Source organism: Podarcis pityusensis (assembly GCF_964106645.2).
Source record: "Podarcis pityusensis genome assembly, chromosome: 8".
Lineage (NCBI taxonomy): Eukaryota > Metazoa > Chordata > Lepidosauria > Squamata > Lacertidae > Podarcis > Podarcis pityusensis.
Window position 1 is genome coordinate 76,519,615 of NC_138033.1, and position 144,179 is coordinate 76,663,793.

The following is a 144,179-nucleotide window of genomic DNA, read 5'->3' on the forward strand; positions in this document are numbered from 1 at the left end:
ATGTGCTCTGGACATGGAAAGATGGCATGTTCAGAGACACCAACATTTCTCCAGCCTCTTACTCTCTTTTATACCTCCTACCCTCTCCATTTTGCTCTGCCCTGAAACCTCTGCTGAATCCTGTTTATCTGGGAGAAGAGGAGGAAGAGGAGGAAGAGGAGGAGGAGAAGGAGGAGGAGGAGGAGGAGGAGGAGGAGGAAGAAGAAGAAGAAGAAGAAGAAGAAGAAGAAGAAGAAGAAGAAGAAGAACAACAACAACAACAACAACAACAACAACAACAACAACATAGTTTCTTCCCTTCACCATTGGAGAAGAGCCATAGCTGAAACTCTGGAAAGCTTCTGTCAGCCCATGCAGAAAGCACTGAACTAGATAGACCCAGTGGTCCGACAAAGATTCCTATGTCTTAAGATAAAGGTTCCAAGCTAGAGCACCTCCTTGGCATGCAGAAGGTCCTTGGCATCTCCAGGGAAGGCTTGTATCTCTGGAAAGCTGTTACTGGTCAATGGCTTGTATCCTATGCTAGTCTTATTCAGAATAAACCTGTTGAAGGGAACAAGCATTCCTAACTGAGGTTCATTTTACTTTCAGTGGGTCTACTCTCAGTGTAACTCAGCCGGATGCAACCTGGTCCAGACAACACTGAGGTGTTTAGCCCAACCGTCTGACTCAGCGTAAAGCAGCTGTGAAAAGCACCAATGTACACCAGTGAACCTCTGCTTTCAAAACAAAGCAAACTCAACATGTTTGAAGACACGATGGCATCAAGCGTCTGTTTGCATAGCGCTCTGCACTCCTGGGCATTGACAAAACGCTGCTCAAAGAGAGGTTTGATGCAACCTGATGTACAATCACATCAAGGCAGTTTCTCGGCTGTTGCTCTCTTGCAGGTGTGATTCAATCGTGTGCTGGCAAATATAGGTTTCAACAATTCCAAGTGGATGCAGTGCTCTCTCGCAACAAATCATCTTCCTCAAGGGGAAACACCCCCCCCCCCATAACCAAACATTTATATCCTGCCCATATGGCTGGGTTTCCCCAGCCACTCTGGGCGGCTCCCAACAGAATATTAAAAACATGATAAAACACCAAACATTAAAAACTTCCCTAAACAGGGCTGCCTTCAGATGTCTTCTAAAAGTCAGATAGTTGTTTATTTCCTTGACATCTGGTGGGAGGGCATTCCACAGGGCAGGCGCCACTGCCAAGAAGGACCTCTGCCTGGTTTCCTGCAACCTCACTTCTCGCAATGAGGGAACTGCCCGAAGGCCCTCTGAGCTGGACCTCGGTGTCTGGGCTGAACGATGGGGGTGGAGACGCTCCTTCAGGTACACTGGGCCGAGGCCATTTAGGGTTTTAAAGGTCAGCACCAACACTTTGAATTGTGCTGGGATAGAAACACACACACCCAATCTTGCTGCAATTGTATGTTGCCACTCCACAGGGATAAAATAATGGGGTTGGGTGGGAAGGAATGAATGTCCCTAGCCCCTAGTATTCAGCACTTTGGACAGAGAAAGATAACCTTGCATCAAACCTTTGCTTCTCCTTTGGGTCACCCAGCCCGGGGACCTCTCAAAATGCAGCCTTCTGCCCCTGGTTTTCCTTCCAACAACTTTTGCTCTGGTTCTCATCTGCATCTTTGTTGCTAAGCTGAAATCACTCGGGGCCCTTGCTAAACAGCTTAGGGGGAGCGAGAATCACAGCGTTAAAAATGGATGTGTTCCAAAAGCCTCAACCGGGAGTGGATGTTCCCTATGGGGAGAGCAAGTGCGCACAAGCACACACAGAGAGACAGTTTCCTAAATGCAGTATTGATGACTCATTGGCCCATCTGAGAAGGCATGTGTCAGATAAATATTATGGCATGGTGACATCATTTGGCTAGCTGGAGCTTCTAGGTTGGCAGTTCGAATCCCCGCGATGGAGTGAGCTCCCATTGCTCTGTCCCAGCTCCTGCCAACCTAGCAGTTTGAAAGCAGATCGGTGCAAGTAGATAAATAGGTACCACTGCGACAGGAAGGTAAACAGCATTTCCGTGCGCTCTGGTTTCCGTCGCAGTGTTTCTGTTGCACCACAAGAGGTTGAGTCCTGCTGGCCACATGACCTGGAAAGCTGTCTGTGGACAAACGCTGGCTCCCTTGGCCTGAAAGCGAGATGAGCGCTGCAACCCCATAGTCACCTTTGACTGGACTTAACTGTCCAGGGGTCCTTTACCTTTATTTTTTATAGCATAGGAACATAAGTGAAGCTTTGCTGCTGGGTCTGGCCAAAGCCCCATCTAGTCTAGCATCCTGTTCTCAGAGTGGCTGACCAGATACCTGTGGGAAGCCTGCACACAGGACCGCAGTGCAACAGTAAATGTTCCCAGTTGAGATTCTCAGAATCATATTGCTTCAAATCCCCACGATGGAGTGAGCTCCCGTTGCTCTGTCCCACCTTCTGCCAACCTAGCAGTTCAAAAGCACATCGGTGCAAGTAGATAAATAGGTACCACTGCAATGGGAAGGTAAACGGTGTTTCCATGCGCTCTGGTTTCTGTTGAGGTGTCCTGTTGCACCAGAAGCGGGTTAGTCCTACTGGGCACATGATCTGGAAAGCTGTCTGTGGACAATACCAGCACCCTTGGCCTCAAAGCGAGATGATAGTCACCTTTGACTGGACTTAACCGTCCAGGAGTCCTTTACCTTTACCTTTTTTAGGCACCAGGCAAAAACATTCCTTTTAAACCAGGTCTTTGGCTGATTGACACCCAATGCCCATTTAAAATGGATTGGGGGGTGTTATTGGGTTGATCTTATTTTTATTTTGGGTATGTATTTTGTATTCTAATATTGTGATTTTATGTTGTGAACCGCCCTGAGACCTGCGGGTATAAGGCGATATACAAATGTTAATAATAATAATAATAATAATAATAAATCGAGCTAAGTTTTATTCAGAGTATACCTATTTGCACAAGTGGACTGAAGTTTGTTGTGTCCATTAACCATTAGCTAGTGTGATATAGTGGAGAGAGTGTTGCACTGGGAGAACTGAGTTCAAATCCTCAACACTTCACCTGGGAAGAAGTGGGGGGCTACAGGGTGAGGAATGTTGGTGAAATCTCCTGGCTTAAACACCAAGCTGATCACCCAAAATGTTGAGGCTCCTGTTTCAAACTTGTTTGAGGGAGAAAAAACAAACAAATAAAGGCACAGCTCTCATTTCTTTGGGGTTTCTAAGAAAAGATGGAAAGAAATTATATGGAAAATGACACTCTGCAAGCCTCACCCGGCAAAGATTGAAAATGATCCAAAGGGATAATAGGAAGTACTTATGGGGTCAACATCCCCCTGATTGGCATATTTTGTTCATAATGGAATATGAATCACTTCTTACATTTTCGCAATGATCCCCACACTTAACTCTAATTAAAGTTTCTCTCTCCTTTCACTTCCTCCCTCTTTTAATTGCAAGAATCTTGGCACAGGATAATGGGTGGTGATGGAGGAGCGTGCGGGGCGGGGGGGGGGAGGCAGTGGGAGATTCATTCTCCCTGGATCTCAGAGGAAGTGAAATTAAACCTTTTTGGTAAACAACTGCTTGTGCCCACGGATCTCTCCAAGGCAGTCTGTGGAGGGGAAGCTAATGGAGAAGGCAGCTTGTCCTTTGAACTCAGCTGACGGAATTAGAATTGGTATGCATCTCTCTTTCAGGCTATGCCCGCTTTCCCAGAATCCTTTGCAAGCAATGGGCAGCTGGGAATTTCTGGCTGCTTGTGTTGTTTTGGAGGAGAAGAGGGCTATTCGGTTGTTTGAAGACTGAAGAGCTTTAATCAAAATATAACTTTCCTTTTTCTAGAAGAAGAAGAAGAAGAAGAAGAAGAAGAAGAAGAAGAAGAAGAAGAAGAAGAAATAATAATTTATCTATTTTTAAGGGGCATGTTGATTAAGCCCATTCCAGCTGGGCTGCATAAGAAACAGGGAATTGTGATTACCGCAGCCATTCAAGGCCAATCTACACATAATATGCTAAATGTGTAGAACCATACAATTGTAGAGTTGTGAGGGAGGATGAGGATAATCTAGTCCAGCCCCCTGCAATTCAGGGATCTTTCACCCAACAGGGGGCTCAAACTCACAACCCTGAGATTATGAGTCTCAAGCTCAACCGAGAATCACATTGAATGCATGTGAGTTCCTAAAGACTACAAAACCCATGGTGCAGGTATGAAGGAGTATCTGGTGGGAATGCTCTGAAAGCCAGGAACCGATAACATTGAGCGTGTGGGTTTTGTTTTTTTTGTTTTGTTTTTGTTAAATAGCAGCTGTGTGGGGCCCAATCATGATTGGGACCACAAGATAACTCCTCCCCCCCATGCTGCTGCCCGGTCAAAAATCCCTCCCCCTTCAAAACTGCCATTTGCTGCAGGAGGGAAGGTGCAATCAGTGCCAGTAGTATTTTCCTGGGAAACTTTCTCTGCTCCTGACAACATCACTGGGAGCATGGAAAGCCTCCACCCGCCCCCCACCCAGTGTCCCCAGGATTTCCCATGGAACACTAGGTTTGTAAACCCCAATTTATGATAGGTTCCCATTGCACAATGCACAATGAATGCCTTGATTGATACTTTCCATTTCTGGCATTTGGGGGGAAAAGACCCTTCTCCCTGCATCATGGGTTTTGTAGTCTTTAATAATGCATCAATGCACAGCAGACCTTTTGCTAGCAAGGCTAAAGATGGCTGGGGTTCATGCACAGAAAATCCAAAACACCACCACAAATATGAGCATAATATGTTCTTGCATATGCGGGAGTGCAGTGGGTGATAGTTTGGGGTACTGTCTTTCCAACCTCATCCTGCCCTCAACCCTCACCGAGTCTCCTTACTTCTACTCACTCAGAAGTGTGTCTGTCATTGGCATCACCTGTTAGCCACTACTTGATTCCAGTAGATTTGCATGAAACGGCAGCTTTCCCCCAGAGAACAATGGCCAGAATCTTCAGAGCAGAACTGAATCGAGCCAGGATACTGGGTCCAATTCCTCCCCCGCCCCGTCCCCACCTGAAATTCTGGTGGGAGATGAAGTCTAGAACAACTCCCACTATCCAGAGCCATATGAAATGTTTGCTTTTGCGTTGGCTTGGAAAGAGAAAAGGGAGCCTTCCATCTCCGTGGGTTGGAAAGCGGAGAGGAGAGGAGGAGAGAGGGGGCCGGTTTCGTGCTCTCAGCGTGTGGATTAAGCGGCATGAATATTCATGAGGCTCTAATTGGCTCCCGCATGCAGCCAAAGGTGCCCGAGGGCCTCGGCATCCAGGCTTAATTGTTGTAGACAATTAATAACTTGGATTGTCTTAATTCCATATTGCGCGCAGCAGCTCATTAGAAGAGCAAGGAGAAGGGACCCCTCTGAGCGAACAGGTTCCGTCTGCTACCGAGACCCTTCGCCGCATCAGGCTTTCCTTCCGTAAGGCTGGGTGGATGCAAAGGTCATGGCTAAGTACCGATCTGGAGCTTCGGCCGCCTCCAGAAGTTAGAAGCGCTCCGGAAAAAGTTTTGGTTTCTAAATGCAGTGACGTCTAGGCCCAGCGTGCCTGGGGATCTTCACCTTGTGATCTCAATTAAGTTGTGAGTGTGGTTAAAAAATAATAATAATGCTGGTTTTATTTGTAAATTATTGATAACGGTTTGATACTGCTTAATGTGCTCTGCTTAGGGCAGGGGTGGGAAATATTTGACCCTCCAAGTGTTGCTAAATTATATCAGTTCTCACCCACTGTTGTTGTTTGTAGTTATTATTGTTTGTTGTTATTATTATCTAGGAGTCTTGGTTGACCACAAACTTGACATGAGCCAACAGTGTGACGCGGCAGCTAAAAAAGCCAATGCAATTCTGGGCTGCATCAATAGGAGTATAGCATCTAGATCAAGGGAAGTAATAGTGCCACTGTATTCTGCTCTGGTCAGACCTCACCTGGCGTACTGTGTCCAGTTCTGGGCACCACAGTTCAAGAAGGACACTGACAAACTGGAACGTGTCCAGAGGAGGGCAACCAAAATGGTCAAAGGCCTGGAAACGATGCCTTATGAGGAACGGCTAAGGGAGCTGGGCATGTTTAGCCTGGAGAAGAGGAGGTTAAGGGGTGATATGATAGCCATGTTCAAATATATAAAAGGATGTCACATAGAGGAGGGAGAAAGGTTGTTTTCTGCTGCTCCAGAGAAGCGGACACGGAGCAATGGATCCAAACTACAAGAAAGAAGATTCCACCTAAACATTAGGAAGAACTTCCTGACAGTAAGAGCTGTTCAACGGTGGAATTTGCTGCCAAGGAGTGTGGTGGAGTCTCCTTCTTTGGAGGTCTTTAAGCAGAGGCTTGACAACCATATGTCAGGAGTGCTCTGATGGTGTTTCCTGCTTGGCAGGGGGTTGGACTCGATGGCCCTTCTGGTCTCTTCCAACTCTATGATTCTATGATTCTATGAAACACAGAACTGGAGAGTTGGAAGTGACCCCAAGGGTCTGTCACTGAATTTCTACTCAGTATTGAGTAGAATTCCAATGTTTAGTTAGCATAGTAAAGACTTAAACACGTTGCAGGATTCCCCCAAAATAGACCAGAGGCAATTAATATTTCATCCAGCAGAGCTTTACTGCTACTGAAGGCAAACTGAGCATAACGGTCACAAACCCAATACGTTCTGGATTGGCACTGTCCATAAGAAAAATCCAGTTGCAGCAGACTTAACTTAAACTTACAATAAGTCTAAACCTTAACACTAAGCATACTATGTACAGAACACCACACCAGAAGGGAGATAGAAAGAGAAAGTTTAACCCAGGCTTCTTCAGGCCTTACTTGTACAGTGGTACCTCGGGTTACATACACTTCAGGTTACATACGCTTCAGGTTACAGACTCCGCTAACCCAGAAATAGTACCTCGGGTTAAGAACTTTGCTTCAGGATGAGAACAGAAATCATGCTCCGGTGGCGCGGCAGCAGCAGGAGGCCTCATTAGCTAAAGTGGTGCTTCAGGTTAAGAACAGTTTCAGGTTAAGAACGGACCTCCGGAACGAATTACTATAAGTACCTAACCTGAGGTACCACTGTATAGTCAGCATGACCTTGACAGGAAGAGATAAGAGAACCAGTTTAAGCCAGCTGTATTCAGCTTCTCTGAAGGAATAGCCCAAACATCAGGAACCTTCTGCTTCCTTCTTTCACACAGAGAAGCTTCCAGAACCCTTCTGAATTAAGTAGAATAGGAAAGATCTCTGCACATCAGAGCAATACTTTCTGCATTAAGAAAATGCAAACTTGACAGGGTCATCTAGTCCAACCCCTGCAATGCAGGAATGCTAAGGGATCTCTGACAGATGACCATCCAAACTCTGTTTAAAGACCTCTAATGAAGGAGAGCCTACCCCCTCCAAAAGTATCCCTTCAACTATGGAAGATGCTCTTAGCATCTTCCTGATGCTCTAGATTTGGGAGGGACCCACCCCCTTTAAACCCTTTAATTTAATAAATGGTAGGATTCTGATGGAGGCAGTGAGAGATTTTACTTTCTTGGGTTCCATGATCACTGCAGATGGTGACAGCAGCCGTGAAATAAAAGGACGCCTGCTTCTTGAGAGAAAAGCAATGACAAACCTAGACAGCATCTTAAAAAGCAGAGACATCACCTTGCCAACAAAGGTCCATATAGTTAAAGCTATGGTTTTCCCAGTGGTGATGTATGGAAGTGAGAGCTGGACCATAAAGAAGGCTGATTGCTGAAGAATTGATGCTTTTGAATTGTGGTGCTGGAGGAGACTCTTGAGAGTCCCATGGACTGCAAGAAGATCAAACCTCTCCATTCTTAAGGAAATCAGCCCTGAGTGCTCCCTGGAAGGACAGATCCTGAAGCTGAGGCTCCAATACTTTGGCCACCTCATGAGAAGAGAAGACTCCCTGGAAAAGACCCTGATGTTGGGAAAGATGGAGGGCACAAGGAGAAGGGGACGACAGAGGACAAGATGGCTGGACAGTGTTCTCGAAGCTACCAGCATGAGTTTGACCAAACTGCGGGAGACAGTGGAAGACAGGAGTGCCTGGCATGCTCTGCTCCATGGGGTCACGAAGAGTCGGACACGACTAAATGACTAAACAATAACAACAAGGATTTTGGTGATTTCAGGTGTGAAGGGAGAAATACAAGCTGCAAAGGAATTCCTAGGCTAGCCTATGCAAAAAGTAAAGGTAAAAAAGACCTAGGGCCACTAAGAAACAATACAGAGCCACTGGCAATGCTAGAAAACTGTCCTCCCCCCTTTTACCCTGAGGTGTGAACAGAGACCTGAGAATCTGAAGGTTGGCAGGGTAACTGGGTGTGAGGTGACATGAAAAGAGAGTCTCTTGAGCGAAGATTGCTGGGCAGAAGAAGGAAGAAAGGAAGATTGGGATCCGTCTTGGGAGACTGGCTGCTGTGGAATACAAGCCCTTCTTGAAATGGCTAGGCTTATGAGATCCGGACTCCCTCTATGCAGACTGAAGGTGCAAATAGGTGAATAAACCACATTTCTTAAAGCTACGACAGTCCCCGCTGTGTCTCAATTCTCCAAAGGTCCACAGACCCGGGGTGAGTGCCTGGATGCCGAAATGGCTAAAATGACTGGAAGAATCAGAAATCAGGAAGGCCAAATTTTTAATAAGGAATGGGGGAAATTTATAACTTATCTTAAAGACCATTGTAAACAGCTAAAACTGTTACTAGGATTGGAATATTACTCGTAGCTCAATGGTGAATTTTGGACACAATGGAGAGGTAAAGATTTTGGATTACAGTGGTACCTTGGGTTAAGAACTTAATTCGTTCTGGAGGTCCGTTCTTAACCTGAAACTGTTCTTAACCTGAGGTACCACTTGAGATAATGGGGCCTCCCACCGCTGCTGCCCTGCCGCCATGCGATTTCTGTTCTCATCCTGAAGCAAAGTTCTTAACCTAAGGTACTATTTCTGGGTTAGCAGAGTCTGTAACCTGAAGCGTCTGTAACCTGAAGCGTCTATAACCCGAGGTACCACTGTATCATAAAAGATGCAGGAGGAAATGATTAACAATAGGACCCACAGAGGGGAGGAAGGGAGTCCAAGCGATTCCTTGGAATCTTTTTCTTTTGTTGTATGTTGGATATGTGACAGTAAAATATTAATCTGAAAAAAACCGAATAAATAAATTTTATATATAAAGAAAGAGTGTCTTGAGCCCCATGGGCTCTTGCCACCACTTGGCAGAAAGAAGGGAGGTACCCAACTTTTGTAAAACTAATGTTTACTTTGAACCTCCTTTCTTATAACTTGAATCCATTGGTTCAGGCAGGTCCTACCCTCTGGAGCAGCGGGGTGGGGGGTGGGCTGGGGAGGAAGCTTGCATGGTCTTCCTTGTAATAGTCCTTCAGATATTGAGAGATGGCTGTCATATACCACACCTCGAGCTCATAAGGAATTATCGTCCTTGGCTCTCCATCTCTGGTCTATGCAGTGTGCCATTCTGTTTCTGGCGTTACATCAGGATGGGTATCCTTGTGGCCCTGCAGGATATTTGTGAGACTACAACTCCCATCATCCCCGACCATTGGTCATGCTTGCTGGGCTCCATGGGAGTTATGGTTCAGCAATAACTGGAGGGCACATGGTCCCCCGCTTCTGGCTTAGAGATCTATTTGCGCTTTTATTTATTTATTTTTAGTAAAACGGTGTATAAATTCTTCTGAATAAATCAATCAGGGGTGGGGATCAGCCCAAGGGCCACAGAAGAAAGCTTCTGGGGGCCACATTCCACTCCGGCGAGGCAGTCTCCAGGCAGATAGGGTTTTAGCCTGCGTACCAGATGGAGCTGGTAGACAGCTGCCCTGGACACGGATTTGCCCATGGACAGCTGTGAGTCCAAAATGACTCCCAGGCTCCTCACCTGGTCCTTCAGGGGCACAGTTACCCCATTCAGGACCAGGGAATCCTCCACACCTGCCCGCCTCCTGTCCCCCAGAAACAGTACTTCTGTCTTGTCAGGATTCAATCTCAATCTGTTAGCTGCCATCCATCCTTCAACCGCCTCCAGACACTCACACAGGACCTTCACCGCCTTCACTGGTTCTGATTTGAAAGAGAGGTAGAGCTGGGTATCATCCGCATACTGATGAACACCCAGCCCAAACCCCTGTTGTACCGTCAGCTTGTTTCCAAACGCCCACACCCCCTCCTCTCTATTCTCCATCCAGGAACACAAAAGGCATAATGCAGGTTCAAGGACAGATTCTAGCCTGGTGAAAACACTTAAGGGTGGTGTGAAACAGGGCTCCCTGGATCTGCTTCCAGGCAGTTAAACATGTCAGAAGCAACATGATTCTGAGAATCTCAACTGGGAAGATTTACTGTTGCACTGCGGTCCTGTGTGCAGGCTTCCCACAGGTATCTGGTCAGCCACTCTGAGAACAGGATGCTAGACTAGATGGGGCTTTGGCCAGACCCAGCAGCAAAGCTTCACTTATGTTCCTATGCTACAAAAAAGGTAAAGGTAAAAGACCCCTGGATGGTTAAGTCCAGTCAAAGGCGACTATGGGGTTGTGGCGCTCATCTCGCTTTCAGGCCAAGGGAGCCAGCGTTTGTCCACAGGCAGCTTTCCGGGTCATGTGGCCAGCAGGACTAAACTGCTTCTGGTGCAACGGGACACCGTGATGGAAACCAGAGCGCACGGAAATGCCATTTGCCTTCCTGCCACAGTGGTGCCTATTTATCTACCTGCACTGGTGTGCTTTCGAACTGCTAGGTTGGCAGGAGCTGGGACAGAGCAATGGGAGCTCATTCCATCGCAGGGATTCGAACCACCAATCTTCTGATTGGCAAGCCCAAAAGGCTCAGTGGTTTAGACCACAGCACCACGCAGATCCCTAGTCCTGTGCTATATGCTCCTAAACTCCAGTTTAAGACAAAAGGCAGATTATTTGGCTTGAACATGGTTTGGCTCAGGTGTTAGTCTTCGTGCTGCACATAGTTAAATTATGGAACTTGCTCCCACAGGTGGCAATGATGCCCACTCACTTGGATGGCGTTAAAAGATGATTGGACAAGTTCATGGAGGAGGAGATGGCTAGAGGCTGCACTGCTTCTGAACGCCTTTCTGTAGTAGTAGTATTAGTAGTAGTTTGGATTTGATATCCCACTTTATCACTACCCGAAGGAGTCTCAAAGCAGCTAACATTCTCCTTTCCCTTCCTCCCCCACAACAAACACTCTGTGGGGTGAGTGAGGCTGAGAGACTTCAGAGAAGTGTGACTAGCCCAAGGTCACCCAGCAGCTGCATGTGGAGGAGCGGGGAAGCGAACCCGGTTCCCCAGATTACGAGTCTACCGCTCTTAACCACTACACCACACTGGCTCTCTTTCTGTGGGCAACATCAGAAGGGTAGAGGGCTCCTGTGCACTTGGGTTCTGCTTGTGGGTTTCCCACGATGGGCATCTGGCTGACCACTATGAAAACAGGATGCTGGAGTAGATGGACCACTGGCCTGATCCATTATGTTCTAACACCATTACCATTACCTGCTTTGCTTAACATCCAGTCTATTGAAGAACCCTAGAGAAGTCATTACTTCATACCCTCCAACATTTCTCTGATGAAAATAGGGACGACACAACAACAACAACAACAACAACAACCCGTTTCTGAGCACAATTCAAAGTGTTGGTGCTGACCTTTAAAGCCCTAAATGGCCTCGGTCCAGTATACCTGAAGGAGCGTCTCCACCCCCATCGTTCTGCCCGGACACTGAGGTCCAGCGACGAGGGCCTTCTGGCAGTTCCCTCACTATGAGAAGCCAAGTTACAGGGAACCAGGCAGGGGGCCTTCTTGGTAGAGGCGTCCACCCTTTGGAACACCCTCCCACCAGATGTCAAAGAGAAAAATAACTACTAAACTTTTAGAAGACATCTGAAGGCAGCCCTGTTTAGGGAAGCTTTTAATGTTTAATAGGTTATTGTATTTTAGTGTTTTGTTGGAAGCCGCCCAGAGTGGCTGGGGAAACCCAGCCAGATGGGCAGGGTATAAATAATAAATTATTCTTATTCTTATTCTTATTCTTATTCTTATTCTTATTCTTATTCTTATTATATTGACCTAGCCACTCTGGGTGGCTTCCATAGGAGCCAACTCCCTGGGGCACCCACACAATTCCTTGTGAATGGGCCGGACATCCACAAATTGTGGTGCCAGGGCCACGCATGATCCCAGGCACCCATGGTTGTGAGGCCAGGTTGGCACTCCTGGTGGCTTCCAACATATATAAAAACATCATAAAACATTAAACTTTTATTAAAAAAAAACAATCACTATCCAGGTCTGCCTTCTAAAGGTTTCATAGTTACTGACCTTCTTGGCTTGGGGGTTGTATGACACCATGCCCCAGGACGGCTTCTGTAAAATCCGGGGCTGACCCTGGGGAAAAGGGGACACTTGGAGGGTCTGCTACTTTGCAACATTTCAGTGCATCAAAATAAACAGGCCAAAGGTATTATTTGACCTTGGATAGAGAAGAATGTCATCATAGATATCGAGGTAGGAGCCACCAAAGCATAAAGCAGTGTTTGAGCAGAGCGGGGGTCAACGAGAAAAGCGTGGATCTTTTGCCATATGTTGCTTGTCGTTGTGTACAGGCAACCCATTTTTCGCAGGTCATTCCGGGTCATCATGTGTATCAGCAGAGCATGCATAGCCCTGCCCCCACCCACATCACACCCCCACCTCACCCACTTCTGGGTCCGAAAACAGCCTGCACAGTTGCATGCAAAACGGGAGTTGCCTGTATTTATTTTGCCCGAGTATCAGATGTGAAGCAAGTTCTGGGAGGAAAGCCCTTTATTTTAAACCTCTCGACCCCTGGGTCCCCCACCCTAGTAGGGCTTGGCAGTGAAGCTGCAGGCCTGCAGTGGAGATAGGGCACGAGTCATGTTTTGACTGGCAGCTCACAGCAGGTGGGGAACAACAGGAACTCATCCTGTGTTCTTGAAGCCCTGACTGTTTTATTAAAATACGTTGAACAGCAGTGGGGGGGGGGAGGTGAGGGCTGGTTTCCTACCTGCAAACAAATTCAGCCTCACTTCCTGGAGAAAGATAATTGAGTACCATTCCACTGGAACAACCTCGGAAATTGACGGTTTCTCAAAATCCAGGGTTTTGTCCTCGGAATAGGCAGTCAGCTTTGGTTGAACTGACACCTGTTTCTTTTTTCACGGCTCAGAAACAGCGTGCAACATTGGTGAGCTGTAGCACGACGGCCCTCCAGTTGTTGCTGAACTACAACTCCCATCAGCCCCAGCCAGCATGGCCAATGGTCAGGGATGATAGGCATTGTAGCCCCCTGCAACAATTTAGAGGGCCTCAGGTGATCCATCCCAGGACTGGTGGTTTAATGAGTTTGAAAATGGAATTAAAAATCCTTGGGGGAAACAAGTGTATTGTTGTTGTTTAGTCGTTTAGTCGTGTCCGACTCTTCGTGACCCCATGGACCAGAGCATGCCAGGCACTCCTGTCTTCCACTGCCTCCCGCAGTTTGGTCAAACTCATGCTGGTAGCTTCGAGAACACTATCCAACCATCTCATCCTCTGTCGTCCCCTTCTCCTTGTGCCCTCCATCTTTCCCAACATCAGGGTCTTTTCCAGGGAGTCTTCTCTTCTCATGAGGTGGCCAAAGTACTGGAGCCTCAGCTTCAGGATCTGCCCTTCCAGTGAGCACTCAGGGCTGATTTCCTTAAAAATGGATAGGCTTGATCTTCTTGCAATCCATGGGACTCTCAAGAGTCTCCTCCAGCACCATAATTCAAAAGCATCAATTCTTCAGCGATCAGCCTTCTTTATGGTCCAGCTCTCACTTCCATACATCCCTACTGGGAAAACCATAGCTTTTACTATACGGAACTTTGTTGGCAAGGTGATGTCTCTACAAGTGTATTACAGGCAGATAAAAGTTGAGGAGGGCACAGAGCAGGTAAGGTGAGAGTGTGGTCTGTGGAAAGGGGGTGTGGCCTGTTGAGGGGCGTGGCCTAGGGCATTTCCTGAGGGCCACAAAGAGGCATGAAGCTTCCTCATCTCTGCTGCATGCCTTTGCTCTGATCCAGCAGGGCCCTTCTGATGTTTTCCAATTGTCTGCTGTGTTATATTACTGTTTATTTATACTGTGCCTTTCAGCCAAAAAGGCTTCCAAGGCTCTCCGCTAGAACAAACAGATGCAGCAATACAAATACAAAATAATGCCGACGTACGAATGCAAATGCAACGGGATGAAAATCAAACAAAATCTTAACATTTCAAAAGCGTTAAGATGATTCATTTATCTGCCGAAAAGACAGCAGATTGTTCCCCATAATGAAACAAGGAGAACGAGAGAGAGCAAGACTAAGTACTTAAACAGCAGCTCCTCTGTTTAAAGGTCCCAGGAAAGCAGGATGGGACAAGGCAGGTGGAATAGCTGGTGCCCCTGAGGCTCCAGCAGACTTTCCCCTCTAGCAACCTGCATGTCCACAACAGCTGCGCCAAAATAATCTGGTCCTAAGACTTCTATTTGCTCCTTTCTATGCAAGAGAGCCATGTTTTCTCTGACGCTGCAGGTAGCCAAGCCATCGTCGACCTACCAGCAGGTGGGTGGGTGGGGAGAATAGCAGCGCTAGATTTTAATTTTTTCTCCCCTCTTGCAAATAATTTGCCCAGTGCGCAGACTGCTATTAACAATGAATGACAGCTGCATTATTTATACATGCAAGTACATGAAAGAAATATCTCTTGCCGTTTGACAAACATTCCATTTGTTGCAGTGGCCATAAAAAATAAGAAAAGAAAAATCCTCCCCAAGTGTTTAAGTATTGCAGAGCAGAGTCGAAGAGACAGGGACAGAGAAAGAGAAATGTTTAGTTGTCATGTCTTCCACTGTGTTTTTGTGTCTGGATTGCAGTTACGCAGTGACTGGTATTTATTTTTTCCCCTCCAGCAAATGTTCCTGCAATGAAGGTTCCCTGCCTAACATTGGCCAGCACTAATTGGTGCCTGTGGAATCACCATTTTGAAGCAAACCATTCCGCAATTTCACATTTCCTTTCTCTTTTGCTTAATTAAATCATCTAAGCCCATAGCTAAGCTATGGAACTCCCTCCAGCAGGAGGCAGTGAGGATCACCACCTTAGATGGCTTTAAACAGAACTGGACAAATGCAAGGGGGAGAGGGCTATCAACGACTGCTAGCCATGATGGCTGAGCTCCGCCTCCATAGCCAGGGGCAGTGATGCTTCTGAAAGCCAGTTCCTAGATGCTGCAAGGGGGCAGAGTGCCCAGAATGCAGCAGCCAGACTGGTGACTGGGAGTGGCCGCCGAGACCATATAACCTGAAATAATAATAATAATTTATTTATACCCTGCCCATCTGGCTGGGCTTCCCCAGCCACTCTGGGCAGCTTCCAACAAAATATTAAAATACCATAATGCATCAAACATTAAAAGCTTCCCTAAACAGGGCTGCCTTCAGATGTCTTCTAAAAGTCTGGTAGTTGTTGTTCTCTTTGACATCTGGTGGGAGGGCGTTCCACAGGGCAGGCGCCACTATTGAGAAGTCCCTCTGCCCGGTTCCCTGTAACTTGACTTCTCGCAGTGAGTGAACCGCCAGAAGGCCCTTGGCACTGGATCTCAGTGTCTGGGCTGAATGATGGGGATGGAGACACTCCTTCAGATATACTGGACCAAGACCTACATTGGCTCCCAGTACGTTTCGGGGCACAATTCAAAGTGTTGGTGCTGACCATTAAAGTCCTAAACGGCCTCGGCCCTGTATACTTGAAGGAGCATCTCCACCCCATCAACCAGCTCTGAGGGCCTTCTGGCGGTTCCCTCACTGCGAGAAGCGAGGTCGCAGGGAAGCAGGCAGAGGGCCTTCTTGGTAGTGGCGCCTGCCCTGTGGAATGCCCTCCCATCAGATGTCAAGGAAATAAACAACTACAGTGGTACCTCGGGTTACATACGCTTCAGGTTACAGATGCTTCAGGTTACAGACTCTGCTAACCCAGAAATAGTGCTTCAGGTTAAGAACTTTGCTTCAGGATAAGTACAGAAATTGGGCTCCGGCGGTGCGGCGACAGCAGGAGGCCCCATTAGCTAAAGTGGTGCTTCAGGTTAAGAACAGTTTCAGGTTAAGAACGGACCTCTGGAACGAATTAAGTACTTAACCCGAGGTACCACTGTATATGACTTTTAGAAGACATCTGAAGGCAGTCGTGTTTAGGGAAGTTTTTAATGTTTGATGTTTTATCATGTTTTTAATATTCTGTTGGGAGCCACCCAGAGTGGCTGGGGAAACCCAGAAAGATGGGTGGGGTATAAATAATAAATTGATGTTGTTGTCGTTGTTGTGCTTGGGTCCCGAATGCAAGCTTCCCAACTGGGACATCTGGTTGGCCACTATGAAGGCAGGATGCTGGACTAGATAGGCCATTGGGCTGATTGAGCAGGCTCACCTTATGTTCTTAAGCATTCCCAGTAATTTAAGGAAAGCGACATTGTTTGGAAGGCCATCTGGCAAGGTTTGTGATTCCTGCACTGCAGCAGGTTGGACTTTCAACAGCACAGTTCTATGATTAACAATGACTTTTCTCTGATAAGCAGTGTATAAATTTTGTGAAATAAATGAATCATGGGACACTTGCAAGAAGGGCTGGCGCTCAACAGCAGATCTCCTCAGTTCTGATTCCCAGCAATTAGCGTTCAGGAGCTGCTTCTTCTTCGGCGATCCCTCATAGCCGAGTGTCTTCCATAAACACGGTTTTAACAGTAAATCCATAAGTGACCATTGAGGCCAATTCTGAATCCACACATCCTTCTGCAGTGGGGACGTAGATTTCTGGGCAGGAGTTGATCACAGTGAGAGTTTACCAAGCATGCCTTCTTCTTAGCATGTTTCTCCCTTTTGTCCTGAGTTCGAGCATCTTCAAAGCCCATGACACATTTGCTAAAGGCAAACTCCAATTGTTCTCCAAATGGAGCGCTCACAGGCCAGTGATTCCCAGTTGTCGATGTTCATGCTACTTTTTTTTAAGGAGCTCACTGCCTCCAACAAGGGAGGTATAACATGGCCTTCACAATTAGTATCCACCGGTAGCCCCTAAAGGAATCTAACTCAACCAGCAGGGGTCAGCAAACTTTTTCAGCCATGGGCCGGTCCACTGTCCCTCAGACCATGTGGTGGGCCAGACTATATTTTGGAAAAAAATATGAACAAATTCCTATGCCCCACAAATAACCAAGAGATGCATTTTAAATAAAAGGACACATTCTACTCATGCAAAAACATGCTGATTCCTGGACCGTCCGCAGGCTGGATTTAGAAGGCGATTGGGCCACATCCGGCCCCTGGGCCTTAGGTTGCTTACCCCTGCTCAACCAGGGTTGTATTCATCCTACAAACACCCCCTGCCTCCTTTTACCCATCCCCATATTCAGGTTGCCGGTAAATATCTGGGTTGTCATATTTTTCTTGTTTCTCTTGTTGATTTATTATTATTATTATAGGGTGGGGGGTTTTTTTTAACAAGTGAAGGCTCTGGAATGTTAATCGGTATTCACAGCATCAACATTTAGCAATAAGCACTGTGCAATTTTGCCAAGTGTGCCTTTCTGAGAACAGAGGAGAGAAGCCGAGGGGGAGGATTCCGATAGGAGAAGAGCCAGAAATGGGTGTTTGGGGAATGCAAATGAGCCTTGGGTGACAGAATCCCTTTTCAAGGCAGGGAGGGAGAAAAATATCTTAAGTGGGAGGAGGAAGGCATGTATGGCAAAAGGTGTATAATCTTGTCGCAGAAAGGTGGCTTGCAAAGGAAACAGTTGGGGATAATTGCTTCTGGATATTATATCCCCATTCGAATCTCTTGCCAGAATTGTGAATTAGAGCTGTAATGCTGGAAGGGACCTTGAATGCAGTGGTGACTGGTGCCCATAGGAACTGGTGGGGAGGAAGGCAATGAGGTCAACAGTAGGGGGAGCCAGAGCCCAATGGCTGCCTATGGCTCAGCTTTGGTGACAACTTTTATCATGAGGACCAGAGACTCTCCCCTAGGTGTCAGGCATGGAGAGTCCTCCTTTCCCTTCGGTAACTTCACAGATAAGAATTAACGAGCAGTTGATCTATTTATAGTCCTTTTATCACAGCATCATGTTGCAAGCACAAATACACAGCTCTCCGCAAGGAGAGCAGTTGGCTACACTAAATCCTCCTTCCGATTTCTGCAGCATTTTAGACGCCAACATGAAGTTCCTCCCTCCCTCTGACTCCTTTGCTCTCTGATACATTCGGACCTCCAAGTCCATGGTGGGGGGGGGGGTCCCCCACACTTTCAAGTGACGTATCAACTAGTTGCCCCCTCCTTTCTGGTTCCCTTGTCATTATCTCATAGCTGGGTAACTCCTCCCTAAGCTGTTCAGCTTCTGCCTCTCTCTCTCTGCTTCTGAACACGTTGTGGACAAGAGGGGGGGAGGAGACTCATCCCATCAGAGAGAAGCTGGTCTGCCATAGAATGCACTCCCCAGTCCTCGTCTTCAGACCGTTCCCTGACACTAGGTCTTCTCATCTCTACACTGCTGTTGCCTTCTTGTGCTGGCCTTTGAGTTTGGAGATACTGGAATCAAGTATCCTTATAGATGAGATTAAAGTAAGCAAATTTAGAGAGCTGGAATTAAAATTATTTCTAAAATGGTACAGAACTCTGGCCCAGCTGGCTAATACGGTAGCAGGATTGAATTCTAACTGTTGGCACTGTAAACTAGCCAAAGGATGGTTTCCCCATATATACTGGGAATGCCCAGAGGTAAAGGAATTCTGGAATAAAATCCTAAAGGTTATTAATGAAATTTTTAAAGTGAAGCTTTCAATAGACTTTGATTTCATGACAATGGGTATACCTGGAAACACGGCTATAGAGAAAGGTGACCAGCTTACCTTCAAAGCTATTATTTTAGCAGGAAAGGCAACGATAGCTTTAGGTTGGAAAGATAGAGAAAAATGGACAGTAGAGGCATGGAATAGTTATGTGTTTGAATTTATTCAGTCGGACATTGTCACAGTCATGTCACAGGAAACAACATGGAAGGTCAAGTCCACCACGATAAGGAACAGATGGAACCCCTATCTTCAATGGATAAAAACTACTGGAACAAAAGACATTCAGTGGAAACTAAAGACGCTATGCCCGTGACTGAGGATAATTGCTTGAACCCTTCCAATGGATATGGGCGGGGCGGGGTGGGAAGGAAGGGAAAGAAAAAAAATGTACAGGAAATTTAAAAATTGGAAGGAGATAATATAATGTATGTAAAAATCCCAAACGCAAAAAGAAAGAAAGAAAAGAATCAAGTATCCTCAACCTGCTGTTTTTTAACCTGACTGACCCAGGGAGCTTCATGGCCAAAGGTATATTTATTTCTATATTAAGTTATGAAGGTTGCGCCTATACCATTAAAGCAGTGAACTAAATTTTAGTTTGATAAGTACTTATTGCCTGTATTTCAATCTTTCCAAATGATTTCTATTTGTGTGTGCGTGTGTGTGTGTAAAAATGGTAGGAAAAACGACACACTCACATCCTGGTCTGTTTCTGAACGTGTTGCAGCTCTAGAGTTGATCTTCACAAACATGAAAACCTCTCTATTCTGCCTTGGTCAGACCCCACCTGAAGTCCTGAACTCCTTCTTCTTTCCATTGCGTCAGAGCCATTTACAAGCAGAGATGACACATTCTAGTTTTGTCTCTGTCCTCCTCCTCCCTGCTGAGTTCTACAAGGGCAATACAGTGGTACCTCGGGTTACAGACGCTTCAGGTTACAGATGCTTCAGGTTACAGACTCCACTAACCCAGAAATAGTACCTCGGGTTAAGAACTTTGCTTCAGGATGAGAACAGAAATCGTGCGGCAGTAGTGGGAGGCCCCATTAGCTAAAGTGGTACCTCCAGTTAAGAACAGTTTCAGGTTAAGAATGGACCTCCAGAACCAATTAAGTTCTTAATCGGAGGTACCACTGTACTGAGATTGAGGAGGATGAAGCTAGCAGCCAGAGTCATTCCCTTGAATGAAAGCATCACTCAAGTGCCAGTCTACTCAAGATCTCCATAATTCAAAATATGCATTTGGAGTTTGATATTTGCCTTTTGCTCTTCGTTCTGCTTCACTGGCTGGTGACAGCAGGCCAAGAACTCCAAAGCCTTTCAGACAATCAGGGAATAATAGACCTCGCGAAGGCTGGCTGTCCCCCAGACAGAATTTACAGGGCCCGAGAGAGTCTCCTTGGTGTTATTTAACACCCTGGTAATGAGCACCTGAACGGGGAAGATTGCTCAGGCGGTGTCACACAGCCTAGACAAACCACCAGGAGCTCCAAATGGAGCCATAAATTTAAAAAACCACCGGGCTGGGTGGCCAACCAGATTTCATTCTGTCAGGAAAGATGAAGGTGAAGGCTATTGTGAGGATGATGATGAAGAAGTTGGCCAGGGATCATGGGAAATGGAGGAAGTTGGTGACAGAGAGCAACAATTATAAAAGTGGGGCAGAATCAATGGTCCTTTACTGGCGGCAAGAAAGATTGGGGGAAAGGGACATGTTGGGGGGGGGCGAGGCAATGTACCTCTTTGCAGCTCAGTGGCTCCCAACCCCCCTTAGTTCCTTAAATTCATCCCCAGTGCTCCCTACCCTGTAAAAAGCAGTATTCAGAATGGTGCTTTGCACAACTCACTAAGGAAGATAATAACACAATATAATTCAAAACAGTAAGTTAATTGCACGTTTATTCAAAATCCAATAAGTTTCATTAATTGATGAACTTGATCCAGTGATGCCAGCTTTTCAAAGTCTGATAGTGTTTTGCAGCTCCAGGGGTACCTGCAGCCCCCTTGCCTCTTAGTGCCTCCCCTGGGAATCCCACTTCCCCTCAGGGGGTGGTACTCCCCAGTTTGGGAGCAACTGTTCTAGCTGTTTTATCCTGAGTCCTCAGCTATAGATCAATAAATGTTTTTTTTTCTTCCTATCCAAAATCTTAGGGCATTTCCTTTTTTAGATATTCATTAGGAATTGAGAACCTTGGGCTTTCTTGGCCTCCCAATCCAGCCCTAGGACCTCTTCCAAGACCATGTCCCATCCCCTGGGCACAACTCTTGCCAGCCTTGTTCTAGGTCCATCCTCATCTATTGGCCAGGCTGGAATGTGCCCCTCAACCTGCTTGCATGAAGATCTTTGCCTTTTGTGTGTCTGAAATGCAATCTACTGTGTAAAGGTAAGAATCACATCCCTTGCTTCACCCACTTTTTTCTCAGCCTCTGCCCACCACTGTCAAAAGGACGCTTGGAAAGTTCCTAACTAGGGAATGAAATTGTACTTCAATCTCCAGTTACCTCCAGATAGGACTAGGAAATGTATCACACTTGGAGCTGTTCCAGGTGCTGAAACCCAAACTATTGACCATAGAACAGGGTATAGAATAAGTGTGACACATTTCCTTCAGATGTTGTTGGACTCCATTTCCCAGCATGGCCAATGGTCAAGACTCAAGAGTGATTGAAGTTGTAGTCCTGCAGTGGGTGGACTGCTCCATTGGCTGCTCTTCAGCATCAGGGTCCACCATCCCTAGGATGCTGGGAACAGGACTCTGCCCCCAAATCTATTTCGACACAGCAATAATAATACAGTGATACCTCTGGTTACGAACTTAATTCATTCTGGAGGTCCGTTCTTAACCTGAAACTGTTCTTAACCACTTTAGCTAATGGGGCCTCCCACTGCTGCTGTGCTGCCGGCATGTGATTTCTGTTCTCATCCTGAGGTAAAGTTCTTAACCCAAGGTACTACTTCTGGGTTAGTGGAGTATGTAACCCAAAGTGTTTGTAACCCGAGGTGTCTGTAACCTGAGGTACCACTGTACTGCGGAAGGAATGTCACCTTGCAGTAGAGCATCTTCTCTGCATGCAGAATGTACCAGATTCAATCTCCAGGCAGGGATGGGAAAAGACTCCCTGTCTGAAATACTGGAGAGCTGCTGCTGGTCAGTGTGGACAATACTGAGCTAGATGGACCAATGATCAGAATCAATATAAGGCAGAGTTTTCTATGTTCATGCAATGTGATGGTGGGTTTTTGGGTGTGTGTGTGTGTTTTATTACACAGGGTTCCAACAGATCAGTGAACGATTGGGCTCAAATAATGTAAATCTACAAGTGTGGACTAAAAAGATGCGACAAATCACACATGCTTTGTATTGTCTTGCTTAATCCACAACTCCAAATCCCAAGAAAATGGTCCAGGGATGAAAACTGAGGTATTCATAACTGGAACGTGGTAGAAGATTGCAGGGCCACAGGTGAGGAGATGTCCTTCCTGGGATGAGTTTAGGACATCTGTGAGGCTGCCTGAGGCTTTTTGCTGGAGTCATTACCAACAGCTGCATTGCAAGTGGAGTATGGGGGCATTGTGGCGCATGCTAATTTAAGATTGTTTACTGGCCTCTCGGTTTGATTGATTGATCACTGTCCCTCACACCCACAGGGGTTCCACTCGCTTGACTGCACTGCCGCATTTTCCATTTGGCCCCTAAATGCTCTCTATATTCCCCGTGTGGAGTTGAACATCAGAAAAGCCTGCTGGATCAGGCCCAAAGTGACCCATCACACCCAGTGTCCTGTTCTCACAGTGGTCAGCCAGATGTCCCTTATGGGAATCCTGCATGTAGGACCTAAGCACAAGAGCATTCTCCCTGTCTTGTGGTCTCCAGCTACTAGGATTCAGCACCTTGGCCAGAGAGAGAGAGATGGTGGTACAGTGGTGCCTCGCAAGACGAAATTAATTCGTTCCGCAAGTCTCTTCATCTTGCGAGTTTTTCGTCTTGCGATGCACGGTTTCCCATAGGAATGCATTGAAAATCAATTAATGCGTTCCTAGGGAAACCGCCTTCAGGCCAGGTCCGGGGACAGTCTGTCCCCGGACCTCTTCTGAAGTCTGGGGGGGGGGGACAAGGGCTTTTCTTCCCACCCCCAGCATTTTAAAAAACCCCGGGACAGCGGAGGACTTCTCCGCTGTCCGGGCGATCTTAAAATGCTGGCGGGCGGCATTTTAAAATCGCCCCGGGACAGCGGAGGACTTCTCCGCTGTCTGGGGCGATTTAAAAGCCCTCCGGGACAGGCAGGCAGGGGGGAGCAAAGACTTTCGCCCCCCGCCCACCTTCAGAAGGTGTTCCCGCCCCGCCGCCCGGCTTCGGAGCACCGTTCCTAAGCCGGGCGGTGGCGGGAGGTGTTCCCTCCCCACCGCCCGGCTTCGGAGCACCGTTCCGAAGCCGGGCGGCGGCGGGAGGTGTTCCCGCCCCGCCGCCCGGCTTCGGAGGAGCCTTCCGAAGCCCGGCGGCGGCGGGAGGAGGTGTCCCCGCCCCGCCGCCAGGCTTCGGAGGAGGTCCGAGGACAGTGGGGAAGACCCGCTGCGCTTCCCCGCTGTCCCTGAGATTTCCCTATGGGCTGTCGTCTTGCGAAGCAAGCCCATAGGGAAATTCGTTTTGCGAAGCGCCTCCAAAACGGAAAACTCTTTCGTCTAGCGGGTTTTCCATCTTGCGAGGCGTTCGTCTTGCGGGGTACCACTGTACAGTGGTACCTCGGGTTACAGACGCTTCAGGTTACAGACGCTTCAGGTTACAGACTCCGCTAACCCAGAAATAGTACCTGACGGGGAGAATTAGGAACCAACGTGACCAGAGATTCTCCGAGGACTGGAAGAAATTTGCGGAGTATATCAAAAATTTCTGTGATGAGCAAATAACGTTCGTTGGCTTTCAAGAAGCTCTGTGAAATTACTGTTAGAAATATTGTTTAAAAAATATGATGTGATTAAGAGTATTTGAGTGCAATATAATATTGGGAAATGTGAGACGAGGATTAAAAAAAAACGGAAAATTATCAGACAAGCTGAGGGAAGTTCTGGGGAAAAAGGGTTTAAGTTAAAAATGGATGTATAATTTTGTAAAAATGTTTTTTTTTTATGGAAAATCTAATAAAAATATTTATTAAAAAAAAAAGAAATAGTACCTTGGGTTAAGAACTTTGCTTCAGGATGAGAACAGAAATTGCACAACGGCGGCACAGCAGCAGCAGGAGACCCCATTAGCTAAAGTGGTACCTCAGGTTAAGAACAGTTTCAGGTTAAGAACGGACCTCCAGAACGAATTAAGTTCTTAACCCGAGGTACCACTGTACTCACATCAAAGCCCTGCCTCCACTGGGTCTGGAGATGCAGGAGACTGAACCAGAGACCTTTTGCATGCAAAGTAGATACCACTGAGCTAAGGCAATTCTTCCTCACCACCAACCCCTCAGTATCCAAGGATGTGTATCCAAACTGCCCTGAAGATGATATGTAATTCTCTTTACAACTGATAGATAAATTCTGGGGAAAGTGAGGGCTGCAGGTGGGAGCAGCCCCTTGCCTTCTGCAACAGTGGCCTCCAGGTCCTTGCTGCATCACATGTGTGAGGGATTCTGTCTGCCACTCCTTTCCTATTTGCCCCTCTTGTATGTATATTTTATCATTCAATATTTTGTCAGCTCAATATTTACATGGTCCCTGCACTGAGACCAGTCAGGTCCTAGGGGTGTTCAAAGGGATATTACAGTGCCATGCCTCTCATGTCGCTAGTCCTGAGTGAACCTCTGCCCCAACCCTTCCCTGTCTTTGAATCTTGCACTTGACTCCAAATTCACATGTTTTGTTTAGCAACAAAAAAGAATGTATTTTGGTGGTTGAGGGGGGTGGTGGTTAGACTTCCTTTAGCTCAATTATATCATTATTTTTATTTATTTATTTACCACTCACCCTTCACACTAAGATACCAGGGTGGGCTACACCATTAAAACACAATATTAAAAACAATTTAAAACAACATAAAAATTAAATGGGTCTCAAAAACATAACCTCAAGTGTCATAAAGCCAGGATGAAAAGGTGCGTCTTCAGCATTTGCCAGAATGAAGATGCCAGATACATCTCTGTTGGGAGGGGGTTCCACAGATTAGGGGCTACCCCAGAGAAGGCCATCCCCTTCTCCAAGCCTCTGAGGGCAGAGGAACTGCCAAGAGGGTTCTCTCTGCTTATCTTGGCACCTGGGAGGTTCTGTAGGGCCTCCAATGTTGCTAGTCCTGTGTGAGATTTTGTCCCAACTGCTTCCTGTCTCTTGGACATACGTGAGGCTGATGTCCCTCCTCATTTTGCTCAACAACCCCCTTCCTGAGGACTCTCTTTCCCCCTTAAGGTAAAGGTAAAGGGACCCCTGACCATTAGGTCCAGTCATGACCGACTCTGGGGTTGTGGTGCTCATCTCGCTTTATTGGCCGAAGGAGCTGGCATACAGCTTCCAGGTCATGTGGCCAGCATGACCAAGCCACTTCTGGCAAACCAGAGCAGCGCACGGAAATGCTGTTTACCTTCCCGCCAGAGTGGTACCTATTTATCTACTTGCACTTTTATGTGCTTTTGAACTGCTAGGTTGGCAGGAGCAGGGACCGAGCAACGGGAGCTCACCCCATCGTGGGGATTCGAACCGCCGACCTTCGGACTGGCAAGTCCTAGGCTCTGTGGTTTAACCCACAGCGCCACCCGCATCCCTCTTTCCCCTTACTCCTTGACAAAGCCCACTCCCCCTTATTCACTCCCCACACCCTCATGTCCCTAGGCCCTGGGGAATGTTTCCCACAATCGCCTTCCAGCCTTTTTTCGCCCTGCCACTTGTCTCTATATATTTAATCAAACATATGACTCAAGATTCACATGATTTCCAGAGCCGGAGCAAGTGGTGTCTGAGTCAGAGGACAGGCTGCATGCCGGCTGGTTTACCAGGAGGACTAAATGATGCAAGGATGCTGGGGGGTGGGGTGGGGGCTGCTCTCGCTCTCTCACCCTCCTCCGCTGCAGCTTAAAACTCATCCTCATCTCATCTCTCTTCATTAAATTTCTCATTACTCAGCATTTGACACTGCGCAGCCCTGATACATCAGGCGATTATAGACTGCAGGCATCTCCTCACTGACTTCCCCAGGGAATGCACCCCCCCTCCCAAACCAGCAGGCGAGAGAAGGGAAGGCTGCCTCCAATGCTTGCCCTATGCAGAGTAAGCACGCTGAAATTGATGGCTCTCACTTAGTTTTACTTATTTCAACGCGTCACCGCCAAGTAAAACTTTGTGGGTGGCAACCCAGAGTTTTCTAAGTTCCCAAGGTCCATGACTGCAGATGCTTCTCTGGTCAGACCTCCACAGGAACAATGTAGTGTAGTGGTTAGAGTGTCAGACTAGGACAAGTACGCTCGGTCTTTTGTGTGCTTCAGGGGTGTTTACATATGGGGAGGAAAGGGTTAAAAGCTCCAGCCAAAAACAGCCCCATCTGCTGCATTTAGGTTTAACATCCCCTGTCACACACACACACACCCCTGTTCCAATAGGAGGCTGTTTTTAAGCCTTATTGCAGCTGCCATTGACAAAGGGTTGTATTGAGAGAGTAGGCGCATTCAAATTTATGAGCCTAAGTTTGTAAGGCCCATTGATTCACTGTGGCTCTCAACCTAACCTACCTCACAAGGTTGTTGTGGGGATTAAGTGAGGGGCGGGAGAAATACGTACACCGCCATAAATGTCCACCGGCAGCAGTCACTCACCAGGGTTTCGAACCTGGAACATTCCTCTCCTACCTCTATGCCTACAGAACCTCTGGAGCAGCCTTTCTCAACCATGGATCCCCAGATTTTGTTGGACTACAACTCCCATCATCCCTGACCACTGCTAGCTAGGGATGATGGGTGTTGCAGTCCAACAACACCTGCAGTTCTAAGGTTGAGAAAGGCTGCTTTAGTGTGTTAATATCAGCAGAGAGGACTCCTATTCTGCCATCCTCAGAAGGGCTGGGTACGGTTGTTTGGGAAAGGGCTCTCTCTGTGGCAGCCACTAAGCTGCTTGTCTGGCATATTCATTGCATAGCTTTCCCTGACTCATACAAAATCTAACTGTGCAATGCATTAACTTGCAGGTTGAGACCTAAGCATGCCTACTCGGATGCAAGCCTTAGAGATCCATAGGGATTCTAAAGAAGCATGCAGAGCAGAGGTTGAGAACCTGTGTGGTCCTCCAGAATGGTCTCATTGGACTCCAACTCCCATTGGTCCCAATAGCCAAGGAGGATGGGAGTTGGAGTCCAGCGGCATCTGGAAGGCCACAGACTCCCCAGCATAGGAAAAGGATCTTCTTCTGAAGATCACAGGAGGTCTAGCATGAGTGGCAGAGCCCAGGTTCAATCGCCATATGCAGAAATGACTAGGAAAAGTGACGTGCTCGGAGCTGTCCTAGGTACTGAAACTCGAACTACCGAACACAGAACAGGGTCGTGCAGGCATTCGTGGCCCTCCAGGTTGAACTCTAACTTCCATAGAAAGCGCGTGTGGTGTAGTGGTTAGAATGCCAGACTAGGACTCGACCTGGGAGACCAGAGTTCAAATCCCCATTCGGCCATGAGGCTCACTAGGTGACTTTGGGCCAGTCACTGTCTCTCAGCCTCAGTACGTCACAGGGTTGTGGCGGAGATTAAATGTGGGGGGAAGGATTGTTCAACTGCCCTGAGCTCCTTGGAAAAAAAAGGTGGGATAGAAAAGCAATAAATAAAATAATGAATCAGCCCCAGTAAGGGATGATGGGAATTGTAGTTCGGCAACATCTGTATGACCACAGCCACTGTCGAAAAGCATTTTACCTCTACTATACAAAGACCCGTTCCCCCCCCCCCCGCTTTCTCCCCCTTCTTCTCCCCCTTTCCCCCTCCACGCCGAGGGCTCCTCCTCCTCCCTCCCGCTCAAAAGGCCATACCATCGCGCCCGTCCTCGCAGGGGGAGGCGGGGGTCGTGCGTAAATGAAATACACCCCCACCTCCATCCCCCTTACGCGCGAAGCTCTCCAATTTGGAGAAGCTGGAGGCGAGCCGGGCGCAGGAGGCGCACAATTCGGGAAGGGGTTCGGAGCCCCTTCTGCCTCCCCTCCTGCAGGCGAGGCGTTGGTAGAGGCCAGGGTTCTCGGAAGCCGAGCAGCCGAGGCGGAGTATAAAAAGCTGCGACAAGAGCCGGTGGAAGCTTGTGAGCTGGGCGCTGCTTCCCGGCGTGGCGCTTGGAGAGAGGAGCGCGGGTGGGTGGCTGCCTGACTTGCCTACGCGCGCCCTGGCCGTGCTGGGGGAAGGCGCCTTTGTCCCGTGGTGTCTCCCCACCTCTCCTTTGCATGAGGGAGTGGTCCCTTGAGCGCCCTCACACCAGCACTAAAGAGGTAGCGGTCTCTGGTCGTGCTCTGCAACGGAGTGCCTTCAGATTTATTATAATTACTTTGTGGGAGGTGGGTGCTTTTTTATTTGTTGCCCGCTTCTGTGCCAGCGATTGTAGTGGAGATCGGTTTGCTGGTGGGGACTGAGAGGCAGATTTCCCTGGCTGAATTTATGCCCTATGTATTTTGGGGGGGCGAGGGCGGCAGGCTAGGCTATATACCTGTTCCTAGAGAGTGAGCAAGCTTCCTGTATTTTAGCTGGGGAGAGAGAAGGGGTGTTTGTGTGTGCCCATTAGTGGTATCCATTGATACCCAAGTCCTAACTGGCGTTCCTAAGTCTTCGCAGCTGGAGGGCGGGTGGTTTATCCTGAGTCTGCATTGGAGGTTATTATTATTTTGAATTCTTACTCGCAATGCAATATAAGGAACCTTCAAGCGACTTACAAAAATTCAAAAGCATAATATAAAATCAGAGGTCTTGCCTCAAATCTGTGGCCAAGGGTTTTTTGTCATTGTCTACGGGTTGTTTTTTTGGGGGGTGTCAATGTGTTTTCTACACTGTAGCTATGCTGGGAGTGGAGAATTATAGCCTAATGCTTGTGAGGCATTAAGGTTATCCTGCTTTCTGTGATTCTAAGTGTCCCCATACTTTAAAAAGGAGTGTTTTGCTTGCTAAGGGTTTTGTTTGTTTATTAGTGGGGTGTGCCTTCTGGGATCCCCTTGATATTTGCCTAGAGATTAAATTTTTCTGGCACCTTGACCCTGCTCTAGAGGGAGGAAGGAGGCTGGTGCCCTGATCCTGGCTCAAAACAGTGTTGTGGTGTGTGTGCTTTGTGGGAGGTTGTTTGCGGCACACCCCCCCCACTACCCCAGCTTCTGCTGAGAAGAGAAGTTTTTCCCTTGCCATCTTCTGCCAGCTTCAGCTAAACAAAAGTGATCCTGTGTCCAACCAAGAGGTAGGAATCAAACTTGATATTTAAAAAACAACAACTTTTGGGAGTAAAGCGAGAGGTGGAGGAAAAATGAAGATGCGTGAAACAGCACTGGTGGGGAGAGGGTGTCCCAAGGGAGGCAAAGGACCACTAATTCAAAGCTTTCAGTAACATGAAGAACGGCACTCCTCAATTAGAAGCTCATTAAATGGGGGGGGTCACTTCCCCAGTTCCCAATAGGGCTCTCCTGCAGAAGAAGACCATAGCTCAGTGGTAGAGCATCTGCTTTGCATGCAGAAGGTTGCAGGTTCAATCCCTGGAATCTCCAGGTAGCGCTGAGATTGTCCCCTCTCTGAAAACCTGGAGAGCCATGGCCAGTCAGGGCAGACAGTCCTGAGCTAAATGGACCAGTGGTCTGATCTGTTGTACTTCCTATGTGCCGACGCCGGTTAAAAGCTGTCACCTGCTTGCTTTATTTAAAGACTCTGAACCGAGCAAATACGTTTTATGAAGTGTGGACGTTTCACTGGCATATGTTTGATGATGTGGAGCCTGGCTAGCAGATCGCTGTTGCCTTCACCTTCTGCTTATAGTCTTCCCAGAAGCGTCTGGTTGGTAGCTGTGGAAAGCGGGGAGGATATAAAGAGATAGGTGGCAAGGTAGCCTGATCCAGCCATGGCTCAGGGGGAGAGGAACCGCTCTGCGTGCAGGATGTCCCCAGGTTTGATCCCTGGCATCTCCAGTTAGTTCTGGAGAAAACTGTTTGAAATTGGTCCTGGAGTGAGCAGTGCAAAGCTTGATGGACCATTGGGTCTCATTCATTATTATTATTATTATTATTATTATTATTATTATTATTATTATTTTGTATACCACTGATATGCCAAGAGTACATAAGGCAGCCTCCTTTGTTTCTGAGTCGATGAGGACTAGAACCTTGTGTTATTTTGAAGGAAAAGGGTCTGAGCTCAGTGTTAGGAAAACACGTTTTGCATGTGGGGGGGAGGCCCCAGATTCAGCTTCTGCGCAGGGCTGGGGAGATTACAAAAAAGGCTGGAGAGCTTCTGCTGGTCAGTATTGACAGCATGGAACTAGAATCATAGGACTGTAGAGTTGAAAGGGACCCCAAGGGCCATCTAGTCCAACCCCCTGAAATGCAGGGATCTCAGCTAAAGCATCCATGACAGGTGGCCATCCAACCTCTGCTTAAAAACCACCAAGGAAGGAGAGTCCACCGTCTCCTGAGGGAGTCCTTTCCACTGTCGAACAGCTCTTACTAGATGGGCTAATTGTCTTGACTTGAGATAAGGCAGCATCCCTTGGGTGACAGTGGGATTAGTTGTGGTTTCCCTTTCCACCCCAGCTCGCTCTAGACATCGTCCTGCTTGGGTGTCTGTCTATGTTTGTGGTTTCCCACAGAGAAAGTGGAGTGGCAGGTGATGTGCAAGTTGTACGAACACAGAAAGCTGCCTGAAACCCTTGGAGAGCTGTTGCCAGTCAGTGTAGACAATACCAAGCTCTTTGGACCAGTGGTCTGATTCTGTATCAGGCAGCTAGCTTCATTTGTCCCTGTCCAAGTAATCCCATCAGAACCATGATGACTGGAATCTTATTTTCTTTCCGGTGGGGATCTCAGCAGTAGATCACCTGCTTTGCACGCAAAAGCTCACAGGTTCCGTCCTTCACTAGGGCTGGGGAAGCCCCTGTCGGAACCCTGGAGTGCTGCTGCCAATCAGTGTGGACAGTACTGAGCTAGGTGGGACCGTGGTTTGATTTCGGTATAAGCTTCCCATGCTCTGTGTGGCAGCCATTCACCCATTTGAAAGCTACTGTTGGGTCTCCCCTTATCTTCCCTGCCATCGGAATCAAACTCGGCTTGCTTGCAGGAGTGTGTGTTTGTGTGCAACACGAATTGACCGTCTGGCCCATAAAGGCATTAAGATAAAGAAATGCAACCCAGTTACGTTTGCCAGTGCCTGGTGATTATCAGCTTGCGGTAACTTGAAAGTGGCTTTTTTTCCCTAGTAGTGCCAGTGTTGTGGAATGCCCTCACCGTTGAAATATGAGCGGCCCCATCAGTACCGGCATGCTGCAAGGATACACCTGCTTTGACAAACCTTTCTCTGATCTGGCTTGAGTCTCCTGCTCTGATTGCTGTTTTGTTATTCTGTGTTCATAGGCTCGCCTATTACATCTTTTAATTACGGGTGTTGCAATGCAGCTGTTTATGTTCAATAAGATCTCTTTCAATTATGGGTAGTTCTATTTTTGCAACTTGATTTTTATTCTTGTTATCTTGCTGCCGGCTTTTATCGGTTCCACGACCCACTTGGTATTCCTTCTTGAAAGGAAAGGTGTTGTGTGTGTTCTTCTCAGTTATCCTAATGAGCTCAGCATTGCAAATCTAACCACAGGTCCTTCACCCACAGCACCTACCCATCTATGTTCCTGCGCTCCCAGTTTAGAGCTTCCTAAAAGCTGTAACCGTAGGATCAGCCCCAATATCCCCTTTCTTCATTATGAAAATTCTCCCGTCTGGTTTTTCCTCCCGAAGCCTGTGCTTAATTACTCACCTTGCCCACCTCCCCGTTACGAGCCTGCATAAATTATACGGCAAATACCTGTGATTAAAAAGTGATCACCTCTGCTAATGTTGGAAGACTCGGGACGGATAAGAGAAAGTCCTCCTTCACACAGCGGATATTTAAGCTGTGGTACTTGCTCCCACGAGAAGCAGGGATAGCTGCCAACTTGGATGGCTTTAAGAGAGGATTAGACAAATTCCTGGAGGATTTATTTAGAAATATATGTATTTATTTATAGTTCATAACTATAAATAGTTCATAAGTGGAAATAAAATTCCACGGGGGTTGGGGGTGGGAAGGAAAGTCCGGGGGAGGAAATTCCCTAGAAAATTCCCTGTATCACTGACTCTGGGGCGGAATTTGCCGGTTGAGAGGTTGCCCTACTTAAAGCGAAATATGTGTAACTTGTTTTTTCTTGATTATGTGGGAAGGAACGCACATCAGGACTCCAGTGCTGTCCTCTCTCACTGCCTCTGTCAACCCTTCTCCACCCCCCCCCGTAAGAATTCTAGTTTTTCAGTCCATCCATTTGTATTCCTCCGCTTCCGAGGCAGAAAGCCAGATTTGATGACAAGCTTCCCGGTATGATAAAAGACGAAGAAAATCAATCTCCCTTTTCTCACTCTCATTCTCTTTCTCCCAGCCTTTTCTAGGCAATAGTGACTTCAGTTGCTAGGCTTCCATCTAGGTTTGTGCTATTATTTATTTAAATATGGCGTAATCATCAGCATGTCTCAGCTGCGCCTGTAAATATGAACCCCGCAGAGGATAAAAAGGAAATAAAAAGTCGCGGTAAAACCAGACACTACTTTAAAATGCCTGCTGGAATGAGAAAGCCTTTGTTGCGCGCCGAAAGCTAAGCAGAAGAGCGTGCCTGTCTAATCTCAAGTGGGAGGGAGTTCCACAGGCTTGAGCCCAATACACCGAATGCATGGCTTCTGGTAGTTGCAAGTCGTGCGGCTGACCCACAGGGGGGCAGAAACGGAGACCCCAGCTACATTACACCATACATTTAAAGTGCTATGATGACACTTTAAACAGGCACGTCTCCCCAAAAAGCATTCTGGGAACTGTTGTTTGTTAGGGGTGCTGAGAGTTGTTAAGAGACTCCCTGTTCCCTCCCCTGAGCTACAACTCCCAGACCAGTTTAATGAACAATCCCATCCAGAATGTTGTTTATAAGGCCCTGTCTGCACCATGCATTTAAACCACTACCATACCTATTTAAACAGTCATGACTTCTCCTCACCCCTCCAAACCACCCTGGGAACTGTAGTTTGTAAAGGGTCCTGAGGGTTGTTGTTGTTGTTGTTGTTGTTGTTGTTTAGTCATTTAGTCGTGTCTGACTCTTCGTGACCCCATGGACCAGAGCACGCCAGGCACTCCTATATTCCACTGCCTCCTGCAGTTTGGTCAAACTCATGTTGGTAGCTTCGAGAACACTGTCCAACGAGGCATTTATTCCTCTCCCAGAGCTACAGTTCCCAGAGATCCCTGGGAAGATGGATTAATTGTTAAACCGTTCTGGGAATTCTAGCTCAGGGAATGGGAGGGGTTCTTCCTAGCAGCTCTCAGCACCCTTAACAAATGACAGCACCCAGAATTGTTTGGGGGTAAGGCATGACTGTTTGAAGTGGTATTGTCACACTTAAAATGTGTGGTGCGAATCTGGCCTCATTCAAAGATCTCACTGATGGTTCAAGGATATAAGGGATCAGGTGGTCCTTAAGATATCCAGAATGACCCTTAAAATATGCATGGAGTTTTGGAAAGCAGAGTTTGTGTCTCTCTATTGGCATTTGACCAGGAGGTGGAAGGTGAGCTAGGGAGAAGCTTGACTTCAGATAACTCTGAGCTGCAGAGGGGGAAGAACAAAGCAAGGCTTGGAACAATCTCCTTTGCTTTTGAAGACATGCCCAGAGTACAAATTTAGGAACATAAAAGAAGAACCTTCCTAGATCAAACACGCTCCGTTTCCCCGCTGCCGATCTAGGACCAGCATCTAATTTCCGATGGATGACTCCAGGAGGCTTTGAACGAAAGCAAGATGAGGATAGCTTTCTCTCCTTTGTCTGGGCAGGACCTGGCCTTTGGGGGTAGGCTGACTCTGAAGGTGAAGGTTCCACGAAGCTGTTAGTTGTGAGCTGTTAAATGAAACCATCCTTGCCGAGTCTGCCCAATCCACAGGGAGCGATTGTGAGATATTATCCAGGTAGATAGCAATACAAGAGGCAGCGAGGGGCACAAACATGGATGGCTTTAAAAATCATGGAAGAGGGTAAGGCTATCAGTGCCTACCAGCCACAAGGGCTGTGTTGCCTCTCTACCATCGGAGGCAGTGAGCTTCTGAATGCCGGTTGCTGAAAACCACAGGTGGGGTTTACCCACTCTTGCCTTTCCCCCCCTGCTTTCTAGGTACAGGTTTGCCCTTTAAAGCACCTTCTCCGAGCACTTTTTTTGCCCCAGTGCTTTCCCTGTGAAAACCTGCTCTTCGCTGCCGAGTCGGAGCAAATGACAATTCAGGGATTGCTGTTTGCTCCGATTCAGCAGCAAAGAGTGGATTTTGGCAAGGAAAACACAAGAGTGAAAAATGCTTCAACTGAATGTTCAGACAGAGAGCTTTGAAGTGCAGACCTCTGCCTAGAAATGTGACACAAATTGAAGTCTGGATGAGCTCCAACTGTGGCACTAAGGTCTTGCTTGTGGGCTTCCCATTGGGGCAGCTGGTTGACCACTGAGAGACCAGGAAGCTGGACTAGATGGGCCTTTGGCTTGATCCAGCAGGACTTTGGACCAAGGTGGGGGACTCCTTCATTGGGGGCTTTTAAACATAGATCGGATGGCTGGCTGCCCGCATTTCCAGGTAGGGCTAGGAGACATTCCCTGCTTGAAACCCAGAGGACTTGCTGCCAGCCAGTGTGTTCAGTGATTTTAAAAAACTTGTAGCTTGGAATTCTTTGCTAGAAAATATTAATGATAGATTCATTCTGTCAAAACAAGAAGCATGTAATTTCTTTTATTTGGCTGCTTTTATTAGGAAGGATCTGTGGGTAAGGGTTGCTTTTTCAAGAAAGCAAAAAATTCCCCCTTTTTAGAAATGCACAGGCAAGGCTAAATTAAGTACTGAAAATAGAAGTGGCTTTTACTGTGGAAGCTTCCCTGAAGTGTTTCAGCGAATGTAGGATGTATCGACAGCAAATGAGATCAAATAGATTTCACTGCCAGCATCTTAAAAAACAGAGAGAGAATTGTCCCTTTCAGATTAATTATCCATGTGCCTAAAATACTAGGGAACAATCGGAGCTGTTCTTTGGGGAGAAATGAAGTGGTATCTACATATTTATTTTCCTGGCTTTTGTAGAACTGTGGAATGCCAGTTTGGAGCTGAAGGCAGCTTGAGTCGTTCTCCTCCTCTCTGTTTTGTCCTCACAACAGCTCTAGGAGGTAAACAGAGACAGATTGGCCAATGGCCATCCAGTGAGCTTCGTGGCTCAGTGCGAGATCTGAACGTGGGATCTCTCAAACTCCTACACCGGTGGTGGAGAACACAAGGCCATGGGTCTAGTTAGGAGTGAGAGACCCTAATTTAGCCTATGAAATTATTTCCCACAAGCCCACCCACACACCTGGTATCATATACTACAGGTTGTAATGCTCACAGTAGACTGTTATAAGAATTTTAAGGTCTCAAATATAGAATAAATATTCATAGATGCACACATACCTAAATATATGAACCATGTGTCTGAAATCGGATGCGAGAGCAATCCTGAAGCCATTTTGACTCTCCCAATGACCTCAAATATTCCTCTGCAGTAAGGGAGGCAAATGGGGAAAGCCTTCCCATTGCCTATTTGCTTGCAAATCCTATCTTAAGGGCGTATTTGTGTATGAATAGGGTGAGCCTGTGACCTGGATTCAGGAACTAAAGTATTAACCATCACAGAAGAATGGCCAGACTGCCAGTGGCAGAGCAAACCGACCGGGCGCCTGGGGCGGCATGTGTGCCCTGCGCCAGGGGTGGGGCCAGCTGGGGCAGCACGCTCTGTGGGGCCTCCAAGGAGTCTGCCTGCCTCCTCCCACTCAGCCACCCTACAGCTGGGGGGGAGGCAGCGGGCGGACTGTTTGGGGCATCGTGGAGCCTGCGGGTGCCCAAGTCACTGCGTCACTTCCAGGAGAGACGCGTGGCTCAGGCATGCTGCAGGCACCACGGTGTGTGCCACCCGCCATTTTGTCACCCCCTCAGTGGTGACACCTGGGGCGACCCACCCCCACCGCACCCCCTTTCTCTGCCCCTGCAGACTGCCCAGATAATGCAATCAGTGACCGTTGTCAGGCAGGCAGAATTTCTGCTGGCGACTGCCTCCTTCTGTGATGTATGTATGATTTTTTGGGGGGGTGGTAGGGCTACAGGGTGAGCAATTTCAAAAGTCTATATAAAGGCTTTCACACCATTGTTCAGGGTTCTCCTCCCTCCTGCTTGTGGTGAGTGAGGACCCTGTTGCAACAGTTCCTTGAATAAAAATCAGGCTTACTAGCCACTTTGCTTCTCAATATACAGTGGTACCTCAGGTTAAGAACTTAATTCGTTCTGGAGGTCCATTCTTAACCTGAAACTGTTCTTAACCTGAAGCACCACTTTAGCTAATGAGGCCTCCTGCTGCCGCCGTACCGCCGGAGCACGATTTCTGTTCTTATCCTGAAGCAAAGTTCTTAACCTGAAGCATTATTTCTGGGTTAGCGGAGTCTGTAATCTGAAGCGTATGTAACCTGAGGTACCACTGTACTTTGGTTGGCCTCTGTTTCCTCCTACTGATAGGGAACCCACTTAAGGACTCTATACGTGCTCCAGAATACCCCATAAGGGAAAGGGAGCAGTTTTTCTTATAACAAGACCCATTGAAGTTTATTGGCACCCTTAACTTAGGCCCATCTAGTCCCGTATCCTGATCTCACAGGGGCCAACCCACAAGCGGGACACCAGCACAAAAGCCCTCTTCCCTCCTGTGGTTTCCAGCAATAGGTATTCAGAAGCATCACTACCTCCAACTGTGGAGTCAGAGCAATGGTCATCACGGCTAGTTTCCATTGATAGCCCTTTCCTCCATGAATTTGTCTAATGCTCTTTTAAAGCCGTTGACAGTGGTCGCCGCTGCCTCTTGTGGCAGTGAGTTCCATAGTTTAATTTCCATGGATCTACCCCAGGCTTCCTCAACCCCAGCCCTCCAGATGTTTTTGGCCTGCAACTCCCATGATCCCTAGCTAGCAGGACCAGTGGCCAGGGATGATGGGAAGTGTAGTCTCAAAACATCTGGAGGGCCAAGGTTGAGGAAGCCTGATCTACCCAGTGCTTTTTTCTAAAATAAAAATAAAAATGTTTAGGGGTACAGTGGTACTTCGGGTTAAGAACTTAATTCGTTCCGGAGGTCTGTTTTTAACCTGGAACTGTTCTTAACCTGAGGTACCACTTTAGCTAATGGGGCCTCCTGCTGCCACCACGCCACTGGCGTGTGATTTCTGTTCTCATCCTGAAGCACAGTTATTAACCTGAGGTACTATTTCTGGGTTAGCGGAGTCTGTAACCTGAAGCATCTGTAACCCGAGGTACCACTGTACTCTCATTTTGACTCAAGAAAATCACCATTTTATAGTTCAAATCGAGGAAAATAAATACAGTAAATGGACAAAACATTCACAAAATGTTTAGGGGTATGTGTACCCCTGCATCCCCCCAGAAAAAAAAGCACTGAATCTACCATTAATTAAATACAACCAGTTCCTTTTTTCTTTTCTTTTTAAAGAAAAAGGTGCTGTTACTCCACAGTTTCAGTAAATGCCACACTTTTGACATTGGGGGAGTAAATAAGGCTTAGAAATAGCCTTCCATTGAAACAGTAAAAGGTGTGTCTGAATGTTTCTGTGTTGGGTGGGGGGAAGCCTAAATGGGTCTGGTTTTGAGTGGAGGTGTTAACCTTTCCCTCCTCGACCATAAACAGCCCCCAAATCTTCACATATTTCAGTTAGGCTGGCAGAAGCTCCTTTTGTTTTTGATGGGAGGTTTTATTCCAAGACGTATTCCGGTGCTGGATAATGAGTAGGAGCGGGAGAGCCAGGGAAGCCATGGGCCAGATGGGGAGACCTGGGGGCAGCACTGTTTTTCCACCCCTGCTCTGTTGGACGCTGAATAATGGGTTTTGATAGACGTTTGTTTGGGGTCCGGTGAGCCAATTAATGTTGAACAGCGGCCCTGGCATCCACTGCCCATGAATAGTTCATTGTATGGTTTTTTCACCTGATGCACCCCTTGCCTGGCTTTTACTCAGTAAGAGCCTTGTGAAGAGCAAAGGTCTTCATCCTGCCCTCGGAATATGAGACACTGCTCCCTGCATTATTATTATTCAGACTGATACGGTCAGCCCATCCATAAACATTCCCTGGGCGACTTACGATGAAATATTAAAAACCAACTACCTCACACTGGGACGTGGTCACACTGGCGGAGGCTGAAGTCCTACTCAGAGTAGACCCCTTTAACTTAATGAACCTAAGCTTGTCATGTTTGCTAGCATCAGTGGGTTTACTAGCATTACACACAGCTTCTAATATTTATTTATTACACACACACACACACACACACACATATAATTTTTATTAAATTTTCTTTTTTGCAATTTAAAATACTCATTTTACTCATCCATAAAATATCAATGACTTCCCTTCTTCTCTTTCCGTGGTTCATTTTACATATCACAAATCCCTGCATATTTTACAAAAACTATACCAATCGGCATTCCATTATTGCATCCATCAAAACTTATTTACACTCTTGAATTTATCTTAATGCTACCAGCGTTTTCAGCTGTACACAATTATTTCCCATATATTCAATAAACGCTTTCCAGTCTTCTTTAAACGTATGTTCTTCTTGTTCTCTTATTCTATATGTGAAGTCTGCAGGTTGTACATATTCTGTCAGCTTAAGTTGCCATTCTTCTTTGGTTGGGACCTCACTCATTTTCCATTTTGGGGCTAACAGAACAAGGGCATACATAAATAACCTTTTTTGACACCTGGGAATTTCAACTTGAATTATCCCCAAACGAAAGTACTCTGTTTTTTTTTTGGGGGGGGGGAAGTACTTTGAAACTTTTTTTTCAATTCGTTATGGATCATTTCCCAGTACAGTGGAACCTTGGGTTACATACCGTCCTCCTTATGAATGCTTCAGGTAGCGAGCTCCACTTACCTGGAAGTAGATGCCCCTAGTTGCGAACTTTGCCCCAGGATGAGAACAGAAATCAAACGCCGGTGGAGCGGCAGCAGCGGGAGGCCCCATTAGCGAAAGCGCACCTCATGTTAAGAATGGTTTCGGCTTAAGAATGGACCTCCGGAACGAATTAAGTTCGTAACCGGAGGTACCATCTGAAGGCAGCCCTGTTTAGGGAAGCTTGTAATGTTTGATGCATTACTGTATTTTAATATTTTGTTGGAAGCTGCCCAGAGTGGCTGGGGAAGCCCAGCCAGATGGGCGGGGTAGAAATAATAAAATTATTATTGTTATTACCACTGTACTCTTTTACCCTTTTACAAGTCCACCACATGCAAAGGAACGTTCCCTCCACCTCTTTGCATCTCCAGCACTTATCTGATTCAGTCTTATGCATCTTAACAAAGCCACTCGGAGTTAAATACCATCTGCAAATCATTTTCAAGTCATTCACCTTCAAAGAATAGCACACTGTAAACTTCAAGTCGCTATTCCAGAGTTTTCCCCAGAGGTTAAAATCTATATTGTGTCCTATATCTATTGCACTTCTATCCCACCTTTTTCTCCAAGCTGCTGAGTTCCTGTGTAATTCGCTTCCACAGGAGGCAGTGACGGACACCAAAGCTTTTGATGGCTACTAGCCAGAATGGGACGCAGAATGGGACAGAATGGCATGGGATGCGGGTGGCGCTGTGGGTTAAACCACAGAGCCTAGGACTTGCTGATCATAAGGTTGGCGGTTCGAATCCCCGTGACGGGGTGAGTTCCCATTGCTCAGTCCCTGCTCCTGCCAACCTAGCAGTTCGAAAGCACGTCAAAGTGCAAGTAGATAAATAGGTACCACTCCGGTGGGAAGGTAAACGGCACTGCTCTGGTTCGCCAGAAAGCGGCTTAGTCATGCTGGCCACATGACCTGGAAGCTGTACGCTGGCTCCCTCAGCCAATAAAGCGAGATGAGCGCCGCAGCCCCAGAGTCGGCCACAACTGGACCTAACGGTCAGGGGTCCCTTTACCTTTAGCCAGAATGGCTGTGCTCATCCTCCACGGTCAGAGGCAGCAATGCCTCTGAACACCAGTTGCTGGAAACCTCAGGAGGGGAAAGAGCTCAAATCCTGCTTACAGGTTTCCCAGAAGAGGCATCTGGTTGGCCACTGTAAGAACAGGATGCTAGACTAGTCCATAGGCTGGATCCAGCAAGCTCGTCTCAGGTTCTTATGCCTTCCCCCTTGAACACCTGGTCATATGTGGGTTGTGGTGTGTGTGCATTTTAAAAGCAAAAACCGCTTTGCTAAGCACACAGTGGCTCCACACCTTTCCCCTGCCATCTGCCCGGGGGCCGCACACTCTGTGAGCTGGCACAATGAAGGCCTTGAACTTTGCCAGGCCTTGTTAATGGAGAACATTTCTCACAGCCAAAAAGGTGGGCTGATCTCTCTGCCGAAGCGTTGTTGGAAAAGGACGGCAGGCGTGCCGAGGGTGGGCAAGAAGGAGCAATGTTCTCTGGCCATCTGGATGCTCCAAAGGCATCAAGGCTGGCGTTTGATACACCTGATCTTGAGGGCGAGGAGGAGGGGAGAGGAATACCCAGCCGAGCTGCTGAGGATGTGAGTTCAAGCAGATCTAGGCTGCATAACCAGAGAGGCTTTCAGGCTAGTTCAGCTGTCTGCAGGTATTGGGGGACATCCGATAAAGCTGAAAGTTTGAAGATTCAGGATAGTTAATAATAATAATAATAATAATAATAATAATAATAATAATAATTTTATTTATTTATTCCCCGCCCTTCCCAGTTCAAAAACCAGGCTGAGGGTGGCTAACAACAAATTTAAAACACTTTTAAATATTTAATTATAAAAGCAGCATATATTACAGTATAAAAACATGAATAACAATAAAAATCAAAAATCAATTAAATAATCCCCAGGGCTAGCTGGCTGAATTGGTCCTACATGGGCCAACGAGGAGGCCAGGGGAGAATTAGCTGTGGGGTCTCAGAGTGGGTGATCTTCATAAAAGGGGAGGGGGAAGGAAGAGAAGGGAAATAAAAGATCAGGCTGAATTCAAATTAAAGGCCAGGCGGAATAGCTCTGTCTTACAGGCCCGACGGAAGGAGGTTAAATCCTGAAGGACCCTGGTCTCATGGGACAGAGCATTCCACCAGGTCAGCTATGACTGAAAAGGCCCTGGCCCTGGTAGAGGAAAGTCTGACTTCCTTAGGGCCCAGGACCTCTAAACTCTGGTTATTCATGGACCTTAAGGTCCTCTGTGGGCCATACCAGTTAAAAGTTAAAAGGAAGTCCTTCTTCATGCAGTGCAGATGCAGGTTGGTGCTGTGGTCTAAACCACTGAGCCTCTTGGGCTTGCTGATCAGAAGATCGGCGGTTCGAATCCCCATGATGGAGTGAGCTCCCGTTGCTCGGTTCCTGCTCCTGCCAACCTAGCAGTTCGAAAGCACACCAGTGCAAGTAGATAAGTAGGTACCGCTGTGGAAGGAAGGTAAATGGTGTTTCCGTGTGCTCTGGTTTCCATCACGGTGCTCTGTTGTGCCACAAGTGGTTTCATCATGCTGGCCACATGACCCGGAAAGCTGTTTCTGGGCAAATGCTGGCTCCCTTGGCCTGAAAGTGAGATGCGCACTGCAACCCCATAGTGGCCTTTGACTGGACTTAACCATCCAGGGGTCCTTTACCTTTACCTTTCACCTAGTTAAACTATGGAACTAACTCTCACGGGAGGCAGTGATGGCAACCAGGTTGGATGTCTTCAGAAGGGGATTAGACAAATTCACAGATGAGAAAGCTATCAGTGGCTGCTGTCCGAGGTGCTAGGCTTCTGAATACCAGTTGCTGGAAACCACAGAAGGGGAGAGTGCTCTTGTGCTTGGGTTCTGTCTAGGGCAGGGGTCAGCAACATGCGGCCCATGGGCTGGATTCGGCCCACAAAGACCGTTTTACCGGCCCACAAGTTGCCTCCAAACCGAACGGCCCTCTTGGCTGTGCTAAACCGGCGCAGCGCGGCACTGGGACTTGCCAAGCAGCGCCGGAAACTGTGTCTGCGCATGCGCAGATACCAGAAATCGCTTCTGCGCATGCCCAGATGCCGAAAATCGTGCCTGCGCAGCCATTATTTTTGGCATCAGGGGATGTGCAGAAGCGATTTCCGGCACCGCGGACATGCGTAGATGCGATTTGCGGCATCACGCTGCACCGGCCCAGCCCACGGACGATCTCCACGGGAGTGATCTGGTCCATGGCCAATAAGCCTTGCCGAACCCTGGTCTAGGGGTTTTCCACAGGCATCTGGGGGTCCACTGGAAGAACAGGAACAGAATGCCAGACTAGATGGGCCAATGGCCTGATCCAGCAGTCTCTTCTTACGTTGTGGCGCCTACCTAAATAGCAACACCCTAGTGGTCCCGGGCCCTAAGGAAGTTAGATTAGCTTGAACCAGAACCAGGGCTTTCCCAACTCTGGCTCCGGCCTGGTGGAACGCTCTGCCTCATGAGACCAGGGCCCTGCAGGATCTGATTTCTTTCCGCAGTGCCTGTAAGACAGAGTTGTTCCGCCTGGCCTTTGGCTTGGAGCCAATTTGATTCTCTCCCCCTCTTTCTTTTTCCTTTTCCTTTCTCCTCCTGTGATGAGGTTGCATTTTAATATTTTAATGTTGTATTTTAATCTTGTTTTTAAGTTGTATTCATTCAGCTTGTTTTTATTATTGCTTGTTAGCTGCCCTGAGCCCAGCCTTGGCTGGGGAGGGCAGGGTATAAATAATAATAATAATAATAATAATAATAATAATAATAACCTTTTGAATTTTCCTCCTCCTGGTAAATATTAGACAGTCTGTTGTCATTTCAGCACCTACCAAAAACCTTCCTCTTTTGGGGTCGGGGACACAAAACCCTTTTAAGCTGAGCTCTTCCTGGTCGACATCTGTACTGGGATTCTTTTTCAAATATTTTATCGCTTGTTGTTTGCCGCCCCAGGCTCTTTTGGAAGGAAGGGTGGGGTAGAGATTTGACAAAGAAATAAATAGCACTAGGCAAAATCATAGAGGGCAAGGCTGTCAATGGCTGCTGGTGGTGACAGATGTGTGCTACCCACAGTATCAGAAGCAGTATTTCTATCTCATCTTACTAGATTTACAACCCACTGTCCAATTCCTTGGTTCCCAACTCTGATAGCCTTGAAGCATTTTGAATGCTCCACTAGATATCACAAACTCGCTGACCGCTTATGGGAACGGATGCTGGTAAGATGCTCTGGTCCAGCATCTTCCTCACAGGGGCCACCTGGAAACCTGTAGAAAACCCTCAAGCCCAAAAGCCCTCTCCCGTGCTGCAGCTTCCAGCAACTGATATCCAGAAACATTACTGTCTTCGTCCATGGAGGCAAACCATAGCCAGGATGTCTAGTAGGGCTGGGCGATATATCAGTATATTATGCAAAACCATTTTGAAGTCCATATCGTGATATCGGTTTCATAACTTTTGACCTGGCAATATATTGCAAATAATGCATGATTTTGTGTGTGCTTGTATGTGTGAGCGCTATGCAAAAAAATCACGATGCGGGGAAAACCACGAAGCCAACCTCTCCATAGCACCATCCTTTTTTTCTTTTGCCAATTAATTTTTATTCATTTTCAAATTTATAACACATCCAAACCAGATCAAAATTAGTGTAATCCAAATTTTCTTCAAAAACTGGCTTCCCATTCTCAGATATATTCAAATTCATTCCCTTTTGCATGCTGCTTATTTTGCAGATTTATCTCTAATTAACATCCATTTCCTAGCAAATCACTCATCCTTCAGCTGTCCCTTTACCAACTCCTGCATATAGATACAACAAAATTACATAACTCCATCCTTATTTCAGGCATTGTGATATATCACTATCCTGTGATGTATCGGTGAAATATCACAATGTTAAAAACCAGATATCACTCATCACTAGTAGTAACCACTGACAGCTTTATTCTGACTGATCCTCTTTCTGATCCATGGAGGCTCCTCAGCCCAATATACCTGAAGGAGTGTCTCCACCCCCATCGTTCAGCCTGGACACTGAGGTCCAGCTCTGAGGGCCTTCTGGCGGTTCCCTCCCTGCGAGAAGTGAGGTTACAGAGAACCAGGCAGAGGGCCTTCTCGGTAGTGGCGCCCTCCCTGTGGAACACCCTCCCATCAGATGTCAAGGAAATAAACAACTGCAGTGGTACCTTGGGTTAAGAACGTAATTCGTTCTGGAGGTCCATTCTTAACTTGAAACTGTTCTTAAAAGGGAAGTTTTTAATGGATGACATTTTAGTGTATTTTTTGTCTCTGTGGAAGCTGCCCAGAGTGGCTGGGGAAACCCAGCCAGATGGGCAGGGTATAAATAATAAATTATTATTATTATTATTATTATTATTATTATTACTATTAACATGAAGCACCACTTTAGCTAATGGGGCCTCCTGCCGCCGCCACACAATTTCTGTTCTCATCCTGAAGCAAAGTTCTTAACCCGAGGTACTATTTTTGGGTTAGCAGAGTCTGTAACCTGAAGCGTCTGTAACCCAAGGTACCACTGTACCTGACTTTTAGAAGACATCTGAAGGCAGCCCTGTTTAGGGAAGTTTTTAATGTGTGATGTTTTATTGTGTTTTCAATATTCTGTTGGGAGCCGCCCAGAGTGGCTGGGGAAACCCAGTCAGATGGGTGCGGTATAAATAATAGATGATGATGATGATGAATACTTAAAAACATGAAAGTCTTTTTGGATCAGGCCAGTGTCCCAGCTAGTCTAGCATCCTGTTTTCACAGTGGCTAACCAGATGCCCCAATGGTTAGCCTCCAAGCAAAACAGCCCTCTCCCTTCCAGTGGTTTCCAGCAACTGGTATTTAGAACCATTTACTGCCTCTAACTGTAGAGGCACAGCACAACCATCATGACCAGTAGCCACTAATGCTGTGTGTGTTTGTATGTGTGTGTGTGTTGATCTGGTCTTCCTTTCTGGAAAACACGTCACTCAAGTATAATTGGATAGACTGGGAGGGGGATTAAGAGTTTTCTGTTCAAAGGCAGGCAGCATCAATTGGAGCCCCTTATTGACTCTGATAGAGATCAGGAGGCTGTTATTCAATTGTCTCGCCTCCTTCCCACCTCTGAAAGAAATTCTCTCTCCTCCTTTTTAGTTAAGCCCCTTCTTTTTTCTGAAAAGTCTCTGGCAATTTCCAGTCTTCCGAGTGCCAAAGATGCCTCCTGCAATCAAAGGAATATCTCTATGTGCTCTTGTGTGTGTGCGCGCTGTGCTTTTTAAAAAGAAGTCCCATAGCTTCCCTGACCAAGAGAGAACTGTAGCTTTAGAAAGGTGAACCTGGAAGGTCTCTATGCGTGGGAAGAAACCCTCCAAGCCCATACTGGGAAATGGAAAGCAGCCTAAAATGCGGCTCTCTTGAAATGCTCTCCTTACTTCCTCCAACTCCTCGTTGCTCTTCAGCTCCTGGCTCAACACGCCAAGTCGAATCTGACAGCCAATTTTTACAGCTGAATTGAAACGGAAAGACGGGCAGACCCGGGAGAGCATGGAAAAAGACTCAGTAAAAAGTGAGTTTCCCGCCCACCCCCCTTTAAAATGAAGCCTGTTTTGTTTTGTCTTTAAAAAAAAAAATCCACATAAACCTTTTTAAAATCGCTATCCTGCAATAGGAAGCTGCTCTTTGGTCCATCTGGCTCAGTACTGTACTGTACTGTACTGTTTACACTGGCTGGCAGAGGCTCTCAAGTAGCTCCGTCCGTAGAGCATAGAATCATAGAATAGTAGAGTTGGAAGGGACCCCGTGGGTCATCTAGTCCAACCCCTGCAGTCCAGGAATCTCATCTAGACCTCTGCTTAAAAACCTCCAAGGAAGGAGAGCCCACAACCTCTCCTTCCTTGGAGGTTTTTCAGCAGAGGTTGGATGGCCATCTGCCATGGATGCTTTAGCTGAGTTTCCTGAATTGCAGGGGGTTGGACTACAGGACCCATGGGCTCCTTCCAACTCTTCGGTTCTATGATTATATGAATCCAACCAGGCAAAAGCACTTGAGGCTGATGAAGAGTGTTGTCAGGAGAGAGTCCCAAGGGCCAAATGTAGAGCTCTGGGGGCCACATTCATCCCCTGGAGCTGAGGTTAGGACATCCCTGACTTAGGTCATTTATCAAGGTCTACATCTGACCCTACAAGTTCATTCTCTCTCTTTATTAAATTGTTCTAATTTACATTTCAAAATATTCATTTAAACAGCCTTAAATTAATGACTTCCCTTCTTCTCTTTCTGTGGTTCATTTTGCATACCTTTTGACACCTGGGAATTTCCCTTTGAATTATTCCCAACAGAAAGGACTCTGGGTGTTTTTTGTTTTTGTTTTTTGAAACGTGCCGTTAAACATTTTTTTCAGTTCACTATATATCATTTACCAATACTCTTTTACAAGTCCTCCACATACAAAAGAACGTGTCCTCCACATACAAAAAACCGTTCCCTCCACCTCTTTACATCCCCAGCAATTATCTGATTTGAACTTACACATTTTAGCAAGTCTACTCGGAGTTGAATACCATCTATTAATCATTTCCAGGTAGTTCTTCTTCAAGGAATAACATGCTGTGAACTTCAAATCGCTCTTCCAAAGTTTTCCCCAGAAATTCAAATCTGTATTATGTCCTGTGTCTATGGCAGGGGTAGGCAACCTAAGGCCCGGGGGCTGGATCCGGCCCAATCGCCTTCTCAATCCAGCCCATGGACGGTCCGGGAATCAGTGTGTTTTTACATGAGTAGAATGTGCCCTTTTATTTAAAATGCATCTCTGGGTTATTTGTGGGGCATAGGAATTTGTTCATTATTTTTTTCAAAATATAGTCTGGCCTACCACATGGTCTGAGGGACACGGGTGGCGCTGTGCGTTAAACCACAGACCCTAGGACTTGCCGATCAGAAGGTCGGCAGTTTGAATCCCCGCGATGGGGTGAGCTCCCGTTGCTTGGTCCCTGCTCCTGCCCACCTAGCAGTTCGAAAGCATGTCAAAGTGCAAGTAGATAAATAGGTACCGCTCCAGCGGGAAGGTAAACAGCGTTTCCATGCGCTGCTCTGGTTCACCAGAAGCGGCTTAGTCATGCTGGCCACATGACCCGGAAGCTGTACGCCGGCTCCCTCGGCCAATAAAGCAAGATGAGTGCCGCAACCCCAGAGTCGGCCACAACTGGGCCTAATGGTCAGGGGTCCCTTTACCTTTACCCTTTACCACATGGTCTGAGGGACGGTGGACCGGCCCCCTGCTGAAAAAGGTTGCTGACCCCTCTGGTCTATGGTATTGGGGTCTCTCTCTCTCTCTCTCTCTCTCACTCACACACACACACCCCTACCTCCAGGGCCAAAATGGGACCTGCATCTGTTACCTGCCTTTCTCCATTTGTGTACCCTGCATAACAGGTAGCTTGAAGGCTGCTTCTCCTCTGTCCTTTCCCTGCCTCTTCTGCCACACGTCATTCTTTGAAGGGAGCCGCAATCTTTAATGTGTTGTGTTTTCTTCCTCCCTCTGCCGCCTCCCCAATTGTCAACAACCTGCCCGGGATGCTTAGGGAGACAGACTTTCCTTTGTATCAGACCTGGCAGTGTTCAATGACAGCTAAGGAGCAAGATCATCAGCAGGTGAATGCTTTATTCCCAGACGATCCACTTAGAGCAAAGATAAGATGTTCGCTCCTCCGAAATTTGATGCCTTCCATGTACAGAACCCATTCCTCAGTTAAGCCAGCTGCCAGTTAGCCTGGGAGTTCGTTAACTCACTTAACTCACTTCCTACCAACTATGTACTGTGGAAGTAGGTCTGTCACAAGCATTTTGATCTTATTTTAGGGGGCAATGGTGGAGGGTTGTGTGAAGGCGGTGGTGGTAGAAAGGCTCTTCTCTCCCCAAGGGGCACAAACCCTTGGGGGGGAAATCCTTTGAGGATTCAGTGGAATCATAGAATTGTAAAGTTGGAAGGGACCCTGAGGATCATCTACTCCAACCCCCTGCAATGCAGGAATATGCAGTTGTCCCATGCAGGGGATTGAACCTTCAACCTTGGTGTTATCAGCGCAACGCTCTAACCAACTCAGCCATCGAGGGACAGCTGCAAAAGATTAACCCCTGGTATCTTCATTTATTTATTTATTTATTTATTTAGAGTTTATGCATTTCACTAATTTTACAATCATCTTAACATTTCCAAACTTGACTTCCTTCCCCCTCTTTCTGCGGTTCCTTAAATTTCTTTTTAATATCTTCGGCATATCCAAATTAACTCGCATATTTATTCATCTTCTTTCGAAGCTGCAGGTTATTACGAAAATCCTGCCAATGTTTTTATCTGTTTGCAATTTATCTGTAAATATTCAATAAGCCATTTCCGTTCTTTTATTTAAAAATTGTTATCTTGATTTCTTATTCTCCCAGTAAGTTTTGCCATTTCTGCATATTCCGTAAGTTTTTGTATGCATTCTTCCTTTGCTGGGACTTCTGCTTCTTTCCTTATTTGGGCGAGTAACATTCTTGCCGCTGTAGTCGCATACATGAATAAGTTTCTATACAGTTTAGGTAGTTCTGTCCCTATAATTCCCAAAAGAAAAGCTTCTGGGGTTTGTTTGTTTTTAAACAAAGGTTATTTTAAACATCCTTTTCATTCCATTATATATTATTTCCCTGGCATCTTCAGATCAGTCTGGGAATATATCCAATCTGGAATCCTGGATAGTTGCCTCCAGAGAAAATAGACAATATGTAAACCAGGCATAGGAAAACTCAGCCCTCCAGATGTTTTGGGACTACAACTCCCATGATCCCTAGCTAACAGGACCGGTGGTCAGGGATGATGGGAGTTGTAGTCCCAAAACATATGGAGGGCCGAGTTTGCCTATGCCTGACGTAAACAGATGGGAGATGCTGAGATTCCTGCATTACAGAGGGTTGGACTGGATGATCCTTGGGGGGGGGGGTCCCTTCAAACTCTGCAATTCTATGATTCTGTGACCAGTGTCTGACTTGGTATAAGGATGGGGGAAGATGGACTTGAATGTCCCCCAAGGTCCCTTTCAGTTTCGTGATTTCTGGTGCTTACTGGTACCTTGACCCAGTAGGCAGTGGCATAGCGTGGGTTGTCAGCACCCGGGGCAAGGCAAGTAATTTGCGCCCCCTAACCCGTGGATTTTAGTAGGGGCAGAGAGCTGCGAGTGCAAGCGCGCCCCCCCAGATGTTGCGCCCGATGCGGCCGGCCCCCCCTGCACCCCCCACGCTACGCCACTGCCAGTAGGAAGGCCTGGGGTCACCAAGACCTCAGCCACAAAATTGAATTTTCCAATCAGGCGTGTTTTGCTCAGGGAAGCCATCCTCCTCCTCTTCCCCACTCCTTTTCCTTTTCTTAAAAAATATTTTTATTAACAATTTCAACATACTAACTATCAAAACATATCACATTCATTATTTTTTCCCCTTCCCCCCTTCAAACCCTCCCCCCCGAGACTTCCCTCAGCTCCTCTCTCTGATTTCTCAGCACATATTATTCTCTGCGTGTTATAAAACTGTATATATCCTTACGTTCTCTATCTATCATGTTATCAAACCAATAAATTTGTGTATGTTTATTCAAACCCTGCCAAGGAGTCCAGTTCATTTTGTTGTCTTTTTAGATCATTTGTAAAAAGCTGCCATTCTTCCTTAAAGTCACAGTTGTCCTTGCCCCGCAGTTTGTATGTCAATTTAGCCAGTTCTGCATAACTCATCAACTTTTCTTGCCACTGTTCTTTCCTTGGGATTTCCTCATTCTTCCATCCTTGTGCTATCAAGACTCTTGCCGCTGTTGTAGCATACATAAATAAGTTCTTATTTTCCTTGGCAGGTCTTGTCCTAGAATCCCTAACAGAAATGCTTCTGGGTTTTTTTTACTCCTTTTCCAGCCTAATGCCTGCTTTTTCCCCCCTCCCTGGCATGGCGCAGGCTTTTGCTCAGCGAGGCGAGCTAATGTTTTAATGCTTTTCCCCTGTTCTTGCTTGGCTGATGCCCCTAGCAAGAAGCACAAAGCCAGAATCCTCCGCTTTAGATCAGACAACATTCTCATTTCCAACCTCTTTTTCTCTCCTTCCCCTAAAACACACACCTGCCTAACCGCCTTGACTGTTTTGGGTATACGAGAGAGAGAAGGGGGAAATCCATCCATTTGCTTTCCTGATTCTTCCTCAGGAGCCGTAGCAGCCTCAAAACCTCCTCTTTCTTTTTGGGTTTTCCCCCTGATCCCTTCCAGAGCTCAGGTATTATTGTTGTTGTTTAGTCGTTTAGTCGTGTCCACCTCTTTGTGACCCCCTGGACCAGAGCACGCCAGGCACTCCTGTCTTCCACTGCCTCCTGCAGTTTGGTCAAACTCATGCTGGCAGCTTCGAGAACACTATCCAACCATCTCGTCCTCTGTCCTCCCCTTCTCCTTGTGCCCTCAATCTTTCCCAAGATCAGGGTCTTTTCCAGGGAGTCTTCTCTTCTCATGAGGTGGCCAAAGTATTGGAGCCTCAGTTTCACAATCTGTCCTTCCAGTGAGCACTCAGAGCTGATTTCCTTCAGAATGGATAGGTTTGATCTTGTTGCAGTCCATGGGACTCTCAAGAGTCTCCTCCAGCACCATAATTCAAAAGCATCAATTCTTTGGCGATCAGCCTTCTTTACTTCCATACATCATTATTGGGAAAACCATGGCTGAGACTGGGGAAGGGGCGTGGCTCAGCTGGAGAACAGCTGCTTTGAATGCAGAAGGTCCCTGGTTTGCTTCCAAGACATTAAAAAAAAAGACTTAATTTTTCAGCAGTCTACTTAACGCCAAGGTAAGTTCGATCCCCATATGGGACAGCTGCATATTCCCTGCATTGCAGGGGGTTGGACTAGATGGTAGGGATGCAGGTGGCGCTGTGGTCTAAACCACCGAGCCTTGGGCTTGCCGATCAGAAGGTCAGCAGTTTGAATCCCCATGATGGGGTGAACTCCCTTTGCCCTGTCCCAGCTCCTGCCAACCTAGCAGTTCAAAAGCACACCAGTGCAAGTAGATAAACAGGCACTGCTGCGGCAGGAAGGTAAACAGTGTATCCATGTGCTCTGGTTTCCGTCACGGTGTCCTGTTGCGCCAGAAGCGGTTGAGTCATGCTGGCCATGTGCTCCGGAAAGCTGTCTGTGGACAAACTCTGGCTCCCTTGGCCTGAAAGAGAGATAAGCGCCGCAACCCCATTGACTGGACTTAACCGTCTAGGGGTCCTTTACCTTTACCTTACTATATGGTCCTATGGGTCCCTTCCAATGCTACAATTTTTTGATTCTATGTTCTACCTCAGCTGTCTGGGGTGGTCTGGTCCTGGGAGGAATCAGAAGTTGAGAGAGCTGCTGCTGCTGCTGCACTTAGGCCCTGCTTTCAGGCTTCCCATTGAGGGGCTTGTGGCTGGTCACTGTTAAAATAGGATACTGGACTAGATGGGCCTTTGACCAGCTGCAGCCCTCTTCTTATAACCTTATGAGTATCAGAGAGGGAGGTCTATTGTCTTCATACCCTGCATGTGGGCTTCTGAGGGGGAATGACTTTTCTGTTTGGCCACTGGACTAAATGACCCAGCAGGGTTGTCCCTATGACGGAAAAGAAATCCATTTTTTTGAAAAAGGATTTACTGTATACATGGAATTTGGTGGTTCTGACGCAATTGATGTTTGCCCGCATTGGACTGTTTCTTTCTTCTGTCTGAGCTACTGTGCCTTTTTGCTTCTGGAAAGCCCTACTAACAAAATTACAAGCAAAAAAGGAAAAAGCCTATAAAAAGAGTCAAGCTCCGTACAACACCATATTTCTGCAGCATAATTTTATAAATATTAATGCATAGGTGTTTTTACATGGCTGTGTGCACTGCCAATGCAGGCAATGATTCAGATAATGTGTGAGAATTGGTCATATTTTCAGCGGAACTGGTGGAAATTGTTTTTATCTATATAATTGTTATATATACACCCACACCCCTACCTGTGTGTTTTTATTGTATTGTGAAATTGCTTTGAGATGCTCTCTATAGGAAGCAATTCAGAGTTGAAATAAATACATAACTCACTTCTCATTGAGCTCAAGGAAAGAGCTGGGCATCAGGGAGAGGGAGAGAGAGAGAGAGAGAGAGAGAGAGAGAGAGAGAGAGAGAGAGACCCATTTGACATTGGCATCTTCAGGCTTGTATGCTGTGTTGGCCTTGCTCAGAGTAGACCCACTAAAATCCATGGACCATAGTTATGTCAAGGGATGGGGGCAAATTTGATTTGGTGCGCATTTAAAGGCAAACCACATCCAGTCCACACTTTCCAAAATGATAGGAGATTCAGAATAGCCATCCTTCAAAATCCACACATTTCCGAATTTTGCAATGCAGTTCTCCAACGAAGCAATGTCTACAAAACTGAGTATCTTTGGGGGCAAAGTGTCTGTTTAAATGCATATATTAGTGAAATGAACATGCAAATATGTGCTCTTTTAATGCAATTAGTTTGCTAAAAGAAAAAGAAAGAAAAGAAAAGTATCTTAGGCAAAAATTGCATATGAATGTGTATATGGTGGATTTCCATAAGGATTTTGAAACAAAAATTTCACAAACTGCTAACAGCCTGGATAGCTCAGTTGGTTAGAGCGTGGTGCTGATAATGTCAAGGTTGCAGGTTCAATCCCTGTACGGGACAACTGCATAGTCCTGCATTGCAGGGGGTTGGATCTGATGATCCACAGGGTCCCTTCCAGCTGTACAACTCTAGGATTCTATGATGTGGAAATACAGGGAGCTGAATTCATGATTTGGGGAACTAGAAACTGAAATGGACACATTCACTCATCCCTAGCTGTGTATGTTAATTTCAATGGGTCTGCTCTAAGTAGGGTTGGAACCTCAAGCTTTGAAATAATTCCGCCTGCCCCAGTGAGGCCACCAGTTGTTGGAAAGCACAGGAAGTTATCATGCTATTATCCTGCTCTGGTCAATGTTGCCAGTTTCCTATTAGATGTCTGGTCATCGACTGTGAGAAAAGGTTATTGGACCAGGAGGCCATTGGTCTGATCTAGCCGGGCTCTTCACACACACACACACACACACACACACACTTTTTTTTAATTAATTTTTCTGTTTTACAATTTAAAATTCTCATTTTACATCCTTAAGATTGGATGAACTCATGGAGGAAAGGGCTGTTGATGGCTACTAGCCAGGATTGCGATCCTCTATGCTTCTGGATACCAGTTGCTGGAAACCACAGGAAGGAAGAGTGCTCTTGAACTCAGGTCCTGCTCGCTTTGGGGTTTTCTTCTTCTTCTTCTCCCTTCCCTTCTCTTCTCTCTTTTAAATATGATCTTTATTCATTTTTCCGTTCTACAATTTCAGATAAACAATTTACATACTTAAGGTATCAGTGACTCCTCTTCTTCTCTTTCCATGGTTCATTTTACATATGAATCCCTGCATATTTTACAAAAACTGTACCAATCAGTATTCCATTATTGCATCCATCAAAATTTATTTATCTTAATGCTGCCAGTGTTTTCAGCCGTACACAATTATTTCTCATATATTCAGTAAATGTTTTCCAATCATCTTTTAAACATATGTTCTTCTTGCTCTCTTATTCTATATGTTAAATCTGCAAGTTGTACATATTCTGTCAGGTTACCACTCTATAGGACGCACCCGACCATAGGACGCACCTTGTTTTAGAGAGGGAGAACAAGAAAAAAAAATTATCCCCCTCTGCTCAGCGCCCCTTCAGCGCCCACTTGGCTGAAGGGGCGCTGCGCAGCTCTCCCTCTCTGCTGAAGCCAGGAGAGTCTTGCTCTCCCGGCTTCAGCAAAAGGAACCCGAAGCCTCCGGAGCGCAGTGGGAACTTGAGCTGTGCTCCGAAGGCTTCAGGCGGCTGTCCCCAATACTCTTTCACCCTTTTACAAGTCCACCACATATGAAAGAACGTTTCCTCAAGCTCTTTGCATCTCCAGCACTTATTTGATTCAGTCTTGTACATCTTAGCAAGAGCAAGGCTCTTTTTAGGTTCTTATGATGTTGTTTGCCTGGAGGTCCATCAAAAGACCTCGCAATGATCCCTTGCAATGCATCAGCTGGGTCTCAAGCAAATGTCTAAGAAATTTCTTGAGCATGATTCTTTCAGAAGTCTCACTTGGCCAGCAGCGTTCAACTGCTGAACTTGGATGCCGCACTTGTGATTTTACAAAACAGAAGGATCCTCTTCAGTAGTAAACACTTGAGCTAGGTAGGGCATGGTGCTGCCGTTGCTTCTAGAAAGATTTCATGAACCCTATCAGATGTGTGTCTCCATCCGAAGAAGGCTGGCGGATGCTTCTCCCTGTCTGGCAAGGAGCCATCCATCTTCGTTACCAGCTGGAACGGAAGAGTTGTTGTTGTTTATTTAAAGCCATTTAGAAATCTCTTCTTGTAAAGTATTTCAAAAGCAATTTTGCAACAAATGCATCAGCCATGGGGGGAGAAGGAACAATTACATATAAGAAAAACAATCCTAACTTTTCTGCTAAGAAACCCAATTAAAAATACTTTTATATGTAAAACACCCACAAAACTTCATATTTAATCTATGGAACAGTGGCAATGAGGGCCACTGTTTCGGATGACTTGAAATCCGCCTTGGCAACAACAAAATGAATTGGACTCCTTGGCAGGTTTTGAATAAACATACACAAATTTATTGATTGTTAACATAGTAGATAGATAATATAAGTATTTATACAATTTTACAGTAGGCAGAGAAAAATATGAGTTGAGAAATCAGAGAGAGGGGCTGAGGGAAGTCTTGGGGGTGGGAGGTTGATGGGGAGGTGGGGTGAAAAATGGGGGGAAATAATGAATATGAGATATTCTGATATTTTGATATGTTGAAATTGTTAATAAAAAAAGAAATAAATCCGCCTTGGCAGGTAGCTCCGTTGATAGAGCATGAGACTTTTCATCTCAGGGTCAGGGGTTCAAGCCTCATGTTGGGCAAAAGATTCCTGCACTTCAGGGGGGTGGACTAGATGGTCCTCAGGGTACCTTCCAACTCTACAATACTATGATTCTATGAAATGTGGATTAGACAAATTCATAGGCAGAAGCCTATCTAGGGCTACTAGCCTGGCTATGCTCTGCGTCCATGGTTGGAAGCAATAATGCTTCTGAATATCAGTTGCTGGAAACCGCAGTGTGATGGCCTGGGACTCAGGCTCAGACTTGGAACCAGAGGAGTCTCAGTCCGCACCAGATCCTCTGCCTCAGGCAGCATCTGAACCGAGTCTGGGGCCTGATTCTGAAGAGCCTCAGTCTGCACAGGTTCCCCTGCAACAAGCACCAGCTGGACCAAGTCAGGGGCCTGAGCCTGCCCTGGCTCCAGATGTGGGGATTACCTCGTTGCCTTCAGCTGGGCCATCACTTACAGCTGCTCCACTACCAGTTGGGTCAGGAGAGGCTGAGGCGGCCTCTGGGTCTAGTAACCCACCAACGTCTCCCGAGCTGCAGAGACTCAGGTCTGAGAAGAGGAGAGACCTGAATACTCGCAGGAGGAGTGCTCGCCTTCGGGCGAGACAGGGAGGTGACTCACCGGGGGATCAGGACCGGCCACTACCCCAACAAAGATAAAAGGCTGTTGGACCCTGCCCCAGGTTGCGGGAGCAACATTGCTGTTTGCCAGAACCTGTGTGACCTTGCTTGATTTTCTGCCTTGTGTCCTGCCTTGGCCCTGCCAGACTGTCTCCTCGTGGAACCCTTGGATTTGGGACTGGACCTGGACTGCATTACCCGGGTTACCCCCAGGCCCAGCACACGCAGGAGGGGAGATGGTTCTTGTGCTTGGGTGCTCTTTGCAGGTTTCCCATTGGGGCATCTGGTTGGCTGCCGTGAGAACAGGATGCTGGATTAGATTGGCCTGATCCAGCCGAGAACAACTTGGCTGGCTTTGGAAGAATTAATCCAAAACACGATTTCTCTAGGGAGCAGTGGAGCTCTATCACACTCACAAATGTTCCAGAAAGATTCCTATATAATGAGAAGTTCTAAATAGATGAAGAGAACATGGACACATTTTCGAAATAAAAAAATTCCTTCCTGTAGCACCTTAAAGACCAACTAAGTTAGTTCTTGGTATAAGCTTTCGTGTGCATGCACACTTCTTCAGATACACACTTCAGATACTTCTTTCGTGCATGCACACGAAAGCTTATACCAAGAACTAACTTAGTTGGTCTTTAAGGTGCTACAGGAAGGAATTTTTTTATTTCGACTATGGCAGACCAACACGGCTACCCATCTGTAAATGGACACATTTTGTTAGACACCCGCAGTTCTATTGACTGATTGCATTCGAATCGTAGCATTGTAGAGTTGGAAAGGGACCCCAAGAGTCATCTAGTCCAGGTCCCTGCAATACAGCAACATCTGAATCTGAAGCAAGTGTCTCTGGAGCAGGGTTGGAGAGCTCAGAACTGGCCAGAAGCACGTTGACATTAGCAAATGCACAATTTTAAAATACAGAAGAATAATAAAAATTAACTGGTTAGAATCAATCAATGAAAATATTTTGGAGCACATTTAGAACCAGCATAATTAAAGGCCTTTCTGGATGGGAAAGTCTCTGCCTGTACAGTGGTACCTCGGGTTAAGAACGTCATTTGTTATGGAGGTCTGTTCTTAACCTGAACTGTTCTTAACCTGAGGCACCACTTTAGCTAATGGGGCCTCCTGCTGCCACCGTGCCACCGGAGCACGATTTCTGTTCTCATCCTGAAGCAAAGTTCTTAACCTGAAGCACTATTTCTGGGTTAGCAGAGTCTGTAATCTGAAGCGTCTGTAACCTGAGGTACCACTGTAAATGGAAAGATAGCAAAGAGTGATTCAATGTAACCTCTCTCAGGAGGGAATCCCATGATATGGTTGCAGCCACAGAAGAGGCTCTCTTTCCTCTTTTCTCTTCCCTCTTCCCTCTTCCCCTCCCCCCCCTCTCTCTCCCTCACCAACGGTGCCTCTCATGCTGAGAGGACCAAGACAAGGTGCTCACCTGAGGATCTTAGCACTCAGACAGATTTGCAGAGGGATATACGATCTTTCAGGCAGCATGGATAATAATGATAGTTATTAGTAATAATGGATGTAGATAGGGTATATAGGATAAAGGACAACTGAGAAAATGGGGAAAGAGGTGGAGGGGACAGAGAAGCAGGGAAAGGGGTGGAATTTTTCTCTCTGTGTGGCTTTCTTTTATCTGGGAGGTTAAGTTGTAGAGATGGGGGGGGCAGTGAAAGCTTAATCTTCTGGATTTTCTACAGCTGGTGTACCACCCCCTCCTCAGACCCAGTTGCCTTCCAGGTCTGCACAAATAATTTCTTTTAGTGTGTGTGCGCACGTGTAAGATGCTTTTCCCTGGCTCTGCAGAGCCTTAAAAACAACTAATGAAGCAATTATTCCAATCAGTCTGGGAAATTGCAACAAGGCTGCAGGGATGATGACTTAGTCAATTTTGCCAGCGAAAAGGAGGAGGAGGAGGGGTGGGTGAGTGGGTGGGTTTATTTAAAGTCTCCAAGGACTCAGGAGCCTGCAAGGCCAGGAGGGGTTGTGAACAGTCACGGTGCTGATTTTCGGGTGGGGATGGGGGTGGAGTTTATCCAGGCCACTCATAATAATAATAATAATAATTTTATTTATACCCCACCCTCCCTGACCAAAACCAGGCTCAGAGCGGCTAACATCAAATATATAACATATTAACATAAAATCTGGCAATCAAGTAAAATACATCCTAAAATCAGATCAGAATCAAAGTGAAATCCAATCAGATGGCAACCCACAGATTAGGGCTGGGGACCTTAAATGCTCACTGGCCTAACTGTTTGTATTGGTCTTATATGAGCCTGTGAAAAAAGTTGGAGGGCCACTTTCATACAAGTTCTTATAAGAAGAGAGAGGGGGAGTCAGACTGGACCCTGACCTAAGGCCTGGTGGAACAGCTCCATCTTGCAGGCCCTGCGGAAAGATGTCAGATCCTCCAGGACCCTGGTCTCTTGTGGCAGAGCATTCCACCAGGTCGGGGCCACAGCCAAAAAGGCCTTGGCTCTGGTCAAGGCCAGTCTTAATCTCCTTGAGGCCTGGGACCTCCAAGATGCTGTTATTTGTGGACTGCAAGGTCCTCTGTGGGGCATACCAGGAGAGGCGGTCCCATAGTTATGGTGGTGGCTCGTGGTGGTTTGGACTGGTAGGGCATAATTGGCTGAGCCAGAGCCCAATGATAAGCAGAGATAACTCATTCTCATTTTTTGTCCCCATACTTCACCCTCCAAGTTCTACAAGGGGCAACAGGAGGAGGAAGCTGGTCACGCTATTGGCAGCTGCATAATCTGCAGCATGACGACAGTCTTACCTTTTTATGTATATAGGCGGATATGTATATACAGTGAGACCAGTAGGATGGAAGGCAGAGGGGCCAGCAGGAGGTGAAAACAGAGCCGGTGACAAGCAGAATGGATTCCTGCTTTCTCCTGGCTGAGTTCTATGAGGGGCAACATTGAGACTGAGGAGGAGGAGGAAGCTGACAGGCAGGGCCACCCCCATCCCCCCAGGGGTGTCTGTAAGCCAAGAGTCTGAGGGTCAGGAAGCCGAAGCACAGCTAGGTGGGTAGCTTGTTGCTGTGGCAAAGAGCTAGAGGGAACTGGCTGGTTTTATATACCCCTCCCGGCCCTTGCCACCAGGTGCTACAAGTCTTCTGTCAAGCCTCACCTGTGCGGCCACGCCTTGCCCTTCCAGGCCAAACTCAGGAAGGCCACAATCCTGCGAGGCCCTACCACTCACAGGGCCTGACTCCGGCACGCACTCCTGACAGTGATTATGCAAATAATGTGCTTTATGTTGGTTGAAATCTTACATTGTGCCACCTCGTAATGCTCTATGCCTTTATAGTCATGTGATGTTTATGGATATTGATTATGTATTTGCTTTGGTGTCAAACATTTTTATTTTATTTCCTATGCCTGTGTACGTATGTGTGCATAAACATATAGTGATAGCTTTGCGGTCTTAAATAATAAAAAAATGGCTGCCCCAGCTGTGTGCTAAGACAGTGTTCTTCAAGCTTGAGTCCCAGATGTCAGTGGGCTACAAAACCCAGCATCCTCGGCCAGCTTAGCCAGTGGTCAGGGATGACATGGGTTGTAGTCCGACAACTTCTGGGGACCCAGAGGCACAGCCTTGGGCTGAAGACTGGGGGCCCAGCAGTGTGCCATTTGTGTCTTTGACATCATGCATGCAACAGGTGTCTCTGGGAGGAGAACTTCCCCAGTGCTGTGCAGCTTAAGTGACCACAGCTCCTCCTCTCTTGTGCTCAGGAGGAGCATGCCCTGGTGCTGTGCTTAGCTTGGCGGTTTGGCCTCCTCTGCCCTGTCAGTACTGGGGGGGAGTTGAGCCCCCTGCTAAGGAATATTGAGGGGGCTGACAACACCTCTGCCCCCTAGAGTTGGCGCGTCTGCGGGGACCCAAAGTTGAAGGAGGCTGTGCTCTAAATGTTCAGCACTCTCAACATAGCTGGACTCCAACTCCCATTGGTCCCAGCAGGGTCAGAGATGATGGGAGTGGTAGTCTGAATGTCAGCTGATTCAGGGCAGATGAAAGAAAGGACTTCTTCATGCTGCTGCTGCTTCGACGATCCCTCATAGCCGAGTAAGATTGCCTTCCATGAACATGGTCTTAACAGTGAGTCCGTAAGTGACTGTGGAGGCCAATTCTAGATCCACACGTCCTTCCACAGTGGGGACATGGGTTTCCAGGTGGGAGTTGATCACGGTGAGGGCTTGCCAAGCATGCCTTCCTCTCAGCACGTTTCTCCCTTTCGTCCTGAGTTTGCACGTCTTCAAAGCCCGTGACATCTTTGCTAAAGGCTATAGGGACATGCTCTTGTGCTTGGATCCTGCTGGCAGGCTTCTCATAGGCATGTATTTAGCCACTGGGAAAACAGAATGCTGGACTAGATGGGTCTTTGGGCTGATCCAGCAGAGCTCTTCTAATTTATTTGTGTTCTTAAGCATTCCTAATAATTTTAAGAGGAGCCTTGCTAGATCAGAGAGGATGTGATGGCCTGGGAATCCGATTCAGGCTGAACCGGAGGAATCCCAGCCTGCACAGGAGTCCCCGCCTCCAGGGCTGGCTGAACTGGGGCAGGGCCTTGATTCTGAAGCGCCTGCACCTGTGCCGGATCCTCAGGAGCAGGCACCAGGTGAATCCACTCTGGCTCCGGAGGTGGTTGAGGACTCAGTGCCTACAGGTGAGTCTCCCCCTGGGTCCAGTAACCCTTCAGCCTCTCCTGAACTGCAGAGGCTCAGGGCAGAGAGGTGAAGGGAACTGGTTTCTTCCAGGAGGAGTGCTCGCCTTAAGGCCAGGAGAGGCGGGTCTCCTGGGGGCCGGGACCGCCCCTGGCCTCAGAGAAGATAAAGGCCAGTCAGCCCGGTCCCAGGTTGCGGGAGCAACGTCGTTGATGAGCTGTTTCGGCCAGCATCCAGTCCTGTTCCCCCAGAGTTCCTGTCCTTGCCTGGCTTCTCGCTGTGGACCCTGCTTTGCCCGAGGAGGACTGTCTGGCGACCCTCAACTCAGGTCCTGGACCTCGCCCCACGGTAACCTCCCCCCTGGACCAGCACAATGGAAAACACTGTGCAGGATAAAGCGATCAATGGCTCCTAGCTGAAATCACCATATCTGCCTCCACATTCAGAGGCAACTAGGTTCATGAATTCCAGTTGCTGGAAAGGAGCAGCGAGTGCTCTTGAATTCTGCCTGCGAGTTTCCTAGAAAATGGACCCTCAAGGTACCTTCCAACACTACAGTTCTGATTCCAAGATTTGATGAATCCAATGAAGGGCTCCAAGGAGAAAATTGGAGCGTTCTATTGTGTTTTAGTTTTGCTAAGCCTGCCTCTTGGAAGTGCTCAGTCCAGTGCCCTTGAGCAGGATCTGGCGGAAGCTTTTCCTTTTTTGAGTCTCATCCAAACTGGAGGCTCCCCCCCCTCCTCCCCCAACGCCTACATGCACAGACACCTCTGCCGAGGGGGTAAAAAAAGAGGTGAAACTCCAAATTGCTTCTTGGCTGTGTTTCGAAATTGCTTGTGACTTTCAGGGTCAAGCTACAAAGCAGGCTTCTCCGGCACGGAAATTGTCGGGGGTGGGAGCAGATAAAGGATTTTGCTCGGGGGAAAGGAAGGCTCTCGGAGGGTGGAAGAAGATTTTCCATTTTCAAGCTTGGAGGGACGGAGGCTGCAGGACTCGGGATATGTGGTCATAGGCTTGCAGAGCTGGATTTCTGCAAAGGCAGGTGCGTGGGGGAAGAGCACAAGGTGGCACAGTGGTTAGAGTGCTGTCTCTCGGTCTGGTCTACAAATGCAGGAGAATACAGTGGACAATCAGGTTGCGAACGTGATCCGTGCGGGAGGCACGTTCGCAACCCACAGCGCTGCATCTGTGCACACGCGGGCTGCGATTTGGCGCTTCTGTGCATGCGTAAAGCGCCATTTAGCGCATCTGTGTATGTGCGAGTGCCGAAACCCGGCCAGAGGCCAACCAGAGAATATTGAGAAGCCAAGCAGCTAGTAAGCCTGATTTATATTAAAGTGTCGCAACAGGGTCCCCCATGAAGAGAGGAACCCAGAACAATGGTGTGCAAGCTCTTATATAGACTTTTGAAACTGTCCACCCTGTAGCCAGAGACCCCCCCAAACAAACACCGTTTACCTTCCCGCTGGAGTGGTACCTATTTATCTACTTGCACTTTGATGTGCTTTCGAACTGCTAGGTTGGCAGGAGCAAGGACCGAGCAATGGGAGCTCACCCCGTTGCGGGGATTCGAACCGCCAACCTTCTGATCAGCAAGTCCTAGGCTCTGTGGTTTAACCCACAGCGCCACCCGCATCCCACATAAGGGAAATGGGAGCAGTCCCCCCCCCCCCTTATAATAATGGTATCTGCTTATTGCTGCAATTTTATGGATGGATTTTCTGAGCCTCTTTGCTATTGTGTATGTATGGTGCCTGTGTCAACGATCATTGTCCTGGCCTTAGTTAGAGGCTGTGGTGGGAACTTTCTTGGGGGTGTCGTTAAACTGCCCCCCCCCCCATTCCTGGTTTTAACAGGCGAGACCCATCCCTTGCCGCCTGTCAAGAGCATTGCTCTCCACCCCGTGACAAGCCATGGCGGGGCAGCTGGTGGAGGAAGGAGAAAGCTGTGGTTTTTGTCTGTGTGTGTTTGTTCCAGCATGGAGAATAAATAACAAGGTTATAAATACCGAAGGGGAGTGTGGGGAGGGGATGAGGAGAGAAAGATCTTCTCTCAGCCTTAATGAGCGGGAGAAAGGAGGCTTGATATATTTCATCCTGCAGCGTAAAAAATAAATTAAAAAAATCTCTTCTGTGCCAGACAGTCTGGACAAGGCCACTAAACTAGATGCCTCGATGGGATAGTGATCCAAGCCATGAAGCAGAGGGGAGAAAGGATTCACTTCAGTGCCTATAGGGATGGTTGAATGAATGATTGAGGGCTCCCTCTGCAAAGGGCTCAGAAAAGGAGTCAAATAAAAAAAGGGACAGAGAACAGAAGAGTCAAGGCTGCTGTCTCGATCTGGCAGCTTGCCTCTTTGTGGTGCTGAGACAGTTTGTAGAGGAGCATAGCGAGGGTACCTTTTTAAAATTAAATTGAATTAAATTAAATTATTTATTTAATTTAGGTATATACAACCCTTATAATAATTAGGTATATACAACCCTTCATCCAAGGATCACAGTGGTTTACAGCAAGTGGTGGAAATGTAAAGAAAAAGAAGGTTCTTTTTATCATAACTGGTGGTCTTGTAGTAAGGTTGACGCTTACTGGGAAATGATATATACAGTGGTACCTCGGGTTACAGATGCTTCAGTTACAGACTCCGCTAACCCAGAAATAGTGCGTCAGGTTAAGCACTTTGCTTCAAGATGAGAACAGAAATCGTGCTTCAGCGGCATGGAAGCAGCAGGGGAGGCCCCATTAGCTAAAGTGGTTCTTCAGGTTAAGAACAGTTTCAGGTTAAGAACGGACCTCCGGAACGAATTAAGTACATAACCAGAGGTACCACTGTATAATGAATTGAAAAGGATGTTTAAAATAATGTTTGTAAAAAACCAAAAAACCAGAAGCTTTCCTTTTGGGAATTATAGGGACAGAACTGCCCAAACTGTACAGAAATAGATTCATGTGCAGTCATACCTCGGGTTACGAACGCTGCGGGTTGCGCCTTTTTGGGTTGCGGACCGTGCTGAACCTGGAAGTACCTGAATGGGTTACTTCTGGGTTTTGGTGCTTGCGCATGCGCAGAAGCACAAAATGACATCATGTGCATGCACAGACGCAGCGCTTCAGGCTGCGAATGCTGCGGGTTGCAAATGTGCCTCCCACATGGATCAGTTTCGCAACCTGACTATAGCGGCAAGAATGTTACATCCCCCCAAATGTGAAGAATCAGAAGTCCCAGCAAAAGAAGAATGGATACAAAAACTTGTGGAACTGCAGTTTTATAAGAGTATATATTTAAAGTAGTTAAATAAATGAGTAAGTTGGATATGCAGAAAATATTAAAAATTTACACAACTGCAGAAAGAGGGGGAAGTCAAATTTTGAAATGTTAAAATGACTGTAAAATTATTGAAGTGTGTAAAACTGAAAATCATAAATAAAATAAAAAATACAGTATAGCATATCACCCAACATTTCTCCAATGAAAATATTATCATTAATAATATTTATAATAATATAATATTATTATATTAATACTACTACTACTACTGCTAATAATAATAATAATAATAATAATAATAATAATAATACCCTGCCCATCTGACTGGGTCGCCCCAGCCACATTGGGTGGCTTCTAACATATATAAAACATTAAAAACATAAAAAAATCTTCCCTATACAGGGCTGCCTTCAGATGTCTTCTAAGGGTTGTATAGTTCCTTTTCTCCTTGGCTCGGGGGGTCACATAACTCCATTCATGCCAACATTTCTCCAATGAAAATACAGTGGTACCTCAGGTTACATACGCTTCAAGTTATATACGCTTCAGGTTACAGACTGCTAACCCAGAAATAGTGCTTCAGGTTAAGAACTTTGCTTCAGGATGAGAACAGAAATTATGCTCCCACGGCGCGGCAGCAGCAGGAGGCCCCATTAGCTAAAGTGGTGCTTCAGGTTAAGAACAGTTTCAGGTTAAGAACGGACCTCCGGAACGAATTAAGTACTTAACCTGAGGTACCACTGTAGGGATGTCCTAAGGAAAAGCGGGACATTCCGGGATCAAATCAGAAACCAGGAGGGCTTCTGTAAATTCGGGACTGTTCCTGGAAAATAGGGACACTTGGAGGTTCTGACATATGAGAATTACCTTTGAGGATCAGTTTTTTTTATTTTGGAGATCTGGGGCCCAAAGTTGTTGATGGAACCCCAACTCCCATCAGCACAAGCCAGCATTACCAAGAGTCCTCCTCCTCCTCCCCTTCTTCTTCTTCTTCTTCTTCTTCTTCTTCATCTTCAGCGATCATGTAACTGATGATGGCAGTTGCAGTCTTTGATATTCGTTCCGTTTGTTTCAGGGACGGGAAACCTCTGCCCCTCCAGATATTGCTTGACCCCCCCAGCTGCCTTGACCCCCAGCCAGCATGGGCAATAGTAAAAGAAAATGTTCGCTATGGTCCAGCAACTTTCAGAAAGGCTCCTAGGTTTTTGTTTATTTGTTGCTGTTGTTTCAAATTGGTCTACCACCCACATCGAATTGGAACTTCAAGGTGGTTTACACAAATGGAAAAAGAACTGTTTGACAATGATACAGAAATATACCCCCGAAAGCAGCGGATAAAAGCATGATTGCAGATTTAGAATCATATCACATTTGGCCGTGGGAGATGCGCCAACTGCAATTTGAAGACTCAATTAAGAAGACAATTTTGGACACTTTTGCAGAGTTATTTATGTATAATGCACAGCTTTTGACACGACACGCTCTCCTCTTCTTGTGCTATTTCTATAGCTGAGTGATATTTTTTTACTGGTGATGAGGTTATTAAGGCTATAATCTAGTATATATTGCCATTGCCCTCAGTAGGGTTTTTATTGGGTTCTACCGAAGGGTCATGGGTGGCGCTGTGGGTTAAACCAGAACCTAGGACTTGCCGATCAGAAGGTTGGTGGTTCGAATCCCCGCGACAGGGTGAGCTCCCGTTGCTCGGTCCCTGCTCCTGCCAACCTAGCAGTTCGTAAGCAAGTCAAAGTGCAAGTAGATAAATAGGTACCACTCCTGTGGGAAGGTAAACAACATTTCTGTGCACTGCTCTGGTTCGCCAGAAGCGGCTTAGTCATGCTGGCCACATGACCCGGATGCTGTACGCTGGTTCCCTCAGCCAATAAAGTGGGATGAGCGCCGCAACCCCAGAGTCCGCCACGACTGGACCTAATGGTCAGGGGTCCCTTTACCTTTACTGAGAATACCGTACCTGAGAGACATCAAAGATTTGGAGTTCTAGTCCTGGGATTGATGGGAGTTGTAGTCCACAACATCTGGAGGGCTGCTGTTTCTGCATCCCTGAATTAAAACATGGTTTGTCCGCCAGACTATGAAACAAACCATGGCTTATTTCTCCAAAGTTTGCTTTGTTTTCCAGCTGTTCTTGCCTCATTCCTTATTCGTTTGGTGTCTGAGGCGCAATGGTCAAGCACACCACAGTTAAGAATGGGTATTAGGTTCTCACGAGTCATGATTAAAGTAACCCAAGGCTCATAAACCAGAAACAAACCATGGTTTCAGATTGTTGTTTGTCAGCAGGAAACAACCCTTGCTTAAGCTGCTGGGCAATGTTCACACATAATTCTAAGCTACATTTGAATGCAGCACGGTTTAATAAGCTATGGTCTTGCATTAGAATAATAGAATTGCAGAGTTGGAAAGGACCCTGAGAATCACCTAGTCAAGGAGAACTACTTGAAAATGATTTACAGATGGTATTTAACTCCTAGTAGGCTTGCTGAGATGTATAAGACTGAATCAGATAAGTGCTGGAAATTGGAAGAGCTGAAGGGAACATTCTTTGATATGTGGTAGACCTGAAGATGGGTAAAAGAATATTGGGAAATACAGTGGTACCTCGGGTTACAAATGCTTCAGATCACAAATGCTTCAGGTTACAGATTCTGCTAACCCGGAAGTAGTACCTTGGGTTAAGAACTTTACCTCAGGATGAGAACAGAAATCGTGCGGCGGCAGCATGAGGCCCCACTAGCTAAAGTGGTACCTCAGGTTAAGAACAGTTTCAGGTTAAGAACGGACCTCCGCAACGAATTAAGTTCTTAACCAGAGGTACCACAGTAATCCATAATGAATTGAAAAAAATGTTTAAAAGTACAGTGGTACCTTGGTTTATGAATTTAATACGTTCCGGAAGTCCATTATTAAACCAAAGCAGTTCTTAAACAGAGGTGCGCTTTCCGTAATGAGGCCTCCCGTCGCCTGTGCCCTTCCACCATTTGGTTTCCGTTTGCAGACCAAGGTAAAGTTCGCAAACCAGGGCACTACTTCTGGTTTTGTGGAGTTCATAAACTGAATAGTTAGTAAGCAGGGCTGTTCTTAAACTGAGGTACCACTGTACTTCCCCCCCCCCCAAACCCTGAGCCCTTTCCGTAGGGGATAATTGGAAATTCCCAGGTGTCAAAAAAGTTTTTTTATGTATTCCACTACGGTGGCCCGTGTTTTGTTAGCCCCAAAATGGAAAATGAGCAACTTAAACTGATGGAATATGCGCAGCTTGTGAACCTAACATATAGAATAAGAGAAGGGGAGAACATACGTTTAAAGAAGATTGGAAAACATTTATTGAATTTTTTTTGGGGGGGTGGAATTGTGTACACTTGAAAACATTGGCAGCATTAAGATAAATTCAACAGTGTAAACAAGTTTTGATGGCTGTAATATTGAAATACTGAATGGTTTAGTTTATGTAAAATATGCAGAGATTTATGATATGTAAAATGAAACACGGAAAGAGAAGAAGGGAAGTCATTGATATTTTAAAATTGCTTAAATGAGTATTTTAAATTGTAAAACAGAAAATTTAAATGTGTGTGTGTGTTTGTAAAAAGATTATCTAGTTCAACGCCCTGCATTGCAGGAATATGCAGCTGTCCCATTCAACCTTGGAGTTATCAGTCCCTCGCTCTAACCAACTCAGCTATCCAGTTATGTGTGTTCTAAACAGAGGGAGGGGGGTATGACCTTTTGAATTTTATATGGTAATATTCAGTTATGCCACCGGAAGAACAGTTGCACTATGGTCCAAGGTCCTATTTTATTGCAGGGAATCAAATCCATAGATTCTAAAGTGTTCTATAGCCATGCCTGTACTCCTTAACATCATTTCTGTTGTAAGGGCTACACAAGCAGGACAGTGATAAGGAAGAGCACACATTTTATTCACACATGCTATGAGCAAGGATGTGGGCTCAAGGCTGAGAGAAATGGTTATGCAAAACACTAGGATGTGCCCAGACTTGTTCCGAACAGGAAAAACAATTAGTGCCTCTAGCAATGTCACACCTGTGGGGAAGGAAGCAGACGGAAAACTATTAGCGCGGGTGGCGCTGTGGGTTAAACCACAGAGCCTAGGGCTTGCTGATCAAATAGGTATCGCTCCAGCGGGAAGGTAAACGGCGTTTCCGTGCGCTGCTCTGGTTCGCCAGAAGCGGCTTAGTCCTGCTGGCCACATGACCTGGAAGCTGTACGCCGGCTCCCTCGGCCAATAAAGCGAGGTGAGCGCCGCAACCCCAGAGTCGTCCGTGACTGGAGCTAATGGTCAGGGGTCCCTTTACCTTTTAATCCCATCCAAAAAGCAATGCCAACCTCTTAAGCTCACACCCTTTTCTCTTTCCTGTTGGCCTCCAGGTGTCAAGGATGGACACTGAGGATGACCCGTTGTTGCAAGATGCTTGGGTGAATGAGGAAGAGGAGGTAACCACCGGCCCCCGCAAGAGAATGGAAGGGCTCCAGCTCTGTGGGAAGTGCCAGTGGAATCCCAGGCCACGGACTCCGGCCACAGCTGTGCCTACCTCTAGTTTTTGGAATGCCGTGGGTTGGATCTTCACCAACCCCTACTCGGCCAGCCTCATCCTCTTCTTGGGCTGTGCCATCCCAACCACCCTAGCCATTGTCATGTTCCTGCATTACCCAGCTCTGGACATCGACATCTCGTACAATGCCTTCGAGATCCGCAACCATGAGTCCTCGCAGCGCTTTGACGCCCTGGCCTCTGCCCTCAAGTCCCAGTTCGGCTCCTGGGGCCGCAACCGCCGGGACCTGACGGACTTCAACTCGGAGACTTTGCAGAAGCTGATCTTCGAGCAGCTGCAGCACCTTCACCGCAATGCCTCGCGGCCGGCTGGCACTGCCAGGCGGAAGCGCAGAAGCCTAAACCAAGAGAGGACTAGCCCCTCACTCCAGAGTCAAACCGGTTTGGCCAATCAAACCTCCCGCCAGCCACGGAGCGCCCTGTCCCACTGGGAATACTCCAATGCAGTTGTGAGCACCAACACACAAACCCATGCACACTGGCGCATCGAGCTCATTTTCCTGGCCCGTGGAGACGCTGAGAACAACATCTTCACCTCTGAGCGCCTGGTCACCATCCATGAGATTGAGCGCAAAATCATGGACCACCCTCACTTCCGGGACTTTTGCTGGAAGCCCCATGAGGTCCTCAAAGATCTCCCACTGGGTTCCTACTCCTACTGTTCCCCTCCTAGTTCTCTCATGACTTACTTCTTCCCCACGGAGAGGGGTGGGAAGATCTACTACGATGGCCTAGGGCAGGATCTGGCTGACATTCAAGGTGAGAATTGTTGGGTCAGGGCACTGGCCCAACCATTGGGCAGACAAAATGCTTTGCTTTGAGTTATCCAGCCAGTTGTTGGTGCTCTTGGGATCTCATATGGCCTTGCAAATAAGTTCATAAAAGCTTGCCAGGCTATCAGTTCCTGCTGTGTTTATGCCCTCATTAAAATATTTCCTGGTTTCCTGGTGAGGAAAATGTGGTACTCCAAGTGACTGTGTTCTGCCACTAGGTGTCACTATAATGCACTTGGCACAGCTAGCATATCTCTCTTGCTCCCTGCAGACACAAGGGTTGGATTTTTGCCCTACAGCAGGGGGTGGGGGAACATCTGTGGCCCTCCAGATGTTGTTGGACTCTATCAGCACCAGCCTCAATGAGGGAGCCTGTTGTGGGGGCGCCTGGTTGTGCCCCCTCAGAAATGTGTGCCTGGCACCATAAGCCCCCTGGAAGCTACCCTAGACCAAACTAGAGCATTGGTTCAGTATTATCTACACTGACTGGCAGTGGCCCTGGGGGCAGGTTCTCTTTTCCAACCCTACCTGGAGTTGCCGGAGACCTTTTGTAATGGTTGGTTCTCTCCCACAGAAGCGAAACAACTCCGGCAGTAATCAACTCAGGTTTATTGCTCAAAACACACAAATCACTCTGAAGCTCAGTCACTCAGCATCTGCTTCCAAATTAGCTGTTGCCGAGTCTGAGTTACGCCCCTTCCTCTTCCCACATTTAAAGCCCCACTTTCGCTTCCTTTCCTGTTCACGCTTCTCATTAATTCTTGCGTGCCTACGCATCATGGGATGGGCTATTTCCAGTGGCCCTCCCTCTGATTCCGAGCTTAAACTGTCAGTCTGCGTCTTCCCCCTTGAACTCCCCCCTTCCTTCTCCATGTTCTCGGAGTTCAGGCTTCTACTGCAATGCGCTCCATGTGGGGCTACCTTTGAAGGTGACCCGGAAACTACAGCTAATCTAGAAAGTGGCAGCTAGACTGGGGACTGGGAGCGGCCGCCGAGACCACATAACACTGGTCTTGAAAGACCTACACTGGCTCCCAGTACATTTCTGAGCACAATTCAAAGTGTTGGTGCTGTCCTTTAAAACCCTAAACGGCCTTGGTCCAGTATACCTGAAGGAGTGTCTCCACCCGCATCGTTCTGCCCGGACACTGAGGTCCAGTGCCGAGGGCCTTCTGGCGGTTCCCTCGCTGCGAGAAGCAAAGCTACAGGGAACCAGGCAGAGAGCCTTCTTGGTAGTGCCGCCCGCCCTGTGGAATGCCCTCCCACCAGATTTCAAAGAGAAAAAACAACTACCAGACTTTTAGAAGGCATCTGAAGGCAGCCCTGTTTAGGGAAGCTTTTAATGTTTAATAGACTATTGTATTTTAATATTCTGTTGGAAGCCGCCCAGAGTGGCTGGGGAAACCCAGCCAGATGGGCGGGGTATAAATAATAAATTATTATAATAATATTATTATTATTATTAACTAGGCTGCTCCTCCCTCATTCCACATTCCTGCCTAATTACCTCCTCCTGTCTCTCTATGCTCTCCCCCTCTGTCAGCAATGGGACGCAGCTGACACTTTCTGTTCTACCCCTGAGCCAGGGTCTCATACAGAGGCCTCCTCCATCACTTGCCACTTGGTCCTTTTAACTGGAGATGGCAGGGGTTGAACCCAGGACCCTCCAGCATGCAAAGCTGGTGCTCTAATACTGAGCCACAGTCTCCCTCTGAAAACCTCTGATCTCTCTCTACATGCCCCAAGGTTCGCTGGAGCTTGCAATGACCCACCCAGAGTTCTACTGGTATGTGGATGAGGGTCTGTCAGTGGAGAACCGGAAGAGCTCCCTCTTGCGCAGTGAGATCCTCTTTGGTGCTCCGCTGCCAAGCTACTACTCAGTGGAGGACCGGTGGGAAGAGCAACGGAGCAAGTTCCAGAGCTTCGTGGTCACCTACGTGGCTTTGCTGGCCAAACAATCCACCAGGTGAGCAAGGAAGGTATTTCGGTTGCGAGTGCAAAGCACTTCCAAGCTTCCCCCAACCCACTCTGCTTTTTTGCTGGAAGGAACCATAATACCTGAAAGAGCGTCTACACCCCCATCATTCAGCCTGGACACTGAGGTCCAGCCCTGAGGGCCTTCTGGCAGGTCCCTCACTGCAAGAAGTGAGGTTACAGGGAATCAGGCAGAGGGCCTTCTTGGTAGTGGCGCCTGCCCTGTGGAATGCCCTCCCACCAGATGTCAAGGAAATAAACAACTACCTGACTTTTAGAAGACATCTGAAGGCAGCCCTGTTTAAGGAAGTTTTTAATGTTTGATGTTTCATCGTGTTTTTAATATTCTGTTGGGAGCCACCCAGAGTGGCGGGGGAAATCCAGCCAGATGGGCAGGGTATAAATAATAAATTATGATGATGATGTTGCTGCAGCCCTTTGTCTGGTAGAGGAGGGTCCATTAAGTCCTCCAAGTTCCAAAAAGTGAAGTGTCTAGTCCTCATGGAGACATACAGACTCCAAATTTAAGGACACAGAGCCTCTCTTGTGGGTGCTCTTGAGATGAGGCTGTTTTGACTTTCTGAGACTAGCAGGCAGTGTTAGCCGCTCCATTAGGGAGGGTGCCAGCCACCGCTGCATTTGAAGTCCCTTTCTCCTTTGTCTGGACAGGGTAGGCCACTCGTCTCGCCCACCTCCTGCCCCATCATGATGGGCCTTGCCTTTTGGCAGCTGCTGGAGGGCAGGCAGCATGACCCTAGACTGGCCCGCTGGCCTTGATGGGCAAGGAGATTTGATTTCCAGCAGCTGGTATTCAGAAGCATTGTTACTGGCAGGGCCTGGCAGGACACAGACGAGTGTGCATTGGGGTAAGGGGGTGAGGGCTGGAGTCTGACTTGGGAGAGGTGGGGCAGTGATTTGGGGGGGGACCTGTACCAGCCAGGAGACGAGAATTGGAGACAGGGAGTGGAGGATGGAGTGCAGGAAGGGTCGGAAGAAGAGGAGGAAGAGGCAGGGCTAGGAAATGAACGGTCAGGGATCCCCCCAGCCTCTCCTGCACCACTGTCTCCCAGCTTCCACAGGGGCGCAGCCTCCACCTGGGTCCATGCAGCCTGTTGGGAGAGGTATATAAACAAGGGGAGGTGGAGCAGCCCTCAATTGCTGCAACTGTTGCATAGAGTTCAGACCTGGGAATAGCTGTTTTGTGCATGGTTATTTGGAGCCGTAGAACTCCAAAGTGTCTGCTTTTGACAATGAACAGCTAACTGTTATGGGCATTACTTTGGCTGGGGAGTACCTTTGACAGTTGCCTCTGACTAGGGAGGAAGAGCAATGTCACCATGGGTAGCAGCTCCTGCTTTGTGATGGCCAGGGAGGGCAGTGGGAATGAGAGGCAGATAACTTCAAACCTACTGGCTCAGTGTGGCCCTCCAGAGTTCTCTGTCCGGCCCACAGGACTCTCCCCAGCCACACCTCTCACTGACCCTGTTTTGGCCCTTCCTTGAGGGTTTTTGGGTGGCTGGGATGCACTCTTGAACTCTGCTAATGCTTCTTCCTTGCACGAATGGAGGATAGAGAGGGGTGGAGGAAAGAGGATTGAGGCTGGGCACAGTGCTTGAGGCAGATCTGGCAAGGGAACAGGCGAGGGAACAGGCTCTCTTCTCTCTCCTGCTCTCCTGTGGTTCAGACTTTATCAGCTCTCTCATTTTAATTATCTGGGATTAGCTTTGCTTGAAGACTCTTTTTGCAGGCGAGCTGGGCAATCGGCGTGTGTGTGTATCACAGCTCTCCACGTCGGCCACTCCATCTCCTGAATCCTCTCACTTATTTTCCTCCCCCGTGCGGTTTAATAGAATGAAAATACCGATTAGGATTCCAGGTAGGATCCATGGCTTTGGGAGTCAGCAAGCTAAGCTCCAGAGGGAAGTGTGGGAAAGAAGCAATAAGACTCTTCTCTTGCTCTCAGCAATCGCTCTCTTGAGAGTGTAATCCTGCTGCTCTCAGCTGGGAAAGGATGCTCTCTGCAATGGGAGGAAGGCAGAGAGGGCCGGCAGGGAGCAGAGATAGAGCCATCGACAGGACTCCTTGCTGGGTTATCCAAGGGCAACACTGAGACTGAGGAGGGAGAGGAAGACAAGGAAGGCAACCATGCTGGGCTGGGTGTAAGTAGGAAGACCAGCAGCTGGGGGCCGGCTGAGATCCAACTGAGGTTGCTGGGGCAGTTTTTAATAAATAAATAGACTATATTGGTGGGTTGGCTGAAGGCAGACATGAGACGGGTAAGGCAGTGCTACATTTGCCACAAGGCAGCCTCCCACAGGTTTTCTCTTGCTGAGATCTTCCTCTGACCCACCAGTCAAGAGTTGAGACAGGGTTAGCTGCGGGACAAAATGGGCGACGAAAGCAATGTGGCCCCTATTTTTAGCACTTGTAGGCTGACTAGAGGGACGTGGGTGGCGCTGTGGGTTAAACCACAGAGCCTAGGACTTGCTGATCAGAAGGTCGGCGGTTCGAATCCCCACGACGGGGTGAGCTCCCGTTGCTCGGTCCCTGCTCCTGCCAACCTAGCAGTTCAAAAGCACATCAAAGTGCAAGTAGATAAATAGGTACCACCCCAGTGGGAAGGTAAACGGCATTTCCGTGCGCTGCTCTGGTTCGCCAGAAGTGGCTTAGTCATGCTGTATGCCGGTTCCCTCGGCCAGTAAAGCGAGATGAGTGCCACAACCCCAGAGTCGGTCATGACTGGACCTAATGGTCAGGGGTCTCTTTACCTCTTTAATACTTTTGTTCCTGACTCCAGGTCACAGGCTCACCCTATTCATACACAAATGTGCCCTTGAGACAGGATTTGCAAGCAAAAAGGCAATGGGAAGGCTTTCCCCATTTGCCTCCCTTGCTGCAGAGGAATATCTGAGGTCATTGGGAGAGTCAAAATGGCTTCAGGATTGCTCTCCCATACTATTACAGACACGCGGTTCATATATTTAGATATGTGTGCCTTTATGAATATTTATTCTGTATTCAGAACCTTAAATTCTTATAAGAGTATTCAAAAGTGAAGATGGTAATCATAACTCTCTCTCCCCCCCCCCCCGTTTCTTCCTAGCAAAGTCCAGGTGCTGTATGGTGGGACGGATTTGTTTGACTACGAAGTGAGGAAGACGTTCAACAATGACATGTTGCTGGCTTTCATCAGCAGCAGCTGTATTGCAGTGTTGGTCTACATCCTGGCTTCCTGCTCAGGTAAGCTATGTCGGGAGCAAGGATAACCTAGAACACAAGGAGAGCCCTTCTGGATTAAGCCAATGACTCACCTCATCCACAAGCAGGTGCACTTTCTCCCTTCCTGTGGCATAGCCAGCATGCCTAGTAGCCATTAGTAGTCTTCTCCTGCATGAATCTGCTCAGTCCCAGAACAACACCGTGGAACAATGGTCAGAGACAATGGGGCTTGTAGCTTTGACTTAACACATCTGCCTCCTCTGCTGAGCTGCTGGTGTGTCCGCTGCTCCAAGTTCTGATGGGTGGTGAAGGTGAAGGTGAAGGTGAAGGTGAAGGGACCCCTGACCATTAGGTCCAGTCATGACCGACTTTGGGGTTGTGGTGCTCATCTCGCTTTATTGGCCAAGGGACCCAGCGTACAGCTTCCGGGTCATGTGGCCAGCATGACTAAGCCGCTTCTGGCGAACCAGAGCAGTGCACGGAAACGCCATTTACCTTCCTGCCAGAGTAATACCTATTTATCTACTTGCACTTTGACACACTTTCGAACTGCTAGGTTGGCAGGAGCAGGGACAGAGCAACGGGAGCTCACCCCGTTGCAGGGATTTAATGCGCCGACCTTCTGATCAGCAAGTCCTAGGCCCTGTGGTTTAACCCACAGCGCCGTGACACATTCTAAAACCCAGAGAGAACCTCAGCAATTGTATAGTCAGTCTATCCGGAAGATAAATTGTATATCAAAGAGTTAGTGATCTGACACTGGTTGCCCTTCCTGCCCCTGTTCCTTCCCCCTCTCTTTGTCTCTTAAGTTCTTTGATGGTGTGAGAACAGCCTACAATGTCCTAATCAGTTAGGAGGAAGAGATAGTGATGAGTACCTTCTTTGATGTTGGACACTGTTTTGAGAAAGTGAGGCATTGGGAATACTACTTGCAATAATCTGCAAGTAGCCAGTAATGAATGATCTGCGCGTAGCCAGTCAGGCAAGCCACAGGCTAGCTATCTATAATGGTTTGGGCACAGTTTCTGAGAAGCTTGTGCACGGACTGATTGGCTGGGGGACCATGCAAACTAAAGGCTACCTGGGGGAGTTACTTTGCCACTTCTTGAGGGCTCCCAAGTGCTTGCTTGGTATGTATATATTGCTTGCTCTTTAGAATAAAATCTTTAATCTCACTCACTTGTGTTTTGCGTTGCTGCTGAATCTAATTTCAAAGGAACCACCTTGCATTTGGCAAGGCAGCAATCAGGAGACCGTCTCCTAATATTAGCTTCTGTGGGTGAAGCTGGCAATTTCTGGACTGTTAACCAGCAACTGGGGAGACAGAGAAACGCTTGGCCAGCAGCTGTAACAATATAGTTCCCCATCACCTCAGACACAAGGCTTTCCATCTGTGTGTTCACAAAACCAACTGTGACACTTGTGGGCATGCATGTGTGAATCCGCTTTTGGGGCGTTCTCTGTGCAAAGTGGTTTGCTTGATTTTCGCTCTCTCTTCCTCCTCTTCCAGTGTTCCTCTCATTCTTTGGGATTGCTAGCATCGGGCTCAGTTGCCTTGTGGCGCTTTTCCTCTACCACGTCGTCTTTGGGATCCAGTACCTAGGAATCCTGAATGGTGTGGCTGCTTTTGTGATTGTGGGGATTGGTAAGTGGCCTAAACCTACCCAGATGTCAAAAACCAGGCTGTGGCTCAATAGCAGAGCATTCCCATTGCATGGAGAAGGTCCTGGGTTCAATCCTCAGGATCTCCAGGGATCCCCTTGCCTGAAACCCTAGAGAGCTGCTGCCATGGGTAGGCAAACTAAGGCCTGGGGGCCGGATCTGGCCCAATCGCCTTCTAAATCTGGCCCACAGACAGTCCGAGAATCAGCATGTTTTTGCATGAGTAGAATGTGTCCTTTTATTTAAAATGCATCTCTGGGTTATTTGTGGGGCCTGCCTGGTGCTTAAAGTTTGCTGACCCCTGGTGTAGACCATACTGAGTTAGATGGACCAATTGGCCTGACTCAGGAGAAGGCAGCTTCATATGTCCCAGTGTCTTAAGAGGATGGCTGTAGGTCACCGGCAGAGCACCTGCTTTGCATGCAGAAGGTCCCATGTTCAATCCCCAGCATCCTCAGGTAGGGTTGGGAAAGACCCCTGCCAGAAGAGCTGCTGCCAGCCAGTGTGGACAGTACTGAACTAGATGGACCCAAGGGTCTAACTTGGCATCAGGTCACTCAACTCAGGCACAGCTTTAACCATCAATACACAGAAAACTTGATCTTGGAACAGACCTGGGCAACAGCTCACTTGGAGATAGACATTCATAGTGGGGTAGGTTTTAATATTGTGGAGCCTGACATCAGCTGAAGACCATGCTGGTTGATTCCCAGCAGGTTCTGATTGATCCCTTCTTCTCTGTGTGATCTCAGGTGTGGATGACGTGTTTGTTTTCATAAACACCTACCGGCAGGCCACACACTTGAAAGATCTCCACCTCCGCATGGTCCACACCATCCAGACAGCTGGCAAAGCCACTTTCTTTACCTCCTTGACCACAGCTGCGGCGTACGCAGCCAACATTTTCTCCCAGGTAAACATTTTCAGGAGAGCTTTGCTTATAACTTTGAAGGAAGTGGAGCTTGCCCGTGGCAATGCCACAATGAGGAAATAATACAACACAAGCATCACCGCCCCTCGCATAAAGGATAAAAAAGTGATGTCCAGGGTTGTAAAGACTGCGGAGGGAATAATTGGGTGCACTCTTCCCACCTTGGATCAAATCTATGCTTCCAGGTGCCATAAGAAAGCTGCAGAGATAGTGCAGGATAGTGTGCACCCCGGAAATGATCTCTTTCAGCTTCTGCCTTCTGGAAGAAGATACAGGGTTATAAAGACTAGGACTAGCCGCCTGAGAAACAGTTTTTATCCAAATGCGATTTTGGTTTTAAACGCAGTGTAAGGTAGTCTCTGTGGGAGTATATTGTATTTAATTATGGGGTATCAGAGTTTTTAGGGGGTTAACCAGACTGGAATAGCTAGGATAGCAGGCTTGTTGGTTTTTGAATGTCTGATGTAGATTTTTTCAATTTCGTTGTTCTTTATGGGACAATGACAATAAAGATTATCATATCGTATCGTATCATAATGGTTTAAGGAATCGACATTTAGTCTGAAGTCAACAGCCTGTGTTTTGTTCAGGCGGCTGCTTTCCTTTCACTTCTTTTCTTCATCTAGCTCTCCTGCAAATGCACTGAGGCATTGGTCTGCCTCCTCAGTTCTGGCACATTTAAAATGAGCTTCGTTCTCCCCCGTCCCCCTTTTCAACTCCAGGTCCTCCAGTTCTGCCTTTCCTTTTCCTCTCCTCTGCCCACCTGCTTTCCCTCGCCAGATCCTTCTAATCTCTTTCTTCCTTAACTTTTGTCCAGGGGTCCCCAAACTACCATATTTTTTGCTCTATAAGACTCACTTTTTCCCTCCTAAAAAGTAAGGGGAAATGTGTGTGCATCTTATGGAGTGAATACAGGCTGCGCAGCTATCCCAGAAGCCAGAACAGCAAGAGGGATTGCTGCTTTCACTGTGCAGCGATCCCTCTTGCTGTTCTGGCTTCTGAGATTCAGAATATTTTTTTTTCTTGTTTTCCTCCTCCAAAAACTAGGTGCATCTTGTGGTCTGGTGCGTCTTATAGAGTGAAAAATACGGTAAGGCCCGAGGGACTTGTTTATCTGGCCCGTGGCAACCGCCGCCTGCTCTTACCGGTGCAGCGCTGCGCAGCTGCCCACTTCCAGGTCAGAGGAGCACCGGAAATAGCTTGTGCGCATGCGCAAGTGTTATTTCTGGTGCACATCTGGGTCAGAGGAGGCCCATGCACATGCATTTTGATTGGCAAGCCCTAGGCTCAGTGGTTTAGACCACAACGCCACCTAAATGCAAACAGAATTGAAATCTGCCTCCATCTCTCCTTTCTCCTGCAGATCCCCGCTGTCCACGATTTTGGCCTCTTCATGTCCCTGATCATTTCCTGCTGCTGGGTGGCAGTCCTCTTCATCATGCCTGCAGCCCTCGGGGTCTGGTCCCTCTACTTGTCGCCCTTGGAGAACGCCTGCCAAGCCAGGTGAGGTTCATTGACTGAGCTGTCAGAGGGGAACTTGCAGAGGGCAGCTGGTCACATGGCCTAATGGCTGAACAATTGTGATATCTGAGAGCCAGTGTGGCATAGTGATTAGGGTGTTGGACTAGGACTTGGGAGACTAGGGTTCAGAGCCCCACTCTGGAGGGGAGCTCAGTGGGCTACTGGGAGCCATTCACCGCCTCTCAGCTTAACCCTGTGGAAGAGGCATGGTGACAAAAGGGACCCCATGTTGGTTTTCACCGAGACCATATAACACCGGTCCTGAAAGACCTACATTGGCTCCCAGTACGTTTCCGAGTACAATTCAAAGTGCTGGTGCTGACCTTGAAAGCCCTAAACGGCCTCAGCCCAATAGACCTAAAGGAGCACCTCCACCCCTATCGTCCAGCCCGGACACTGAGGTCCAGCTCTGAGGGTCTTCTGGCGGTTCCCTCACTGCGAGAAGTGAGATTTAAGGGAACCAGGCAGAGGGCCTTCTTGGTAGTGGCGCCCACTCTGTGGAACGCCCTCCCTTCAGATGTCAAGGAAATAAACAGCAGTCTGCCTTTTAGAAGACATCTGAAGGCAGCCCTGTTTAGGGAGGTTTTAATGTTTGATGTTTTATTTTGTTTTTAATATTCTGTTGGGAGTTGCCCAGAGTGGCTGGGGAAACCCAGCCAGGTGGGCGGGGTATAAATAATAAATTATTATTATTATTATTATTATTATTATTGATGCCTAAGGAAAGCACACCTATTCAGCCTCAAAAACCTGTCTGAAAAAGTGGATGCAATAATATTGGCCTTCCCTGCAAGGTCGTTGTAAGGCAGGGGTTGGGAGCTTGTGGCACTCCATATGTTTGTCAGGGATTGGTTGGACACAGAGGGATGGTTGGTGAAACCAGATGGGGAACCACCAAGGGAAAGAAGCTCAGAGGCTGGGGAGTGGTACTGGGATGATGCTGAGTAGTCAGATGGAGAAGACTAGGGAGAGGACGTGTCGGAAGATGAAGAGGTGGCAGAGTTTAGTGAGCTGGGAGAGTCTGTAGCAGGAAAAGTCCAGGATCAGAGGTGGAAGCTGAAGCAGGGGAGGTGGGAGATGAAGAGGCAGAGATGAGCTCCCTTCCCTCCTTGTCTCCCAGGACCAGAAGAGGCATGAAAAGGGCGCAGCAGAGGTTGGCTGCCTGCAGGTGTAGTCCTCAATTGCTTGGGGAAAGCCCTGGAGAGGAGGGGACTTAGAGGCCTGCGGGGAGGCAGGGATTTTTAATCTTGGCAACTGATCCGTGGGGCAAGATCTACCAGGCTGTGCTCATTAGGCCTGACACTCCACCAAGTCAGTGCAGATCGTGTTCTTGCTAATAAAGAGTTAACTCCAACTTGCACAGTGTGATTTGCTGCCGGCTCACCCCAGACAACTGTTGCTGGACTGCAACTCCTTTCATCCCTGAATATTGGCACTGCCAGCTGGGGTTGATGAGACCCCCACAGTCAGAGGCAGCGATGCTTCTGACTACCAGTTGTTGGTACCCTCAGGAGGGGAGGGTGCTCTTGTGTTCGAATCCTGCTTGCAGGTTTCACATAGGCATCTGGTTGGCCACTGTGAGAACAGGATGCTGGACTAGATGGGCGATTGGCCCGATTCAGCACTTCTTATGCTCTTAGTTGGAGTCCAACAACATGAGGAAGGCTGCAGGTTCTCCATCCCTGCCTTCCAACTGGCTGGACTCCAGCTCCAATTAGCCCCGGCCAGGGACCCTGTGCCACTTCAGGTGTTGCTAGACTACAACCTTCCCCCATCCATAGCTGTCAACTTACAGATTTGAAAATAAGGGATCAGCAGCCAAAATAAGGGTTTTTAGTCAACCAGCTGAAATACAAAGTTAAAAGGGACCAGTTAATTTGGGAGAGCAGCGCTGGTTTTTAGCCCTTCGTTTCCAGAGGTTGCTGCTCAAGACACCAGCTGATGAAACACTGCAATTAAATAACTACAAGCAGCAACCACTTTTCGCGCAAAACGAAGTCCAAGCTACGAAGATGCTGCTGCAGTTCTGTATCTTTTCTCTCGTGCTCCATCTGCAGCTCTCAGTTCCATTAGGCGGGGCGGGAGGAGAGGGGGGGAAATAGCGCCCAAAGTAAACCCGCAAATCAGACCATCTATGCTAGTCTACCACTACAAATCTATGGGAGAAGCGCTTGCGGTCCTTCCTCTGCTTTCCCCCTCTATAGTTAGCCCTTGGAACACCTGCCCGCGACTCCACCTCCGCCTCCTCCTCCTCTCTCTGAACTGCTTTCTCTATGGTTGCCCTCACTCTCCTCTCAAGGCTCCCCAGCAATTCATAGGCTGCGCCAGGCTGCCCATCTTATCCGGGTTCTTCGGTGGCGCAGCCGCAGTACGGCCTAGCGGGAGCGGCAGCAGCAGCGACAGGCAAAGGGGAGGGCCCAGGCAGAGAAGCTCAGTGTGGCGGCCACAAGGAGGATGGCGGCGGAAGGGCCCGAGGCTCCTGCCAGCCCGGTGGGGAGGGGCTCCCAGGGGCCGAGGCTAGTGAGAGGAGGCCGGAGGGGGGCGGGGCGGGCAGCCAAGCAACACAGTTGGAGCCTCCCTCCTCCATGGCTGGCAGGGAGGGAGGGAGAGGAGCTGCTTCCTTTGAAACCTGGGAAATTTAAGGGACATCATCAATAAGGGACAGCAGCGGGACATGGCTCTGGGATAAGGGAGTTTCCCGCCAAATAAGGGACAGTTGACAGCTATGCCCCCATTCCTCTTGGCTCTTGGCCAGGCTGGCTGCAGGCTGGGGGGGTGACTTGAAAGAAGCTGGAGTCCAGCAACATCTCGAGAGCATCACAGATTCCCCATTGGTGCTGCAAGGATCCAGCAAGAATGTGTGAATTTTTGCATGTCTCTTTCTCAAACCCTCTGGCGCAACAGCAGGGGAAATTGCTTACATATCAAGTGCACCTGATGCCCGGCTCTGAGCACGACCCTTTCCCGATCCGCTCGATCTGCCCTTGGCTGTGTCGACAATGACGAGCCGCAGGTGTTTTGCAAGGGGCAAAGTGCTCTGAGATGCTCACTCGGCACCCATCCCTCCCTCTCCCGCAGCTGCAGCCAGAAATGCGTGAAGCCGAATTCCCTGCATGTTTCAGATGGGCTGTTCATCTCCTCGGAGGCTGCGGGTGGTCCAGGGCCAGGCGGCCTTTCTTACCTGGACGACGACATCCCCTTGCTCAATGTGGAAGACGAGCCAGGTAGGCAGTCCCTGAGAGGCAGGGCTGAGCTCAGTGTCTTTTTTAAAAAAATAAATAAAAAATCCATACAATACATGATCATACAAAAGAGCTGTAACATAACCGTAACAATGAACGGTTTCCTTACGTTACAATAATGTTTATTGTCATTGTCCCATAAAGGTAAAGGGACCCCTGACCATTAGGTCCAGTCGTGACCGACTCTGGGGTTGCAGCGCTCATCTTGCTTTATTGGCCGAGGGAGCCGGCATACAGCTTCCGGGTCATGTGGGCAGCATGACTAAGCCGCTTCTGGCGAACCAGAGCAGCGCATGGAAACGCCGTTTACCTTCCCGCCGGAGCAGTACCTGTTTATCTCCTTGCACTTTGAGGTGCTTTTGAACTGCTTGGTTGGCAGGAGCAGGGACTGAGCAACGGGAGCTCACCCCGTTGTGGGGATTTGAACCACCGACCTTCTGATCGGCAAGTCCTAGGCTCTGTGGTTTAACCCACAGCGCCACCAGCATCCCTACTCATTGTCCCATACAGAACAACAAAATTGAAAATCTACATCAGACATTCAGAAACCAACAAGCCTGCTATCTCAGCTATCCCAGCCTGGTTAGCCCCCTAAAAACTCTGATACCCCATAATTAAATACAATATACCCCTATAGAGACTACCTTACACTGCGTTTAAAACCAAAATCACATTTGAATAGCAACTGTTTCTCAGGCAGCTTCAACTTAAAAGAGAAAATTCACTTAGAAGAGTTGCAAATGGGGATACCTACGTATGATGAAACTTGGCCTCCCTCCTTTTCATATGTAAGGGGGAGAAAGAAAGTAAAGCTCTCCCGCCAGCCTCACAAAACTGTCTGCGGAGAGCCTATAGGGACTGCCAATGTTTTAAGGCCATGTAAAATGATGCCATAAACAGCTCAGGACCGCAATACCTCAAGGACCGCATCTTTCCATATGAACCTACCCAGACCCTGAGATCATCTTCTGAGGCCCTCCTTCCTGTGCCTCCTCCTCAAGAGGTCTGGAGGGTGGCAACATGAGAACGGGGCCTTCTCTGCAGTGGCTCCCCATCTGTGGAATTCTCTCCCCAGGGAAGTTCACCTGGCGCCTTCAGATGCCAGTCAAAAACATTCCTTTTTAACCAGGCCTTTGGTTGATTCAATTTACATCCTATTCCTTTTTGAAATGTATTTTTTGTGGGGGGGTATTAGGTTGTTGTTTTTATTTTTATTAGGTATTTTGTGGTTTTATATCTATTTTATTCTGTGAACCACCCTGAGACCCCTGGGTATAGGGCGGTATATAAATTCATTTAATAATAATAAAAATCTTATTGCTATGTTCTTTTCTCTATGGAGACTCTTGTTGTATTTTTTTATGGAAAGAGAGAGAATTCACATGCACAATAAATACAGCGGGACACGTGGCTTGACAGAAGGACATTTGAAAAGGATTTGGGGCTGAGATTCCTGCATTGCAAGGGGTTGAACTAAATGACCCTCAGTGCCCCTTCCAATTCTACAATTCTGTGATTCCAAAATGCTGAGCTATATAGATCACTGTCCTAACCCAGCAAAATAAAAAATATCCTTCCAGTAGCACCTTTAAGACCAACTAAGTTAGTTCTTGGTATGAGCTTTCGTGTGCAAGCACACTTCTTCAGATACACTGAAACAGAAGTTGCCAGATCCTTCTATATAGTGAGAAGGTGGGGAGGGGTATTACTCAGAAGGGTGGTGGGAATGGGAGATTGGCAGATAGCTGGGATGAGCCTGCTGACGACTCTTAACGACTGTAATGGGTCTTACAGGAAAAGGCAAGGGGTGAGAAGGTGAGAAATGGCTTAGTCATGTATAATGGGATAAGAATCGACATTGGATTCTTATCCCATTATACATGACTAAGCCATTTCTCACATTGGATTCTTTTATTTTGACTATGGCAGACCAACACGGCTACCTATCTGTAACTAACCCAGCAAGCTCTTCTCATGTCATTGTTGCTACTGTAATTATTTTATTTATTACCCATCCTCCCATCATAAGCTCCTTGCAAATTTGTGAAAATGACATGCAGAAATGTGTTGTAATTAGGGGAAACGCTTTGCAAAAAGTTATATCAACCAATCCTTCAATTTATTTGTCTTCTGCCTTTCCAAAGCAAAACCATGCTCAAGGAGCCTACGACGTATAAAAAAACTGCTTAACTACAAACACATACCCTCCGACATTTCTCTGGTGAAAATAGGGACGTCCTAAGGTGAAGAGGGACAATTACAGGTTCAAATCAGAAACTGGGATGGCTTCTGTAAATCTGGGACCACCCCTGGAAAATAGGGACACTTGGAGTGGTCTGCAAGCATAACAAAAGTCAAAAGTGTGTAGAAAAAGATGTCAGTATGAGGAGAAACCAGCACTAAAATGCTGAAGAATTTGCATAAGAATTTATTCTCTTTTGCTGGAGAAAAGAGTGGAAAACCGAATTTAAGGCTGGAGATGCAGAGAATTGGGAGTGTCAGATTCTTCCATCCCAATAGCTCAGTCGGTAGAGCATGAGACTGAATCTTGGGGTTGTGGGTTTGAGACCCTTATGGGGCAAAAAGATTCCTGCATTGCAGGGTGTAAGGGGTTGGTGCTGCCAAAGCTAGCATAGATAAAACTCCAGGCTCGCAGCCAGTTTCTGTCTTTAAGATTTATTTACAAAGTTCAAACAGTTCTGAGAGCTTCAAAGGCATGTCCGTGCCTGTCTCACTCAGATGCCTCGAATGGCTTTTTCTTACTCCTCCTCCCCCAGCAGGCCAATTGTCGAAAGACCTGCCTCTTACTTCTTCTGTTCAGTGAATAGCTAGTTCCGGGCTCTGAATCCCCCCTCCCTGTCTCTTCTTCCGAGTCAGATGAGAAACTGCTAATTAGCTCTTTCGGCTCTCTATAAGTGCTAGTCTCCCCCCTTGGCTCTCTAGCCTTTTGCACTTCCCTGACACAGGGGGTTGGACTAGATGACCCTCGGGGTCCCTTCCAACTCTGCAATTCTACGATTCTACCTTTAATGGGATGCTGGACTAGACAGGCCATTGGCTCGATCCAGCCAGGCTCTCCTTTTTTATTCCTATGATCTTCCCACCCACCATCCCCTGAAACCGACTTGGGATACCTGCTTCCTCACCGAGATCATTTGCTCAGATGGAGAGTTTGTTTTCCTGCACAAACCTTTCCTCCCGCAAAGCGGTCCTTTGCAATCCGGGGTCAGGTGCCTCTCAGGAAACAGCCCCGGGTGCTCGAAATTCCTGCTTCGCCAGGCGCTTCACCTCGTTGATATGCCATCCCTGCCCTGCATGGTAATTTATGGAAATGGCTTCTTTGCAGCGTTTCTGGAATAATATGAGACAGGAGGGCAATTTCCTCCAGGGACCCCCTCAGGTCAGCAGGGCAGGGAAGGTGGTTCAGTGTATGCATGCATGAGGCAGTCATTATAATGAAGGAAGAGAGTGTTTCTCTCCAACATGCTAAACCAAGGAGGAACCATACTTTGAGGCATGGGCAAAGCCAAGATTTATGTTTTTTGGGGGGCCAGAATACCCACCTCTCATTATTCTCTGTCTGGCTCTGTCTAGCAGATTCTGAATGAAATGTCTCCACAACAGTTGTCTTAATTACCTTCTTTTGACCCCAAGTGCTCAGAAAAATCTCTCAGAATTTTTCTACGATTTCTGTGCGCATATAAATATGTGTGTGTGTGTGTTTTACAATTTAAGATAAACATTTTACATCCTTGAGATATCGAGGACTTCCCTTCTTCTCTTTCCATGGTTCATTTTACATATCATAAAATCCCTGCATATTTTACAAAAACTATACCATTCGGTATTTCTGTTACTGCATCCATCAAAACTTATTTACACTGTTAAATGCTGCCAGCGTTTTCAGCTGTACACAATTATTCCCTATATATTCAATAAACGTTTTCCAATCTTCTTTAAATGTATGTTCTTCTTGTTCTCTTATTCTATATGTGAAGCCTGCAAGTTGTACATATTCTGTCAATTTTAGTTGCCATTCCTCATTGGTTGGGACCTTTAGTTGTGACATTGATACTGACAATTTCTACTTTTAGCTAAGTATTTTTCTTTATTTACTTGATTTTGGGGTAGCAGCTGACCCCCAGACCCCCTGGCGACACCCATGCTTTCAGGATATATTTTTTTGGGGGGGTAACAAGACTAACAATAGGGAGGTGCTAAATGTAGGGGTAAGGGACATGGGTGGCGCTGTGGGTTAAACCACAGAGCCTAGGACTTGCTGATCAGAAGGTCAGTGGTTTGAATCCCCGCGACGGGGTGAGCTCCCGTTGCTCAGTCCCTGCTCCTGCCAACCTAGCAGTTCTAAAGCACGTCAAAGTGCAAATAGATAAATAGGTACCGCTCCGGCGGGAAGGTAAACGGTGTTTCTGTGCGCTGCTGTGGCTCGCCAGAAGCGGCTTAGTCATGCTGGCCACATGACGTGGAAGCTGTACGCCAGCTCCCCCGTCCAATAAAGCGAGATGAGTGCCGCAATCCCAGAGTCGGCCACAACTGGACCTAATGGTTAGGCGTCCCTTTACCTTTAAATGGAGGGGTTATCATTTCAGAATTTTGGGGGGATGAAGAGGATTATTGTAAAGCTTTGCAAATTTCACCCCTGGGATTGGTGGGAGAGAGAGATTGAAAATAAAGCTGCAGATATGATATCGCCCATTGGCACAAATCTAGGGTGCAACTGCAATGGGCAATCTGTGTACGGGTCTGGTTGCTTAAGAAAAGATAGAGTCCATTTGGTGTAGTGGTTACAGACTCGGGTTCAAATCTCCCCACTCAGTCATGAAGCTCACTGGGTCTGACTTTGGGCCAGTGGCAGTGAGCACAACCTACCTCACAGGATTGTTGTGAGAATAAAAAGGGAAAGAGGAGGACTCTGTGCACCCCCATGAGCTTCTTAGAGGAACAGGTGGGATGTGAAGAAAAGGAATGAATGATAAATATTGGTGGCTCGTCGGCACTGACAGCAAACCTATCCGTCTCAATGAACTTGCCCAACCTTCTTTTAAAGCCATCTGGGTTGGTGACCCTCACTGGTTCTGCCATCTAACTTATTCACTGTGTGAAGGAGGACCTTCCTCCCTCTCATTATCAGAGGTTAACCCAGTGAAGGTGAATGCTGGAAGATTTGGGACAGATGGAAAGGAAGGGAAAGGAGCCTTTGACCTTAAAAGTGTTCTTTGCTCCTCTGCTAGTGACTCTGGAAATGGGAGATGTTCCCTTGGTCTCAGTGCTGCCTGAGAATCTTCAACTCCCCACCAAGAATAACAGCCAGGGGCATCTCATCGCTCACCTTCAGGAGCTCCTCCAGGTCTGGGTTTTGTGGTCAGCCGTGAAGAGCAGATGGGTGATTGTCGGTAAGCATTCCTGGATCTGTTTTGTGGAGATCCAATATTTATTGCCATATATATGATTATCTATTACAGTGGTGCCTCGCAATATGAAATTAATCCGTTCCGCGAGTCTCTTCGTCTTGTGGTTTTTTCGTCTTGCGAAGCACGGCTATTAGCGGCTTAGCGGCTTAGCGGCTATTAACGGCTTAGCGGCTATTAGCGGCTATTAACGGCTTAGCGGCTATTAACGGCTTAGCAGCTATTAATGGCTTAGCGGCTTTAAGAAAAAGGAAACAAACTCGCAAGAACTCGCAAGACGTTTCGTCTTGCGAAGCAAGCCCATAGGGAAATTCGTCTTGCGGAACGACTCAAAAAAAGCAAAACCCTTTCGTCTAGCTAGTTTTTCGTCTTGCGAGGCATTCGTCTTGCGGGGCACCACTGTAATTTATATTCTTCTCGATGCCCAATTAGGTTCCAAAGCAGTTTGCAAACTGTAGAAACCAGTTACACAACCACTGAAATTTAGAAGAAGGACTTCTATATTTCAAATCCAGTGAAATATGATCAAAATGCACAAAGGACACTATATTATTATTATTAATAATAATAATATAATCAAAATGCACAAAATAAACTATATTATTATTAATATAATCAAAATGCACAAAGGAATCTATATTATTATTAATATAATCAAAATGCACAAAATAAACTATATTATTATTAATCATAATCAGTGTATTCATATCCGGGCTTTTCCCCAAAGCAGGACTAGAGGCAGTTTAAAACTACACAGATAAAATACAAAGAGCTGAAAACATGTAAAAGATAATTATTAAAAAGTAATTAAATGCTAATAAAATTAAAGCAATATAAAAAACAAATCTACATAAATGTAATCCATTTTCAGATCTAAAGTAATAGCAGTCCACAGATACAAAATTTGTTTTTCAAAGTAAGCCACTCGGCCCACAGAGGTGAAAGAAACTTAGCCCATTCTCAGGTGTTCTACATATAAACATTAGTACACATTCACAAAAAGCAACTATAATGTTGACATTGTTCCTGTGCGGAAGTGGGATGTGAGGTGAGAAGATGCTGGCACGGTCCATCTTTGACCCTCCCCCCCTTTTTTCCTCCAGGGCTCTTCCTCTCTGTTCTCCTTCTGTCCGTCTTCTTCGCCAGCCGCCTCCGCCCAGCAAGCCGGGCTCCCCTTCTCTTCAGGCCCGACACCAACATCCAGGTCCTGCTGGACCTAAAGTACAACCTGAGCGCTGAGGGCATCTCCTGCGTCACCTGCTCAGGTGAGTTGGGCCTCTCGGCTAGAGACCCAGCTGTGTTCGGAGATTGCTGGTCAACAGAGAGCCATCCCTCCTGGAGATCCAAAATAGTTGATGCAAAATAGTACCACTCTGCTTTTCCATTCAGTGTTTTTATTTTATTTATATTTTATTTATTTATTTTCCCTTTTTTATTTCCATGCTTATTACATACAAAAAAGGGGAACAATATTGAAAAGGGGGTGCAACTTAAGAGGGGAGGAAAAAAGGAAAGAAAATGAAATTTACACAATCTGTTATTAAGACAAAAATTATGACAAAAAATTGTGATTACAATTTCATGTTACAATAAAAATAAAAAAATCTCGTCATCTTTTATACCCGACTTCCCATTTATTCCTTAATTCTTTTTACATAAATTTACTGCCATATCAAAATACTATTTTTTTATGTTAATATTTTCACAATTTATAAATGTTTATATTTATATAAGCAATTAATAAAAACTGCTGGGATCACTCAAAAGCTGCTACAGATTTTAACATGGTATAATTTTGATATGTTCTGAAGGCCTCCCATTTTTGATACAAATTCAATTCTTGGTTTATTTTTTTATTCCATTCAGTGTTTTTAAGGGGGCTTGGGTGGGAAGGGGGCCTGCATGGGTTGGAGAGCACAGCCTTGCACCCGAAGTTGGATTTTATGGGGCAAGATTGTGTTTTGGAGCTGGCTGTGGTGCAGAACTCGCATCAAATTGTGGGAGAAGTCACTATGACTTTGGCTCCCATCAGCCTCTCCCAAGATCATGACCAAAGGGTGAAAGAAACTCCTCCCCAGTGTGGTGTAATGGTTAGAGCAGCGTTTCCCAAACTGGGGTCTCCGGCTGTTTTTGGACTACAACTCCCACTGGGTTCGAGTGTCAGGCAAAGGAGTGGGAGACCAAGGTTCGAATTCATGCTCCCTTGTGAAGCTGGCTAGGTGACCTTGGACCAGTCACCGCCTCTCAGCCTAACAGGCTTGATTAAAGAGTTGGGGAGAGCCACCTTGAGCTCCTTGGAGAAATAAATAATTACCGTATTTTTTGCTCTATAAGACTCACTTTTTCCCTCCTAAAAAGTAAGGGGAAATGTGTGTGCGTCTTATGGAGCGAATGCAGACTGCGCAGCTATCCCAGAAGCCAGAACAGCAAGAGGGATCGCTGCTTTCGCTGCGCAGTGATCCCGTTTGTTGTTCTGGCTTCTGAGATTCAGAATGTTTTTTTTCCTTGTTTTTCTCCTCCAAAAACTAGGTGCGTCTTATGGTCTAGTGCGTCTTATAGAGCGAAAAATACGGTGCATAAGAAGGGGAAGGGCCATAGCTACCCTCTATGTGTATTGTATTGTTTTATGTACTGTGGCTTGCCGTTTTATTGATTATAGTTTAGATATTATTGTAACTGTTGAGTGGATTTCTGTTTAACTTTTATATGTTGATATTATTTTATACTATTCTAGTGATTGTTGAATGTTACTTTTTTTGATTTAGGTTGCCTATTTTAAAGTTATGTTTTACTATCACATTTTTGTATTGCATTAGATTGTTATAAGATATACATTTTTTGTTTCCTCGGCTTGTAAACCGCCATGAGTATTGTAAGATAGAAAGGCGGCATACACATAAATAATAATAATAATAATAATAATAATAATAATAATAATAAATAAATAAATAGCTCAGTGGTTAGAACATCTGCTCTGCATGCAGAAGTTTAAAGCCCAGTATCTCCAGAATTGGGATAAGGCTCCCTGTCTGAAGCCCCAAAGAGTCGCTGCCAGTCAGAGTAGACAATACTGAAGGGCCAGTGGCCTCACTTTGTATAGGGCAGCTTCGGATGTTCCTGTGTCTTAAGGGAAGGGCTGTCGCTCAGTGGCAGAGTACAAGGTACACATGCAAATGGCCCCAGGTTTGATCCCTGTGACTTCCAGGTGGGATTGGGGTAAGAGTCCAAGATGGTGGGGGGCTAGCCAGCCTAGCTGTCCTCCTCTTGATGCTGGAGATCCTTTTGTCCCTGACTAACATTGTGCGACAGGCTTGTTTCAGGAAAAACCCCGTAATTTGCAGAATAACATCCGCACCTCTCTGGAGAAGAAGAAGCGGGGATCTGGCCTTGTGTGGGGTAGCCGAGGAAGCGCTGCAGGGGATGGAATCGTACAAGGTGAGTTAACCCTGCTCTTTATCCGCAAAGGTGCCCAAAGCAGCTCACATAAGATTAATAGAAACAGGGCAATCTAAAAGTCACAACACAAAAGGAAAGAGAAGGGAAGAGGGAAGAGGAAAAATATGCAAACATAGACACCATTTCTTTATCTCAGGTTGTTCTCTTGCTGGGTATATCTTGGATTGAGAAATGTAGTACAGTGGTACCTCGAGTTAAGTACTTCATTCATTCTGGAGATCTGTTCTTAACCTGAAACTGGGGCCTCCTGCTGCCACCGCACCGCCGGAGCATGATTTTTGTTCTCATCCTGAAGCAAAGTTCTTAACCCGAGGTACTATTTCTGGGTTAGCAGAGTCTGTAACCTGAAGCATATGTAACCCGATGTAGCACTGTACAGTGGTACCTCGGGTTAAGAACATAATTCGTTCTGGAGGTCCGTTCTTAACCTGAAACTGTTCTTAACCTGAGATACCACTTTAGCTAATGGGGCCTCCCTCTGCTGCCGTGCCACCATGGTGTGATTTCTGTTCTCATCCTGAAGCAAAGTTCGTAACCCAGGTACTATTTCTGGGTTAGCAGAGTCTGTAACCTGAAGCGTATGTAACCTGAAGCGTATGTAACCCAAGGTACCACTGTATAAGCCTTCTATTTTTCTGCATGTGTCACTGATTTAGGCTTGGATGAAGGCAAGCTCAGAACAAATATTCATACAGAGATGGGACAGGCTGCCTCTTTCTCTTGCTGGTGTCGCACCTCTGCATGTGGAATGATTTGAACCTTTTAATCGCACGTCACATCCACTAATACATTTAAAGCATGATGCTTCCTCCTAGCATGGCTAGGATATTCCACATGGAAAAGGAACAGATCCTACAACCTACCCCACCCCACCCAGTGGCTGAATGTGACTCATACACAAGGGTGGAAGTCAGCCTCCTCTGTGAATATAATGCCTTTAGAGAACCTTTAACCCCCCAACATAGGGATGCGGGTGGCGCTGTGGGTTAAACCACAGAGCCTAGGACTTGCCGATCAGAAGGTCGGCGGTTCGAATCCCCGCGACGGGGTGAGCTCCCGTTGCTCGGTCCCTGCTCCTGCCAACCTAGCAGTTCGAAAGCACGTCAAAGTGCAAATAGATAAATAGGTACCGCTCCGGCGGGAAGGTAAACGGCGTTTCTGTGCGCTGCTGTGGCTCGCCAGAAGCGGCTTAGTCATGCTGGCCACATGACGTGGAAGCTGTGTGCCAGCTCCCTCGGGCAATAAAGCGAGATGAGCGCTACAACCCCAGAGTCGGTCACGACTGGACCTAATGGTCAGGGGTCCCTTTACCTTTAACCCCCCCCCCAAAAAAAACCAATGGTTTTCTCTTAGTCCTCTGCTGGCACCCAGGTCTGGGAAGGTCTGGAAGGGTCGTCTAGCCGAATTTGTTGTGGTGATGTTGAGGGCGAAGTCTGGCTGGTGGGTGGATTTTTCAGGGCTCCCTCAGGTTGACTGTACCATGTTCTGCAGCAGACCCCCAGGGAACAGTCTACATCTTCAAATCCAAAGGCAAAGGGCGGCCAGTGGTCTACAGATTCTCTCTCAATGCCACCGTCCCGGCGCCGTGGCAGACGGTGTCAGCAGGAGACGGGGACATCCCCTCTTTCCTGGTGAGTTTCCAGAGCACCTATCAATTACCTGTGCGGCTGAGACACAATGCTCTCATTAATGCAGCTCCATGTAGGCAGGGCAGGGAAGGCCAAGATATGGGGAACGTCTCTGGGGGTAAAATGCATGGGATTTCCTCCCCCCCCCCCCCGGAGTCCTGTTGCACGATGTGAGACTGGTTTTATTTTTATACAGTGGTGCCTCACAAGACGAAATTAATCCGTTCCGCGAGTCTCTTCGTCTTGCGGTTTTTTCGTCTTGCGAAGCACGGCTATTAGCGGCTATTAGCGGCTTAGCGGCTATTAACAGCTTAGCGGCTTTAAGAAAAAGGAAACAAACTCGCAAGAACTCGCAAGACGGTTCGTCTTGCGAAGCAAGCCCATAGGGAAATTCGTCTTGCGGAACGACTCAAAAAACGCAAAACCCTTTCGTCTAGCGAGTTTTTCGTCTTGCGAGGCATTCGTCTTGCGGGGCACCACTGTATTATTAGTAATTGTCTGATAGCGCCCAAGGTTCCCTGTTTAGGGCAGGAGAGGGGGACGTTTGTCCCTCCCGATGTCACTAAACTACATTTGGCCTTACCCACTGCTAGCTATCTCATGGAATTTGCAGGGAATTTTCCCCTGTTTACAGAAGTTTTTAAAGTTTTATTATTATTATTTTATTTATTATTTAATATTCTGTTGGGAACCACCCAGAGTGGCTGGGGAAACCCAGCCAGATTGGTAAGGTATAAATATATTATTATTATTATTATTATTATTATTATTATTATTATTATTAGAATCGTAGAGTTGGAAGGGACCCAGAGGGTCATCTAGCAGAACCCCCTGTCATGCAGGAATCTCCGCAAAAGAATCCACGACAGATCGCCCAACCAGCCTCTGTTTAAAAGGAAAGGGAGTCTTGCCATCCGAAAGTCATTCCTAATGTCTAGTCCTTGCCATTTGCACCCATTGGTTACTGGTTAGAGGGAGCTGGGCTTGTGCAATAGTTTTAGCACACAATCTGGTGTGGGGGTGTGGGGGTGTACACAGCAAGCCTAAAAGCCTTTATCTCCTGGTATGCCCCGCGGAGGACCTTAAGGTCCACAAATGACAACACCTTGGCGGTCCCAAGTCTCAAGGTGGTTAGATTGGTCTCAACTAGGGCCAGGGCCTTTTCAGTACTGGCCCCGACTTGGTGGAACACTCTGTCACAAGAGATCAGGGCTCTGTGGGACTTGATGTCTTTCCGCAGGGCCTGCAAGACGGAGCTGTTCTGCCTGGCCTTTGGTTTGGACTCAGTCTGACCCTTATGTTTCCCTCCCCTTATGGTTTCGATCTATGGGCTACTTCTAAAATGAGGCTGCATTTTAAATTGCATTTTAACCTGTATTTTAAATTGGTTTTATTATTATTAGTAGTAGTAGTAGTACTATGTTTTTACTGTAATTTTAATGGTGTTAGCCGCCCTGAGCCCGGCTCTGGCCGGGGAGGGCGGGGTATGAATTAAATTTATTATTATCATCTAGTTGCCACTTCATGCAGGGAAAAGTGTGCGATGCTAATATCTCTCTCTCTCTTTTTTTTTACGTCCCATTTTCCTCGGCTCCGAGACATGTGTTAGTGAAGTCTTCTGTTTTCATTAATCCATTGCTTAGGTGTATAGAGTTCCTTACGGTAACTTCACCAAGAGGCTGACCGCTTGTATGTCCACAGTAGGGCATGTCCAACAGACGGGCCCCAAGAAGTGGATGGTGACCACCTTGTCGTGCGACGCCAAGAGAGGGTGGAAATTCGACTTCAGTTTCTACGTGGCTGCAAAGGAACAGCAGCGCACGAGGTAAACGTCCGGTGACTAAACTCTGACGTGGGTTAGAATAGACCAGGAGGGTTATCTAGTCCATGGGTAGGCAAACTAAGGCCCAGGGGCCAGATACAGCCCAATCTAAATCTGGCCTGTGGACGGTCCAGGAATCAGTGTGTTTTTACATGAGTAGAATGTGTCCTTTTATTTAAAATGCATCTCTGGGTTATTTGTGGGGCATAGGAATTTGTTCATATTTTTTTTTGCCAAAATATAGTCCGGCCCCCCACAAGGTCTGGACAGTGGACCAGCCCTCTGCTGAAAAAGTTTGCTGACCCCTATTTTTTATTAATTTTTCAATTACAATCCAAAAATAACTTCATTATAACAATACCAAATTATGATATAACTACTAATACCCAGTGCTTTTTTTCTGGGGGGGATGGATACCCCTAAACATTTTGTGAATCTTTGTACTTTTGTCCATTTACTGTGTTTATTTTTCCCTATTTGAACTATAACGTGGTGATTTTCTGAGTCAAAATGAGAGTACCCCTAAACATTATTTTAGAAAAAGAGCACTGCTAATACCAGTCATCCAAATACCGAATTATACGATTTAGGTGCCCCCGCCCCCGTGTGCTAGAATTGATGGTTTGATGCTTTTCTTTATTTCTGCGTTCCAAAATCTTATTAATTTCGATTGCTTTCCAATCAAAATAATAATCCCTTATACAACAACTGCAATACAGTTGTGCCTCTTGTTACGTCAGACTCCGGTTGCGTTTTTTCAGGATACGAACGCGGCAAACCCCTTGCGCATGTGCAGAATTGGCGCTCTAGTTGCGGACTTTTCGGGGTGCGAATGGCACCCCGGAAAGGATCGAGTCCCTAACTAGAGGTACCACTGTATTAATAACTACCATTCATGCTGACACATTAAGTGATTTATAGAACTACAAGTGAGGCACTCAAATTATATCCTTGTTCTTCCTGTGTGTGACAATTATTCTGTCCGCTGAGTTTCTTCCTGTCCTTGTAAAGTGTTATATCTATCTTTTCCTGGTTGTTGCTGTTCTCCATCATGCCTTGGGCGGAGCTGATATCCCATTGTTGTTCCAGAAATTTCTCCATCGCTCCATCCCATGCTTCGCTGATTTGCAACTTTAACAACAGCTACAGCAGCCAAAAGCACATCAAAGTGCAAGTAGATAAATAGGTACCGCTCCTGTGGGAAGGTAAACGGTGTTTCCGTGAGCTGCTCTGGTTCGAAGCGGCTTAGTCATGCTGGTCACATGACCTGGAAGCTGTACGCCGGCTCCCTCGGCCAATGAAACGAGATGAGCGCCGCAACCCCAGGGTCGGCCATGACTGGACCTAATGATCAGGGGTCCCTTTACCTGTACTTTACAGCAGCCGCATTCTTGGCTGGGGTCCCATTTATGCCTCATATAACCCCTGTTTTAAAGCAGCTGCACTGGCAGTTCATTTCCAGGCCCAGTTCAAGGAGCATAAAGCCTTAAATGTCTCAGGCTTGATATACATGGAAGATTGCCTTCTTCCCCACCAACCTTCTTGGGTGCTGAGATTGACAGAGGGGGCTCTCTTGGCCATTCCTGGAAGAGAGTCTTCTCTGTGGTGGCCCCGAAGCTGCAGAACTCTCTCCCCACAGAGGTGCAGAAGGTGCTTTCAATTCACAACTTCTGGCAGGTGCTGAAGGTGTCCTTCTTTACATCTGCAGTGTATGTTTTTAGGCTCCACCTTATTTTTGTGATTGGAAGTTCCTCTTAATTGTTTGTTTCTTTAATTTAAGAAAGCACATGCACACAGAAATAAAGAAAGACAGTGCAACTGAATTAAAATTAGACATAATTTGGGTTGTTTTGTTCACAGTCCCTGGGCAAAGGTTTATTATTTTTATTATCGGGTGCTGGAGTAGTGACATTTCACTCTCCCCACCCCCCCCATCCTGATTTTATTCATTTCATTTTATTACATATAATGGTGCAAATGTTTGAGAGATACAGAAGCTAACTGTGGCTTCCCTGTTTGGCATCATATGGTCCATAACTTAAAAAAATTAACCAATGCAGTGTGGATAAATGGCTATTCCAGAAAGAGAAAAACAATGCCACGAACGATAAGATCATGATTCCATGATTACATATTCCACTGTAACCTGCCCTGGGACCTTAGGGTGAATGGCAGGCAATAAATATATATTACTAGTAAAAGTAATAATAGAAGTAGTAATAGATCAATATCAATTGGGTGTGTGCATGCATTTTTTTTTTAAGTGGTACCTTGCCCTGGACCCTGAAGGTACAGTCTATATAATCCCATAGAAAATCCCTATACAGTGGTATCTTGGTTCTCAAACTTAATCCGTTCCGGAAGTCTTTTGCAAAACCAAGGCGTGCTTTCCCATAGAAAGTAATGCAAAATGGATTAATCCATTCCATACTTTTTAAAATAACCCCTAAAACATGAATTTTGCTACCTAACGAGACTATTGATCTGTAAAATAAAAGCAATAAACAATGTACTGCAGTCACACAATCAATCAATCAATCAGTAGCCGAACTGGGTTCCACACAGTCAAAAGACAAAACAAAAAAGCCGCAGAAACAAAAACAGACAGACCTCAGCGTAACACTCAAAACGGAAGTGTGCCACTCAAATCGGAAGCGTAACATTCAAAACGGAGCACGTTTGGCTTCTGAAAAAAGTTCGCAAACCGGAACACTTACTTCCAGGTTTGCAGTGTTTGGGTTCCAAGTTGTTTGAGTTCCAAGGTATTTGAGAACCAGGGTACCACTGTATAATCCCATAGAATCCTATAGAAAAATGGCATAATATTGACAAGCCAGGACATTCACCGTCCTTTGTTGCCCTATCGGCAGACAATTTACCTGTTGGTCTCTGCTGTCAAAGCTGCAAAATCTGGGTCAACTCTGGGATGGAGGAAGAGATCCAGACATTGAAACTGTTCTGGCACGTCCCTGAAGCCTCAAGGGATGAGCGTGATGTTCTGTAGTGCTCGTATTGATTGTCCAGCTTCATTACTCTCCCCTTTCCTTCTAGGAAGCTCTACTTTGCCCAGTCCCACAAGCCCCCTTACCACGGCCGAGTCTGCATGGCTCCACCCGGCTGCCTCCTTAGCTCGAGCCCCGATGGACCAAACAAAGGCTTCTTGTACGTGCCGAGCGAGAAAGGTGAGATGAAGTGGGATTTGTGTGGCTTCAATAAGAACGTCAGAAAAAGCCCCATTGGAGCAGGTCAGTGGGTCATCTAGTCTAGCATCTTCTCAGATGTCTGTGGGAAAGCTGCAAGCCTCTCCCCTCTGACCCTGGAGGCAGAGCTTCTTCTTCATCCTTCTTTGGCAATCCCTCGTAGCCGATTAAGATTGTCTTCCCTAAACACGGTCTTAACAGTGAGTCGGTAAGTGACTGTGGAGGCCAATTCTGGATCCACATGACCTTCCACAGTGGGGACATAGGTTTCTGGGTGGGAGTTGATCATGGTGAGGATTTGCCAAGCGTGCCTTCCTCTTAGCACGTTTCTCCTTTGCGTCCTGAGTTCGGGTGTCTTCAAAGTCCATGACACTTTGGGTAAAGGCTGTTCTCCAATTAGAGCGCTCACAGGCAAGTGTTTCCCAGTTGTCGGTGTTTATACTACATTTTAGATTTGCCTTGAGAGAGTCTTTAAACCTCTTTTGTTGAGCACCAGCATTACACTTTCCATTTTTAGTTCGGAACAGAGTAATTGCTTTGGAAGATGATAATCAGGCACCAGCACAACATGACCAGTCCAACAAAGTTGATGTTGAAGAATCATCGCTTTGACACTGGGGATCTTTGCTTCTTCCAATTCCAGTAGTTCGTCTGTCTTCCCAAGTGATGTGTAAAATGGTCTCCTCCTCCTATAGATTTACTTAATCCTATTTTAATGCCATCTACACTGGTAGCATCAGTTCCCTCAAAGCATCAGCATGTTTCTTGGTCACAGCTCTGGCTTATCAACCAGCTGCAAAACCTCCCCCTCCCTCTTTCCTGACTCCTGCTTCCCATCCTGAGCAGGCAAGGAGTAGCAGGACCATGATCCATCAAGGGCAATACAGCAAATGCCTTAAATCACCTTTGTGCAATTCACACAGCCTCAATTTGTTGCCAGAGTCGAGCCACGTTAGATCATAATAACCTGCAGTTTCATAAGAGTATATAAAGCAGGTGGATAAATGAGTAAATTAAGTTAATTTGCATAGGCGGAAAATATTAAAAATAAATTTAAGGAACTGCAGAAAGAGGGGGAAGGAAGTCAAGTTCTGAAATGTTAAAATGATTGGGAAATTATTGAAATCTATAAAACTGAAAATCATAAATAAAAAATGTGCCAAGCCACATTGGATTGACTAAGAAATGAAACAGAACTAACTCTCTTTCTTTTTTGAAGACCTCACCAGAAATAGCCTGGTTATTTTTCTGAAGCCCAATCTCACGGTTGCAAAGGCCACATTTCAAAGTGTTGCTCCTGACCTTTTGAAAGCGCTAAGTGGTTTGGGACTTGGTTAGCCGAAGGAACACCTATGTTCCTGTAAACCTGTGTAGACCTTCAGATTGGTCCCGGGAGCTGTGCCCTTTTCCTCCCATCATGTTTTGCAAAAGCGTCAGACTGATAGATACCAGACTGGCCTTTTTGGGGGTGGCCCCCATGCCGGTGGAATTCCCTCCCGTGGGATCTGCTTCATGTCGCTGCTGCTCTGGATGTTTTTTAAATGGGCCTCGAAGATTCACTTGCTTCCAGGGCAAACCTAACAAGGGATTGGTGGAGTATCAGATTCACTGGCACATCCAAAGTCTTGCTGACTCCTACCTCAGGAAGAAGTTGGAAGGCATATTTTGTTTCCTTTTTTTGCTGCATCAGATCCATGCTGTTGCAAGTGAGGGAGCTGAGGATCAGGCCCCTCAGGGGAGCCTCAAAACGTTGCACCCAGCAAAACCCTGCTTCTGCATATTGAGGGGCTTTCCGCTGGCTACCCTCTGTGAGAGAACCCCTGGCAGTAGCAACTCACCTGCCAGGATGGAGCCTGAGATTTCCACCACCACCAGTTCTACTTATCTCTGTTGTGCAGCATTCGGATGGTGGAGAAACTGCATCCTGGAAAGAGAGACAGATAAAGCGTTTGTTTTCATTCGACTCAGGACAAATAGCCCTTGCAGTGAAGCTGTCATTGGCTTCGAATCGTGATGGCTGTCCACTGTCAGAGGCAGGAAATGCTTCTGAATACAGTGGTACCTTGGTTTAAGAACAGCTTAGTTTATTAGCACCTTATAGACCAAGTAAGTTTGTTCTGGTATAAGCTTTCGTGTGCATGCACACTTCTTCAGATGTGCATGCACACGTCTTCAGATTCTGCATACGAAAGCTTGTTGTTGTTGTTTAGTCGTTTAGTCGTGTCCAACTCTTCGTGACCCCATGGACCAGAACACGCCAGGCACTCCTGTCTTCCACTGCCTCCCGCAGTTTCGTCAAACTCATGCTGGTAGCTTCAAGAACACTGTCCAGCCATCTCGTCCTCTGTCATCCCCTTCTCCTTGGGCCCTCCATCTTTCCCAACATCAGGGTCTTTTCCAGGGAGTCTTCTCTTCTCATGAGGTGGCCAAAGTATTGGAGCCTCAGCTTCAGGATCTGTCCTTCCCGTGAGCACTCAGGGCTGACTTCCTTCAGAATGGATAGGTTTGATCTTGTTGCAGTCCATGAGACTCTCAAGAGTCTCCTCCAGCGCCATAATTCAAAAGCATCAATTCTTCGGCGATCAGCCTTCTTTATGGTCCAGCTCTCACTTCCATACATCACTACTGGGAAAACCATAGCTTTAACTATACGGACCTTTGTTGGCAAGGTGATGTCTCTGCTTTTCACCAGAACAAACTTAGTTGGTCTTAGGGGTAGGCAACCTAAGGCCCAATTGCCACAAGCGGCCCACAGGGGTCATTTAACCAGCCCCTGAACCAAGCTAACTGCTTGGTGAGTCCCCACGCGCTTTGCTAAACCGGTGCAGTGCAGTGCGGGGACTTGCTTCCACAGTACTGAAAATTCCATCTGTGCAGACACAGAAGCCAGAAATTGTGGCTGTGAGCGTGCAATCCGGCCCATGAAGGGATCTCCGCTGGAGTGAACCAGCCCATGTGAGGTAAACCTTGCTGACCCCCGGTCTATAAGGTGCTACTGGACAATTTTTATTTTTATTATTTTTTACTGTGTCAGACCAACACAGCTCCCTACCTGAGCTTAGTTTATGAACAGCTTGGATTAAGAACGCTGCAAACCCAGAAGTAGGTGTTTTGGTTTGTGAACTTTGCCTTGGAAGCAGAATATGTTTCACTTCCTGCTGAGTGTGTTCCATTTGTAAATTGACTCCCCCGCTGCTATGGGAAAGCACGTTTTGGTTTAAGAACGCTTTGGTTTAAGAACGGACTTCCGGAACAGATTAAGTTCGTAAACCAAGGTACCACTCTGTTAGTTGCTGGAAACTGCAGGGGGGGCGGTCTTGTGCTTGGATCCTGCAAACAGGCATCTGGTTGGCCACTGTGAGAACAGGCTACGGGAGGCTACCTTTGAAGGTGACCCAGAAATTGCAACTAATCCCGAATGCGGCAGCTAGACTGCTGACTGGGAGTGGCTGCCGAGACCACATAACACCGGTCCTGAAAGACCTACATTGGCTCCCAGTATGTTTCCGAGCACAATTCAAAGTGTTGGTGCTGACCTTTAAAGCCCTAAACAGCCTTGGCCCAGTATACCTGAAGGAGTGTCTCCACCCCCATCGTTCAGCCTGAACCCTGAGGTCCAGCTCTGAAGGCCTTCTGGCGGTTCCCTCACTGTGAGAAGTTACAGGGAACCAGGCGGAGGGCCTTCCCGGTTGTGGTGCCCGCCCTGTGGAATGCCCTCCCATCAGATGTCAAGGAAATAAACAACTATCTGACTTTTAGAAGACACCTGAAAGCAGCCCTGTTTAGGGAAGTTTTTAATGTTTGATATTTTATCATGCTTTTAATATTCTGTTGGGAGCTGCCCAGAGTGGCTGGGGAAACCCAGCCAGATGGGCAGGGCATAAATAACAAATTATTATGATGGTGATAGGTCTTTGGTCTGGCCCAGCTACCAGGCTCTTCATAAGTTCTTAAGTTTAAACAAAGCAAATGATCCTCAACAAGATCCTAATCGCCGCCTTTCTCCTGTACATCTTCTCCTCCAGCCTCCCCTAAAATCAAGTTGTCCGTCACTTCTGGATTCAACCCTTGCGGGAACGCTAGCTGTGGGAAACCGGCGGTGCGCCCCCTAGTGGACACGGGAGCCATGGTCTTTGTGGTGTTTGGGATCCTAGGGGTGAACCGCTCCCGGCGCATGGACAACCACGTCATCGGAGACATGGTACACCTGCCTTCTTGCTCGGGGTGGAAGGGTTTGGAGGGATGCAAGAGCCTCTCTGCTCTCCCCAGATTAGTTCTCTGCTGCAACAAGGGACCAGGCTAGAACAAGTGGGTTGCAAATGCGGAGAAGAAGACGAACCAGGGCAGCGAGGGATGGTGGGAATCGCAGTCCAATATGCCTGCAGAGCATCTGAAGCTGCCTGGAGCCACAGGGGATGGAAACTGGGAACTTCTGCATGCAAAACAGATACTCTTAAAGAAGAAAATACCGTTATAAAAGGGGAAACCAGTGAAATTTCTAAAATAATTGAAATATACTCAGAGTCTAGAGTGGATTTCATGCTCTTTATTCAGCTCATAGTGGTGAGGAGGAATGAAAGTTTCCCCAAAGCATCTGCTTTATATACATTATTTACACAATGGGCTGCACGTGATTGGCTAATTCCGGGATTCTCCTGTAGGCCAATCAGGTTGTGGATTCACTTCCATCTGGAGCTGGATTGGGTGGCTACTGCTGCATTGTTCTAGGACCAATCAGACTGCTGCATTCTGAATCCTATTGTTCTAGGACCAATCAGACTGCTGCATTTTGGATCCTCTTGTTCTAGGACCAATCAGACTGCTGCATTTTGGATCCTATTGTTCTAGGACCAATCAGACTGCTGCATTTTGGATCCTATTCAACTCAGTACCTAACAATAATACTAGAAACGGATGATCAAGAAGATCAGTTAAAAGAGATGTGGGAAAAGGAGACAACAGAGCAAACAGATCAAAGCTGAGGGGAAATACGGGAGAAGCATACGCTGAAAATGTTTATAAGAATAAAAGAAAATTATTGGAGGTGGTATTTAACTCCAGTCAAATAAACAAGGAATATTCGGTGTTATGTTGGAGGGGGTGCTGGGAAACAGGGAATTACGTTCACATGTGGTGGGGGTGTAAATAAGTACAAATTTGGGGGGCGGCGGCAAAGGGTTTTTAAGGACCTAACAGAAATCACTGGGTTAAAACTGACCAGAAGTCCAGAGGGTAGCATTATTATCAATTTACGATGGGATGGAAGATTCGCAGGCTAGGAAGGACTTGCTCGCAAATTTATTGACGGCTGCACGAATTATGATAGCCAGGAAGTGGAAGGGGCAAGCAGAATATAAAATGGAAGGATCGTATAAAGAGGTGGGAGATATAGCTATGAATGATAAATTAACATGTGCCATTAAGGTAAGATGGGGAATATGCAGGAGGAATGATTTTGAGGGTGTTTGAAGAAGGGGGTCAAACCATCGCAAGAAATGGTTGAAATTTTGGGAGGTTGGATAGTTCCAATGGAATGGTCTTGATGGTGGGGTGCACATTTTGATTCTTATTGTAGCCTTATTGGAGTTCACCGATTGGGGATGCGTTGCTCCGGGACAGGAGGAAGGAAGTCAAATGACACCGAGGTTGATTCAAAGAAAGAGTTTATTCTGCTCTCTGGATAGCAGAAGGCACTTGCGTGATTAAGTCCACAGCAAGTGCAAATAAATGACAAGTTTCATGCAGTATATATATCCTCCAGGCACCCTCTCCCTCCTTCCCATATAAATCCAACCACGTCAGCCTATGTACGCAGGTTGACATCACATATGTTCTTGCTCTGGTATTCTTAACCATAAAAGGGAATTCCTTCCTGTACTTCTGACCATAAAAGGATCTTCCTCTTCCTACTCTTATCTTGGAGGAAGAGGTCGTCATCTCCGAGAACACGCTTTGGCGTTGTTCCGGACTTAGGTCTATGCATCTTTTGTGGTCAGCACATAAGATAAGGCACAGATGTGTTTTCTCTGTTCTACTGGTGCAGTCAGGGCCATTCCTGCCGTCACAAACTGATAAAGGAGAGGGCTCTGAGCACATGTTTATACAGCCGGGTTTTTGTTTATACATTGACTCAGAGCTCAAGTTAATGGATTTTAGCTAAGGAAAAATAGGGATTTTGGTGCAGTTTCAAACTGCCTGCACAGTTAGTTTTGGGTTTGGGAAACCCATTCCTTCATTATTTATTTATGGTTATTACTTTGTCAAAAAACACTACAAAAAACCCCAGATTCTCTACCCCTGAGCTCACCAGCCATTTTGCATGGGATGCTGCCATCGTACCACTTCCTGCACTGCAGGTACTGTACAGGGCTGAGGGTCAGTATGGATGACACGCCCGGCCGGGGTGCCCTTTCCAGCAATGTCTCTGTTTTCCCGACTTGATCCCGTTGCCTCATGTGTTTGTCTCTTTCTGTTTGTGTCTCCTTGTGAAAGGGCAGCGTCATCTATGATGACGGCTTCGACCTCTTCAAAGAGATTGGCAACCTGTGCAGGATCTGCAAAGCTATTGCCGGCAACGTGGAGCTGGTCAAGCCGGGAGGAGCCCAGTGCCTGCCCTCAGGTATGTCACCTCCTCTTCCAGTGTTGTGGCCCATCATTTGGAGTAGGGGGGGTCTTTGTTATCACAGACGCATGTAGGACCGACAGGAAAGGGGAGGGAGCCAGTGGAAACTACTGGGGTCCAGGGTCCAGCTACCTTGCCTCTGCTTCTGTCCTTCTCAGTAGTCTCAAGTGAGGATAGCTCAGTCGGTAGAGCAGGAGACTCTTAAACTCGGGGTTGTGGGTTCGAGCCCCACCTTGAGCAAAAAGATTCATGCATTTCAGGGGGTTGGACTAAATTTATACCCTTGTGGTCCCTTCCAATTCTACGATTCCATGATTGTTTGCCCAATTGCTTGTGACATCCATTGTAAAATCGGTGAATTTCAAAGGAAATAATAATGCATACTGTCAGGGAACAGCCATCGGCTCAGGGGGGAGAGGGGAAAAGCCGGACGGATTACAGAGAGCCCCCAAAGATCGTGGGAAGCAGCTCCTCCTTCCGTGCCAAGAGGGGAGGCGCAGACTGGGCGTCAAGAATCTACTCTGCTGGGGAAGGTTTAAGGACCGCCCACTCACAGATTCTGCCAGTGAATGAGCCAGCCACGGGAGAGTGGCGCTCTGGACAGATCAAGTTTATTTTGGCATCAAAAGCAAGGCTTCACAGCCGAGCAGGGAGGCATTTGCCTGCTTGCTCTCGAGCAACCCCTTTGAAACCTAACACATACGTATCATTTTTATTTCCAAATGTTTATTCCTAGATAGATAGATAGATAGATAGATATTTATAATGCTCAGTGCATGCACAGTTCTGAGTAACGCCTTGCTAACATGCCACAAACCAGGCATCTCGGAGTATTTCCAACTCCCTGTGCACTTTGACAGCACAATCGCCACTTACTATGCACCATCAGATTCGTAGTTTTTCGTAAGCGGAAACACTCCGCGAATCCAACCAAGTTGTGTGATACGCACAATGTGGGTTATGAATGAATGAATGAATCTTTCTTTGCACCAGCCATCAGCCATAGCAATAAAACAACAATACGATACACAAAGAATAGAAATAAAAAGTCCATTATATAAAATACATTTTAGGGTTTGGAATGAATGGTCAAATAGTGGATCCTATTCTGATGGCCGCGATGTGGGTTATATATACATGGATCAGGCCGAAGGGGGCCCATCTAGTCTGGCATCCTGTCCTCACATTGCCCACCCAGATGTCATTGATGGAAAGACCTGAATGCCAAGATTCTCCTATGATAACCGCAGCTGGCACTCAGAAGCATAGCTGCCTCCATCAGCCCTCGTGGCTCATGGCCTTCAAAAGCCCTCTCCGCCATGAATTTTTACATTCCTCTTCCAGAGCTTTCCAAGTCGGTGGCTATCACCGCCTCTGGTGGCAGGGAGTTCCATAGTTTAAATATCCTTTGTGTGAAGAAGAACTTTTAAGCCAAGACAATACTCATTTAGTCACAGTCTCAAGCTGGAGTTCAGGAGAAGGTAAGATAAGAACCTAAGAACAGCCTGCTGGATGCAATGAGGTTAAGGGAACGTTATTTCATATGTGGTGGACCTGTAAAAGGGTAAAAGAGTCTTGGGAAATAATCCATAATGAATTGAAAAAAGATGTTTAAAGGTACTTTTGTAAAAAAAAAAAAAACAGAGTCCTTTCTGTTGGGAATAATTCAGACTGAAATTCCCAGGTGTCAGAAAAGGTTATTTATGTATGCCACTACTGCGGCCCATGTTTTGTTAGCCTAAAAATGGAAAACGAATGAGGTCCCAAGAAGAATGGCAACTTAAGCTGATGGAATACATGCAGCTTGCAGACTTAACATATAGAATAAGAGAACAAGAAGAACATACGTTTAGAGAAGATTGGAAAATGTTTATTGAATATATAGGGGGAAATTGTGTACGGCTGAAAACGCTGGCAGCATTAAGATAAATTCAACAGTGCAAATAAGTTTTGATGGATTTAATAATGGAATACTGAATGGTTTAGTTTATGTAAAATATGCGGGAATTAATGCTATGCAAAATGAACCATGGAAAGGGAAGAAGGGAAGTCATTGATATTTTAAGGATGTTTAAATGAGTATTCTAAATTGTAAAACAGAAAATTTAGTTAAAAATTATAAAAAGAAAGAAAGAAAAGCCTTCTGGATCAGGCCAATGACCCATCTAGTCCCGGCATCCTGTTCTCACAGTGGCCAACCAGATGCCTGTGGGAAACCCACAAGCAGGATTCGAACACAAGAGCAACTCTCCACTCCTGCAGTTTTCCAGGAACTGGTATTTACTGCCTCCAGTGTTCATGTTAGAACACAGCCAAACAGGGTTAGTGTAGCCTTATTAGACTTTACCGATTGGTGGGCTCTGCGTTGCTCCCGGACGGGAGGAAGGAAGTCAAGTGACACCGAGGGTTGGTTCAGAGAAAGAGTTCTTTATTTCTGCTCTCCAGAACAGCAGAAAGGCACTTGCGTGGTCAGTCCACAGCAAGTCCAAAGAAATGAGAAATTTCATGCAGTATATATATCCTCCAGGCACCCTCTCCCCCTTCCCCAGGAATCCAGCCACGTCAGCTTGTACACGCAGGTTGACATCACAGATGTTCCTGCTCCAGCACTCTTAACCATAAAAAGGTATTCCTTCCTATGCTTCTGACCATAAAAGGATATTCCTGTTCCTACTCTTATCTTGGAGCAAGAGGTCACCATCTCCAAGAACACCCTCTGGCGCTGTTCCCAGACTAGGTCTGTGCGTCTTTGTGGTCAGGATGTAAGATAAGGCACAGACGTGTCTTCCCTGTTCTACTGGTACAGTCAAGGCCGTCCTTGCCATCACAAACTGATAAAGGAGAGGGCTCTGAGCACTTGTCTATACAGCCGGGTTTTTGTTTATACATTGACTCAGAGCTCAAGTTAATGGATTTTAGCCTTACCATGATGGTTATGTATTCTGGGTTGCACAAAAAGGAACCGTGCATCTATCTACCCCCCTGTCTTTCTAGGATACAGTATCTCCACTGTCCTTCAGATGCTGCACCCAGAATGCAAGAATCTTCCCGAGCCAAACCTCCTTCCTGGACAGCTCTCCCACGGGGCGGTGGGGGTGAAGGAAGGCAAAGTCCTATGGATCTCCATGGCCTTCGAGTCGGTGAGGACTCCCCACCCGAATTCTGTCACCCCATTGCAGCTGCTTTGGATTTTGAGCCAGCTGAGCTATATACTCAGAGTAGAATCCTTGAAATAAATGGACCTGAATTCACCCTGTCTGTGAACTTCAGTTGGGTCTGCTCTGAGCAAGACAAGCACTGATGACAACCTTCTGTTCTTTTGTGTACTCCTTTGTGTGTGTTATTGTCATTGAAATTCTACTCAATATCAAGCCAGAGGAGAATTCCAATGTATAGTTAGCCAAGTAAAAACACATTGCAGGATTCCCCCAAAATAGACCAGAGGCAATTGTATTTCATTCAGCAGAGCTTTACTGCTACAGAAGGCAAATGAGCATAATGGTCACAAATCCAATACATTCAGGATTGAATCTGTCCATAAGAAATCCAGTTGCAGCAGGCTTAAACTTACAATAACTTATAATAAGTCTAAACCTTAACACTAAGTATGCTATGTACAGAACACCACATCAGAAGGAAGAGAGATAGAAAGAGAAAGTGAAACCTAGGCTCCTTCTGGCCTTACTTTTATAGTTAGCATGTCTTTGACAGAAGAGATAAGAGAATCAGTTTAAGGCAGCTGTAACCAGTCTCTCTAAATAACCCAAACATCAGGAACCTTTCAGAACCGTCTTGAATTAGGTCGAATAGGAAAGATCTCTACACATCAGATCAGTACTTTCGGCACTAAGAAAGTTATCCCCAACCGCTTCATCTTTTGAGTTCTACAAGTAAAGTTTCTAGCCCTCATTGGGTAAGGGAGACATAGTCAGCAGGTGCCTTGAATAAAGAAAAGGAAGGAAGGAAGACTATATGAATAGCACAAAATATGTGAGTAACGAAAACCCCTCCACCATCATTGCAGATACAGTCACCAATAGTGCATGCATCTTAAGCCAAACATCTAAGCCCTTCAGATGTCCAAATAGATCCCCACAGGAAACTAACGTCCATTAGGAAGGAGTTCACAGATGCAAAATTGATGCAACTTCAGACCAAAAAGAATATATTGCAGGCTCACAGCATGTACCTCAGTGGGGCATCCTCAGCATCATTGGACAGTGACTTCTATAAAAACGTTGTCCAGTATATTTGAAATGTTGATTTCTGCTGGATCGATCTCAGTTTGGAGTCTAACAAGGCGGACCCTGAGGACTGAAATGGGAACCTCTTTCTGTCTCTCTCAGACAACCTACAAAGGGAAGTCGTCCTTTCAAACTTACTCTGACTATCTCAAGTGGGAAACTTTCCTCCAGGAGCAGCTCCAGCAGTTCCCCGAAGGCTCAGCTCTACGCCGGGGCTTCCAGACCTGTGAGCACTGGAAACAGATCTTCATGGAGATCATAGGTAAGTGGCTTTTTTTTTTTTTTTTTTTTTTTTGCCTCTGTGTTCTGTTCAAGGAGCCACTTGGAGAACCAGGGATGGCTGTGAATGGGGTCAATGGCAGCAAATTGGGAGCATCCATTCGCTGCAGACACTGTGAATTGAGAGTGATTTGCATGTCCCAGTACGTTTCCAAGCACAATTCAAAGTGTTGGTGCTGACCTTTAAAGCCCTAAATGGCCTCGGTCCAGTATACCTGAAGGAGCGTCTCCACCTCCATTGTTCTGCCCGGACACTGAGGTCCAGCACCGAGGGCCTTCTGGCGGTTCCCTCGCTGTGAGAAGCCAAGTTACAGGGAACCAGGCAGAGGGCCTTCTCGGTAGTGGCACCCACCCTGTGGAACGCCCTCCCACCAGATGTCAAAGAGAAAAATAACTACCAAACTTTTAGAAGACATCTGAAGGCAGCCCTGTTTAGGGAAGCTTTTAATGTTTAATAGGTTATTGTATTTTACTGTTTTGTTGGGAGCTGCCCAGAGTGGCTGGGGAAACCCAGCCAGATGGGTGGGGTATAAATAAATTATTATTATTATTATTATTATTATTATTATTATTATTATTACTATTACTATTATTATTATTCAGATGCTCTGTCACTTGAGCTACAGCCCTCCCTGCACCTCTTTGGACAAACAGTTTGTGTGCATGTTTTAAACATAATAAATAAAATCTCCCCCCCCCTTTTTTTTCAGGTGTGCAGAGTGCGCTGTATGGTCTCATCCTCTCCCTCGTGATTTGTGTTGCTGCTGTTGCAATCTTTACCACACACGTGCTCCTCCTGCTTTCTGTGCTGCTCACCATTTTAGGTAGGTACCTAGTTGTGATTTTGAAACTTTAGCTTCCTTGCCTGGATTCCTGAGAACGCGGGAACCTGCCTGATTGGACTATCTGTCCATTTGACCCAGTATTGTCTGCTCTGACTGGCAGCAGCTCTCCAGCTAGACCTTCCTAATGTTCATAGTAAACTTTCATTTCATTACCTCTGTGTGTGTGTGTCCTCCCTGCAGGGGTCGTATGCTTAGTAGTGACCATCATGTATTTGTCCGGCTGGGAAATGGGCGCAGTGGAGGCCATCTCCCTCTCCATCCTCGTCGGCTCCTCTGTGGACTATTGCGTCCATCTTGTGGAAGGCTTCCTTCTGGCAGGAGAGAACCTGCCGCTTCACCTGGCGGAGGTAGGACAGCTGTCCTTTTAAAAAATAAATAAATAAGTATTTTTTCTTGATTTGATGACAACAAATGGCACAAATCTCAAGACTATAGATTACAGTGGTACCTCGGGTTACATACGCTTCAGGTTACATACGCTTCAGGTTACACACTCCGCTAACCTAGAAATAGTGCTTCAGGTTTAGAACTTTGCTTCAGGATAAGAACAGAAATCGTGCTCCGGCGGTGCAGCGGCAGCAGGAGGCCCCATTAGCTAAAGTGGTGCTTCAGGTTAAGAACAGTTTCAGGTTAAGCACAGACCTCCGGAATGAATTAAGTACTGAACCCGAGGTACCACTGTACTCCAACGTGCTCTGTGTGGGGCTTCCCTCACATTTGGACCAGAAGCTGCAGTTAGTGCAAGATGCTGAAGGAGTGAGACCCTCTTGTCCTGGTTCACTACTGGGACAAATTCAAGGTTTGGCTATTAGTATAAGGTAAAGGGACCCCTGACCATTAGGTCCAGTTGTGGCCAACTCTGGGGTTGCGGCGCTCATCTCGCTTTATTGGCCGAGGGAGCCAGTGTACAGCTTCCGGGTCATGTGGCCAGCATGACTAAGCCGCTTCTGGCAGACCAGAACAGCGAACGGAAACGCCGTTTACCTTCCCACCAGAGCGGTACCTATTTATCTACTTGCACTTTGACGTGCTTTCAAACTGTTAGGTTGGCAGGACCAAGGACCAAGCAACGGGAGCTTACCCCGTTGTGGGGATTCGAACCTCCGACCTTCTAGGTCTAACAAGATCACCTTACCCCATAATAAGGACGTGGGTGGTGCTGTGGTCTAAACCACTGAGCCTCTTGGGCTTGCCAATCAGAAGGTCGGCAGTTCGAATCCCCGCGACGGAGTGAGCTCCCGTTTCTCTGTTCCAGCTCCTGCCAATCTAGCAGTTCGAAAGCACGTCAAAGTGCAAGTAGAAAAATAGGTACCGCTGTGGCAGGAAGGTAAACAGTGTTTCCATGCACTCTGGCTTCCGACATGGTGTTCCGTGTCCACATAACCCAGAAAGCTGTCTGTGGACAAATACTCGCTCCCTCGGTCTGAAAGCGAGATGTCGCAACCCCATAGTCGCCTTTGACTGGACTTAACTGTCCAAGGTGTCAGGGACGCACCGGTGGTTTCACGTTTCCTGGAGGGAGGTGGGAACCTGGGAGCAGAAGAAGTGGACGAGATGCCTGAGGGGGAGGGAGATACTGAGGAGAGAGCGGTTGGAGTAAGCCGAAAGGAGGAGGCAGGAGGCAGGAAGGGCTAGAGAGCCAGGAAGTTCACAGGAACAGCAAGGGTTAAGCTCAAGCTCAGAATTGGGGGAGAGGTTTGCTAGTGTCCTCACAAGATGTGTGGAGAAGAGGAGGGCGGAAAGGCCAAGCGGGAAACTTTGTCATTTTATGAGTTGCTGGAGTTATGAGTTGCTGGAGGGGCAAACGCAGGCCTCAGCAGAGATCTGAACTGAGTGACTCTGATGGATGATAACGATGGGCTAATGACCCATTGTAAATACAGTCATACCTCCGGTTAGGGATGCTTCAGGTTGCATTTTTTCAGGTTATGGACCCGCCAAAACCCAGAAGTACAGGAACGGGTAACTTCCAAGTTTTGGCGGTCGCCCATGCGCAGAAGTGCTAAATCGCGCTTTGTGCATGTGCAGAAGTGCCAAATCACAACCCGCGCATGCGGAGATGAGGCACTGCAGGTTGTGAATGCTGCTGGTTGCGAAAGGGGCCTCCCGCATGGATCACATTCACAACCCGAGCGTCCACTGTATTGTAAATAAAGACTATAAAAACGTCAAGAGGCTTCTGTGGTGATTGTTGTGAAGAGAGGAAGCCCACAGCTCTGACACAGGGGTCCTTTACTTTTACCTTTTTACCCCATAAGTGCTCACTCAACTGCTTTGATCAGGCTTGTTACAGGTGCCATGTAATACCTATTCCCAGGGCTTTTCCCCCCCAGCCAGAGCTCAGCTCAGGTGGGCAACATTGCCGTTCTAAGAGAACAAGGGAGAGGTTCATGGTGAGCTCCAGCATCTCTTTTCTTCCTAGAAGAACAGCACTGCCTGTTCCACATTTGTAAGAAAATGGAGTTTTAAACTTGGGAACTCCCTACCCCTTGATACAAGCAGACACCTGCTCTAAAAAAACGTTATCGTTTGGACAAACCTATCCAGATGTTTAGCTCGGACTACTGCAATGCGCTTTACGTGGGGTTACCTTTGAAGGTGACCCAGAAACTACAACTAATCCAGAATGCAATAGCTAGACTGGTGACTGGGAGTGGCCGCCAAGACCACATAACACCGGTCCTGAAAGACCTCCTTTGGCTCTCAGTACGTTTCCGTGCACAATTCAAAGTGTTGGTGCTGACCTTTAAAGCCCTAAACGGCCTCGGCCCAGTATACCTGAAGGAGCATCTCCACCCCCATTGTTCAGCCCGGACACTGAGGTCCAACGCTGAGGGCCTTCTGGTGGTTCCCTCCCTGCGAGAAGCAACGTTACAGGGAAGCAGGCAGAGGGCCTTCTCGGTGGTGGCGCTGCCCTGTGGAACATCCTCCCATCAGATTTCAATGAAACAAACAACTATCTGACTTTTAGAAGACATCTGAAGGCTGCCCTGTTTAGGGAAGTTTTTAATACTTGATGTTTTATCATGTTTTTAATATTCTATTGGAAGCTGCCCAGAGTGACTGGGGAAACCCAGCCAGATGGGTGGGGTATAAATAATAAATTGTTGTTGTTGTTGTTGTTGTTGCAATTTGACGGCAAGTTTAAATCTGGCTTTGGTCTGCTGCTGTTTTAGATTTAGGGGATGCCCCAGCTCAGTGTTGACACTTTTATCTTCTTTTGTAACACACTTCTCCCCCCCCCCTTGTGTTTCCTCCTTTCAGGACCCCAACTCCAGCCGCCAGTGGAGGACGATCGAGGCGGTCAGCCACGTGGGCGTAGCTATCGTTTCCAGCGCCATCACCACCGTCATGGCCACCGTCCCCCTCTTCTTCTGCATCATCGCCCCCTTTGCCAAGTTCGGCAAGATCGTGGCCCTCAACACGGGGGTCTCCATCGTGTACACGCTGACTGTGAGCACCGCCTTGCTGAGCATCATGGGGCCCCCCTCTTTCACCCGCAGCCGGACTTCCTTCCTGAAGGCCCTGGCAGGGGTGCTGGTGGCTATCGGGGTGGGGCTGTGCCTTTGCCTGGTGCTGCTCAGAAGCGGATTCAAGATCCCTCTGCCCAATGGGACAGTCCTATAGTTCCATGTTTCCCCAATGGCCTCTTTGTATATCTTTTCTTCTTCTCCTCCCCCCAAACTGGATTTTCCCGCAGAAGTCCTGGAAGATGTCCAGGGATGCTTTCAATTACAGTCATCACTTGCCGTTTCCGGGATGTCTCTTGTGCCCCCAAGAGTCTTGCTCTTACTGCGGGTTAAGGGTGTGGGGATGGCGGGCAGAACCCGGGTTCAAATTTCTCCAACCCTGCAGGACTCCGACTCCCATCAGCACCAGCGATGGCTTCCCTGACAGCCAGGGCTGGTGGGCGTTTGCTTCGAATTGTGGCATTTATGCCCCACCTTTTGTCCAAGAAGCTCAGGGAGGCATTCACAGTTCTCCTCCTCTTCATTTAATCCTTTAATCCTCACAATGACCCTGCGAGGTAGGTAGGTTAGGCCAAGAGGGAGCAACTGGCCCAAGGCCACCCAGCAAGCTTCATAGCCGAGGCGTTGGGGCAGACGACCACAAATTTCATTTTATAATGTGTATAAAACAGAGAGAGCAGCTGCAACAACAGATGGGAATCTAAGGACGAAAAGCGAAACTATGAAACAAGCACGTAGGATGAGTACAGTCGTACAAGGGTTAAAATAACAACTCCAAATAAAGTGGTACCTCGGGTTACAGACGCTTCAGGTTACAGACTCCGCTAACCCAGAAATAGTACCTCAGGTTAAGAACTTTGCTTCAGGATGAGAACAGAAATCGTGCGGCCGTGGCGCGGCAGCAGCAGGAGGCCCCATTAGCTAAAGTGGTACCTCAGGTTAAGAACGGCCCTCCAGAATGAATTAAGTTCTTAACCCGAAGTACCACTGTATTCAGATAATCAGCATTATCTGATTATCAAGTCCAATTCTGGGTTTGCTAGGCTTGGGAAGAGGGTTGCCTTGAAAGGGATGGTTCTGTTGTATGGCTGAGTGGAACTTGAACCCAGGTCTCCCCGGTCTTAGTCCGACACTCTAACCACTTCACCACTCTCAAGTCTGATGGCATATTGAGGTTGGGGAAGGATGGCCAGGAGTGTAAGGTTCAGCTCTCCCCTTTGTAACTGCCAGAGTTACAAAAGGAAGGTGATCTGAAGCCCTGGCTCAGCCTTCCCCAAGTTAGCACCCTCCAGATTTTGGGGACTCCCAACTCCTATCAGCCCCGACCGTTGGACCAAGTCATCGCTGGAACTGATGGAATTCGGAGTCCAGGAACAGCCGCAGGGTACGAGATTGGAGGAGGCTGCTCTGGGTCTTGCCTGTCATCACCTTGATAGCAGAGTCAGTAAAGCATGGGACTCTTAATCCCAGGGTTGTGGGTCCGAGCCCACATTTGGGTGAAAGATTCGTGCATTACAGGGGGTTGGGCTAGATGACCCTCACGCCCCCTTCCGGCACTACGCTTCTATGATTCTGTCTAAGGGCAGGACTCTGAGTTCACAAACAACACCCAGGAAATGGCGAGCGAGGGCCATGAAATTGCAACTCCCAGCAGCCACCTCTTGTAGTCCAAAACATCTGAAGGCCACCAAGCCTGTCCTATCCTGTGACAGACCCCGCAGGATAGGTCTTCCCCCATGGATATGGGGGTCGGAGAGGCAGGGGATGGAATGATGCCAATCCCCTTTCCTGTGGGGTTTAGGGGACAGGGGTCTCCTTTTCCAGCTCTGAACCAGTTTTGTACTCCAGTCCAACTTGCTGCATTTCTGTGTCTAGTTTTATAAGAATATTTTTTTGTATGTCCGGAAGAAAATCGATTCCACTTTCCTCTCCTTGCTCTTCCCCTGCTCCCAAATTTGAGCTGTGCTTTACCTGCTCCTACCTTTGCTCTGAACCTGCTTGTGTTTTAATTTTATCGGGAAGGATGTGGGAGAGTCGTATGCAGTGTCTGCTGGTGGGAGAATTGCCAGTTTGGGGGTGCCCTTGGCCACATCCACACCAAGCATGTACTCTATAAACAGCCATGGTTTCCCCCAAAGAATCCTGGGAGTTGTAGTTTTTAAAAAAGGGATGCTCAGAGTTATTAGGAAGATCCCACAATTCCCCTCCCAGACCTACAGTTCCCAGAACGATCGGTTGTTAAACTAAGGTTACCAGATTTTTTTCAATGATTCCGGGGACGCTTTTCAACTTCAATGGATTTTGTATGGGGACTGATTTGTAAATCTGGGGACTGTCCCTGGAAAACGGGGACATCTGGCAACCTTATGCTAAACTGCTGTAAGAACAATAGAACTGGGGTCTCCTAATGACTCTCAGCACCTGGAACCCAGGATTCTCTGTAGGAAGCAGTCCTGACTGACTAAAGTGGAATCATAGTGTGAATGTGGCCATGGTTGAAGGAAGATGTGCATAGTTTCTTATTTTTGCTGCCTCTGGTTCCCCTCAGGCACACAGCAGAGGCTGGCCCATTAGGGCAAAAGGGGCTGTGCCCTGCCTATCTCAATCTGCCCTTATCCAGTCTGGGTTTGTCTGCCACCCAGTCCAGGCAGTGGCCCTGCCAGCTTCGGTCCCAGAGCTGCCCTTTGTAGAACTCAGCAGAGGGCAGAGGATGGGGGCAAACCTGGAATGAATTGGTTCTGCCTCTCATTGGCTCTGTCTCAGCCAGTCTCTGGCTCTGCCTACTGTTGGTGCCAGTCTCAATGGGCACCAGCTGCCAATGCACACCCTTCACAAAATCCCCATGACGTGAAAACCTGGAAGCTAGGCTCTGCATTTCCAAGCCCATGAAGACAGAAGCTGAGGTTGTCACCTGGGATATCGAATACGTCTGTCTCCAGTTCACACTGGATCTACGTGTGCATTTCCCCCCCAGGGTTTCTAGTCCTCATGATATATTTGAGCCATAGGTAGTCATTACCAACCTGGGAACCTCCTAGGGTGGTGGTATAAATGTAATGTAGGTCAAAAAGATAAAGGACCCCTGGACGCTTAAGTCCAGTCAAAGGCAACTATGGGGTTGTGGCGCTCATCTCGCTTTCAGGCCGAGGGAGGAGCCGGTGTTTGTCCACAGACAGCTTTCCAGATCATGTGGCCAGCAGGACTAAACCGCTTCTGGCGCAACGGAACACTGTGACAGAAGCCAGAGCTCACAGAAATGCTGTTTACCTTCCCGCCACAGCGATACCTATTCATCTACTTGCACTGGCGTGGTTTCAAACTGCTCAGTTGGCAGGAACTGGGACAGAGCAACGGGAGCTCACCTCATCGCGGGTATTCAAACCGCTGACTTTCTGATTGGCAAGCCCAAGGGGTTCGGTGGTTTAGACCACAGAGCCACCCACGTCCCAAATGTAATATATAAATATTACAAACCAGAGGCAGTGATAGGATCTTTGGAGCACAATCGAGCATTGAGTGCAAAGCAGAACAGACACCCTTACATTTTGACATTTCTACTTCTGGGCGGATAGAATCCATTGGTTTGGGTGGAGGTTGGTGGTGGGAGGCGGAGCTCAGAAACAAGCAAAGAGTCTGAGAAAGCCATACTTTCTCTGGGATGGCTATATTTGTCCAACCTGAATGGGAAGCTTTTTAAACTCTTACTGTAGAAGACAGTCAGGAGCCAGCCAGGGTGGGGAGAAGTATTCTGGTACCCTGCATATGATCCCACCTGTTTGGTCACCCATACATTTCCCAATTCATAGGCTCATAGAGTTGGTCTCTCCCAGGTCCTAGTCTGACACTCTTAACCACATGGACTCCTTTCCCATTAGCTTGTCTTCTGTGATGTGATGGAATGTTCACTTCAAACATATGGAGGCGATCGCTCTTTTTAATTGAATTGCATTTATAGCTCACCTTTTTCTCCAAAGATCTCAAGGCAGTGTATCTGATTCTCCCCCTCCTCAACAACCCTGTGAGGTAGTGACTGGCCCCAAATTCCCACCCAGTGACCGAGTGAGGATTGGAACCATGGTTTCCCAGGTTCGACGCTCTAACCACTACTCCACACCTGCCACAGCAGATTGCTTTTTTCTTTCTTTTTAAAGACCCTCTCCAAAAAAAAGTCATTATTTTCATGCTCAGTTCTCCTAAGATCCAGTGCAGCCCAGTAGTTAGAATGTCTGACTCAGACCTGGAAGACCTGGGTTCAAATCCTGACATGGCCATGAAGCTGGTTTGGTGACCTTGAGCCAGCCACTGGGGCTCTCAGCTAAACCTACCTCACAGGGATGTTGTGGGAATTAGAGGAGGAGTGGGGAGTCCCAGGTACTTGAGGTCATTGTAGAAAGCGGCTGGGATATAGGTGCAGTAAATAACTAAGATAATAAAATGCACTGGTTCTGTGTGCAAGTGTTTCCCTGCATACACATTTTTGCAGACAATTTTTGTTCCCCTAATAGGGTGCATTTTTGTATGGCGGAGTGTGCAAATTTGTGGGGGAGGTTGCACCCCCTTCCTCCTATTAATGTTGTTGGAGGAGGAAACCCCCCCCCCCGAAGACGGAGGAGTGCGGATTTCCAAAGCGCAGCTGCGTTTTCAGTTCCCATATCGTCTTGGGAGACACAGAATCGGATACGCTAAAAATGCCAAACAAAAAGATTTTTCCTCTGCCCTCCCGCCCCTCTGCCCTGCCCTACAGCCCCCACAGGCTTCCTGTTCCGAGCAGACAGTTTGCATTAAGCCCCAGGTGAAACCACAAACCGACTCCATTAACAAGTACATTTGAAGCATCGCTGATTCCCATCAGTCTTATGGATGGCATAACTAAGCAGCGGACTTGGTATGCATAGCAGCTTGTTTTACTAAAAAAAAAGAGGTGAGGAATTTCTCATTAAGGGCTGCTTAGAATCACAGAACTGTGGAGTTGAAAGGACCCAAAGGATCGTCCAGTCCAACTCCTTGCAATGCTTCTTGAAACATTTTACTTAACAGGGATGCAGACAGAGGGGGAGTGCACCCATCGATGGATTCTAGCTTTGCTTAGGCAGGCTGAAAACTGACCCTGTTCGGATATGGTTGTGCGGACATACAGAGGTCAAGCTTGCACTTCTGCCTTTGTCCCACACAGTTTAGGTTGTGTTTTTTTTAATAGCTTCCTTTGTTTATTCGTTGCTTTTTGACACCGAGGTCTCTCTCTCTCTCTCTCTTTTTAAAAATAATATTTATTAATTTAAATTACACATATACACAAAGAATTTACAAAGAATTTTCAATCTCATTGTAGAAAATTAAAGAAAAAACAATTAAGAAAAAAGAAAAGAAAATACAGAAAAAAGAAAAAACAGATTTACGTGCATAAAAAAACTTAAAGCTTCCTAATTAATACTTAAATAAATACTTAAATAAAAAAGACTTCTGACAAAATGAGACACCGAGGTGTCTCAAAGTGACTTAACAAAGCAGGAACAGAAATGATGAGCAGCTGTGATTCCAGCATTGCAGGGCATTGAATGGCATGACCCTTCTTGACTCTTCCAACTCTTCGGAGAAAAGAGTGGGATATAAATGCAATTAATTCATTAATTAAATTCCCCATATGAAAACATCGAGAGGTGGTAGGAGTACGAGTGAAGACAGGAATAACCAGATTAAGGCCAAATGTAAGAAGGATCTAAAATTCTCATAGACAGATAGATATGTGGATCTTACCACCCCACTAATACAGCGGTACCTCGGGTTACATACGCTTCAAGTTACAGACTCCTCTAACCCAGAAATAGTGCTTTAGGTTAAGACCTTTGCTTCAGGATGAGAACAGAAATCGTGCTCCAGCGGTGCGGCAGCAGCAGGAGTCCCCATTAGCTTAAGTGGTGCTTCAGGTTAAAAACAGTTTCAGGTTAAGAACGGACCTCCGGAACGAATTAAGTACCTAACCAGAGGTACCACTGTAGGATGAACATGGGAAGGAGGGGTGGGGAGGCCATGAGCAAATCACATTTCTTTACTCTGGCTTTTGCCACCCGAGATATGTGTTTCCAGGACCCACCCTAGTCCTGTGACAGTCATTTATCTTAACCCTTTTTAATTCTGAATTCTAAACTGGTGTTTCTAGCCCTTGTGGGCATGGCAAAATCTCAGAGGTCAGTGTGGTTCTTGGTCCAAGAATGAGGCATCTTTTGTGATGTTCTACATGCTTGGATACTTGTGTTCTTTGCTGGAAAGCAGCTCTATGTAACAACTGGAACTGTTTGTCTGATTTTTGAAATGCTCTTCTGCCCTAAGAAAGGAAGTATGGGGGTTCTCTGGAAGCCTACCTGGTCCAACCCTGAGCTCCTCTTAAGTGCTGGCTCTTTGGCAGTCTTCTTGAAGGTAGTTTCCTTTCCCTGGCTGGAACTCGTGGAGGTTACTGAAGTAAAGCATGGCAAACTGCAGATCAGACAGTGGAAGGTCAGCACCACGGAGAGCTCTCTGCAAGACACAAGGTTCAGGATCTGGTGAGATAATAGACAATCGGGAGCTAGACAAAGACTGTTGCTTCAGCACTAGTCTGGACCCATGGAGGTACTGAAAAAATATATGATGAAGCACAGATCAGATGGTGGAAGGTCAGGACCACAGAGAGTTCCTTGCAGAACAGGTGGTCCTAGGCAGTTAGGAACTAGGCTAGGGCTGTTGCTTCAGCACTGGTCTGGACCTGACTGAAGCTTTATTTAGCCCTTGGTTGAAATCCTCTCTCATTTTTCTTGGTTGAAGGAAGGCACAGCTTCCTCATTCTTTTGATCATAATTTGTGTGCCATGAATTTTCCTTATGAGAGAAGCTGCTTCTCCCGGGAAGGTAATAAAGTGCCTGTTATTTACCACGGTGACTGATATAAATCCTCTGATGGTCTCCACCAGCAGAGATGGCACGGACTGATTTACAGACAAACTGGGAAAATTCCAGGCAGGCAGGGTCCTCTGCTTGTTGCTTTTGTAAATCATCGTTGCTGCAGAGAGCGTTCCAAGCAAGGGAGACTCATGGAATTTGCCTCCTTGGAGGTCCTGTGGATCCACTGTGGCAGGAATGCTTACTGGATTCGCATGGAGACTGGAATTGGTGGGACTTCTGCATCCCCAGCGGTGTATTTAAATCCACATTGACGCTTAGATTAAATATATATCCCCAATTCATTTCCCCCATTATTATTATTATTCTAACGAAACCTTCCTACAGGGACATAGTTGCGATGCTTTGGGGAGCAAAATTAAAACCCCAGATTTCAGCATATTCTAACCAAAGAGGATGTAGCAGGGAGGGTGATTTATCTGTGCTGTTCTTCTGCTTTAAAATAGGTCCCAGAAGCAATGATTCCCTCTCTAGAAACAAGAACCTTTCCTGATGTTATATCTGTTCCACTGGAACACAATGAGAAATCAATAAAAATCACCATTAAAATGAAAAGAAATGGTCCCCTGCCGTCAAGTAAGCTAGTTAGACTCTGCCGTTAAAACAAAACAAAAAGAGTTCTATGGTTGCTCACTGACGGATGAGATCCCCAATGATTCAACAACCAGAGCTTTGAATATCGGGTCCAGTTTTTCATCACCTATCCCAGCCACCCCTGATGAAACCTGAAGTCACAGATCACTTTTATACACTCAAAATTGCCTGGATATATCTTCTTGGTCACCCCCACCCCCCAGAAACTTAGGCAGTGCAATCTATTGCTCGGGTGTAAGTCCTACCATGCTCAATGGGGTTTGCTCCCTTGTAGGGTGTGTTTAGAAGCACAACTGGCTTAGACAGAGGTGGGGAACCTCCGGTCCTAATTTGGCCCACCAGCCCTTCCTGTTTGGCCCACAAGACTGAGCTGCAAGGGGGTTTACACTTTCGAACCCTGGCAATCAGCTGTGCAGGCAAACATGGGTAAGGCAATTGACAGGTTGGTATCCTTACCCATTGGGAAACTTTTCCCAGGGGGGTGGGGTGGGGCAGAAAGGTTGTCCATCCCTGTGGTTTATTTATTTATATTTAATAATAATAATAATAATAATAATAATAATAATAATAATACCCCACCCATCTGGCTGAGCATCTCCCAATCGAGTGTTAAAAACAATACAGCATTAAATATTAAAAACTTCCCTAAACAGGGCTGCCTTCAGATGTCTTTTAAAAATAAGACAGCTGCTTATTTCCATGACATCTGATGGGAGGGCGTTCCACAGGGCGGGCGCCACTACCGAGAAGGCCCTCTGCCTGGTTCCCTGTAACTTCACTTCTCACAGGGAGGGAACCACCAGAAGCCCCTCGGAGCTGGACCTCAGTGTCCGGGCTGAACGATGGGGGTGGAGACACTCCTTCGGGTATGCAGGACTGAGGCCGTTTAGGGCTTTAAAGGTCAACACCAACAGTTTGAACTGTGCTCGGAGAATGTATTGATTGATTTACTTATCTATTTTATTGCATTTATATCCCATCTTCCCCCCCCTCCGAAGAGCTCAAGGTGGCACACCTGGCTCCCCCACTACTCATTTATTCCCCACAACTCCCCTGTGAGTCAGGTTAGACTGAGTGGCAGTGACTGGCCCAAGGTTGCACTCCATGAGCTTCATAACCAAGTGGGGGAGGGGATTTGAACCCTGGTCACTCAGGTCCTAGTCCCAACACTCTAACCACTAGGCCACACTGTCTCTCCTTTGGTCTGCAGCTTTAGGCGAGCTGGCCCAATTGGTACTTCTTGGGCTATAACTGAATACCCAGTTTTCAGCTGCAGTTTTCAATGTTGCAGTAAGTCGAGATTTTTCCGTGTGAATGTTCTGGGCCAGGTTTGACTTGCATTCTAAATATAGAGCTATGCAAAAAAAAAATATAAAAAGAAAAAGGGGGGAGGCTTTGGGTGAGACACCAGGAAGGTACTGAAAAGCAGAAGATCTCTGGCTTAAATGAGGACTATTGTGAGATGCTGGGGGTAGGAATGGGGGGCGGATCTCCTCCTTGCATGTGGATTTATTTTATAGTGTTGGTCTCCTATCCCCTCTCCACCCAAGAAGGTTACATAGCACAATTTTCTCATGTAATGTACCTGTTCTTAACTTTTGTGTTCATTCTTTCTCTCTTAACTTCTGATTTCCCCCAGCATTCCTATGTTGTTGATTTGTAATTTTTAATTTTTTTGAGACTGTTGTAAATAAATAAAGGTTTTGACATTTGCCTGTCTTGGGGCTGTTTTGAGCAAATTTGTTTCCACCTGTTTTGCTGGACCTTCAACGGCTGGTTGCATATTGAAGGTTTGATGAGTTAAGGAAAGTCCTTCTGAATCTGGTCCAAGCGTTATAGCGGTATGCTTGAGAGTATAGCTGATAAAATTAATGGACACGTGCTAGTTCTGCTCACTCATTTCAGCGAGTTTATGCAGCAATGGTTACAACCCCAAATGCCCATGGGGGGGGGATCCATCTTCACACATCGCATAGTTAAATTACAGAATCTTTATTATTAGCAAACCAATTTGATATATAGGTAATTGAGGGAGGATTGGAATAAAGAATTAGAGATCTCAGTTTTGACCACACAGTGAGAAACTGTTTTAAGTGCTATAACAAGGGTGTCTCTGGATCTTAAATTGAGGCTCACACATTAAAAAATAATATTTAGAATATTTGTTGTTGTTTAGTCGTTTAGTCGTGTCCAACTCTTCGTGACCCCATGGACCAGAGCACGCCAGGCACTCCTGTCTTCCACTGCCTCCCGCAGTTTGGTCAAACTCATGCTGGGAGCTTCGAGAACACTGTCCAACCATCTCGTCCTCTGTTGTCCCCTTCTCCTTGTGCCCTCCATCTTTCCCAACATCCGGGTCTTTTCCAGGGAGTCTTCTCTTCTCATGAGGTGGCCAAAGTATTGGAGCCTCAGCTTCAGGATCTGTCCTTCCAGGGAGCACTCAGGGCTGATTTCCTTCAGAATGGAGAGGTTTGATCTTCTTGCAGTCCATGGGACTCTCAAGAGTCTCCTCCAGCACCAGAATTCAAAAGCATCAATTCTTTGGCGATCAGCCTTCTTTATGGTCCAGCTCACACTTCCATACATCACTACTGGGAAAACCATAGCTTTAACTATACGGACCTTTGTTGGCAAGGTGATGTCTCTGCTTTTTAAGATGCTGTCTAGGTTTGTCATTGCTTTTCTCCCAAGAAGCAGGCGTCTTTTAATTTTGTGACTGCTGTCACCATCTGCAGTGATCATGGAGCCCAAGAAAGTAAAATCTCCCACTGCCTCCATTTCTTTCCCTTCTTTGCCAGGAAGTGATGGGCCCAGTGGCCATGATTTATAATATACTGGACCCCATTACGTGTGTTTTTTTAAAAAAGGTCTAACTAAGGTATCTAACTGTAGGAGATGCAGTAGGGATAATGCTTCTCTAAAACATATGTGTTTTTTCATTGTCCTATATTGAAAGATTTCTGGCAGAAGGTAACTGAAACTGTCAACAGAACTGTATGGAACAACCTTACATTTACAGAGCAAAAATATCCTCTTGAATTATATACCCAGCACATGGAACCTTGCAAAAGGACAGTACGAGTGGACTCTCTGTGCCCTTACCACAGCAAAAAGACTAATGCTGATGAATTGGAAAAATAAAAAGGCAGCTCCCTTCTACGATGGGATTGAAGACTTATACAAACTTGCAACACAGGAACAACTTGCATATAAATGCAGATTTGCCATGCACAAATTCGATTATATTTGGAATACTGCAATGGGTTAAGATCGGGTGAAGTACAAATAACAACCTTGTAAAATAAAAAAAAATACAGAATTTGCTCCCGCAAGAGGCAGTGACAGGCATCCACTTCCATGGCTTTAAAAGGGGCTAGGCCATTACATGGAGGGGGAGAGGCTATCAGTGGCTGCTAACCACAATGGCCATACTCTGCCTCGACTGTTGGAGGCAGGGGACTCAGGTCCTGCTTGTGTGTTTCCCACTGGAGCAGCCTTTCTCAACCTGTGGGTCTCCAGATGTTCTTAAACTACAACTCCCATCATCCCTAGCTAGCAAGGCCAGAGCTCAGGGATGATGGGAGTTGTAGTCCAACAACATCTGGGGACCCACAGGTTGAGAACCCCTGCACTGGAGCATGTAGTTGGCCACAGTGAGAACAGAACACTGGACTACATGTAATAATAATAATAATAATAATAATAATAATAATAATAATAATAATAATTTATTATTTGTACCCTGCCCATCTGGCTGGGTTTCCCCAGCCACTCTGGGCAGCTTCCACAGAAACCAAAAATACACTAAAATCACACATTAAAAACTTCCCTGAACAGGGCTGCTTTAAGATGTCTTCTGAATGTCAGGTAGTTGTTGATAGCTTTGACATCTGATGGGAGGGCATTCCACAGGGCGGGCGCCACTACCAAGAAGGCCCTCTGCATGGTTCCCTGTAGCTTTGCTTCTCGCAATGAGGGAACCACCAGAAGGCCCTCGGCACTGGACCTCAATGTAAGGGCAGAACGATGGGGATGGAGACGCTCCTTCAGGTATACTGGGCCGAGGCCGTTTATGGCTTTAAATGGCAGCACCAATACTTTGAATTGTGCTCGGAAACTTACTGGGAGCCAATGTAGGTCTTTTAAGACCGGTGTTATATGGTCTCGGCGGCCGCTCCCAGTCACCAGTCTAGCTGCCGCATTCTGGATTAGTTGTAGTTTCTGGGTCACCTTCAAAGGTAGCCCCATGTACAGCGCATTGCAGTAGTCCAAGTGGGAGATAACCAGAGCATGCACCACTCTGGAGAGGCAGTCCGCAGGCAGATAGGGTCTCAGCCTGCATACCAGATGGAGCTGGTAAACAGCTGCCCTGGACACAGATTTGACCTGTGCCTCCATGGACAGCTGCGAGTCCAAAATGACTCCCAGGCTGCGCACCTGGTCCTTCAGGGGCACAGTTACCCCATTCAGGACCAGGGAATCCTCCACACCTGCCCGCCTCCTGTCCCCCAAGAACAGTACTTCTGTCTTGTCAGGATTCAACCTCAATCTGTTAGCCGCCATCCAACCTCCAACCGCCTCCAGGCACTCACATAGGACCTTCACCACCTTCACTGGCTCTGATTTGAAAGAGAGGTAGAGCTGGGTATCATCTGCATACTGATGAACACCCAGCCCAAACCCCCTGATGATCTCTCCCAGCGGCTGCATATAGATGTTGAAAAGCATGGGGGAGAGGACAGAACCCTGAGGCACCACACAAGTGAGAGCCCAGGGGTCTGAACACTTACCCCCCCACCACTTTGTGAACACGGCCCAGGAGAAAGGAGCGGAACCACTATATAACAGTGCCCCCAGCCCCTGAAGACGGTCCAGAAGGATTTTATGGTTGATGGTATCAAACGCCGCTGAGAGATCCAGCAGAACTAAGAAACAGCTCTCACCTTTGTCCCTAGCCCGCCGGAGATCATCAACCAGTGTGACCAAGGCAGTTTCAGTCCCATGATGAGGCCTGAATCCCGACTGGAAGGGATCCAAATGGTCCGCTTCTTCCAGGCGTGTCTGGAGTTGTTCAGCAACCACTCGCTCAATCACCTTGCCCAAGAATGGAAGATTTGAGACTGGGCGATAGTTGGCCATCGTGGCCGCATCTAAAGATGGTTTTTAGAAGCGGTTTAATAACCGCCTCTTTCAGCGGGTCTGGGAAGGCTCCCTCACGGAAGGAAGTATTCACCACCCCACGAAGCCCATCACCCAGTCCTTCCCGGCTAGCTTTTATAAGCCAGGATGGGCAAGGATCAAGGAGACAAGTGGTTGGTTTCACTCATCCAAGCAGCCTGTCCACATCCTCGGGGGTAACAGATTGGAATTGATCCCATACAACTTGTCTGTAACAAGCTAAGCTTTTCCTATATTCCTGTGTTACATCTTACTACCAGGAAGGACGCGGGTGGCATTGTGGTCTAAACCACTGAGCCTCTTGGGCTTGCCGATCAGAAGGTCGGTGATTTGAATCCCCACAACGGGCTGAGCTCCCGTTGCGCTGTCTCAGCTCGCTGTTTACCTTCCCGCCGGAGCGGTACCTATTTATCTACTTGCACTTTAACATGCTTTCAAACTGCTAGGTTGGCAGGAGTTACCTTTACCTGCTGATGAGTAAATTTATACACTCTCAGGCTGACTCTGTCACACATATGGCCTCTCTGTGTCTTTCTCTCACTCACACATGCACACCCATCCGCTCCACTTAACTTTGAAAAACTCATCTCCAAGTCCTTCACACTGGTTATCCCTTCAATGGGCAATTTATGCAGAGAAATGCAGAGTGCTTAAATCTTAACGTGTCTGCAGTTTAGCAGGCACTTCTCTTCTCTTCTCTCTCTCTCTCTCTCTCTCTCTCTCTCTCTCTCTCTCTCTCTGTGCCATGATAGCAATGGATGTCGCCGTGCATGAATTTCTGATGGGTGTAATTGCACACACGCACACACATACACAGCAAAGCTTATACTGACATTGGGTTACCCACACACACTCCACCGTGCTGTTTTTCAAGAAAAAGTGGTGCCGGAACTCACCATGAATGCTTCCCTTGTTCTTTTATAAAGGTAAAGGGACCCCTGACCATTAGGTCCAGTCGTGACCGACTCTGGGGTTGCAGCGCTCATCTCGCTTTATTGGCCGAGGGAGCCGGCGTACAGCTTCCAGGTCATGTGGCCAGCATGACTAAGCCGCTTCTGGCAAACCAGAGCAGCACACGGAAGTGCTGCTTACCTTCCCGCAGGAGTGGTACCTATTTATCTACTTGCACTTTGACGTGCTTTCGAACTGCTAGGTTGGCAGGAGCAGGGACCGAGCAACGGGAGGTCACCCCATTACGGGGATTCGAACCACCGACCTTTTGATTGGCAAGTCCTAGGCTCTGTGGTTTAACCCACAGTGCCACCCATGTCCCATTCTTTTATAAGGTAAAGGTAAAAAAGGTAAGGGACCCCTGGATGGTTAAGTCCATTTAAAGGTGACTATGGGGTTGCGGCGCTCATCTTGCTTTTAGGCCAAGGGAGCCAGCGTTTGTCCACAGACAGCTTTCCAGGTCATGTGTTCAGCAGGACTAAAGCACTTCTAGCGCAAACCAGAGCTCATGGAAACGCCGTTTACCTTCCCGCTGCAGCGTTACCCATTTATCTACTTGCACTGGCGTGCTTTCGAACTGCTAGGTTGGCAATAACTCTTTTCTAAGGGCAATGGCACCCACATGAGAGGTGCGGAAACTGAGTTGCAGCAAGATCTGGCAGGAAAAATAGCCCCAGTTACACCCCTTGAAATGAGGGCTATGGATGCAGGAAGCCTCTGACTTTGTCTGAAGCCTCCTGTGTGGCAGGAAGTTTGCTGCAAGGATGGGGAATGTGGAAGCATAGCAAGACCGTCGCTTAATCTAGTTCAGTATTGTCAACACTGAATGGCAGCAGCTCTCCAGGCTGTCAGGCAGGGAGTCTTTTCCCAGGTGCTGGGGACTGAACTGGGGACCTTTGGCATGCATGCAGAGCAGATGTTCCACCACAGAGCTACCAGTACATTGTTCCCCTTAAGACACTGGAAGATAAGAAGTTGCCTTAGACCAAGCCTGACCAGTGTTCCAAATAGCTCAGCTTCCCAGCATTTTAGGGGGCACCTTCTGCATGGGATGCAGATGGTCTACCTAGAGCTACAGCCATTCAACAACACTCTTGGTTTCCATCATCCCTGTGGCAAAAGGCTGCGGCTCAGTAACAGGACACTTACTTTGAATGCAGAAGGTCCTGGATCTGATCTATGACATCTCCCAGTAAGCCCTGTCTGAAATTCTGGAGAACTACCACCAGAGGAGCAAAAGAGGGTTAGATGAAGCAGAGGGAGGACTTTTCAAGGATTCTTCCAGGAGTCTGTGGGGTGGTTGGGCTGTAGCTCCATGGTGGAACATCTGTCTTGCCTGCAGAAGGCCTCAAATGCAATCGCTGGCATCTCCAAGTAGGGCTGCGAGAGCTCCTGTCCTTCAGACCTACGAGGAGTAGCTTCCTGCTTTGTTTCTAGGGAAAGGGCCACAGAAGAACATTTGCCCTACATGCAGAAGGTCCTAGGTTTCTGTTAAGTTGTGAGTTGACATAGCAGACGACACAGCGATTTCTCCAAAGCAGCTCTTTATTTAGTAAGCTGGAACAGGACTGAGCAGCAAACAGCTCAGCCGGCCTGCTTTTATAGGCAGCCGGCTGTCAACATTGTAGCAACAACAACCCAGGGTTTCCCCGCCTAAAATAACTGACGTGGACCTGAGTGAAAACTATCTACAGTATCCCCCTGCTGGCCCAGGGTGAGAACTTCAGTACATAACACCTTCATCCCCAGTGGCAGCTCCTGGTAAGGCTGAGAGGGACCACAGCCTGAAAACCTGGACAGCCACCATGGGTCAGTGCCAACTATCCTGCGCTAGTTGGGCCGATGGTCTGACTCAGTAGAATGCAGCTTCTTGTGTTTGCCTTTTATATACTCACAACAACCCTTTGAGGTAGGCTAGGCTGAGAGGTAGTGACTGGCCCTAGTTTCCCCAGCAAGCTTTATCACTGAGCAATGCGCACATTCCACTTGCTGAAGAGGCTTTGCTGACCTCCCGGAAAAACACAAATTCCATCTTCTCCTTTCAGGTAAAGATCATAAGGCGACCCGGATGGTCGCCAGATTCTGTCTACAGATCTGTAGGTGCAGACAATCCCCTGATACAAATTAGTCTGTCAAGAAAATCCCCATACTCACGGGTTACTCTGGGCCAATTTTCTATGGTAGTTTTTCCTAAAGATTTCCTAAAGATTTTATGTGTTTACGCGTTTAGCGCATTTTTTTTTAACATGTAAGCCATTGCTGTAAATTGTTTTAAATGTCTGCTTTGCTTTTGTTTTGTTTTTTGTTTTTTGTTTTTTTAAATAAATTTTATTAGTATTTTCCACACAACAACAACATGAAAGATATCAAAAAATAACAATACACAACACACAAAAATCAACATTCGAAAACTAAAGAAAGCAACAACAACAACAAAAACGAAAAGAAAACACTTTGCTTTGGGGAGTACAGTCCCATTATGTGTTCTACAAGCTGGTCTCTGACCATAATCAATTATTATTATTATTATTATTATTATTATTATTATTATTATTATAATGCACACATTCATAAACAATGCTATTAAATATGGTCTGTTCACAGGGAGTGGGAAAGAAAGTCGAAAGCATCAGTTACCCCCGAACACCACATTGGACCACTTATAAACGCCATCTCCAACTCCTCGAAAAATTCCATCAACGGTGTCTCCAAATTTTTTACACATCACTTGGAAAGACAGGCGAACTAATGTCAGTGTACTGGGAGAAGCAAAGATCACCAGTGTCGAAGTGATGATTCTTCAACACTGAGGTCCAGCTCCAAGGGCCTTCTGGCAGTTCCCTCTCTGCGAGAAATAAGGTTACAGGGAACCAGGCAGAGGGCCTTCTCGGTAGTGGCACCCGCCCTGTGGAACGCCCTCCCATCAGATGTCAAGGAAATAAACAACTATCTGACTTTTAGAATACATCTGAAGGCAGTCCTGTTTAGGGACGTTTTTAAAGCATGATGTTCTATTGTGCTTTTAATTCTGTTGCGAGCCACCCAGAGTGGCTGGAGAAACTCAGTAAGATGGGTGGGGTAATAATAATAATAATAATAATAATAATAATAATAATAATAATTCAACATCAACTTCATTGGACTGGTCATGTTGTTCATGTTGCATGATTATTGTCTTCCAAAGCAACTGCTCTATTCCGAACTTTAAAAAGGAAAGCGTAATGCTGGTGGTCAACAAATGAGGTTTAATGACTCTCTCAAGGCAAATCTAAAAAAGTGTAGGATAAACACCGACAACTGGGAAACACTGGCCTGCGAGTGCTCCAGCTGGAGAACAACCTTTACCAAAGGTGTTGTGGGCTTTGAAGACGCTGGAACTCAGGACGCAAGGGAGAAACGTGCTAAGAGGAAGGCACGCTTGGCAAACCCTCACCATGATCAACTCCCGCCCAGAAACCTATGTCCCGACTGTGGAAGGACGTGTGGATTCAGAATTGGGCTCTACAGTCACTTAAGGACTCACTGTTAAAACCGTGTTTTTGGAAAACAATCTTACTGGCTGCGAGTGATTGCCAAAGAAGAAGAAGGTGTTGGGAGATCTGCAAATAAGCAGGTGTGTGTGTGTGTGTGTGTGTGAGAGAGAGAGAGAGAGAGAGAGAGAGAGAATAGGTCATAATTTATTTACAGCTAGGGAAGGTTCTTTTCTATTTCAAAGCTGCTAATATATTTTTTCATCTTCTTCACCCCGCCTGGCATCTGCAGAAGCGGGTGGCGAGGGAAGGCAGCACTTCTTTCCTGAGATCGTGTCTCAAGAAAGCCCTCACTGTTCACTGACTGTACCTGTGAAATTCCACAGGATCCTAAATTTGGAGCCAGCCGTGCTAGCGGACAATGGAGAAAGCAGCCCAGCAAAGAGGACAGCTTCTGAACTGCTCAAAAGGCTTTCATGCAGGGGAGGTGGGGGGCAGAGAAGACTGTATTGGGAACTGATTATGCCCTGATACACAAGACGGTTGTTTTAAGAGCATCAGAAGAGTCCTGCAGGATCAGGCCAGTGACCCAACTGGTTCACCACCCTGCAGGCCTTCCCAGAGACATCTGGTTGTTGTCCACTGTGAGGCTGGACAAATTGAGCTTGGACGCTGAACTAGCTAGGTGCGCTCTTCCTAGTTCCCTGTGTCATAAGGGACGGGACCTTAGCTTAGTGGTTAGAGCATCTCCTTTGTGTGCAGAAGTCCCCATGTTCAGTCCCTAATGTAGAGCTGGGATAGAGGCTCCACATCTGAAGAATTGGATGACACCTGCCAATCAGTGTGGGCAATCCAGAGCTAGATGGACACAGCTTTCTGTGTTCCTATGTTCCCCTATTTTGTCTTTACAACAACCCTCTGAGGTAGGCTATGCTGAGAGGTGGTGGCTGGGCCTTAGGTTACCCAGTGAGCGTTATTATTGAGGAGAAAGAGAGAGAGAGAAAACAATTAGATATTCTGCTGCTGCTCAGGTATATCTAATTGATCATAATATAGACATGGAAGCATGGGAACGATTGTGGGATAGGGATATAAAATTTTCAGCATGCTATGGTCTAAGAGAAAATTATATGAAAATGATATATTGGTGGTACCTAACACCGAGTAAACTGGCAAAAATGTATAAAATGAAATCAAATAAGTGTTGTCAATGTAGAGAAAAAGAAGGTGTTTTTTTATCATATGTGGTGGTCTTGTAGGAAGGTTAAGGCCTACTGGGAAATGATATATAATGAAATGAAAAGGATGTTTAAAATAACCTTTGTAAAAACAAAAACAAAAAACAACAACCCCAAAACAGAAGCTTTTCTTTTGGGAATTATAGGGGTAGAACTACCCAAACTGTATAGAAACTTATTCATGTATGCTTCTACAGCGGCAAGCATGTTACTTGCCCAAAAATGGAAAGAAGAGGAAGACCCAGCAAAGGAAGAATGGATGCAAAAACTTACAGAGTATGCAGAAATGGAGAAACTTACCGGAAGAATAAGAAATCAAGATAACAAACTTTTTTTTATAAAAGAATGGAAATGGTTTATTGAATATTATAAATCCTTTCCCAATACTCTTTTACTTTTTTACATGTCCACAACATATGAAAGAATGTTCCCTCCTCCTCTTTGCATCTCCAGCACTTCTCTGAATCAGTCTTAATACATCTTAGCAAGCCTACTCGGAGTTAAATACCATCTGTAAATCATTTTCAAGTAGTTCTCCTTCAAAGAATAACATGCTGTGAACTTCAAGTCACTTTTCCAGAGTTTTCCCTAGAGCTTAAAATCTATATTGTGACCTATAGCTCAGGATTGTCTACACTGGCAGGTGTCAACCAGTTCTTCAAATGGGGAGCCTCTCTCCCAGTCCTCCCTGGGGATGCCTTTAGGGACTGAACATGGGGACTTCTGCACACAAAACAGATGCTCTAACCACTAAGCTAAGATCCCCTCCCTTATGACACAGGGCACTAGGAAGAGCTCACCTAGCTGGTTTTAAACATTTGAATTGAATTGAAATTGAAATACTTTATTGTCACTTGTACAACTTGTATACAGTGAGATTACATGAGCACCCCCCACTCAGCTCTCTTAGTCTTAATTCCCCTCGTTTACTGACGCACACCCACCAAACACAAAAGCCAGTTGCCCTGCCATTCAGCAGCCTAACAGCCCAAGGATAGAAGCTGTTCTGTTGGTGCGACTAATCATGCTTCTATATCTTCTGCCTGAGGGCAGGAGATCAAGAAAGTGCTGGCCAGGGTGTGAATCACCCCTGAGAATTTTCCTCACTCTCCTGAGGCAACGTTCTTCTGCTATTTCATCCAGCGCATTCACAGGACAGCCCATAATATCTTGTGCTGTATTCACCACCCTCTGTAGGCACTTCCTATCAGATGATGTCAAACCAGCGTACCACACCATGATGCAGTATGAAAGGACACTTTCTATTGTGGACGGGTAGAAGGAGATCATCAGATGTTGATTGACATCGTTCTTCCACAATACTCTGAGGAGGTGGAGTCTCTGTTGGGCTTTCTTAACCACCTGGGTTGTATTTATTTTCCAAGTAAGGTCTTCCTAGGAATTTAAAGGAAGAGACTCTCTCCACACAGCCCTCCCCGATGTACAGCGGGGCTAGTTCTCCTCTCTTCCTCCGAAATCCAACACCATCTCCTTTGTCTTGCTGATATTAAGATGCAAGTTGTTCCCTAGGCACCATGTAGATATTTTTTGGACCTCCCCTCTATAGGCTGATTCGTCTCCACCTGTTATTAAACCCATTATGGTGGTGTCATCTGCAAACTTAATAATTGCAGTCAGATGATACACAATCGTATGTATACAGTGAATACAGGTAGGGACTTAGCACACATTAACAACCAAATCAGGGACTTAACAAACAACAATCCCCCCCCCCATGCATTATAAATCATTTCTCCCTTATCTTCTCCACTCTGTGCTTCTCTCTTCTCCTGGCCCTCATCCTGCACCCATCTCTCACCTCCTGCCAGCTCTCCAGGAGGCATGTGGGAGTGTTGCCACTGGGCGTCTGAGGTGTGTCACCCAGGGTGTGGGAAATGACTATAAAAAGAGCTGAGCCACTCCAGTCAGCGCATGAGCCCAGCTGTCAAAAAGCGAGAAGCAACGTTGCCCTGGGTTTTACTCAGTTGCTTGCAAAGCCCATGCTAAGTTTTGCCATCCCCACATGATGGATGGCTTCTCCCAAACAGTTAATGATGGGAGATGCAGCACCCTGGTTGGGTCAGCATCCAGATGAAGATTGCCAATTTGCTCCTCCACAGACCTTGGATTGATCTTGAAAGACCTACATTGGCTCCCAGTACGTTTGTGAGCACAATTCAAAGTGTTAGTGCTGACCTTTAAAGCCCTAAATGGCCTCAGCCCAGTATACCTGAAGGAGTGTCTCCACCCCCATCATTTAGCCTGGACACTGAGGTCCAGTGCCGAGGGCCTTCTGGCGGTTCCCTTCCTGTGAGAAGTGAAGTTACAGGGAACCAGTCAGAGGGCCTTCTCGGTAGTGGCACCCGCCCTGTGGAACGCCCTCCCATGAGATGTCAAAGAAATAAACATCTGATGTTTAGAAGACATCTGAAGGCAGCCCTGTTTAGGGAAGTTTTTAATGACTGATGTTTTAATGTATTTTAAATCTTTTGTTGGAAGCCGTCCAAAGTAGCTGGGAAACCCAGCCAGATGGGCGGGGTATAAATAATAAATAATATATTATTGTTATTGTTATTATGTGCTTGCAGAAGGGGGCAACTGTTGGGAGCTCATCAACATTGCTTGCAATAAGTTTCCTGACCTTGGGGAAGGTGGCAATAGACAGAAAGGCCACCCTTCGCTGATTCCCTCTTGAGTAACTACCTACAATTGCTCTCTTTCTGGATTTACTTCCTTCCTGCTGCTTCTTCTGTTACGTACCCTCCAACATTTCTCTGATGAAAATAGGGCTGTCCCCCTCCCTTTAAATCCATAAATCCAGCAAAAAGAAAAGAACTCACTCTTAAACTCACTTACAGGTGGTATTTAACACCACATAAACTAATGCTAATATGACCAGGAACCTCACCAAATTGCTGGAGAGGATGCACCTCCACAGGCACATACCTCCACATGTGGTGGGAATGTCCTAAAATCCAACCCTTCTGGACATCAATCATACAAGAAATATACAAAATAACTAAGCAAGTATTAGACATCACCCGAGAACTGGCCTTACTAAACATCTCCCAAGATAATAAAATAGGGATGTCCCATTCCATAATAATAATTTTTCTATTTATACCCCACCCATCTACCTGGGTTGCCCCAGCCACTCTGGGCGGCTTCCAACTTATATAAAAACACAATAAAACATGAAACATTTTTTTAAAAAAACCTTCCCTATGCAGGGCTGCCTTAAGACAGCTTGTGGGGGCAGATAACTCCATACCCTCCAACTTTTCTCCAGTGAGAATAGAGACATCCTAAGGAAAAGCAGGACATTTCTGGATCAAATCAGAAACTGTGACGGCTTCTGTAAATCAGGGACTGTCACCGGAAAATAGGGACACTTGGAGGGTCTGCAGTTGGTCTTGGGCCTTAACCCCATGAATCTTTGGAGGGTGGGCATAAATCTTGCCTGGGTGAAGATCAGGTCCATATATCAGGATTTAACCACCCCTCCTTTAAAGGAGGGATGCGGGTGGCACTGTGGGTTAAACCACAGAGCCTAGGACTTGCCGATCAGAAGGTCGGTGGTTCGAATCCCCACAACGGGGTGAGCTCCCATTGCTTGGTCCCTGCTCCTGCCCACCTAGCAGTTCAAAAGCACATCAAAGTGGAAGTAGATAAATAGGTACCATTCCGGCGGGAAGGTAAACGGCATTTACATGCGCTGCTCTGGTTCACCAGAAGCGGCTTAGTCCTGCTGGCCACATGACCCGGAAGCTGTCTGTGGACAAACGCTGGCCTATAGAGCACGCAACCCCAGAGTCGGTCACGACTGGACCTAATGGTCAGTGGTCCCTTTACCTTTACTTTACCTTTAAAGGAATGGGTTTGTGGTGGTGGATGGGGGGCAGAGGGCAGGGGGTGGGGGAGACTTTCCTACGTCCGCTGCTAAAAATGGCTGTAGTATAAATGAAATAAAACAATGTAATTTTCTTCCCATTGTTCAACAACAACCACCCCACTGTTGTTGTTATTGAATGGATGGTGCAACGGGCAACAATAAATCAAGCTATTTCTTTTGTTTCCCTTTTTGCTGCTGGCACATTTTCAAGCCTACGAAAGATGCTGATGCAGGGAGGGGGCTGCCCCCCCCCCCCCCAGTTGCGATGCAGAAACATGGATCAGGTTAAGGACGGGGTTTTTCCAGGAGAATCTTGCTATCAAGTTTATCTGCATGGATGTGCTTTTGCTGTTGCAATTTCTGTCTTGCTCCTTCATTGTATGCCACCCTATATGCAGAGACAAGGCAAGCCAAGTTTATGATGGGAAAATGAGAAACCCTTATACATTTATTTATGTTCACCTCTTGGCATACTGCTTCATCGCTGGAGTTTCTAAGCTGTGTGCATGAAGATTTCAAAAACCATAGGTAAAGAAAGGTAAAGGGACCCCTGACCATTAGGTCCAGTCATGGCCGACTCTGGGGTTGCGGCACTCATCTCGCTTTACTCGCCAAGGGAGCCGGCGTACAGCTTCTGAGTCATGTAGCCAGCATGACTAAGCTTTAGATATTAGGCCTTTAGATATTTGAAGATGGCTATCATGAGCCTAGGGCTTGCCGATCAGGAGGTTGGCGGTTCAAATCCCTGTGACGGGGTGAGCTCCCGTTGCTCTGTCCCAACTCCTGCCAACCTAGCAGTTTGAAAACATGTCAAAGTGCAAGTAGATAAATAGGTACTGCTCCGGCGGGAAGGTAAATGGTGTTTCCGTGTGCTGCTGTGGTTCGCCAGAAGCAGCTTAGTCATGCTGGCCACATGACCCAGATGCTGTCTGCAGACAAATACCAGCTCCCTTGGCCTATAGAGCAAGCTGAGCGCCACAACCCCAGAGTCATCTGTGACTGGACCTGACGGTTAGGGGTACCGTTACCTTTACCTTTATCATGTCTCCTCTCAAAGGGCTGTCACATAGAGGTTGGAGCAAGCTTGTTTTCTCCTGCTCCAGAGGGTAGGAACATGACCAATGGATTCAAGCTACAGTAAAGGGGATTCCAACGAAATATCAGGAATAATGATGTAAGAGCTGTTCGACAGCAGAACTGTCTCCCTCAGGAGGCTGTGGGTTCTCCTTCCTTGGAGGTTTTTGAGCAGAGGTTGGATGGTCATCTGTCATGGATATTTCAGTAGGGATTCCTGCATTTGGACTAGAGGACTCTCAGAGTCCCTTCCAACTCTATCATTCTATGAGAGTCAGACCCCCAATATTTAATGAACTGGTGGATACAAGCAGTGCATCTGAGCCGCCAGGGGTGGTGTCACTAACAGAGACTCCCCTGAAGATCTCAGTGATTGGACAGAGGTATAATGAGGCAGTCCTGGTTCTTTTTATCATATGTGGTGGTCTTGTAGCAAGGTTGAGGTTTACTGGGAAATGATATATAATGAAATAAAAAGGATGTTTAAAATAGCGCTTGTAAAAAAACAACAACCAGAAGCTTTTCTTCTGGGAATTATAGGGACAGAACTACCTAAATTGTATAGAAATTTATTCATGTACACAACTACAGCGGCAATAATGTTACTTGCCCAAAAGCTCAGGAACCAAGAAGACAAAAACTTCAATAAAGAATGGGGAAAATGTACAGTTTATTTAGGAGACCACTGTAAGCAGATGAAAGCATTAGCAGGATTTTAATAGCACTTGTAAAGTAGCAAATAACATGGATAATATGGAGAGATTTAAAATATGGGTTATGAAATAATATGCATTTGAAAAGGTTGATAGTAGGACCCATGGAGGGGAGGGTGATAGTAGGACCCATGGAGGGGAGGGTGGGAAGTCTTGAGAAATCTATAAAGATGGATATCTATTCTGTATTGTTATAACTTTGCACTTGTAAAATCAAATAAAAATTATTTCCAAAAAAGAAGAAGTTTTGAAGTGGTGGATGCAATGCAAAATGGACAGATTGGTCCTTCCTCATTCCAAGGTTGGGAGCTGGCCTTGAAAACAGGTTCAGACCACAGCACCCCTCCACCCTTCCCGGCATAAATTAAGGCTTGTAATTTTGTCTCCAAATGGAATATTTTCCAACCAGATGTGTACAGCTGTCCCAATCAGCTGGATTATAACAAATGAGGTTTCCAAATGTACCGTTGCTTTTCTATGAGGGCATAATACATCTTTTCACTATCTGCTGAAGCCCTTTGATGGATGAGGTTAGGTCTTCCCGCCCCTCCTCTCCTTCCCTCCCATGGTTGCATAGCAAAAGCCAAACAGAGCTGGAAGATGTTCCTGAATTTGAAGCAACAGTCAAGCGTTCCGTCTCAAGCCATCTTTGATCGGCACTTTTGCCAAATCGGTTCTTAGCGGGGGCAATTAGAATAAGATCTACTATTGGATTATTGATGTAACCCCCCCCCAAAAAATGTATTTTCTATAGTTAAGTTTTTGCCTCTGTCTTCAGCACATTTTTTCCCTTTCTTTTTCTTCTTTTTTCTTCTTTTTTCCCATGGCTAGTGGCTGATGCAAATAAAGATTCTTCTTCACTTTTGCCAGATGTAAGCCGAGCGACCCATTTGCCGGTGTTTCCCTCTCAGGATCACTGCCAAGGTGGCAATTCTTGTCATCTGAAGTCACTAGACCTTCCTTACAAATTGTGCACATCTCTGCTTCAGCACAGCTTTTAAATTAGGTCTGCTGCTGCCTGTGGGCTTTCTGTGACATCATGGAATGTTTTAACCAACCAACTCAAATGAGCACGGGGACAAGCAAAGGAGGGCAACTTCGCTGCAGAGTGTGGCTCCCCTTTATCACATCCGCTGCACAACAAGACAATAGCCTATCCACCCCCCCCCCAACAGCATACAAATTGATATGGCTAATCTGACTCAACAACAAGAAACAGACCTATGGTCACGTAAAGCATACTCAATAAACACACAAGACGTAACCGGCTGTGTTCTTAGATAAATAAGGTATACTATTCATTGTATCAAATCATAAATTTCAACAGAAGTAACTCATAAAGTTCAACAAATGAACAAAGCAGAAGACCCAATGGATCAGACAAGGCCAATATTCCAGAAATCCTTGTTTAGACTCTGCGAAAGGATTCTGTGGAACTGTAACAACCTTTCATGTGGATTGTTTGGACCTTATGAACAGACAGGTGGAATAGACACTATTACACGGATGGACCTTATGCATGAACTGACTAGAGAATGATCTGATTCACTGCTCACATAGGGGGCCTAGGAATGGTGTTTCTATTGGCCAGAGGAAGGACATGAAGCAGGGAAGTGAGTTGGAATGAGGAGATCAGGATCCCAGATGTTGGATGACGAAGAAAGAGGAGCGTCTGGTCTTTCAAATCCTGCAATTGCCTGGCTGCCAACTGCTCTAGCGTTTCACTCGTATGGTGGTTGACATTTCGGTGTTGCCAAGGAGTACACGCTCCCATCTGCATCTTTCCAGAGCATCATCAGCCAAAGCAGCCCTCTCGTTGCAAAACAAACAAATAACAATAAGTAAAAATTGAGGCTGCTTCTAATTCTGTCCAACCCCAGAGGAGGATGAGCCACAAGGAAGCTAAACTGGATACAGGGTATTTAACCCCAAACTGCTGCCACCTCCTAAGTAAATCATTTTTGAGCGTTGTCTGGGTCCAGCTTGTCATGTGTGGGCAGAGTAGGAATATTATGAATCCTCAAGAGACGGCCTGTTTTGTAGTGTCTCATGAGAACCCTAACCCTTCTTATGGGCCAATAGCCTTGAGAGATATGCTCTGACCACCCCCCAGTTGGAGGAAATAATGCTTCTGGGTTAGGGAGCAAAGGCTCATTTTAAGGCCTACCGATAAACATGGGATTTACACTACCAAACATCGCAGGAGGCATTTTACACATGTTTTGCACCATTTTTGAGTGAATTGGAAGACGTCGGGTTTTTGGCGAAACCAGTGACCCTGTAGGACAGGGCGCCGAGGGCTCGTTTTTGGCTTACCTGGAAATGTGGTGTTTGCACGGCCAGGACACAGGCCAGGACAGTCTTCCTGTTACAAGCTTTACAAGGTATCTGACCCTCACCTGAGCCTACTCCAGCTGAGGCATCACACACCTACTTCCCACCTGGGCTAATTCAACATTCAGGTCAACTTTACAAGGTTTCAATTTCTTTCCTCTCACCTTTTTTTAGCAGGTCTGCTATAATCCTGATTCCGGAGCAAAGCACACAAGCCTCCACCCCGCAACAGATGCATTATTTTCAAAATCTTGCGCATACAAAACACCATCTTTGGCAACTGCACATTTGTTGTGTGATTCAAATTTACATTAAAACCATGCTTGGTCAGGGTTGGCGCACTCAGCAAACTGTGTGTTTATTGGGGCAAGTTAACTACTTGCAACAAACTTAAGTGAACCTGCTCGTTATCCTTGCACAGATGTTTTGTTGCCATTTGCAACTGTAACGGTCTCTGAACAGTTTTCATTTAACTCTGACGTCATCCAATTCACTCCAAAGTGCCTGCAAACATTGACACAAGTCCCACTGTAATGTTTGGCAGTTAAAGCAACATGTTTCACAGCGCCCCACAAAATGATCCCCGCGGTGCCCTAATCCACAGCGTCAAGATTTAACCAGAAACGACATTGTTCGATTCACATGAAAGTAATAATAATAATAATAATAATAATAATAATAATAATAATAATTTATTATTTATATTCCGCCCATCTGGCTGGGCTTCCCCAGCCACTCTGGGCGGCTTCCAACAAAATGTTAAAATACAATAATGCATCAAACATGAAAAGCTTCCCTAAACAGGGTTGCCTTCAGATGTCTTTTAAAAGCTTGGTAGTTGTTGTTCTCTTTGACATCTGGTGGGAGGGCATTCCACAGGGCGGGTGCCACTACCAAGAAGGCCCTCTGCCTCGTTCCCTGTAACTTGGCTTCTTGCAGGGAGGAAACTGCCAGAAGGTCCTCAGCGCTGGACCTCAGTGTCCGGGCTGAAGGATGGGGGTGGAGACGCTCCTTCAGGTTTACTGGGCTGAGGCCATTTAGGGCTTTAAAGGTCAGCACCAACACACTTTGGCTGTATAGTGCAGATGGGGCACTGGGTGCATGGATAGGTATGCTCTCCTTATCATGTCATGTCTGTGGTGGGACATGCACTCGCACAACTGAGAATGACTGGCCATCACTCTGCAGTGAAGCATATGCAGTAGGTTCCAGGTTCAAAACCCAAATGGCATCTCCAGGTATGGCTGGGAAGGCCTCATGCCTGTGATGCCACTTGGCAGTCAGTTGCAAAGGAGTTGGGAGTTAACTGCAAATCCAACATAAGTAGAACCCTGAAGCCCATCTAATCCAGCATTCTGTTCTCACAGTTGCTAGCTGGATGTCCAACAAGCAGGCCCTGAGGATAGCTCAATCGGTAGCACATTACACTCTTCATCTCATTGTCATGGGTTTGATTCTGTCAGGGAGTGGCCTGAGGAGGAAGGGTGATAGCTCACCCCCTTTTTCTGAACCTTCCCAAGGGCAGTAGGACAGTATTGATTTAGAACAGTGGTTTGCAGAAAGGCATAGTCCAGAGGGGAAAAGCTGAGAAATACTGGATGAGGAACAGCTAGAAGAGGAAACACCAGGAGAGAGGCAGCTGGCAGACTCAGTGTCCTTGGACAGTGGACAGCATTCCTGACCCCCCTTTGCCTAAGACTAGCCAGGCTTGGAAAGTGATGGAACAGAAATTGCAATGGCAACAAGCTCAGATTACCCAATGTAGGAGTTACAGATAGGTAGCCGTGTTGGTTTTTCTTCCCCCTTTTGGTTTTCTTCCTTCCAGGATCAGGATCCTCAGGACCGTGTCCTGGCGGCCGGATTAAGTGTCCTTCAGCTCTCTATATTGGACAAACAGGCCAAACCTTACGCCAAAGAATAAATGGACATAAATCTGACATCAAGAATCACAAAACAGAGAAACCAGTAGGAGAACACTTCAATCTCCCAGGACATTCTATACAAGATCTCAAAGTAGCTGTTTTACTACAAAGGAATTTCAGAAATAGACTGGAAAGAGAAGCTGCTGAATTGCAACTCATTACCAAACTTAAAACCATGGAGAGACCTGGTTTGAACAAAGACATTGGATTCTTATCCCATTATACAGGACTAAGCCATTTCTCACCTTCTCACCCCTTGCCTTTTCCTGTAAGACCTATTACAGTCGTTAAGAGTCGTCAGCAGGCTCATCTCAGCTATCTGCCAATCTCCCATTCCCACCACCCTTCTGAGTAATACCCCTCCCCACCTTCTCACTATATAGAAGGATCTGGCAACTTCTGTTTCAGTGTATCTGAAGAAGTGTGCTTGCACACGAAAGCTCATACCAAGAACTAACTTAGTTGGTCTTAAAGGTGCTACTGGAACCAATGTAGGAGTGACATAGATTAATGGGGATGGAGGGGGTGAACCTTTACTGGGAGCAACGCCATATTTTAGAGAGATATGCAATTCTTTTGCCTCTCGCTGTGATTAATAAATAACTTATTTGGTAAGAATGCTCCTTTCATTTGATCTGCTTAATTACTGCCACCAGGGGAGGGATCCAATTCCCTGAAGTCTGACAGAGCCCCACACTGGGCAAAAGATTCCTAAATGACCCTCATGGTCCCTTCCAACTCACCAATTCTGTGATTCTATTATTCCCCTCTTTTGATTCCCAGCACGGTCAGGGAAAAAATAATGCTGACCAGGGTTGTAAAGACTGCGGAGAGAATAATTGGGTGCACTCTTCCCACTTTGGATCAAATCTATGCTTCCAGGTGCCACAAGAAAGCTGCAGAGATAGCACAGGATAGTGCGCACCCCGGAAATGATCTCCTTTCAGCTTCTGCCTTCTGGAAGAAGGTACAGGGTTATAAAGACTAGGACTAGCTGCCTGAGAAACAGTTTCTACCCAAATGTGATTTTGGTTTTAAATGCAGTGTAAGGAGTCTCTATGGGAGTATATTGTATTTCATTATGGAGTATCAGAGTTTTTAGAGGGCAAGCCAGGTTGGGATAGCTGGGATAGCAGGCTTGTTGGTTTCTGAATGTCTTATGTAGATTTTTCAATTTCGTTATTCTGTATGGGACAATGACAATAAAGATTATTGTATCGTATCATAAAGAGGTGTACTGTCTTTAACAGTTGAGGCCGAACACAGCCATGGATAGCCCAGTCCTCCATGAATTTGTATGTTCCAAGCTGGTAAGCCATCATTGCATCATAGAAGATAAGAACATGAGCCATGCCGGGTTGGGCCACTGGTCCATCTAGTTCAGCATTTTGTTCTCGGGGTGGCCAACCAGACGCCTCTTTTGCGAAGCCCACAAGCAGGACCTGAGTGCAACAGCACTTTCCCCATCTGAGATTCAGAAACAGTAGTGGTCAAACATCACCATCATTGCTGGAAGCCTTTGACATCCTTACCCTCCTCCCTGAATTTGTCTAATCCTTTCGTTATAGGACCTTTCACATGAATAAGCAGAGGTTGGCTAGCCACCTGTCAGAAATTCTTTAGATGTGATTTCTGAATTGCAGGGGGCACCTTGCAACTGTACAATTCCACGAATCTATGAATACAGTTGCAGCCCTTATTTAAAACTTGTAGCTTGCCATTTCGCCACTAACGTCTCTGGCTGATTTGCATTTCTCTTCTTGGCTGAAGAAACACCTTGTTAAGAAGTGGGAACATTTTCTTGCAGATTAGGAGGGAGCGTGCTAATGAAATTTCCTAATAAACAACACACATCTGGGAAAAGCCAGTTAATAACAGACGGGGAGAGAGAGAGAGAGAGAGAGAGAGAGAGAGAGAGAGAGAGAGAGAGAGATGGGGGTGAATGCAACAAAAACAGCCCCTCTTTTTAATGTTTTTGTGCATGGTGCTCTTGAATTAAACAATTTCTGGATAATAGACAAGGCTCATGCCATTAAGCAAATTGACTTTAAATTGATTTCAAATTAGTGGATTAATGATTCTCCCCACCTCTGGGCTGTCATTTCCAAAATGGACAATACAGAGAAGGGTGCATTCTTTCATAAAGGGTGTCCATTAAAAAGCTGTTTTGTCCTAGAACCAAACTCATAATTGGACTGGTTTGGTCACACTTGGTGGATGTATTATTGATCTACATAAAAAGTGTATGTATGCAGGGAGTTAAACCTGCTGACTTGCCATCATCTCCGAGGGAACGAAAGCGGGAGAAAGAAAAATCTTGCTGCGTCTGCATTTTTTTTCTTTTTTAAATAGCTTCCTTTTCTCCGTTTTCCCCGTGAACTCCTGGTAAATGCACTTTAATGCGCCAGATTGATTCGCTATTGTTAAATAACCTTGCGATTTATGACAGCATTAAAAGTTTATTCATCGCATTGAGGTGCTCGCCTTGAGGTGTAGACAATGCAACCCTGGCCTTCGCAAAAAGCAAAGCACCCAGATCTGACAGTTCACAGCTCTGGAGTGTCAAGAGATGTTAGTGAGTGTGGGAAGAAGTGCTTGGGTGGGTAGGTTGGTGGGGGAGGCAGAAGCAAAGCAGGAAAAGTGAAGTCCTTGAACAATATTCAGTGCAGCATATTAAAAAAAAAAAGTCAGCAAAAAGGAAATTTGATGTTAGCTTATATATTCCTGAATAACTCATTGGTGGTGTTTAGCCCATGTGAGAAGGTGGGTGCCACCAGTGCTGGGCTTACTCAGAGTAGATCCCATTGAAATGAATGAACTTCAGTCGTTTAGACCACAGTGCCACCTGCGTCCCTAGAGGAGCCCAACTGAACGTCAGGAGCACAAGGAACCACCAGAAGTGCTTCATCAGCAGTGATGATGATGAAAAAGAAGAGTTTGGATTTGATATCCTGCCTTTCACTCCCTTTAAGGAGTCTCAAAGCGGCTAACATTCTCCTTTCCCTTCCTCCCCCACAACAAACACTCTGTGAGGTGAGTGGGGCTGAGAGACTTCAGAGAAGTGTGACTGGCCCAAGGTCACCCAGCAGCTGCATGTGGAGGAGTGGAGACGCGAACCCGGTTCCCCAGATTACGAGACTACTGCTCTTAACCACTACACCACACTGGCTCTCCTTAAGATGTTCCTTAAGGTACTTTGGAGCCAAAGTATTTAT

The 144,179-nt window shown here is 46.8% G+C and overlaps 1 protein-coding gene across 5 annotated transcripts; it reads left to right on the forward strand.

Annotated features, from left to right (window-relative positions):
* The first annotated feature begins 28,098 nt into the window (after positions 1-28,098).
* DISP3 (dispatched RND transporter family member 3) lies at positions 28,099-112,956 on the forward strand. Of its 5 annotated transcripts, none has more exons than XM_081017929.1 (21): positions 28,099-28,361; positions 68,169-69,111; positions 70,872-71,091; positions 74,203-74,339; positions 75,829-75,963; positions 76,733-76,893; positions 78,275-78,414; positions 81,511-81,656; positions 86,924-87,085; positions 88,204-88,365; positions 90,410-90,535; positions 92,048-92,187; positions 93,828-94,009; positions 97,058-97,188; positions 101,232-101,407; positions 103,699-103,825; positions 106,823-106,968; positions 108,175-108,334; positions 109,062-109,175; positions 109,377-109,543; positions 112,461-112,956. In XM_081017929.1, exons 1-21 carry the CDS (start codon positions 28,317-28,319, stop codon positions 112,821-112,823), a joined length of 4,083 nt encoding a protein of 1,360 aa, XP_080874055.1. In that variant the 5' UTR covers positions 28,099-28,316; the 3' UTR covers positions 112,824-112,956. The 5 variants fall into 5 exon arrangements, with proteins under 5 accessions (XP_080874055.1, XP_080874056.1, XP_080874054.1 ...); XM_081017930.1 differs by lacking the exon at positions 28,099-28,361 and adding an exon at positions 28,370-29,311; XM_081017928.1 differs by lacking the exon at positions 28,099-28,361 and adding an exon at positions 47,595-47,814 and having other exon boundaries at positions 92,051-92,187.
* The last annotated feature ends 31,223 nt before the right edge of the window (positions 112,957-144,179 follow it).

Excerpts from the sequence above, each read along its gene's own strand:
- DISP3 (XM_081017927.1), top strand. The coding sequence starts at position 47,737 with ATGCTTAGGGAGACAGACTTTCCTTTGTATCAGACCTGGCAGTGTTCA. Across the intron at positions 88,366-90,409 it reads CTCCTGCGTCACCTGCTCAG|GCTTGTTTCAGGAAAAACCC; the intron begins GTGAGTTGGGCC and ends ATTGTGCGACAG. Across the intron at positions 108,335-109,061 it reads GATCTTCATGGAGATCATAG|GTGTGCAGAGTGCGCTGTAT; the intron begins GTAAGTGGCTTT and ends CTTTTTTTTCAG.